General features: G+C 37.7%; 1 protein-coding gene across 11 annotated transcripts; it reads left to right on the top strand.

Moving 5' to 3' along the window:
* The first annotated feature begins 24,630 nt into the window (after positions 1-24,630).
* Positions 24,631-99,806, top strand: PUM2 (pumilio RNA binding family member 2). Of its 11 annotated transcripts, none has more exons than XM_032214281.1 (21): positions 24,631-24,902; positions 35,222-35,290; positions 47,359-47,464; positions 47,608-47,795; positions 49,057-49,229; positions 56,327-56,600; positions 57,201-57,294; positions 58,010-58,132; positions 63,764-63,906; positions 65,912-66,050; positions 72,744-72,887; positions 75,551-75,832; positions 78,278-78,514; positions 84,954-85,221; positions 85,732-85,861; positions 90,206-90,340; positions 90,985-91,122; positions 91,834-91,959; positions 94,224-94,345; positions 95,548-95,740; positions 96,171-99,806. In XM_032214281.1, exons 2-21 carry the CDS (start codon positions 35,240-35,242, stop codon positions 96,300-96,302), a joined length of 3,198 nt encoding a protein of 1,065 aa, XP_032070172.1. In that variant the 5' UTR covers positions 24,631-24,902; positions 35,222-35,239; the 3' UTR covers positions 96,303-99,806. The 11 variants fall into 11 exon arrangements, with proteins under 11 accessions (XP_032070172.1, XP_032070177.1, XP_032070171.1 ...); XM_032214286.1 differs by lacking the exon at positions 24,631-24,902 and adding an exon at positions 25,342-25,438 and having other exon boundaries at positions 56,330-56,600; positions 58,025-58,132; positions 90,206-90,334; XM_032214280.1 differs by lacking the exon at positions 24,631-24,902 and adding an exon at positions 25,342-25,438 and having other exon boundaries at positions 56,330-56,600; positions 58,025-58,132.
* The last annotated feature ends 8,020 nt before the right edge of the window (positions 99,807-107,826 follow it).

Here is a 107,826-nt window from a genome sequence, read left to right as displayed (position 1 = left end):
ATTTATATTGAAGTGTTAATAATTTTTTCTTATATTTGTCTGAGTTGCCAAAACTTGGAAACGAAAGAGACTCAGAGCATCTAAACAGAATTAAGTTGATTTTTTATTTTATTTTTGAAAGAGTATTATTTGATGAATCTATGTTCTTCAGATTGGAGCATCAAATTCCTCTGCTTGTTCTTCCTATCGTTTGGCTGGATTTATAAACAAGGACAGCCTCCTTTGAATTAAAGTCTGTTAATAAATCTTTTGCCAGCAGTGTACGATATAGACCATGGCTCCACATAGGGGTATCAAGATCAAGGTTTAGAGATGAGCAGCAGCTTCCACTGTCCCTTAAGGATATGATTATTTGATCTCTTGGGTACAACATTAGCACAATCTTTAGAAGTTTAGTTTAAGACTTTGAAAGTCTTTTTTTAAAGACTGGATAAGATTTCAGTGGAAATTAAACAATTTAATGACAGGATCAGAGGTGGTATTCAACAGGTTCTGATCAGTTCTGGAGAGCCGGTAGTGGAAATTTTGAGTAGTTCGGAGAACTGGTAAATACCACCTCTGACTGGCCCTGCCCCCATCTATTCTTTGCCTCCCGAGTCCCAGCTGATCTGGAGGAAATGGGGATTTCTCAATAACCTTCCCCTGGAGTGGGGAGGGAATGGAGATTTTACAGTATCCTTCCCCTGACACGCCCACCAAGCCACACCCACAGAACTGGTAGTAAAAAAAATGAATCCCACCATTGGACAGGATGGAACTTTTAGAGAGAAAAAAATCAGAAATTAGGGATGTGAGGAGAGGACTGGACAATTTGGCAGGGCAAATTTGGCTCTGTTGGAACTCAGAGAGAAGGAACTTTGAGGTTTAGGGTTATTCTAATCAGAACTCTTTTGAAAACATAAGAAAAATGTTTATTCAGGCATTAGTTGATTTGTTAAGCTAGGAAGAGGAACAGATGGTGGGACAGTTGGACAAGGTCTTAGTGCATAAAATCACATCAGACTTCAGTTAGAACTTCTTCCCAGAATCAAATCAATGATATGTACATCCCCAAAGGCTCAAATTATAGTTAACAGTGAATTGATTAAACCATGTGATATTCAGAAGAGAGACAAGACAAGGTTGTCCTCTGCCCCCTTTGTTGTTTATTTTGGTTTGTAAAGCTTTTAACAGAGATATTAGACAAGATGAGAAGATAATGGGCTTAAAAATAAAAAAAAATGACCTTTAAATTGGGAGCTTTTGCTGATGATTTGATTTTGATTTTATAGGATCCCCTGAAAGGGATTGATTCTTTGATGAAAAAACTGAAATGTTTTGTTGTGCCAGCAGGTTTTAAGATAGAGAACTAGATGTTGGTTTAAAATATGACTCAATCAAATCTTTATTCAGTCATAGACCAGCAAATAAAATACAAAAGTCAATTAAGAAAAATGTAGTTATTCTAAAATATCTAAAAAGGGTTAGGGTTAATGCTATATGTACTGTGCAGATTAGGGAACAGTACTTGACTATGGTCAAAGAAATAAAATCAGATTGATGCAATAATAGCATCTTGAGATAAAACAGATTGGACTGTTCAGGATATTTAATAAAGAGTAGAAATAATAATTGTTAACAAGCCCCTGGATGGAGAGGGCAATAGAGAATAGCATGTTCCATTGATTCAATTATTCCTCCACTACATAAGAAACAGCCTCTGTTCAAAGGGGATTTTTTTGGTATCTTCCTTCAGTAGCAGCTGTTGGGAGGGCATCAAATCTGACTAAGGAGAAGCACCTGCTGGATGTTGGGATTATTATGCGATTGAGATGTCCAGATGGTTGGAGAGGATGTTCAGAGAAGCTCAAGAAGGTATTTCTGGGTAGGCTGGAAAGTGTGCTTGCAGCTTTAAATCAACTGCTCGCTATTTGAGATCTTTCCGGTGAATGTAGATTTTAAAAAAAATCATTTTATCAGATACACCATATTGAGAATTTGGAAGAGTTATAAGGAAAAATTGTTTCCTAAAATTCTTTTATGTTTGGCAGTCCCTGAATCCGTTTTTAGAAGAGAAATGATAGCTAAACAAAAACGACTTGCTGAATTTTTCTCAAGGGGTGCATAACTTAAAAAAAAACCAAGAGAAGATTTTGGAAGGCTTTACATGCCATTGATTTTGTGGCCCAGCAGGAGCCGTTGGAGCTGCCACCAGACTCCGACAGCGAGGGGCCCTATGAGTCGGCTCTAGAGGATGTGGAGGACCCTGGACAGGGTTCCGACTCCGAGCAGGCGCAGAGAGGCTGGTTGACCACCAGGAGGCGCCTGAGTCTTGGACCGGTGGGGAGGAGACAAGGGAGTGTGATACTGATGACAGCAGTGAGTTGTTCCTGGATGCCCGGCACTGGAGAGCTAATAGGCATAAGGAACAGTTGTACAGTTACAGGAAGTAATTGCACTCAGCTGCTGGTAATTAGGCTCCTCTCCAGACTTGTGCACACACCTCTTTTGCAGAAGTCAACGCATGAACGAATGTTGAAGAACAGTACTGTGAGCCTGGCAGGCTGGATTGCTGCCGAGGCTTATCTGTGTTGGATTGTTGCCAAGGACCTGTCTGTCTGTTAATAAATTCTCATAAAGTATCTTTGGCTTGGAGTGTGTTGGTGTGGGACGAGGGGGGGTCAGAACAGATTTCCTTTTGTTCAGCTAATAGAAAGATTTAAGTTGGATAAAAAGAATTATGGATTTGGAAAGGAAGGGGCAGGATGAGTGAATAAAGATTCTAAGCCGTCTTCTGAATCAGTGCTTGCAATACTGTTTTTAGTAACCTTTTCTTTCTACTCTCGTTTTCTCTTTCTCTTTTCATCGCTACTGCTGGTTGCTTAGCTAATAAAAAGAGATTGGTGGTATCATGAAACTTCGCCAGCATTTTCTTTCCACAAGAATTCATAGGATACCAGGAACCTTGTATCCAGTGCCTTCAAACTGGTTATTTTTACACAGGCATCCCTGCTAGAACCACTAAATGCTAATCGGGCTATTTGTGTTATATAATAAGGTCAAGAAATATATAGATATCACATTAAGCCAAAATCAGGTGAACCACTTTTTGGCTGTACTTCCTTGCTTGCAAAGGTAACCCTGTTGTTGATGGAAGACACCATGATGTGGGTCAAAGGGAATGTTTCACAGCAAAGCTAAAGGCCTGGTTTCATTCTGGCATTTGCAGATAACGGATTAGGTACCACGAGCAGCAGTTATACCAGAGATCCTGGAAAGCTACTCCAAACAAGCTAACCAAAATCGGTGGTTGATCTATATCTTACTTTCCTTACCCAGCCTAATAATGTTTGTGGAAATATAAGATTGCGGTGAGTCTCACAGAATGATAGTCTTCCTATACAGAACTTCAAGACGAAGCTATCTTTTGAAGCTATCTTTTGCAATGATTGGCCAAGAATTGTAAAGTATTTATAGGGCCAAATGAGAAGCTTCTGTTAAAGGCCAAGTTTCTCTTCCAGTATTCCTTCAACATCCTGGGCATATTTGCCTGGGCTATATTACAGGAATATAAAGCGGATTAATATTTAAACTCATGTTTGGCATTCCAGGGACCAGCAAAGCAAGTTTACAATATGGTGTGAAGTTATCCAGTGTTCCAGCCAATCAGCCATGTCATCCTCTAAGATATTCTTTTTCTTGACTATTTTGTTTTCATTTATCCTGGTAGCCAGCTAGATTTCCAGGGTTGCTGCAAATAAGCAGTCTTACTTGGGCTTTTTGGATTTTTAGGTTCTGGGTTTTTTACATTTTCCCTTTAAGCTGACATGCAAAATGTGTGTTGCCTTGTGGCTCTTACCTTGTTTGGCTGTCAATAGTATGGGCAGTTCCACTGAACTATAAAACAATGATTCTCACTTCTAAGCATGGAAGATAAAGAATATATCTCTAGCCAGTAGGCTAAAAGGGATTGCTGGCTTCTCTCTTTTCCCTATTAAAACTGCATCCACCTCATAGTTTGCCCAGGGCTGGTGTACTGTTCTGGAAGCCCTGAAAATAAAATGCAAGATTCATCAGAGAGAAACTATGGATATGAAGATTCATACTAATCCTCTTATACTGAACGATACCTCAGAAAACCCTTAGTTGTCATTTATTTGAGAAAAAAAATGCTGTGAGGCAGTAGTGTGATGCAGGCGGTACGCCCCGGTACGAGCGTACCAGAGCCTGCCCGGAGCACCAGATACCGTTCCGGTATGGTGCTCCGGAGGGCCCAACCACCCGCCTGAGCTCCTTACCGGTCTTTTAAGGCTTCTGGGCTTCTGCGCGCACACACAGTGCGTACAGCGCCTGTGCGATGCTCCGCTGAGCAGCTGGAGCATCCCAGAGGTGCTAAGACGCATGTGTGCACTGCGTGCGTCCATGTGGACACTGCCGGGCCCGTTCCAAGTCTTTTTTTGCCAGTTTGGTTGAAGATTACCAACAAGTGAGCACTGATGATGTTACCTAGTTTGGGTAATGAAACTTCTGCAAAAAAACAACCACGCTCAGAGAGAACCAAGGACACCATATTTCAAGAACAAATATTCTCCTTTGTTGGCTTAACCATTTCAGAGTTAAGAAGCACTTGCAACATTTTGTAGCAGTGCCCACTGGTCATGGCTAATCTACATGGGTACAGATTTTTTTTTCTGAACATGTTGAACTCGTTTTTAAAACAAATAAAATTGAAACAAATCTGTGGCTGTGGTTATATAGACTTGTCATTCAGTGTTCTTGTTCATTACTGCACAGAAACCCTACTTATTTCAGAAAATTGTTTTATCAAAATCACTATATTGGCAACTTCTACCTAAAATGTATTAGCTAGCAAGCACCCTACTCTTGATTAAAGAACTTTCTGAAAAGTGTTGGGTTAACACAATGTTATTTTTGTTTCTTATGGGTACCTGAAATATTCTCCCAAGTTATAGTAGAGGTCAATAACATTCAGTGCCTGCCCTCTTTTCTATTTTGTTCTTCACTGAATAGATTGCTGTATATTCTGAAATAAATTGTCTTGTATTTGGACAAATGAATGTATAATTTTATCCTCCTTAAAAGTTGGAACTACTGGATACAGAAAAGGCAATCAATACATATATTAATTGAGTTCACATATTACACTACTAAGCCATGATTTGCTTAGCCACGGTTTATTCAATAAGACACAATTGTTGACTTTACATGACAAGCTAAATTACAAGGTTAAAGTTTTATAAACCAGACAAGTTTAGACTTAGCATGAAAGCCTTTTTTCTATAAAGGGTCACAAGTCTCCACTAATCAGCAATAAGAAAAATGAATAATGTAAACAAACAAAAAGATCATGAAGCCTTAATATAAAGATATCTAAGCAAGGAAGGTTTTGCTTTAGAAAAGTCTGTATGGGACATACATATCAGTGTCATTTTTAGGGACAATTATGAGCGGGCCTATCATCTTGATACAGAGTAGAAGTAAGATGAGCTATGCAGCCATGCTTTAGAAGAGAATGGATATATCCCATGACATAACTCTTTAATGAAGACAGTGGGTGGCATCTGACCTTTAGTGATTCTTAATAAAGGCACAACAGAAACACAGGCAGGAGAGAAACTCCCACTTCTAGTACAGCTAATTCTGGAAACCAGATGGGTACATTCTGTAGTGTTTCTGGAACTGGATTTCTGCATCTAACTTCTTTTTTTGAAATGAACCCCTATTGCCATCTACTGGCCTTTAAATAGCAAAAGCTTTATTTTATGAAATGTCTGCAGGTTGCCCATAGCTCTCAGAGACTGCTTCCATGTGCTCTGCAGGATTAGTACTTTACAGAGAAGGAGCATAAACCAGAAAGGTTTACATTTTACCATTGGGCAGAGAAAGACCGCTACCTTAAACAGCTGATATGAATTATCACAAAAGGGCAAGAGGTTGTTAAATGCTTTTTTTTTAAATAGCTGATAAAGGCAGTCATGGAAAACTTCTTGTTCAAAGGAGAATTGTACCAATGAAGAACCGTAGCACAAAATTATACAATCTTTATACAAGGAGAGCTATCATTAGAAGACAGGTGGAAACCCTACATTTTACAGAAGTAAAAAAATTAAGGAAACAAACCCAAACTAAACAATACAAGATGGAAGATCTAGTAAAAAACAGCTCAGTGAAGACTTCAATTAACTAATGATTAAGAAAATGTATGGATGCAGAAGAACACTTGGAAAACAGGCAGTGAAACTTCCCGTCACCTGACAAATGCGTGCACGACAAAACTGTGCTGACAAAACCGTGGCGCTAAAACCATGAAGTCAACGCGTGCCGCGATGTCATCAATGTGCCGCCGACAGAAGCGCGTTTTAAGTTAAGGTAAGGGTTAGGTTTAGGTTTAGGTTTAGGTTTACAGCGCGCTTCTGTCAGTGCGCTGTTGTCGGTGCGCTTCAGCGCTCATTTGTCGGCGCAGTTTAGAACTCGCGGTTTTGTCACCGCGGTTTAGTCGGGCACGCTTTTGTCGGTCGCCCTTTTGTCGGTGAACCAAACTTCCTCCAGTCAAGCTTGATCCTTGGTAATGCCATGGACACACCTCTGTTGTTTTCTTGGCATTTCTATGGAAGTGGTTTGACTGTTTCCATGATGTTTTGTCTTTATTTCCTCTCTGCTCAGGGCAATGGTCTCCAATTCAAGTATTAAGTGCTGTTTGGTGTTTATGGGATACTTAATAAAATACCTCTGCATGGCTGAGAAGGCCAGTGGGGAACTCCAACAACACGGTTGCAGGTCCATTCTGTGTATCTATGAAGACAAACATGGTTCATGCTGATGTTAAATAGTTCTTTAATTCCACTCTTACTCTAAAGATCACAGAGCACGTTATATAATTGCTCTTCATTCTGATTTTCACAAGATTGTGAGGAAGACAATCACCCTCTATTAGCCTTAACTCAATGAGCTTTTGCTTTTCACTCTAGCCATTCTAGATGAATTGACAATGAGACCTATTATGTTTCATTTCATTTACATTTATGTATTTATTTACTTTCAACTTTATTTTTGTACTGCCATCCAAAGTCATCACTGGAGCCAAGAGAGAGCTAGTTGGATTCTGAGCAAAATAGCAACTCAGTCTTCTTGGAGCTTCATCTTGTTTCTCCACAGGCCAATCCTTGAAGTACCAGCTGAAGGCTTCTCCTGCATCACTGCTCGGCATGTGTTAGAGAGGTATATCAGGGTACCATCAAAATACTGATATCTCATCCCAAACTAAGAGATGATTTCTCCAGGAGGCTTCACATAAATGAAACTTACTAATACACAGTGGTGGGATTCAATAACAACACGTTCTCTGCCCTAAGAACTGGGTGAGTGTGGCTGGGTGAGGATGACCAAAGGGTGTAACAGCATTCAGCCTCCTGCAGCATTCTGCCAGTCAAAACGGGGCGCAGGGGTTAATTACAAAATGTGGGCTTTGCTTTGTGACATCCAGATACAGCAAGCAAGGGGTGTTCGTGGCACGACAAAGCCGTGCTCGACTAAAGCGCGCCCGATTAAACCGCGTCGCTGATGTCATCAACAGGGCGACAACAGCGAGCGCGGAGAAAGAAGGACACTTTAAATAGTGCTTTGAAAGCAAGCCGATTCAAGTTAAGGTAAGGTTTAGGTTTAGGGTTAGGTTTAGGGTTAGGTTAAGGGTTAGGGTTAGCTTTAGGGTTAGGTTAAGGGTTAGGATTAGGTTTAGGGTTAGGTTAAGGGTTAGGTTTAGGGTTAGGTTAAGGGTTAGGTTTAGGGTTAGGTTAAGGGTTAGGTTTAGGGTTAGGTTTAGGATTAGGTTTAGGGGGGGTTAGGTTTAGGTTTAGGGGTTAATTTTAGGTTTAGCATTTACAGCGTGCTTTTTTCTCCACGCTGTTGTCGCGCTATGATGACGTCAGCTACGCGGTTTCGTCGAGCGCCCTTTAGTCGAACGCGGTTTTGTGGTGGAACCAGGGGTGTTAACTGCACAGAACATACACTTTTGTTTGGTTATGAAGAAATATCCCCAAAGTCAGATGTACACTAAATGTAGACTGACTTTTAGCTACACATCTTCCTAGCAAACAGCAAATTTTGAAACTCCAGGTAAAGCGGATTCATTTTAGGATGAGTAACCAGAGATTGCTGGATGTTGGAGGAATGCTGGGAAACTCTTTATTTTAAAGAACATTTGAGGGAGGGGTGCAGAGAATAGCCCTTCTCTGCCTGAGGCTGTAGAGACCTGGCACCAATCAAAACTGTGAAGCAACTGATGAACACTGACGGGGAAGCCACTAGCATATGAAAATAAGAGGGACTCCAAGCCTGCCTTATATGAGATGGCTCCCAGTGGATTTCATTCTAAATTTTGATATGATTTCTTAAATAAGGAATGTAGAATTATAGTGTTGAGTATTTGATCCTTCATACATCAAAAAGTACAAAGCTAAGGGATAAACAAATAAAAACAGATTTGAAAAAAGAAAAGGCTCAGGAAAGAAAAAGAGTGAAAGTGTAAAAAAGAGGAATAGAAGGAAAACTAAAAAAGAATAACTTCCAACTTTCTTTGGTACAGATATAAGTTAAAAATATATCAAACCCTTACTCTAAGATTAACATTTGTCTACATTATTTCCATAATCCCATATCTAATCATCAAAGCCCAGATCAACTTTTAATTTCAGTTTCTCCCAAAAAGTCCAGTAATGGTTCATATCACTTTAATCACTATTTGTTAAGGAAACCACATCTGATTTATTTAATTGCACCAAACTCTAAATAAAATAGGAATGGAAAATCCTAACTGTTGTGTAGACCCATGCTTCTCAACTTTAGCAACTTTAAGGTGCATGGACTTCAATTCCAAGAATTCCCAAATGCAGCATGAGGTTTGCCCATCTTAAACTTGCCAAGACTGAAAACGCAGATCTACAGTGAGGGATTTTTCCATTCTTCTTTTACTGGTTCTTACTTACTTATAAGCAATCATAATACAAAATCCTCACTTCCACCCCATTCCAGAGCCATCATAATACAAAATTCTCATTGCCACTCCATCCTAGAGCAACCACCATTTCCTCACTAACCTGCTTTCTAGCTCCATTACCCTGCATGCAGGGCAACAAAAGAAGACCATGTGACTACCAGTTTTTTTAAAAAAAGTTCAGTCAAACTTTTCAACTTCTCGGGAGGGGGGGAGATATCACGAAGTTGGAAGGCCTGACTGAATTGACTGTTCAGCTTCCCAGCTGATCTGTTCAGCAGGTCCATTGCCACCTCCCAGCTGATCAGTGTGGCTCCATGCTATGCCACGGCAGCCTCCCCATCCTGAATGGCAACCCTGGTGGCGGGTGGGGTGGGATGGGGCCAACCAATGGTGGGAACAATCGGTTTGCCAAGCTACGCAAAAAAATAACAACGTTTTGGTCAAACTGGTGCGAACTGGCTGAATCCCATCACTGCTAATACATACATCTAATATCTAAACATTTATTTGTGTTTACTTTCTGATTTCATCTGAATTGCCATTCTCCACCGACTGATTTCCTCTATAAATGATGCTCCACAGCAGGGATGTCAAACTCACATTGTCACGGTGGCATCATGAGAGCCGAGGTGGCGCAGTGGTTAGGGTGCAGTACTGCAGGCCACTTCAGCTGAGTGTTATCTGCAGTTCGACGGTTCAAATCTCACCGGCTCAAAGGTTGACTCAGCCTTCCATCCTTCCGAGGTGGGTAAAATGAGGTCCCAGATTGTGGGGGCGATATGCTGACTCTGTAAACCGCTTAGAGAGGGCTGAAAGCCCTATGAAGCGGTATATAAGTCTAACTGCTATTGCTATGTGACGTATTGGGACTTTTTCCCCCTTTGCTAAACTAGGCAGGGGCGGGGCCAGCACGTGACGCATCTGGCCCGCAGGCTGCAAGTTTGACACCTCTGCACTAGAACATTCATTCTTGCCCATTAGTACAGCCTGCCCATACCAGGTGTTGTTGGGGTTATGGACCAAAGCACCTGGTGGTGTCAGGTTAGGAAGGCTTCTCTACATCTGCAATAACTGTTGGGAGTATACTCCTATGTTGGATAGGCAATATAGATTCATATACAATAACAAATGGTTGATGTTGCTTTAAATGGGTGAATGTACTTATCAGCTGTAATTAAGCTGTCAGGAAAGATATATCTCTCTCTCTGCTTGTCCTATGCTTGATAACTACTTGCTCGCTTGATGACTGGAATGTGAACTGTGACTGTAAGCAATTGTTTGTTCTTTGAATTGTGTTTGGACAAATATCTACTATCACTGCTTGTGAAGCTATTATTAGTAGTAAAGCTACTTGTTTTTACTAGCAGTGTCTGAGACTCTATTCGTGTGTTTCTTCTACTAGCAACGTTCCTTCTCTCTAGCTGTACATTCCGCTGCGCTACTTTCTGTTTCCCAATGGAGATAGCAATAGCAATAGCAGTTAGACTTATATACCGCTTCATAGGGCTTTCAGCCCTCTCTAAGCGGTTTACAGAGTCAGCATATTGCCCCCAACAACAATCCAGGTCCTCATTTTACCCACTTCGGAAGGATGGAAGGCTGAGTCAACCCTGAGCCGGTGAGATTTGAACAGCCGAACTGCAGTCAGCTGAAGTAGCCTGCAGTGCTGCATTTAACCACTGCGCCACCTCAGCTCTATAAGATACCCCTAACAATAACTTTTCTACTTAGAGCAAGTATTGTGTCATGTCTAAACAGCAGTGACAGCAACTTCTGTTCTGAAAGTTTTTACTTTTTCCTTCTCTGCTTCCACATAATGTTTGCAAACCAGGAAGAAAGGAACACTTACATTTGTAATCAAGCTCAATAATGGCACTCCTAAATAATGGTAGCCGTACATGGAATTCTTTCACAGTTCCCTCAATAGCAGCATGCTGGGAGGGAGCCTATGAAATGCTTAGTCATGGCTTTACTGCCCAAGGTTTTTTTTTGGGTGAGGGGGAGCACAGTTCTACATTAAAGCATTTCTAGGATTACAGAGGTTTCTACATATGGTAAAGCTTAATGAGGAGCCTACTGTATCAATGCCAGAAAGAAACAGTAGAAGTATTTCAAACTGACTTTATAAATAATGCCTTGAAAGACATAGACAAGTATGAGCCAGACCTCTCAGAACTATAATTAGAACATAACTCTGACAGAGATGCAAGGGACAAGCTAGTATGTGGTATCAGTGATGAAAAATTCATGACTACAGCCTGAACCACAGAATCCATCTTTTGACTTAGCTACAAAGCTTCTCCAGTCACTATAGAATCATTAAGTAAAAGTACACTGTCTTTATTTGTTCACAGAAAATAAGAGTGAAGGGATCATTAATAAAGTTGCAAAATTTGCACCATGGATAGCCAAGGTAGTATTTATATTAAAAGCAGATGTTCCTTGCTACACATATGGTGATTACAAACGTTTATAAATCAGATCTTCTAGCCACAGCAATCACCTGCTTCCTAAAGTAGAGTTCTTTTGCAGTATTAATGTGCTACGTAAGCCTTAGAATTAGGGCAAACAAGAAGCAAATCAGTTGATTTCATGAGCTTCAACTGCTCAGTTGTAAATCTTTCAATAGCTGCAAGTCAAAAACAAGAGCAGGCTAGTAGAATCATAGAACAATAGAGATCATTTAGTCCAAGTCTTTGGGCTAAGGGTTCAGGATTCACGAGTGTCACTATCAGATAAGACAAAAAAGCAAGAAGAGGAACTGGAAGTAGCAACCAGAATGCAAATAACTAAGAAAGTGAAATACTTGGGGATCTGGGTGTCGGCAAAATGTTCCACAATTAAAGATGATAATTATAATAAATTAGTGACACAAATAAAGAAAGATTTAGAAAATTGGAAAAATATTCAGCTATCACTCATGGGATGTATAGCGACAATTAAAATGAATATTTTACCAAGAATCTTATTCCTGTTGCAAGCAGCACCTATTAATCCAGGTAAAACATTCTTTCAAGAATTAAACAAAATAACTGCTAGGTTCATTTGGCAGGGACGAAAACCGAGGATTAAACTAAAGTCAATGCAAGACAGCAAGGAGAGGGGAGGCTTAGCACTACCAAATTGGGATTTATATGCATCAGCAGTAACAATAACTATTGGTGAAGGACTGGATAGAGTTAAAGAATAAAAGAATTCTGACCTTAGAAGGCCATGATCTGCAAGCAGGCTGGCATACATTCCTATGGGATGATAAAAACAAAACGCACAAATACTTTCAAAATCATTTAATCAGAAGAGCGTTATTGCAAAAATGGCTCAAAATAAAAAAAAAAATCCACTATGTGAAAATCCCAAATTGGCTATCACCGACAGAAAGGACGACTCACCCAAATTTTTATAGATTTGAACAAAATGCTAAGATAGAGAGACTTAATTGATAGACAGGGATATTTAAAAACAATTGAAGAATTGGCAGAACAGAACATGAAAGTTAACCTACCTTCAAATCAAAACTAAATACAATAATGATACTAAATTATATGACATCGAAACAGAACCACACGAATTGGATAAAATTATTCAAAGCTCAGATAGAAAGATGATAGGGAGAATATATACATTTCTCCTGAAGTATAAAATGGAAGATGAAATTGTGAAAGAACAAATGATAAAATGGGCGCAGAACTTTGGCTATAATATTGAATTAGACAAATGGGAAAAATTTTGGGGAACAAACTTAAAAATGACACTATCAGTTGCATACAAGGAAAACCAGTACAAAATGTTTTACAGATGGCACCTGGCACCAACAAGGGTAGCTAAAATCTTAACAAATACATCCCCAAAATGTTGGAAACACGAATCAATAAATGGAAAATATTACCATTTATGGTGGACTTGTGAGGAGGCTAAATTTTTTTGGAAAAGGATCAAAAATTGGCTGGAGGCAATAAAAGGGGTTAAAATAGAATGGAAACCTGAAGTTTTTTTTTAATTAGGAATAATGTCTGCGAAATACAAAAAAGAAATCCAGTATTTAATACTACATATAATTACAGCGGCAAGGATTGCCTTTGCCCAGAAATGGAAAAACAAATTAATTCCAAGCAAAGATGAAATAATAAGAAAGGTTATGGATTGTGCTGAAATGGACAAACAAACTAAAGAAATCCAGGGAAAAGAAGAATCAGAATTCTACCAGATATGGGATAAATGGTACAAGTGGATGGAGGAAAGAAACAAGGATCAATGAAGGAATACAACAAAAGTCAAAAATAATAGTTATGAGTAAAATAAGAGGGTAAAGAATGGTGAAATCCAAATGAAATACAATAGAAGGGGAAATAATATAAGGTGAGCAGTATCGATTGATAATTGCTACTAGAAAGAACAGGAAGCTCCTGTTCGTATTGTATTGTGTAAATGTGGTGTACGTCTAAGTTTTATGTGTGTGTATTTTACATGTTTGTAAATAAAAAATAATAATTTTAAAAAAAAGAATCCAGCCTCTCATTGAAAATTTTAATAAAACAGAACTCATTCCGTTGTATGGGAGCCTCTTCTGCTCATAGTTCCGATAGTCAGGAAGCCGCTTGACCTCCCTTCCACCTACGGCTAAATTCTTTCTCATTTCTTTCTTCTTAAGTATTAGTCACCCTTTATACTTTAGTGTCTCTTGTTCAACTCATTGATAAAAATATTAAAGAGCCGGGACCAGTGGTGGGTTTCAAAAATTGTTCGAACCTACTCTGTGGGTGTGGCCTCCTTTGTGGGAGTGGCTTGCCACCCATGTGACCGGATGGGAGTGGCTTGCCGCCCATGTGACCTGATATGAAGACGCCAACGACACATGTCAGAACCAGCTTAAATTACCTCACACACAGCACTGGCATGCATAAGAATATGATGTATGCTTGTTTTTTAAAAAGCATCTTTGGTTTGCGTTAAAACAACTTCAACACACGCAATGTTCTGATTGCACCACAAACACAAGAGTCTACCTTTCACAGAGGCACTGAGTTTTATAAATAGGAGCATGATAGTGTAGAATAATCATATCCAAGGACCAGTGGTGGGTTTCAAAAAAATTTGGAACCTCTTCTGTAGGTTAGGCTTGCTTTCTGGGTCCACTGGTGGAACCTCTTCTAACCGGTTCGGTAGATTTGATGAACCGGTTCTACCGAATAGGTACGAACTGGTAGGAACCCACCTCTGGCCGGGACCCATTTCTGAGGCAGTCCATTTGATACTTCCCTTCATTTTGAAATGGAGCCTCTAAGGCTAGATGCGTTGTGTGCTGGCCACGCCCAGTTTAACGAAGGGGGGGGGAAAGTCCCTATACATGATATGATGCCACCGTGAGGACGTGAGTTTGACACCCTTGCTCTAAGGAGACCTTTCGATGCTGTCATTCGGTAAAATGTGAGTCTACCTAAGTCTGTCTAGCCCATGTTTTACCATTTTATGAAGGTTGTTATCATGAGGCACTTTATGAAAGGTTTGACAAATATATGAAGCTGATGGCAGTCCCCTGATCTAACACCTTAGTGACTCAAAGAAGGAGGTATGGTTAGTTTGCCATGATATGTTACTAATTGAAGCATGCCCGCTAAATGCTTACAAATATGCTACCTGGTCATCCGTTCAATAGATATATTAAACTTGTAGATCTGTACTGTCTGGGTCCTTCTTAATCCCCTTTTGAAGGTGAGGATATTCTTTTCCTTCATTCCTCTGAGACTTCACCAATCTTCCAGGAGTACTCAAAAACATTAAGTTTTCTGATGACTTGCAATGGTTATTAGAGATGTTCTTGTATTTGTATTTAGTTACAATTTCTTCTTTTTCTATTTCTCAAAGGTACCCATTTTTTCTTGAGAATTTAAGAATTCTGCATATATTCATACTAATTTTTGATTTCTTCTGATTTTTTTTTCTTGTGGAGATTGTTTGTGATACAGGTTTGGTATCTAATTCTGCAGAATTTCCCATCCGTCCTGGTCATTTTTGTTCTTTAGGCTTCAGGCCACTGGATCCAAACCTATTTTATTTCAAAAGTTCATCAGAACGGGCTATCCTAAACTCTTATGTGTTAGTCAGACTCTTTCTGGTTCTTTCTCCTCTGGATATCATATATTCAAGCATAACATGGTTACTTTCCACCAAGATGTCAGTATTCTTCTACCAACTATTTCCCACCTGTTAGTAAGGCCTAGATCCAGTACAGCACATCCCGTTTTTCTTCTACTTTCTTATAAATAAAGTGAGAAAAGACAAGAATCTCTTGGATTGCTGACTCTTGACAAAGTTAAAAGTTTAACAGATTTCAGGATGCTGCATATTTCTTTGAAAGACTTCATCTGCATCTTCTTCTACCCAGGTGTCTGTGGGAAGTTATCATCCAGCCCTTTCCCAGAAAAAATGAAATATCCTAGAAAATATTGAAAAGGCAGAATATTTCTCTGGATGTGAAAAGAAACATGTTTTAAAATACAGAATACTTGCCTGTAGCTTCCTGCCCATCCCCACTGTTAATGGGCCATTGAGAAGGCAGGGTAGTCCCTTTTACATAATAAAGACTTCCCCACTGCAGCTGCAGGGGGAAGGAATGTTGGAACTTTACTCAACTGACCACATGGCATCTGAGAACTCAACCAAACCTGGATTCAAAACACAGCCTAGAGAGTAGCCCCTGCATGACCCCATGGGAGTCTGGCAACCAATCAGAATACATTTCTTACACAGGAACAGGAAACAGAGACTGAACAGGTTATAAAAAGCCTAGCAAGCCCCTCCCTCAGCCCTTCTCTTCTTCTCCACCAACACTGAAGCATGTGATCACCTTTTCTGTTCAGGGCTCAAGCCATGTGGCCCTGTCCAACAATAAACCATCTTTCCAAGCAGCCTCCGTGTCTCCAGTGTCTTTTTCCCCACTTGGAGCCGAACCCAGAAGGACATTTCTTTCATCATGTCTTACAAATAAACTTCCACAATATATCACTTTTGTTTTTTCTCCCTCTTTTATCCTGATCCAAATTCGATAAAGATTTCAAAAAGTAAAAGTCAGAGCTTTTCCCATGCATATTATTTATTTGTTTGTATTTATTTATTACTGGAAACTCTATGCTGCTTTACCCAAAACAGCTCTAAGCAGCTGCGGTAATTTAAAAAAAATGGACTCAGATAGCAGTAATCAGTGGAAGCAGATTATAATACATACATGAATAAAAATATTAAAAATAAAAACTAGAAGTTCGATATATCAATAACGCAGGCTCACTGGGAGTAATTGCAGGCTGGAAAGTCAGCTCATCTGAAAGCAAGCTATGGGCCCAAAAATCAGAGACATTTCTAAAAACTGGTGCAAAAGTGAACTGCCAGTAAATTCAGACAGCAACTGACAAGAAACCAAAAGGAAACCAGTCAGGCAGGGAATTGTTTCCAGCACAGGAAGGAGGCTGGAGTGTTTTCTCATAAACTAGAGATTTTAACTTCACATAATTAAAGGAATTAATACCTTCCATTCTCTTGAAGAGAATGGTCTCTGCTGTTCGGCCCTCCTTAGCTTGTGGTATGATTTATGGCTTGGCACTCTCCCAAGGTCAGGGATTGAGTCCTTGCTATCTGAGTCAACCGCCAGCTCATGGGTGTGTGACAGCCTCAGTATCAGAGGAGTCTGTACACACAATCCTCACTTACCAAACATCATTGGGACTGGCAACTTGGTTGCTAAGCAAAAAAAAAAAAAAATTGCCTGACCGTACCAGACTTATATACATCATCCCTTCTGCTTCCATCATTAAATGAATCACCATGGTCATTAAGTGAGACACCACGTGACTACAACTGGCAGTTTCATTTCTGTGTTCTCATTCATTCTGCTTGTGGGAAGCCAATTGTCAAGCTCACAAATGGCAATCAGGTGACCACAGGAGACTGCAGTGGTTGGGAATGTGTATCAGTTGAATGAATGGCAATCATGTGACTGTGGGACACACAGATGGCTGTAAATGAAAGGACCGATCGCAAACTCTTCTTTCAACTCTCATAACTGAATGGTCACTACACAAGGCAGTTGGCAAGTGGGGAGTATCTATAGCTAGAACAGTGTTTCTCAACCTTGGCGACTTTAAGTCCTGTGGACTTTAACTCCCAGAATCCCCCAGCCAGCGAGAGCAGCTCTCGGTAGCAGCTCCAACCCTATGGAACGATCTCCCCGTGGAGATTCGGACCCTCACCACCCTCCAGACCTTCCGCACAGCCCTCAGAATCTGGCTATCCCGTCAGGCCTGGGACTAAGATTGTAACCCGCCCGAATGGTCTGAATGTTGTGTTTTTTAATTATGTATTGTCTTATATGTTAAAAGTTTGTCTTTCTCCCCCCTTCCCTTTTTAAGTTGTGAGCCGCCCTGAGTCCCCCCAGGGAAAAGGGCGGCATATAAATAAACTCAATACCAATACCAATACCAATGTTAATACACCAAAAATGGACTAATTAAACTCAGGTTTTTCCAACAGAGGTAGGCTAGAAGTTGGTAGTGGAGACAACGAATGTACTATTTTTTCCTGACTCAAGGATAAAAGGACTGCATTTTAACTGTAACTGTATTTCTCGACTTATGACCACAATTGACTCCAAAATGTCAGTTGTTGAGACATCGGTTAAGTGAATTTTGCCCCATTTTATGACCTTTTTTGCCACAGTTGTTGAATTACTCATTGCAGTTGTTAAGTTAGTAACACGTTTGTTAAGTGAATCCGGCTTTTCCATTGACTTTGCTTGTCAGAAGGTCGCAAAAAATATAAGTCAATTGCCAAGCATTCAACTTTTGATCACATGGCCATAGGGATACTGCAAGGATCATTAAGTGTGAAAAATAAATCACTTTTTTCAGTAATGTTGTAACTTTGAACAATCTCTAAACGAAATGTTGTAGGCCAAGGACTACCTGTATTCTGGGAAAAGAATGAATGCTTCATGAAGTTTTGGTATCCCGTCCATCTGCAGAACACTGAGCTGATCCTTATTTTCTCAGTTTTTTAAAGTAATTCCAATGGTGTTGCTTCATAGCGGTAGCTGTGGTAGCACAGTGGTTAGAATGCAGTACTGCAGGCTACTTCTGCTGACTGCTGGCTCCAAACAGATTGGCAGTTTGAATCCCACCAGGCTTAAGGTTGACTCAGCCTTCCATCCTTTTGAGGTGGGTAAAATAAGGACCCAGATTGTTGGGGGCAATAGGCTGACTCTGTAAACTGTTTAGAGAGGGTTGTAAAGCACTATGAAGTGGCATATAAATCTAAGTGCTATTGCTATTCTCAAAACCTAACATGTTAGACCTCTGTTGCATTAAGCAGACCCATAGCTACTACAGTAGTTGCAACTGTTCAAACTAATAAATTGTAATATTTAACAAAATAAAATTCCCGTAAAGGGCATAACTTGTAATTAGAGAAAATTTTGACTGCTTTTGCACCAATAATGACATATAAAGTATGGATCTGAGTCAGTGGTGGGTTTCAAATTTTTTTACAACCTATTCTGTGGGTGTGGCCTATTTTGTAGGCATGGCTTGGCAGTCATGTGACCGGACGGGTATGGCCAACTTGACATCACTCATGCACACTCAGTCACATGACCACCACCCCCCAAGCCATGTGGCAAAAAAATTTGGGACTCCTATGAAGTGGGGGGGGGAGAGAGGGGAAAACCTCACAAAATTAGGGTGAATTAAGGGCCGAAATTAGGGAGATTGGAGGAGGCAGGACAGAGGGGAATCCAGTAGAAAGCTATCACACACTGAGGAAAAAACTTTGGGAGATCGGAGAAGGCAGAACAGAGGGGAATCCAGTAGAAAGCTATCACACGGTGGCAAAAGAACTTTGGGAGATCTGAGAAGGCAGGACAGAGGGGAAGCCAGTAGAAAACTCCTGAGGTTGCCGCTGCTGTCTGGTGGATTGTGCTGCTGGACCTCTCCATGCTTCTCCGTTCACCACCTCCACTCCCAGGTATGGGACTTGACACTGAATTGGGCTAAGATAGTGCGGACGGGCAGGGGGAGCGAGCAATGGAGAGGCTTCTGGATGAGTGGGGGTGAGCGAGCAAGCGACAGGGCCGGGGCAGGCATACTGGAAGTTACTTCCAGGTCCACCGGTCGAACCTCCTCTCACCGGATCGGTAAATTTACCATCCGGTTCTCCCGAGCTGGTGCGAACCGGCAGAAACCCACTACTGGTCTGAGTCCTATACCTATAATAGGGAAATAAAGCCAATTGTGATACCGGTAGTTAATAAGATAATCTCATCCAAAAGATGCTAAAGCAATTATTGTAGTTCTTGTCTTTTTTAAAAAAGACTCATTATGGACATTCCTTTAACTTGTTCCAAGTAGTTCTTACAGCACAGACATATGAAGATTCAAGAATTTATTACATGCTGAAAATAACTGCTGTAAAAAGGAGCTTAATGGAGAGTTGGTTTAAGATGCAATGATTCTTTTTAATTTTAATGAGGTGGGAAGACTGTTGGTCTGGAAAATATAATATTATTTGTATTGCATATCTTGTCACTTCTGCAACATAATTATTTAGATTGGAAAGAATTAGCTGTTATATTTAGAGAGTAAAATTGCATAATAATGCACAGGCTAGACATAACACTGGACTCACACCGGCATGCAATGCCCTGACAACTTTACTTTTGCTTGTGAATAAATTGAAAGTAATTCCTCTACAGCTGGTCTGCACAGCTGGGCTTTGGAATGTTTTGGGGGGCATAACCAGGAGAGAGCAATGGGAGACCAGGAGACAACCAGACAACCGACCGACCGACCGACCGACTGACAAACCAAACTTCCTTCTTTTCTTTCTTTCATTCCTTCGTTCCTTAGTTTTCAAGCCAAAGCGCATGTGCGGAAGGCAAGCAGATGGGGCATGCTCACATTTGCAAACCGGTAGGGAAAGTAAGTGAAACCACCCCTGGTTTGCTTGCTATAGTATTCAGACAATCCTTCTTTGCACTGCTGTTTGCTCATAATCATTTGGGTTGGGTGATCTAGAAATAAATGAATGGATAATCCATCTCCTTCCTTCCTCCCTCCCTCCCTTTCCTTCCTCCCTTCTCTTCCCTTCCCTTCCCTTTGTTTTGATTTTAAACTAATAAAATGTGACACTTATAAATATAAACTGCTTTTCCTACCGCTATAAACGTTACAATTTGAGTTCCACATGCTTTGAGGGGAGCTTCATATGGCAACTCTATAACTTCACCAAGCTAACAAAAATAAATTATTATGTTGGCTGTGACCAGGATAATTTTTGACATAGGGCACTATGCCTCCCCATTTTTGCATTGCAGTTCCTGTATCCCTCCAAAAGTTGCTAGCTGATTTATTTATTTATTTTTTAAAAATTCTATGCTACTTCAAGTTTAAAAAAAAAAGCAAAACAGTTTACAATTAACTAAGCAGGTAAGAATTAATGGTAACGTTGGTACCTTAACCAGTAGACCAAACTGGCTTCTTATTCCACTTATTATGTTTATTATTATGCATACAACAGTGTTTCTCAACCTTGGCAACTTGAAGATGTCTGGACTTCAACTCCCAGAATTCCCCATTCTGGGAGTTGAAGTCCAGACATCTTCAAGTTGCCAAGGTTGAGAAACACTGGCATATAACGTATAATTATTATTACATGATAAAATATATTAAATACTTAAATTATATAACATTATGCAATTATCATAAATATAATATTAAAAATGTAAAACATATAATCATTATTATCTGTTCACAACATGAGATCTCAGCTGTCAGCTCTTTAGCTGATATTGGATTTCATGCACACTGAGTTCTTCCCAAAAACCTAGGTCCTTGGATATTGTAATGTATTGACATAGTACAGTGATGGCTAAACTTTTCCAGACTGAGTGCCCAAAGTGTGTGTGTGCTTGCAAATGTGCGCACTTGAACCCATAAAATGCAATGTGCGCATGGCCCACTGCATGCACCCCATCTTGTGCATGTACACCCTGCATGTGCCCCTCTCCCTGCGCATGTGCACAGACCCCCACGCCTCCCACGCATGTGCACGCCTCCTTGGATGCTCCCCGACCCCCACGCATGCACGTCGGAGACCCAACAAGCAGCTGGCCAGCGGGAAGCGCACGTGCATGCGCAGTGGAGCTGAACTAGGGCAACGGCTTGCTTGCCCACAGAGGGCACTGTGTGTCATCTGTGTCACGCATGCCATAGGTTCACCATCACGGGCCAAGCAGCATGGCCTTTTGCAACTGACAGATGGAAATTTTGTCCATTAATTATTATAATAATATTAAATAATTACCATTAATTATTAATCAATACTACTAATAATTGCTTATTATACTCATGTCACATAATCATAAGGAACCAGAATTTTTAAAATGCCTCACAGACTAGCACTTGGTAAAGCAACAATGAAGGCCTTGGGAAAAATATTCAGGTCTCTTGACATGTCTGCACAAAGATCAGAATTGTGCGTAGTCATTTTCCTTGGAGGTGAAAATTAGGCTTTCAAGAAGCAGGACAAAAGAATTATTGCCAACAACTTTGTTGTTGGAGATGATGAAAATACCATGGATACCAAAGAAACAAACAAGTGGATCATTAAACAAATCAACCCAGAGTTTTCACCTGGGGAACGAATGACCAAGCTCAAATGATCATATTCTGTATACCTCAGGCAAGAATCTAGCTCTTTTGAGAAGTGTGGAATGCTAAAAGAGGTAGGATGACCTGTAGCAAGGTGGATGGATTTCATTACAAGAGCAATGGTTGCATTGTTGGAAGTCCTGAAGGGCAAGATCATCCTGGAGAAGGTACGGGTAGTCCTCAACTTACAACCATTATTGAACCCCAAATTTCTAGCGAGCGTTGTTAAGTGACTTTTGACCCATTTTATGGCTTTTCTTGCCAGTTGTTAAATGAAGCACCACAGTTGGTAAGTTAGTAATACAGTTAAGTGAACCCGACTTTCCCATTGACTTTGCTTGCCAGAAGGTCGTAAAAGGGATCACATGACCTCGGGATCCTGAAACTGTCATAAATGTGAGTCAGTTGCCAAGTGTCTGAATTTTGATCACGTTACCCTGGGGGTGCTGCAATGGTCGTTACGTGTGAATACGGTCATGCCACTTTTTTCACTGCAGTTGTAATTTAGAACGGTTACTCAACGAACTGCTGTAAGTCAAGTACTGCCTGTAGACATAAGTCATGGGTATCAAACTCACGGCGTCACGTTGCCATCACGTGGCATTTTGCGGTTCCCCCCTTCACGGAACTGCGGTGGGCATGGCCTGCGCATGACGCATCTGGCCCATGGGCAGCCATTTTGACACCCCTGACATAAGTGGCAGCACACAAACTGTCAATCAGTTAACGACTGACAAGACTTTAACAATGGGCTCTATTCAACAAAATGAAATTTGACGAAGAGCAGGGGTGTCAGACTCGTGGTGTCATGCTGTCATGTGACGTATCACTCTTTTCCCTGTCGCTAAAACCGGGGTGGGGAGTGGCCAGCTTGTGACTCAACCGGCCTGCGAGCCACGAGTTTGACACCCCTGATGTAGAGAAAAGCAAGGTTTTACACCTGGGCAGGAAGAACCAAAGCTACAAGTACAGATTAGGTGAAACATGGCTCAAAAAACCGTAACTGTGAAAGGGACCTTGGAGTCTTAAGGGACAATCACTTAAACCAGTGTTTCTCAACCTTGGCAACTTGAAGATGTCTGGACTTCAACTCCCAGAATTCCCCAGCCAGCTTATCTGGCTGGGGAATTCTGGGAGTTGAAGTCCAGACATCTTCAAGTTGCCAAGGTTGAGAAACACTGACTTAAACATGAGCTAGGAATGTGTGGCAGCATCCCCAAAAGCTAATACAACCCTTGGTTGTATAAACGGAGACATAGAATCAAAATCAAGCGAAGTATTAGTCCCGCATTGTAAAGCCTTAGTAAAACCACACCTGGAATACTACATCCAGTTTTGGCCACATTACCAAAAAAGACATTTGAGACTTTGGAAAAAGCGCAAAGAAGAGCATTTAAGACGATTAAAGGCTTGGAGACAAAAACATATGAAGAACGGTTGCACGATTTGGGTTTGGCTAGTCAAGAAAAAAGATGACATGATAGTAGTATTCCAATATTTGAGAGGATACCACAAAGAGCCGAGGTGGGGCAGTGGGTAGAGTGCAGTACTGCAGGCTACTTTAGCTGACTGTTATCTGCAGTTCGGCGGTTCAAATCTCACTGGCTCAAGGTTGACAAATCCCATCTCGGAAACAAAGACAGCAAGTACTTTATTCGCCACCGATCCAGGATATATATCTTCAGAGGCCTTCCATCCTTCCGAGGTGGGTGAAATGAGGACCCGGATTGTTGTTGGGGGCAATATACTGACTCTGTAAACCGCTTAGAGAGGGCTGAAAGCCCTATGAAGCTGTATATGTCTAACTGCTATTGCTATTTTCCAAAGCACCAGAGGGCAGGACAAGAAACAATGGATGGAAACTAATCAAGGAGAGAAGCAACCTGGGATTAAGGAGAGATTTCTTAACAATGAGGACAACTGGCCAGTGGAACAGCTTTGCCTTCAGAAGTTGTGGATGCTTTATCACTGGGAGCTTTTAAGAAGAAGCTGGACAGCCACTTGTCTAAAATGATGGGGACTAGACTCCAAGGTCCCTTCCGGCTCTATTTTGATTCTGATTTACTCCTGTATTTTCATTTTTCTCCAAAAAGCGTATCGAGAACATGATCGCTAAGACTGTGAAACAGGAGTGAGGAAGGTGGCGCAGTGGTTAAATGCAGCACTGCAGGCTACTTCAGCTGACTGCAGTTCAGCAGTTCGGCTGTTCAAATCTCACCGGCTCAGGGTTGACTCAGCCTTCCATCCTTCCGAGGTGGGTAAAATGAGGACCCAGATTGTTGTTGGGGGCGATATGCTGACTCTGTCAACCGCTTAGAGAGGGCTGAAAGCCCTATGAAGCGGTATATAAGTCTAACTGCTATTGCTATTGCTATAAATGAACGTGCCAGAGGAATAAATGGGGCGGGAGGGGGGGGGGGGACACTCAGGGTGCTGCAGGTGACCTTGATCGCGAACTGCTGATGGAAGCGTGGCTCTTCGCAGGTGTTCAAGATAACGTAGCGATTTCGCGTGCCTATTCGGAGGAAAGGTCCAATTGTCCCAGAACACTCGATTAATAAAAAGGCACCTTTACCGCTTGCGCAGCTTTTGACTTTTCACGCCCTTTCCCTGGCAGTGGCGTCCCACTTTTAAAACAAGACTGCAATCCAGGGCCGGAAGTCTTCTTACTACCTTATGACGACTCGCACTCTTTGCTTGAAACGGGGTACGGGCTTTGTTTGGGTGCATGCCCCCCCCCCCGCTTCAAACATGCCTCCGTCGTACGCACGCGCAAAAGCGGACGCCAAGCGAGCGCCCGCACGCTTCGGGGGGGGGGGGAAACGCGCCGGTTACGCACACGCGTCCGCACGCGCGAGCGCTGTCAAGCCGAGCCGTCCTATCGTACCTCCCTGGTGCCCGGCGTTCGCCGATGGGCCGGCGGCGCGCATGCGCACTAGTGGGCAGCCGCCGCCGCCGCCGCCGCGTATGTCCGTCCCTCTCTCTCTCTGCCTTTCACTCGCCATGTTGTGAGCTTCCTTCCCGTTGACAACGACGGTGGCGGCGGCAGAGGTGGAGGAGGTGGTGGAGGAGGAGGGGGAGGGGCGGTGGCAGGAAGGCAAGGGTGGCAGGGAGGGGGCAATTGGATCGTTGTTGGCAAGAGTCTTCCGGGAGGAAGAGGGAGCCCCCTCCTTTCCGTGTCCGTTACAACCAACAGCGCTGCCCGCTCACCTCAGCTCGTGAGTATTCGGCCGTGGCAGAGGAGGAGGAGGGGGGAAAAAAAGGGGGGGGGAGATGGAACGGAGGGGCAGCGCGCGAGGGAGGAGCAAAAGGGTAAACACCCCCCCCACCCACCCCCAACCCGCGCGCGCCTTCCCATCCCCCCCCCTCACACACAGCGGTTCACCCACGTTCCTTTTGTTTCGTTCCCGGGGAAAGAGCGGCTGCAGCAGCAGCAGCAGCAGCAGCAGCAGCTGCTGCCCGGGGCCTTGGGGCTGGTGGTTTCGCGCACGTCGCAGCCTCGCCTCCAACCTTCCCCCTCCCCTCCTTCCTTCCCTCCTCCTTTGTGTTGCGGGGAACTGGTAGGCCCGTGAGGCAGGCCCGGGCTGGCCGAAGCGAGGAGGGGGAAAAAAAAAGCCTTGCGTGAAAGGGGGGAGGTGGTGGAAGGGGAGGCGGTTAGGGGGCGCAGCAGCCGAGAGAAGAAAGGAGACGCTCCGTGTGGTGGGTGTGGTGGTTGGAAGGAGCCAGTATGGTGGTGGTAGGAACGTTCGACCGGGTGGGTTTGTTTCCGTTCCTTCCTCTCTCTCTCTCTCTCTCTCTCTCATTGTTATTGTGGCTGCGTTTCGGGCGAGGAGGAGTCGGAGAGACGGGGTGGGTGGGTGCCTCGGACCGCGGCTTGCGTATAAACGGTATTGGGGGGGGGGAGGAATGGTGGAAGTGGCTAGCGGGTCTTTTTTTAATGGAAGGGGCTGTTTGTGGGGGTAACGGGGTTGTTTTCGTTGGGAGGGTGGGCTTCACGGGGCTTAACGGTGGAGTTTTCCCCTCCCCACCAAATTTTGAGGAGGATGTGTGGGGTAAAACGGAGGGCGGGGGAGAGGAGGCAGCGTTTGACCGAGCGGACATCGTTTGCAGAAAGGAGTGCTTTTTTGGGGGGGGGGTATTCTTCGCTGGGGGGAAATCGAGCGACGGCCGGGAGGGAGGAACGACGCCTCTGAAGATATATACCCTGGATCGGTGGCGAATAAAGTACTTGCTGTCTTTGTTTCCGAGACGGGATTTGTCTCTGCGTACTCGCGGGTTTCCCCCCCTCCCCCTGCAAGCGTTAACGTTGGTTGCTAAAATGTCAAGAAACCTTTAGCATGGGTCTTTTGCCAGGGAATGGTAACTGATCCCTTGCTTTCATTGTATAATAAGTAGTCTGTTGTTAATCTGAGAAAGGGTGAATGAATGCAAGGAAACATTTATTTTGGTTTGCCAAGCATGTATGAGAGAACAAGTATCAGTATGAACATAACATACAAGTCTAAACAGTGCTGAAAGTGGAGACAATAATCATTAGAATTTTCTTCTGCTTGAAAATTTTGTGAAAGTATTTTAAAGGTCTGTTGTAGTAATCCTAGTTGCAAATAGATACTGTGGTTTGTTTGCCCCTTTGAAATATAAACGTTCTTTTGGACCTGCTTCTTTGTAGGATAGATGATCCTTGGGAAGAAAATACAGACGGTTCAAAGGGACAATTTAGCTGTTAATTTAGACATGATCCATTCTAAGATGACTTCGTGAGTTAGGCTCGCAGAATGTATTAGGCTAAAATATTGGCTGGTGATTGTAGTTCAGTATATTGTACTATAATGTATTAATTGTAGAGTTTGGTGTAGTTCAACATGCCATTCTTACAGAATTTTTAAAAAGCTGATGTTAAATGAAATGTGTAAGAACAGTTTGTTTTGGTGCCTGTGGGGAGAATCTGGAAAGTGCAACCAGATATTATGAATGATATAACAAAGGTCAACAAACAGGAAATAACGTGGGGAAATTGTGTACTATGGTTTTTAGGGTGTAACAAGATACTCGGTTAAAAAAAAGGCCTTGAACTATGCCTTGGTTTAAAAAAAGATATTCTAATACATTTGTGAAGCATAAAGTCATGATTTAAGGAAGGCAGATAAGCATGTGTTTCACTGTGCAGTTTTAAATTCAAGTAATTTAAATCTGAGTGATGTGTGAATAAAGCAACTAGCATTTGTTTTAAAAGTTTGAATACATGTAGTTCTGAATATCATTTTCCTTTGTTTTTAGAATAGTAAATATTTTTGTAGGATATATATGGTATAGATGACAATAAATTTGGTTTTAATTAATGTTGCAACCAGAAAAAAAAAACTTTTTTCAGAATTCTTGATGTCCCTTTCAGTATATATTGAATAATGCAATTCAGATTGTTTAAAAATGGTTAGTTTAAATAGTACATGTTATTGTACACTTCATTGAAGAATCTAAATTATTGTTGCAGGTACAAGCCAGTAGGACAGGATATATAAAGATACATTTGTTTACACACAAACCTATAGGGTTTGTCTCTGACAAAAGAAACATAGTTTAAGAGATTCTTCATGATCCATTAAAATTGAATATTCATTAACAAAAACAAACCACAAACATTTCATGGATTATATCTAGAAATAACATATACTGAGAGTCAGTCTCCTCTACTTTCTGCATAGAGTTCTGTGTAGAATAGCATTTGAAAAGCTATGTCCAATTAATGCCTCCTCCCAAATATTCTGACACTATTCTCTCTTTTATTATTTTTATTTATTTATGTATCAAATTTATGGACTGTTGTCTCACTCAAAGCAACTTCTTGGGGGATAAAACGGAGGAAGATTTAGGGAGGTGCTACCTACATTCACAATAATTTTGTATTCTAGCCTGTGTTGACACACTATTTAAAAAAAACAAAACACTCCTTAACACAACTCATGGGGATAAAAAATGGCAGAGCTTCAATAACTGTAATATTTTCCATGTACTAAGTCTAAGGGGAGAAAGCATGTTTAAAAACCCCAACCCACAACCTATAATGCACTTACAGTTCACATTAATCACATCTTTGCAGTCATTGGGTCTATATTATTCAAGGCCTAGAAAGTGTTCTAGTGGCAGTGGGGTCCTTTTTCCCTCATAGTGATATAACAATGCCTGTGAGTCAGCCAAGATTGAACCTACCAAAAAGTCCAGAAAAACATTGGACATGAGATTTTCTCTTCTTGTACCGTACATACACTTAATAGCTTTGTTTTTTTAAAAGCATAGTGCACAGTTAAAATGAAGAAGACTCTCATAGCTTTTTTTGGTTGGATTTCCTACATTCAAATGCATGTCACTGCTCAGTTCAGAAGAGAAAAAAATTATGAAGTATAGGGGACTTGAACAGGCAAAGAACCCTGCATAAGGACAAGCAACCTTTAATATCTTACTTGCTTGATCAGGATCATTGATGTTAGAGGCAAAAGATAACTGAACTGATGGATTAAAATCCATATTGTAAATATCAGAGACAGTTTTATGTGGTTGAACATGACAGACATACAAATGCCAGGCATATGTTGCTCAGGCTAAAGATGTAATGTGTGCTACAATCATATGAATTGTAGAAGAAGCCATTCTGCAAATTTCTTAATCACAGAGTGAGTCTTTCAATTCTGCATGGAACTATCATGTTACTGTGGAGAGCAGTCTATGAAGAGCAAAATATAAACTGAGGAAAGAACAGTGTTCAGCAGTTGCATGGTTCCTGGATGAACAGTGAATTATTTTTTGGTCAACAAATTAGAGGTAAATGAAGTCACCAACATTCATGGATGGTATTTAAATCCTGTAAAGGCTCTCCTTGATTTACTACCATGTGCTTAGTGGCCATTTGAAGTTACAATAGTACTGAAAAAAATGACCTATGACTGTTTATCACAGTTAACAACCGTTGCAATATCCTTGTGATCAAAATTTGAACACTTGACAATTGCCATGTATTCATGACAGTTGCGGTGTCCCAGGGTCATGTGATCACTTTTTGTCTGACAAGCAGAGTCAATGAGGAAGCTTGATTCACTGAACAACCATGTTGCCAACGTAACTGCAGTGAATCACTTAACAACTGTAGCAAGAAGGGTCATAAAATGGGGCAAAACTCATTTAATGATCTTGTTTAGCAATATAAATTTTGGGCTCAATTGTGGTCGTAAATCAAGAACTACCTGTAAACAGCTTTCCTGTTTACAGAGCTGATAGTGGTGTGCAGTTAAATTATAGATTGGTCTGTTTCTTACAGGCCTGGTTTTGGTGCTGCAGGGCAAATAAGTGCAATGAGTGTTGAGCCTGCAGCTATAATTATTAGAGCAGAAGACATTACTTTTTTCACCAGAAAGTCTACCTATGTTGGAAGGCATATTTTGTAGTTGAATAGTAATGATTTCTTCTTATGAGGCTGTTTTGAGAAAAGCTGATATTCATATATGGGTGAAGGGCTTGAGAATAGGAGATGGTTACAGGCACTCCTCAACTTAAGACCACAACTGAGCTCAACATTTATGATGCTAAGAGAGATATTTGTTAAGTGAGTTTTGCCCGATTTTATGACTTTTCTTGCCACAGTTCTTAAGTGAATCAATGCAGTTGTTAAATTAGTAACCCGGTTGTTAAATGAATCTGGCTTCCCCATTGATTTTGCTTGTCAGAAGGTCACAAAAGGGATCACATGACTTTGGGACACTGCAACCGTCATAGATGTGAGTCAGCATCTAAATGTAAATCACATGACCATGGGAATGCTGCAATGGTTGCAGAGGGGGAAATGGTGATGTCACTTTCTTAATGCTAGTAACCTCAAACAGTCACTAAACGAACTGTTGTAAATTGAGGACTATCTGTAAAGCATTTTAAAAATATTTACAACACTATTTTTTCTTACTTCCTGACCAGAACATTATGTTCTCACCCCCACCCTATCCTTTATTAGAGAATGTAGATCCATGATGGTGAACCTATGGCACGCGTGCCACAGGTGGCACATGGAGTCATATCAGAGGGCACACGAGCCATTGCCCTAGCTCGGCTCCAGCACGTATGCGTGCACTGGCCAGCTGATTTTCAGCTGGCCCGCCCATGCTGCCCTTCCCTTCCCAGGAGTCTCCACACAATACCAGGTAAGTACAGGGCTCGCACGGAGGGTCTGGGAGGGTGTTTTCAGCCTCCAAAGGGCACGGGAGGCCATTTTCGCCCTTCCCAGGCTTCATGAAAGCTTTGGGAGCCTGGGGAGGGTGAAAAATGGGCCCACAGGAAATCAGGAAACTGGCCTTTGGAGGGCCTTGGGGGGGGCGTTTTCACCGTCCCCATGCCCCCCAAAAGTCATGCGTGCATGTACAGGGCAGCAGGGAGAATCATGCGTGCATGCACATGGGGCATGGCATAGGAAGGCATTAAATTATGGGTGTAGGCATGGGTGTGCTATAACTCATGCATGCTTTTGGCACTCGAGGGAAAAAAGGTTCGCCATCACTGATGTAGATTATTGGATGGATATACAGGTAGTTCTCAACTTACAACAGTTCATTTAGTGACTGTTCAAAGTGATAACAACACTGAAAAAAGTGACATGATAGTTTTTCACGCTTTATAACCATTGCAGCATCTCCATGGTCACATCATCAAAATCCAGACGCTTGGCAACTGGCTCTTATGTATGGCAGTTGCAGTATCCCAGAGTCATATGATCACCTTTTGTGACCTTCTTCCAAGCAAAGACAAAGGGAAAACCAGATTCACTTAACAACTGTTTTACCCACTTAACTGTATTTTAATGCAGTTAATGCCAATATCCGTGGCAAGAAAGGTTATAAAATGGGGCAGAATTTACTTGACTGTCTCGTTCAGCAGCAAAAAAATTGGGCTCAGTTTTGGTCGTAAGGAGAGGACTAACTATATAGGGAATCTCAAAGATTGGTGGTTAGAATTTTAGGAAGAGAGTGCCTCAAAATACTTCACAGTAGTTCAGTTCATATGTTTTGAATTTAGATTTTGTCTATTGCAAAGTATATTCCATTGGTTCCATTAGTGGAATTTTCTTTCATATAAGTGACTACAAGTCCAGAATAACAGTCTGTATATTATCTGAATTGTGGATTACATGTCTAGCTTTTAATAGGAACTGATGTTATATTGTTCTTGGATGCTGAATTATACTGTTCCTGATTATTTGGGGCATAGGGTTGTGTGAAACTCATTAATAAAAGAAAACAACATACTCAAAAATTTTGAAACATTCTGCCCTTCTTCTGGATGCTTATTCTAGATCATGGGTGTCAAATCCCCGGCGTCACATTCCTGTCACATGCCATTTCGTGTTGTTTTTCCATTCGCAAAGCTGGGGGGCATGGCCTATGTGCCACGCATCTGGCCTGCCGGCCACCAGTTTAACACCTGTTTTAGGTGAAGCAATTGTTTAAATAAATACTTGGACTGAAACCTTGGGATACTTCAACTCACTTCTGGTTCAAACAATTTACTTTCAGAAATCAACAAACTATATTTAAGAACAGCCTGGTCTAGAGGAGGATCTGTTATGTTTCAGGCTGCTCTATGCTTGAATTACTGAATTTTGTATGCTTTTATTGGGACAGTAACTTTGTCATTATTTTTTCCATAGCCATGGAATTCATGAATTTGTCTTGTGCAGATTTATTGGTTTGAAATTATCCTACTGAAATGGAAGACTTTGGGAGAATAGAGATAGGACCATAACTGTGATATACTGTGAATACCTGTACTGTAGTTCATGTTTCAGCTTTTCATTGGCAGATCAATTCTAAGGATGTATTTTGTCCTCTATTCTATGTTTAATACTGTAATATAACATAGATTTCATCTATGGCGTACCTCTGTTGTTTTTATCCATACCCACATTTCATAAATGTGAAGAATACTTTGAGTTTTTCAGATATGGTGACTATGCTAGAGTTTAAAGAATTCATTGAATATTGTTAAAATAGGGACCAGGCAAGATTGAACCATGGGCAATCTCACAGGAGCCCAAATATTTGAGGTGTTCAGAGAGCCTGAGTTCCAAGTGATGTTTTTGTGAACCTCTGACAAAAATTGATGGAGTAAAGGTTTGTTTCAAGTTCTCATTATGTCTTAGGACAGAACACTTTAAATGGTTCATCTTTCATTCTACTGTGAAAGGATTCAGCTCTGACAGAATTTTGTAAACTGGAACTGTTTTATCCTAAGCTTGCACACTCATAAATTTTTGTAGGACGGTGATTTTATGAGGTTATGACCAATTTTGAGAACATTTTTTTAATGTTAAGTTGCAAGTATCTTGTTGCTGACCACTTTTACAATAGAAATACATTAACAAGATTTATATGCACCACATGTTATTTGGTTCTATGCCTATTTGTTTAGCATAGTATTTGAATCATTAAGTTATTTTGGACAGGCTAATTGTGAATAGAAGAATAATTGGAGAGGCATACTTGTTATAGCAGGACACTTAACCAAGGTTATAGTGATAAATGGAAACCATTGTTAAAGATTTTCATTTATGAGTTTTTCACTTTAAACTGAAATATTACTTCTCCACCCATCTTCATGATAAGGAATTTGGATAAATTATAACAATCTTATTGTTTTTACCAGGTAGTTTATAGAGACCTGGTCCCAAATCTGAGTTTCCATTTTAGTCTTCCATTTTATTTTTTTCCAAACTGATAACTATAGTTGAATGATATTAAAATAATGCTTCCCTTTTTATTTCACTGCTGTCATTGCACTCTTTTTAAGAATGTGTATGAGTTGAATCACACAATTTCAAATGGAGTACTTATTACTTGTATAATAAGCATGCTACAGAATATTTACAATTCAATACAGGTAGTCCTTAACATATGATCACAATTCAGCCCAAAATTTATAAGTGAGACATTTATTAAGTGAGTTTTGCCCTATTTTACAATCTTGCTTGCCTCAGTTGTTAAGTGAATCACTTCAGCTGATAAGTTAGTGACCGTTGTTCAGTGAATCTGGCTTCCCCATTGACTTTGCTTGTCAGAAGGTCACAAAAGGTGATCACATTACTTTGGGACACAGCAACAGTCATAAATATGAGCCAGTTGCTAAGCATCTGAATTTTCATCACATGATCATGTAGCTGCTGCAAAGGTCATAAGTGAAGAACGGTCATAAGTCACCTTTTTCAGTGCCATTGTAACTTTGAACGATCACTGAATGAACTGCTGTAAGTTGAGGACTACCTGTGTTCAAATTATTTCAAAAAGTACATTCCAAATTAAATAAATCCAGAGGAAAAATATTTTAAAGAATTCATTTGCACAGAGAATAGGATGGGGACTTCATACCAGTTCTCAAGCTTGAAGGTGATAGTGTCATGGATTAAGGATGCTTTGATGTCTTAGGATCTGAACAGCTCAAGGGAAGCCTGAGTTCTGGCTTATATCAGAGAATTCTAAGGAAAATAAAGCTGCTGTTGGTTACCAGAAGAAGGAGCCAAAAGGAAAGATTTAACTTCACCTTTTCTAGTTAAAAGGCAGTGCTTAATGTTCTTTGGCATTTGGTGACAGCTAACTGCTTCTCAATCTTAGTTCTACCTTTTGCAGACCAAGAAAGGCTCTTTGGTATTATTTTCAGGCCTAGGGGTTTAAAAAAAAAAGATGGAGGAAGGAAAATCCTTTTTGGAAGCACAGTGCAAGAAGTGACAAGCAGACAGCTCCAGCATCAGTACCCTCTGCTGCTTTTCCTCCAGTCATGGAGAGCCAGTTAATGGAAAGTAGCTGTGTTAGCTGCAATCTGGCCAAGAGAGTCTATTGGTGTTCTTCTCTGATCCCCAATTCAGCAATGGGCCAAGAAGTCCCTCATATCTCCTCCCAGTTTTTGTGTATTTAGTCTGCTATCATCTCTGTATACTTCCTGCAAGAGTCAACTATATTGACTGGTACTAATTGCAGAAGATCTACTTTCTCTCCAGTCACAAGCAATAGAGACTCATGTGGCTCAATACACCTGGGACTGATTGCAAAGAGGCACAGGCAGTTTGAGAAGTTGAGTAACGTAGTTGGCTTCAGTTGTGGTGCCCTTCGATGGCCCTCCCCTCTCCAACAGGAGCTGGCAGATAAAGATGTAAATCCAGTTCCCAGGTAATCTCCCATCCAGTGCCAGCTAATGGCTGGTGGTAGAGATTCCAGTTGACTGCACCTTTAAGTGTTGAGAGTACTGAATTAGAGATGTGCTTGCAGAGGATGTGGGCTCCGCTAAAGCTGGTGCTAGTTAGGTCTAATGCGCCGAGAATTATGGGAAAGAGCAGTTCCTAGTGGAGTCAGTGGCAGATTCTTGGGTGGATACAAACTGCAATCTCCCAATTATCAAGCAAAACAGTAGAGTTCTCGTTGCTGAATCATTCATTGGACTGGTCCAAAGCAGTTCAGAGCTCATTTAGGTTTGAAGAGCCATCAACCATCACTTTTCATATCTAAAGATCTTAGGGTGGTCTTAATATGACTCACAGGAGTCCCTCTAGGAAAGGTAAGAGAAATAGCAAAGGAACCAACCGAAGAAGCTCTTATCCAAACTCAACTTTGAATTCCTTAAATGGAAAAGCTCCTTACAGATATAGCGCATGAGTGTGAGGTCTAAGAAATCAAATGGGCCAACGGCTACTTGTCAGAAAAGAATAGCTTTGTGATGTGGAAGATGGAAACACACTTTGACACAAAGCTTTTAGAGGCTGTTCAAGTCAGATGCCTACAATGTGAAAGTCAAAAAGTTGGCAGAGTGCTACTGGTTACATTCCTAAAAAGATCAGAGAGGTGCCAGGCACATCCACGCCAGACTGGGATTGCCTCTTCCTGATTCCCCCCCCCCCCCGAAATAATTAGTAAGGAATGGGTGGAACCATTGAAGAACAGAACTGTTTCTTCCTTGTTTGACTAGTTTTATTTCCTGGCTGGGGAACATATGGACTGGATAAAAATCTGGAACAGAATTGGGAAGTGTATGTGAGACAGGAGAACCTCCTTCTGTATAAGGATTTCATCTTTAGTTTAAATACAAAATTAAATTGCATTGCATGTGTTGTCTCAAAATGGGTATATATCCTTGAAGTGTTATTTGTTAGAATGGTTGATTCATATTTCAATTGTCTTTATTTATGTAGAAGTTTCTCAATATAAACTCATTTAATGTTCTGTGTTAGTAGTTTGTATTTTTAAAAATTCCTTAATATTTGAATGTGGCAAATATTTATTCACAAAGTTTTAATATTTTTTGAGGACAAATAATATAATTTATAGGAAATGTTTTCATAAAAATAAGTGGTAGTAGAAACAATGAGTAAAAACTATCTTTTAAACAATCATTGCTTGAAAATAAAATAATTTAGTTTTATCACCTATACTATAATTCTGTGCAATCTGATATTGCATAATGTTTCATATACAATCAATCAGTATTCTGTTTTGATTTATTTTTCCTGTCTCTTTTTTAGGTTTGTTCTGTGGATGAAATGAATCATGAGTTTCAAGCTCTTGCATTAGAATCTCGGGGAATGGGAGAGGTAAATATTTAAAAATGCAATTTACAAAATATTTATATTTATTTGTTAATTGCAAATTCTAAGGCCTAGAAGTGTTACTCTATTTAGAATATATAATCATTCTTCCAAAACATAATTATTTTAATAATATATGCACAAATGAGATCAATTTTAATATAATTCTCATTTTAAAAAACTCTTTTTGCTTGTTAATAAAAGTTTAATTATTGTGGTTCCTCAAGAGTTTTCAATTGTGTTTTTAAATATACAGAAAAGTAATGATCTTAATGTTTATTCTTTAACTGAAAGTGCAAGGAAGAGAGGCTTCCTGGAGTATGCAAATCATAGATGTATTTATTATAACAAAGACTAACATTTGTTACATGCAAATTTTTTATTCTGCATGGGGTTACACCGAGTTTTTAAAAAACATTTTGATACATTGACAGTGTTAATTATTCCTAGCATTTAAAAATTACATATTCACCTAAAAGAAACGTTGCCTTGAATTTAAGAGCATCCCTTTTAAAAAATAAAATAAGGTATACATTCACCAAAAAACTACATTCTTTCAATCTTTCCTGTACTGCCAGCTAGAATTGTCATCTCTCCCTGAAACCAATCCTGAGTATGAATTCTTCAGAGTGCATATGTGATTCATTTGGTTTATGCATAAAATGGTTTTGTACACTCCAAAAAGAATACAGAACAAAATGTTAATTGAATTAATAAACATTATTGTTTAAAAGTGCTTTAATTCAATTTGTTTAATTTACATAAATTAACCCCATCTATGGGAGTGTGTATCTTGTATATATAGATATACTCACAATATACACATATACATGCAAACACGGCATACATACACATATTCAAGCCATTCTCTAATACATAATGCTTCCTTACACAAACACACAAGTACATATAGTCATGCAGAATAACTTTAAGATGGTTAACAAAGTTATGCAGACTGACTGCAATAAAACCCATTGTGTTCAGAGGTCATCTAGGCCTAGACCAAAGTGACAGAATTAGTGGACCAGAGGAATGCTGTCAATATAGTTTACTTGGACTTCAGTAAGGCATTTGATAAGGTAGACCATAACCTACTACTAGATAAAGTAGAAGAATGTGAGTTGGACAGCATCACCACCAGATAGCTTTGTAACTGGCTGACCAACCGCACTCAACATGTAGTCCTCAATGGAGCTGCATCTACATGGAGGGAAGTATGCAGTAGAGTACCCCAAGGCTCTGTTTAGGCCCAGTACTCTTCAACATCTTCATCAATGATTTGGATGAGGGAATAAATGGGGAACTCATCAAATTTGCAGATGACACCAAGCTGGCAGGAATAGCCAACACTCCAGAAAACAGGCTTAAGATACAGAAGGATCTTGACAAACTTGAACATTGTGCACTATCTAACAAAATGAAATTCAATGGTGAAAAAAGTAAGGTTCTACATTTAGGCAAGAAAAACGAAATGCACAGGTACAGTATAGGTAGTACCTTGCTCAATAGTAGTAACTGTGAGAGGGATCTTGGAGTCCTAGTGGACAACCATTTAAATATGAGTCAGCAGTGTGCAGCAGCTGCCAAAAAAGCCAACACAGTTCTAGGTTACATAAACAGAGGGATAGAATCAAGATCACGTGAAGTGTTAATACCACTTTATAATGCCTTGGTAAGGCCACACTTGGAATACTGCATTCAGTTTTCATCGCCACGATGTAGAAAAGATGTGGAGATTCTAGAAAGAGTGCAGAGAAGAGCAACAAAGATGATTAGGGGACTGAAGACTAAAACATGAAGAACGGTTGCAGGAACTGGGTATGTCTAGTTTAATGAAAATAAGGACTAGGGGAGACATGATAGCAGTTTTCCAATATCTCGGGTTGCCACAAAGAAGAGGGAGTCAAACTATTCTCCAAGGCACCTGAGGTTAGAACAAGAAGCAATGGGTGGAAACTAATCAAGGAGAGAAGCAACTTAGAACTGAGGAGAAATTTCCTGACAGTTAGCACAATTAATCAGTGGAACAGCTTGCCTCCAGAAGTTGGGAATGCCCCAACACTAGAAGTCTTTAAGAAGATGTTGGATAGCCATTTGTCCGGAACGGTATAGGGTTTCCTACCTAGGCAGGGGGTTGGACTAGAAGACCTCCAAGGTCCCTTCCAACTCTGCTATTGTATTGTATTGTATTGTAGCATTATCAACTGGGATGCTGGCCTGGCTCCCCTCTCATTCCTGTCTTACATTGAGACCAAGAAACTTCAATGAAGAGCCTCTTTATTTACAGAGTCCCCATTCAGTAAAGATCCTGATCTTCTTGTTCCCTCATTTACATGGAGAGTCTCTATTGAATAGAAGCATTTCAGTGCTGAAAAAGTTGTGCATTGTTTACACATGCAAGAGGACAAGGGGAGAATAGGGTTAGTATGTTTATCTCACTTGTTCGTCCTCTCCTCAGTTTCAGCCAGGAGATTCATTATTTGCACTCCCTTTTCATGAGCTTGTTTTAAGCTGCTTCTAAAAACGTGTTCTCTGCAGCAAGAGAAAGATAGGGCTAGCATATTCATCCCAGTTCACTATCTGCCATTTCTCTCTTTCCAGCTTTTGTTTCAGTCTCTCTCATTGCTTGCTTCTTCTACCAGTTAGCTTTCTGTCAACAGCATACGTGACTATTACCAGTAATGTGATAATTAATACCAATAGCAGGATGAATCCCTAACCCTCCCATCCATAAAAATAATTATTTTCAATATAAGAAGAATAACTTGGAAAATGTTTTGTCTTCCTGAGATAATTTGAGAAGCTCTTGTGTAAAATAAGAAGTTAAATAAAATATTCAAATTGTTGTAAATTATATTTATTAAAGTAGGGTTAAATTATTTTGGACTGAAAAACTGTATAGAAACCTATTATTGTTTTCCCTAAGATGTGTTACACTAATTTGAGAAAAAAGAATGAATGAAGCAAAAGATTTGAAAGAAATTCTATAAAGGTCTAGTTAAATAGGTTATATTTGTCTTGCTTCTAAATTAGTTTTACGACTTATGTATATTGTCTTTGAATTACTTTATTTATGCATGCTGCTTATATAGCCACCCATCTTACATCAGTTACTTTAGATGGTATTTAAAGGTAGTCCTTAAGTAGAACACATTACAAAAATCCAGCTGGGGCTGAAGGAGAGGTCTAAGGCTTGAGTTACTACAAATAGAGCCTTCCGGTAAAAAAAATTAGTATGTTTGGTGCATAAGGCAGATCACCACAATAATAGCCTATCTCAATAAAATATAATTTTAGTCTTCCTGTGGAGTTCATTTTCTGGTCTGGTCTAAGTAATGGGGCTAACAGAAAAGGGCTCAAAACTATATACATTTGTTTTTACTAGGTTTTGCTTAAGCCTGTTCTTCCCCATTCAGGTTCCCAAAGCCTCCAGACATCGGAGGAATTTTGATAACATGACTTGGTTGAAATGGGACAGATATGTATATTTGTTGTCATCTGCATACTGATTATACTATACTTTGCCCCATGCCAGTGAATGACGACCTTCAGTGGTGTCCAGTAGCTGTTAAATAATAGAAAGGAGAAAGCAGAGCTCCCAAGGCCCCCATAATGCGGGGGGGGGGGGGCTGATTTGATTACCCACTTACCAAAATGGTTGGAAGTGGCCTGGGAATAAGGAGGAAAAATACAATTTCCTGCTGTTGCCATTAAATAGTTTGAATAGTGTGAGTTTGCTAAACTACATAAATAAGCAGAACTAATAAATTCTGTTTATAGTTAAATGTATTTAATTTTTCCTAATGCATTTGGGAAATAGTGTGTGAGGAAGCAGAAGTGAAAATGGCCATTTCAACCCCCAAACATGGCTTAAGAAGGACCCCACTTAGGTTATGGGATGGATGCCGAATGTCAGAAGGCTGAAAAGTTGATGGGAAAAGAAGAAAACTCTGAGTAAGGATGAACCTGGGGGGCAAGTGGAAGAGATGCTGTCTAGGAAACAATTGGACAAGAGAAAGAGGAGCCTCCCAATGGCTTATGGTCAGGAAAAGAAATTTAAGATCTGATCTAATTGATTAAGCAGTTAAAAGTGTGGCAGAAATTCTGTGCCTTCGGACTGCCATGATTAATGTAACCTTGCAATAAAGTAGAATTACGGTAGCTCATCTAATTGTGTTGCCAGTCTGGTTTATCTGGGAGGGATTACAGTGAGTGATTGAAGAATTCTTCTGTAGCACTGAAGGGCAGGAGAGAAGAAATTGGCAGCTAAAGACTTCAGAGGGACTTGGCAGCTGATATAGACCAAGCTGAAAGAATAAGAGCTCTCAGTCCAGACAGATGGACCATTAACAATCCCAGCTTCAGAGTGGTTAAGCCCAGATTCAACAGCTGGCAACAGGAATTAGACTAACAATAAAGACAGCCAAGAAAGAATAGTTAGTAGTTTCTGGAACCTGAATAGATAGTTACACTAGAACTAAAGCTCAATAGAGAGATTAAAAATCAAGATTTGGATTAGAGTAGGAATATTAGACAGCTATAAAGGGATAACAACAAAGAGTGGGAGCTAAGTAACACATAGTCCTCAACTTATGTCTGTAATTGAGCCCAGAATTACAGTCGTAATTCTTGCCAGTTGTTAAGCGGGTCATCACATGTTTGCCTGATCTAATGAACTTTTTGTAGCAGTAGTTAAGCAAACATCATGGTCATTAAGCAAATCCATTGTTTTCAATGGGAGGTTTTGCTGGAAACCAGAAGTAAATAACATTTACAGCAAAAACGTCATGAATTGGGGTCATGTGACTGGAACACTGGAAATGGTTGTTAATGCAGACAGTTTGCTGAGCATCCAAAAATCCTATCACGTGATTAAGGGGGAAAGTGATGAAATGTTCTGGAACTTTTTTATTTTCATAAAAAACAAAGGAAACAGGTAATTAAAAAGAGTGGAGTATAAACCATTATCTGATAACAAAAAAAAGCAAAACACAGAGATAATATTGATGGGGATGTACATATGCCTTGTCAAAAAGAAGAAAAATAAATACACATTAAAAGTGTCTTAACAAATGTGATAAATGAACAAATACAAAGCAAGAAATATAAAGCAAAGCATAAAAAGCCATATTTCTATGAATACTTACCTAACTATTTAATTACATATACCAGTACATTTCTAACACATTTATGTGACGATAAATTCTAACCTTTGGTATTTTGTATAAATGATCATTTATAGCCATTGCAACATTCCCATGGTCATGTGATCAAAATTCGGATGCTTGGCATTTGGTTCATATTTATGACATTTGCAGTGTCCTGGGTCTTGCGATCCCCTTTTACATCCTTCTGACAAACAAAGTCAATGGGGAAGCCAGATTCACTTAACAACCAAGTTACTAACTTACTGTATTTTTCAGACTATAAGACACACTTGAGTATAAGACGCACCAAGGTTTTGAAGATAACAAATAAAAAGATAACAAATAAATAAATACTAAATTTTTTGCACTCTGCAAACCTCCCAAAAACAGCCCGTTTCTTTTCCCAAGGGCATGAATAGCCCTTAGGAGGCTTGTAGAGTGTTCTGGGGGGTACGGGGACGAGCAAAAAACGGACCATTTTTTGTCAAAAAAAGGGCCTTAGGAAGCTTATAGAGTGCTCCTGGGGGCTGAGGGGGCAAAATTGAGCAAAAAAAAGGCTCATTTTTTGCTCATTTCTGCCTTCGCCAGCCCCAGGAGTTCTCTAAAAGCCTCCTACAAGCTATGCACAGCCATTTTGGTGAAGGGACGGGGTTTCAGGAGGCAAAAAAATGCTGTATTCAGTGTATAAGACGCACCCAGTTTTTCAGCTTTGTTTTGGGGGGAAAAGGTACGTCTTATACTCCGAAAAATACGGTAACTACTGCAATGATTCATTTTTGAAAATATTTTCCAGATATATAAATTGGAATCTCCTCACAAAATATGAATTAATTTGGGAATAATGTTCATTTTGAAAGCATTCATCTTTCCCAAGAGAGTATATTTTAATAACTCCCATTTATCAATATCTGAAGAAACCTCTATATTTTATTTATATGATAATGTTACTCATTTAGTTGTATCCTTTGGTATACACATACCTAAATATTTAATGGATTTAGTACAAATATGGAATTAATGTGCCTTATATGAATTTGTAACCCAATTTTGGCATCAGTTCTAATTTGGACCAGTTTATAGAGTAATCCTGCTATTTTGCTAAAGGCATCTGTCTCTTACATCAACACTGGGATAGTATCATAAGCTTTAGTAATAAACAAAAGAATGTTATCTGCAAATAAAACCAATGTGTCCAGTTGAGTTATTTACTACATAAATCTCCCTACATTGTCAAATAGCATAAGCTGAGGGTTCCATGAAGATAATCAAAAAGCAAAGGTAAATGTTGACATCCTATTCTAATTTCTCTGAGTAGTGGAAAATTAGGAGATAACATGCCATGAACCTTTATTTCACCTGTGGATGATTCATATTATAGTCCATTTTATGAATTCCAAAAGAAATCTGAATCTATTTACTAGAGTCAACTTGCACTGTTTATGTTTACTATCAAAGGTTTCTTTGGCATTTAATTATTGAATTACAAATTGATCTTTATTCAAGTCTGTTATATCTATATCTTGAGACTACATGCTTCTTAAAAATAGAAACTAAGGACCAAGGAAATCTACAAAGGTTCGATTCATAAATGTGGGAAAAATGAAAAATTAGGTAAATCTAATGAGTGGCAAAACTCGCAAGGAAGGTTTGTTTCAAATATAACAGTAGAAGGAGGAAAACAAATGAGTCATTCGGCTCATTGTTTACTCCAAATGAAATCTTCATAGATATCAAAGAGGATATAAAGGAAGTCATATCCTATTTTGTTTATGTCAATGTCTATAGCAGTGTTTCTCAACCTTGGCAACTTGAAGATGTCTGGACTTCAACTCCCAGAATTCCTCAGCCAGCAAACTCTGGGAGTTGAAGTCCGGACATCTTCAAGTTGCCAAGGTTGAGAAATACTGGTCTATAGCAATCATCTATAGCAATCATCATGTCTCCTTTGATAAAATAGCTAGTGGAAAAGGGTTTGGATATGAGTGCCTCAATGTCAGCTTTTTTAAGCAAGCTTTTTACAAGACATTCTCATTGGCAAGCTGATTTAGATCACAGTATGTTAAGGTGGATCCATAAGTAGCTGACAAAATTACACTCTACATAAATGGCACTTCATTGAGCTAGAGAGCAGTAACTATTGGGCTCAAGCGGGGATCAATCAAAAGACAAGTATTATTCAACATGTTATTAATATTAAGGTTGAGTTGTTTGTCCAATTTGTACAAAATTCAGAGGTGTGGCCACATCCAGGAAGATTGAATGAGACTACAACTTAATCTGGAAAGATTAGACATCTCAGCGGAGAGTAACAAAATGCTCTTCAGCAGGAAAATATAAAGTATTACATTTAGAAAAGAGAGGAGTGTGGCATATATACAAGATGCAGGATTTATAGCTTGAGAACATTATGTCAGTAAAGGGTCTAATCACTGATTGTCAGCTGAATGTGAGGTAGCTACTAGCACAAATACAACTCTGAGCTGTGTTATAAAAATTCTTATTCTCTCCCCTATTGATGAAACCACTTCTGCAGACCTGTGTATGGTTCTAGACTCAACATTTCCATAAATATATTGATGGTCCCTTAAGAGGCTGACAGAGATTTTTTGACAAAGGTTATGTGATAAAAGGCTAGAAGAACCTGAGATGTTCAGCTTGAAACAAACCCTGAAGGCAGAAATGCAAGTGTTCAGACCCTTAAAAGAGTATCATGAAAAAGATATTTAGAATCTATTACTGCATAAGACAAAATCAGATATAAGTGCAAGTTGCAATTACCAAATTATGTTTAAAGAAAATCTTTTTTTAATACAAAAATTTTAATTTTTAATTTAAAACAAATACATCATCCTTCTTTACATGGTATAGAAAGTGTATCAGTTGGTTACAAAAAAAACTTTCGTGCATCTCTTCCACAGTCAACAAACATAATTCATATTAACTTAAGTATTTTAACTCAAATATTTATACATGCCACCATCATTATATCTCCATTTTCATTTGACTATAATCGTTTAAACATCCATCATAAAATATACCAAAATTTAATACATAACCACATACCGGCCTTTCATTTACTATTTCTAAAATCCTCCATTAACACTGAGTCCTTATGTCCTGTTCTAGCTAAACATCCATAATATTTAATAACGAAGTTTTCTAATCCTCCTTTCCAAATCACTGTTTAAAGTTTACATCCAGTTTCCTTATATTATACCCATATCTATATATACGTTGTTATTCTTATCCCTCCTTTATTTGATTATATCCTGTAATAATCTAATAATCAAAACTTTAATTGTATCTAACATCATCATCATCATCATCATCATCATTATTATTATTATTATTATTATACAATTGTATCACAGTGGCCAGTTGTTTCGCCAGATTTGGCATTGGTTACTAGTCGGGCTCCACCCAGGGGCCTAGGACGTCATAACGTATTTTCGTAATATGCGTGCAGATCCAAGCAGTGCGGCTTTTTGCATTTGACTGATGGTGATTTTGTCAATTTTTAACTGTTTTAAATGTAATTCCAGTGCTTTTGGAATAGCACCCAGTGTGCCAATTACCACTGGAATTACCACTGCTGGTTTGTGCCATAGTCATTGAATTTTGATTTTTAAGTCCTGGTATTTTGCTATTTTTTCATGTTCCTTCTTGTCGACCCTGCTATCACCTGGTATTGCGATGTCTATGATTGTGACCTTTTTTTTCTCAACCAGTGTGATGTCTGGTGTATTATGCGCCAGTATTTTGTCTGTTTGTATACGGAAATCCCACAAGATCTTGACCATCTGATTTTCCGTGACTTTTTCAGCCTGATGTTCCCACCAGTTTGTTGCTGTTTAAATATTATAATTTTTGCACAAATTCCAATGGATCATTTGTGCTACTGAGTTGTGCCACAGTTTAGAATAAGTCTGCGATTTTTTTACAGTAGCTGAGTATGTGATCAACAGTTTCATCAGCTTCTTTGCAAAGTCTAATTATTATTATTATAGAATTGTATCACAGTGGCCAGTTGTTTTGCCGGATTTGGTATTGGTTACTAGTCGGGCCCCACCCAGGGGCCTAGGACGTCGTAATGTATTTTCGTAATATGCGTGCAGATCCAAGCAGTGCAGCTTTTTGCATTTGACTGATGGTGATTTTGTCAATTTTTAACTGTTTTAAATGTAATTCCAGTGCTTTTGGAATAGCACCCAGTGTGCCAATTACCACTGGAATTACCACTGCTGGTTTGTGCCATAGTCGTTGAATTTCCATTTTTAAGTCCTGGTATTTTGTGATTTTTTCATGTTCCTTCTCGGCGACCCTGCTATCACCTGGTATTGCGATGTCTATGATTGTGACCTTAATTATTATTGTTGTTGTTGTTGTTGTATAATCCAAAGGGATTGCTAATTTTCCTTACATGGGTACCATTCAATATTCATATCCAATTATACTCATCTTAACACTACACATTGTATACATTAGCAACATTATCAGTTATTTATTTAAGCTATATCTATTATCAATAAATTTCACTAAATTTAACTAGTTTTAATTTATATTCTTCCATCTATGAACCTGCATCTTTCCAATAACAAAACAATCTCATATATTCTGCCATTTATGGTGCCAATCCTCTAATCATGTTCTTGATCAGCTTTGTATGGACTTCTCTTAGCAGCTCCTTGCTTATAAGATCTCTCATATAATCTTGATGCCGCCTTTCTGTTTCCTTATTCAGCTTATCTTTAATTGTCAGCAGTGTTATCAGTGCTTTTGCTAATAGAATTTCTTTAAGTCCATAGATTCTTTAGTTTTTTCTTCTATATCTTGCCATCTGGAATAGATTTCCTCTCCATTTAATTCGTCTTTCAGTATTCCATTCTTTCCATTTTCAGGAACAGACCAAATGCCATAAATATCAGCAGGTTTAATATCTTTATATTCATTTCAAGTATTCCAGTTTTTTCTCTATTCTTTCATATATATTTGATAATTTCTGTATTTGTGAAAGTATCTTTTGCAAATTTGAGACTTCTATTTTCTTTTTGAAGTTGTGCCATTTTAACACAGCTGCTCTAGCTTGGAAGGTTAATAAGATTAAAGCGTAGATTCACAAAGAACATTGTTTTCACTTTTCTCTGATTAGAAACATACTTCAAAGGGACATCTGTGTGCTTCCCTTCTTATCACTCTCTGTAGCCAAGCAGTAAAACCTTATGGTGCCAAGTCAAAACAATCCGTGAAGGGAAAAAAAAGTGTTCCATTTTGAATACACAACACTCCGATCAACAAAATCTCCCAGCCTCCGAGCAGCGGTAACACTGTTAAAAAGTTTCCTTTTGTATCTTTTTTGTATTTCAAGTTAGAAAAAAAGAGTCCAATCTTTAAATGAATTAGAAAAGTACCCACAGCAATGAAAGAGAAAACTTTAGTCTACAGATTACAGAGAATCATAAAGAAAAGGTAGAGGAAGAAAACTTAATCCATCTGTTTCAAAAGACTTGCATAAATTCCATCCATGAAGATAGTATTTAAAAAATAAGATAACTACTGTCCAAAACCATTCCAAATTTAATTCCGCCGCTTGATTCTTCTATTCTTCAATTTAAATTAATTTTTAAATTTTTATAGGCAGTCTCAAAACAGTAAAAGTTCCTCACCAGCTAGAAACACTTTCACTTTCCGTATACTTCCGTTTTGGAGCCTCCCCGACTTCGTCAGCCTTGGCTGGATTTTTTGTCGCTGGCTTGAAGAACTTCTCTTGCTTCTTTCAGGGATTTTGCGATATCAACAAGACGTATTCTTCCTGTTCACCATCTCTTCGGGACGGTTTAGGTCTGTTTGGACCACCCAGCGGCAAAAGTATTGGCTTTAGTCTCAGAGCATTGAGACCGCAGGACCATATTGTCGCGACGTTGGCTCACTCTCATAAAGAAAATCTTTTTGACAATAAGATCTGCACAGGAGAAGAATAGTCTGCCTAAGGAGATTATGGATTCTCTCTCGAGATTATTTTAAGAGGCCAAACGTTTGTTCATTCATTCACAGTTTTGACCTGCTCATCTCCGTCAGAGAGGGACTCTTGAGTGGGGTACAATAAAATGTTAAAATATACAAGCAGTATTTAGAAATTTAGAGTAAATCCTCATGAAGATGGGTTAATATGTTTTCCTGTAGCCTACAGAGAGTTTGACTACATCATCCTTGTGGTCCCTTCCAACTCTACAATTTTATAACAGGTGAACTCTTGTTAATACTAAAAACATTTTTATAATAAAACCAGTTTCCAGAAGGAATTGGTATGAATGTGACCTGATTGAAGTGTATACTATCCTTGAAACTGTAATCCCATCATTTGGTTGGAGAACATTTAGCATCTATTGTATTTCAAGTTCATATTTATTTATAAAACTTATACAGATGTTAATCTCCATACAAGACTCTGGGCAGCTCATAAATAAAAAGATAGCAAACCAATCCAAAAAAAGAGTTACTTTGAGTCACACAATCCAAGCCTACATCACAGGATGTTTGTAGGAAAAATAGGATGAAGGAATATTAGGTTTTACCATCTTCCTATAAAGTAATAAGGCAGGATAAAAAATTAAAGATAGATAAAAGCAATAGGAACAATAAAACAATTTAAAATAAAAGCAAAATTCATAACAGAGGTAATACTTTTATATCTAACAGTCAATCTAGCCACTGCACCAACATTACCATACCTGCCTATCATCATGCACATAATAAAGTGCATTATTGGCTTATTAAATGCATTATTGTTTAATAAATACATTTATATCAAAAGGGATAAATGCAGAAACTCTAGATTCCTTTCTATAAACATATAATTTATGACTATACATTTGGGCATTAGTTTGTTAATAAATTATCATTAAATTTCAAATGTTTCTTTTATAACAGCTGCTACCTGCCAAAAAATTTTGGGAACCAGATGATCCAGCAAAGGATGGACAAAAAGGGATATTTCTTGGTGATGAGTGGAGAGAAACTGCTTGGGCAACACCTCGTAAGTGATCCTTGTTTAAGTCATTACAATTTAGTGTGGGAAAAGACTGTTCCTAGGTTCAGTGATGAAAAAAATCTACATTAATTTATGCTGTATTAATTTGCATATTGATTTTAATATCTCTTTTTTTAAATTTAAAATAGACCACTCCATGTCACAACCTATTATGGTTCAAAGAAAGCCTGGACATGTTTTTCATGGAACAAGTGAAGTAAACGCTGTCTTATCTCCTCGATCAGAGAGTGGTGGCCTTGGTGTGAGCATGGTCGAATATGTGCTAAGTTCTTCTCCAGCTGATAAATTGGACTCCCGGTTTAGGAAAGGAGCTTTTGTAAGTAACTTGTTTGTGTCAATAAAAGTTATTGCAGGCTAGTCTACAATATTGCTACCTGTTAGATTTCCCTCATGCTACCATGTAATTTAGCAGCAAGTATGTTAATTATTTAAGTTTTCGTTGTGGTCTCCAGAAAGCAGTGCTTCATGCTAAACAAGATCTTATGTGTCTATACTCAACTGTTTCATGCTACTGTTGGGAAAATGGCTTCAAAATCATACCTGTAACATGAAGTGTTGTATGTAGATCTTCCATATTTGTCAATTTTAATAGATTTGTATGCCACCCAATCCTGGAGGACTCCGGGCGGCTTACATAAAAGACAGTTTTAAAAAAGAAGATATTAAAAATTTAAAATATAAAACAGAACAAATTAAAACAAGGCACAACATGCACTCGATCTTAGTGGGGCTGAAGGTCAATCAAGATCAGCAGCCCCAGGCCTGCCGGAACAGCCAGGTCTTAACAGACTTTCGGAAGGCCGAGAGAGTGGGGAGGGTCCGGATTTCAGGGGGCAGTTCGTTCCAGAGGGCCGGGGCAGCTACAGAGAAGGCCCTCTTCCGAGGAGCCACTAGACGACATTGTGCAGTCGATGGTACCCGGAGAAGGCCCATCCTGTGCGATCTTATTGGGCGCTGGGAGGTATGCCCTCCAAAGATTTTTCAAAGGCTTTCTGTTCATAATACATCCTTTTGAATAGCTGTGTTTATTCCAAAGGCACTTTCAATTATGAGAAAGAGCAAGATGTCTTGCAAAAGGACACACCAAGCATAAAACGGCATTTTGGTTATATGTTGTTCAGTCATTCAGTGACTTCCAACTCTTCATGATTTGATGAAAATAATTTTACCTGGATTGTCTATCTGTAACCGCTTCTTTGAGCTTAAACCATCTTAATTTCATATGTTTTATAGTATTTCACTCTAGACAGTATAACAGGAAAGAAGGGAGTACCAAAAACTTTCCTCTACTCTCTTCACTATCTTATGTGCAAGGTTAGATTCCTCTGGATCATCAAAACCTCTCACAACTGGAAAAGCCACCCTCACTTTGTAGGAAACTTACCTTCAGCTAATGTTGATTTTTCAGTTTTATCCTGAAAGCTAGCTTTATTTTATGTATGTACAACACATTTTATTTAAGAATGATACCTGACAATCAAGGTAGCTTACAACATTAGTTAGATTTGATAATGATACCTTGTGGGTGCTACATTTATTCTCTGCTAGATTCAGACCAAACATGTTTTTTTACTTAGGGCACTAGAGAAGCTGAAACAGATGGACCTGAGAAAGCAGACCAGAAAGGCAAGGTTTCTCCATTTGAGGAGGACAAGAACAGAGATCTTAAACAAGTTGATGATGACGATGTTACCAAAATAAATGGCAGAGGCTTGCCAAATGGAATGGATGCTGATAGCAAAGATTTTAAGTAAGGCTTAGATTTTTTGGGGGGTGGGGAGGAAGATATAATTGTTTTCAATAAATAAAAGTTATGGATGTATGGGTTCAGATTCAAAGTTTCATTTAGGTTTTCTGATATTTTGCATATTGGTTGCCATCGCTATACATGTTAAGTTTTATGTTTTAATTATGGGATCTGTGCAGGCTGTAATACAGATAGGTGTCCTGTGGCTATCACTAAACTTAATTAATGGAGATTGGAGTTCAACAGGAACCTCTGGGAGGTCGTAAGTTGTCTATTCTGCTAAAAAAAAGTACACCCTTCCAAGAGGTTTCCATTCTTTTAAATTGTAGGTCAAAATCCATCTTCAAGTAGAGAACCTATTTTCAATCTTTGAGACTACATTAAAGGATATGATAATTTGTACTTTTTCTTTTCAAAATATTTTTCCCCTGGCTACATTTATGGATGAGCCATGGTTTTCTGCATTGATCAAGACTTGTTGTTCAGATCTACCTATATATATGTATGAAAATAGGATATTGAACTCCCTGCTCATGTTTCCTTTTTATCATTCAGTCTTTTTACTTAGCAACAGCAATTGGGACTAGAATTTCTATTGCTAAGCGATGTGGTCATAAGGTGCAATATCAGGTGACCTCATTGTTTAGCAATAGCAATCTTACTACAGGTCATTAAGTGACCTTGCAGCTTCCGTCTGGCTTCAAGTGACTGGGATGCTGCAGCTATTGTAAGGGTGAAGCTGTTGCCAAGTGCCCATATTGCGATCATATGTCAGCAAGAGTCAGATGATCAGAACTTTGAATCAGTCATGTATACCCCTTTGATCAATGTTATAAGTTGCTGAATAAGTGCCATTTAACCCAGGACTACCTGTACAACAAATGTCCTGGTTAGCTTAGTTGTATATTATCATGGAAAACAGTCTGCCGAACAGTGTCCACTTTGTTAAATTCTGACAGAGATATTAGCAGCTTGGTGTGAAAGGAGGCCAACTAATGGCTATCAGAAAACCCAAAGAATGTGTATATTGTATTTCATTGGTGCATGGGTATATAAACAGGGAAGGTTAACAAATTTTTCCTGGGAAGTTCAAAGAGAGAAAAATGACACCCACCTACCCAAATGTATGTTTTGAATGAAAACATACTGTAAGGGATGAAAAGGTCATTTCCTGAATTAACTGTTGATCAGAAGGGCTTATTGACCATTGTATATGATTGGGTGACTGATAAAGGAGAATATTTGTAGCTCAAAGTTGAAGCGAGTGTCTATGATTGGATGGCTGCTTCCTGCTAAATAACCAGAGAGTACAAGGAATATAAGATAACAATTCCAACAAGGTAAGTTTAAATCGGGGGTCTGTCTGTTATTCTGACTTCGACTGCTACTGATGAGTTTAATTCCTTTTTTATCCCACTATTATTGCTCTTATAGATAACTTAATGGAACAAAAATGTTCATTCCTCCTATTTTCCTAACAACAACCCCGTTAGGTGGGTTGGGCTTTGAGAGAATGATTGCCCCAAAGTCACCCAGCTGGCTTTTATGCCTAAAGTAGGACTAAAACTCATTGTTTTCTTACAATAGTTTCTAGCCTGGTGCCTTAACCACTGGACCGGACTGTCTTTTTTCCCCCTAAAAACACATTGGGGTAAATTTTCCCAAAATATCTATTTAGGGCAGTGCCTGAAGAAAAATGACCCAAAGATTGGTGCAGCAAGTAGCTAAACTCCAGTTGATGGGAAAAGACAAGGAATTGTTAGTTTAAAGAAAGGAAACTCTACAATGGAAAGAGACCCTAAAAGTTGTCTATCATATGATAAACATGGTGGATGAGAGTAACATCTAGAAGCAAGAGTAACAGAATATATGCTGCATTGCTGAAATTCCAAAGTAGCTTTCAGGCTCATGCAGATGAACAGCTCTGAGCTTTGGAGGAAAGTAAGAGAGAGACTGTATATGAGAAATGGGAGAGTGGAGCCAAGAAGGGGAGGGACAATGTAAGCGTATCAAAAGAGAAACACCCCAAAAGGGAAGAGAAGATTCAGAAGAAGTAAAAAAAAAAAAAGAGTTATGGTAATTGGTAAGTCATTACTATGAGGCTTTGAAACAAACATATCACATAGAACCCTTTGCTTCAGAGGTGGGTTGCTCTCAGTTCGGCCTGGATCGGATGAACTGGTAGTTGGGGGATCCTCCGCCCACCCGCCTGGATGCTTCTGTGCATGCGCAGAAATGTCACACATGCACGCATGAGCGTGCACGCATGAGCGAATCGGTAGTAAAAAAAATTGGAAACCCACCACTGCTTTGCTTGTGAATTGTGCTATTTGTGAGCAAGAATCAGGGATGAGATAGAACAAATATCAAGTCTAATAATTACTTCCTGCTGATATATATGGGAATTAATACTGCACATGATAATGCAGAGGACAACTGAAATGTTTTATCATAGATACTGAAAATCACAAAACAAACCCTGGGGCTTTCACGTCATAAAAGAAGAATAGAAAGGAAAAGAAAAATACTGCAAATCAATGATTTACAAGTATCTAACCTAACTATACAAGTTAGGTTAATAAGAAAGAATTTCTGAGACTGGGGCCTGTGGTCCAAAGTATTTTCATTCAGAACTACTGACATAAGATACATTGTATGTCACGAGGAATGAAAAATGTGTCTGAGCCACATATGATAAGGTTGATTAGAAGAGCTTTAAATTGAATCAGTATATGTACACTCCTAAATTAGACTCTTCATTAAAGTCTTATGTACCATACATAACTGTTCTTGAAATGAACTTTTAAGTTAGTTAAAAAATAGGCTTGCTTTCATCGTCTTCATTGTGTTAATGTCCAGAATGTATAAAATAAGATGAGCTTGCTCCTCTTTGGATAGAAGCGTAAATATGATTTAAAGATACAGAAATGACTGGTCTGACTCCTTTGACTGCATGCAGTGTGGCATTTGAAGAGAAAACCATTCTTTGTTAAGAAGAGAAGCAGTTGCACTGTCTGTTAAAAAAAATCAATTCCTATCCATAAAGCCAAATCAATAAACCTGGAATTGTTTAGCCTAGTATAAAAAAATACCAAACTCAAAATGAACAGAGGTTAGTGGAGATGTAAGAAGAACAAAAAACAATCTTGTTGGATAAGTTCAAAATGAAAAGAATCTACACCAGCTGATCAATAAAGAAGGAAAAGTATTTACAGGTGACAAGCAGAACCACTGAAGCGGCGTAATTGGTTTCATTCTTCCAACAACAAAGAAATTGTGAAGCCAGAATAATAGAGTAGGATTGAAGCTTCTGATTGATGGAAACATGATCAGGGGAAAGCTCTTTACTTTGAATGGGATTTAATCTTTTGGGCTAGATGAATTGCATCATAGGGTGCTGAAGGAACTAGGCAATTGGCCTGTTATCCTGGTGAACAGATGAAGTTCCAGATGAGTTGAGGAAGATAAAAGGAGAAAAGGAAGATCCCTTGTGCTACAGCCCAGTGAGTCTGACATCAGTATCTGGGTAGGAGATAAAGAGGTTGTCTGTAGGCTCTTTCAAAGCATTGCGATAATTGCTAATTGGGTTTATCTTGAATAAATAAATTTCCTCATTTTTTCCCTATAGGGTAACTTCCATAATAGATTGTGGGAGCGTTGTATATCTTCAACAAAACAATTAATAAAATACTCAGTATTAAGGCGGGTCAGAAGATATAAATTACATTCAAAATCTTGATAGTTTGGAGAAATGGGCTGAAAAGGGTAGAATGAGTTTAACAGAATCAAGAATCAAGTTGAAACAAGAATCAGATGTACAACTGTAGATGGCTTGGTATTAATAGTAAATAATCTGGCTTGGCAATAGTTATGGAAAAGATTGGAATATAGGCAATGCTCTTTTTACAAATGGGTTGCATTCTGAGAGGCTGTTCATAAATCTTTTTTGTTCGCAAGTCCAAACAAATTTTATGTGGCATTCTGTAAACTAACCTCCCAATTTCTGGAACCTTTTCTGTTGGAGTTGTGGACAGTTTTTTCCATATTGGTAAAAGTTCATAACTCGAAAGTTTGTAAGTGGAATAATGTTTTGTAGTTGATTCCAAATGAAATATGAGCTAGCCATGTGATGCAACTCCCCAAAAGGCAAATATAGTTGTAGGCTGCAGCAACAGAAATACTATTTCCTAGTTAAGGAAATAAATTATTTCACTCTGTTCTGCTTTGGTCAGATCCTATCTTGGGTTCTGGGAGTTATAAGGAATCAGAAAAATCCAAACAAGTTCTAGTAAAAAGAATGAAGCTAATCAAAGGACTAGAAGCTAGATTGTGTGAGGAGAGATTGAAAAAAATGAGAAAAGACTAAGGATGATATGACAGTAACAGTTCAAACAGTCCTTTTTGAAGAAATACTTGGTTACTGACCATCATTCAGAGACTCTTATTAACAATGCTGAACAAGTGGTACTTACAACTGTTTCTCAAAGTTGTAGGTGTCCTAGCACTGTGATCCATGGTTTGGCAATTGGCTTGCACTCAGGAGTATCCCATATCACATGATTGCCATTTGCAGCTTTCCCTGCTGGCTTCCCACAAAGTCACTGGGGAAGTTGGCAAGGAAGGTTGTAAACCATTCCTGTAAATCATTCCCACTCAAGCCACTTTCCTGCATGTCCTCCCACCTTCCACATGGCCATGCTTGCACCTACAGCCACTTGGCCTTGCACTGGCTTGCTTATGAGCTGCTGGTTCTTACAATTTCCTGTCAGCTTCCCCATTAACGTTGCTTAAAAGCTGGCAGAAAATCAGGAAGAAGTCCCGAGTTAATAATTGGTGATCCTCAGTTATGAACAAACATTCTGCCAGGATTGCCATCACTAAACGATGGAGTTACATAATGTGCTTTATGACTCCATCACTTAATGATGGAAATTCCAGTCATTATTATCATTATTAAGAAGGACTGCCTATACCAGTGATGGCTAACCGTTTTATCCTCATGTGCTAAAATTGTGTGTGCGCATGCTCACACCCACAATACAATGTGATTCATACCCTGCGCATATGCGTGCGGAAACACCCCCCACGCAGCCTACTCATCCTCCTGCACCACACTGGGGGAGGGGAGTTTTCGCCCACCTCAGGCTCCGGAGACTTTCCTCAAGCCTCCAGGAGGGCGAAATGACCTCTCCCAGGCTCCAGAGATCCTCCAGAGGCTGGAAACAGGCCCATTTGTGGACTTCCGGAACTTCAGGAAGTCCCATTTTTCGCCCTCCCCAGGCTCCGAAGGCTTCCCTTGAGCCTCTGGGAGGGTGAAAACAGATTTCCCCAGGCTCCAGAGGCCCTCCTCAAAGCCTCCAGGCACAAAAAATGGAGCTGGGGGGGTGCTGTGCCTCCCCATGCTTCCCCCACCCCTATACATGCGCACGGGTCTCTCAGCAGAGACCTGAAAATCAGCTGGCTGGCGGGAGGCATGTGCACACGTGTGGTGATGCTGACCTGGGCACCAGTTTGTGTACCCTCAGAGTGGGCTCCGCATGCCACCTGTGGCACGCGTGCCATAGGTTCACCATCTCAGACCTATACCCCAAAACAAATCACATAGAAGGAATTCAAGACTATTCTGTGTCCCAGGTACAAGGAAGACAGGTCGCATCTGAATCTGAGGAAAAAAAAATCTGTCTATAAATGCAGTTTGACGTGATACCTATTTCCCAGGGAGATAGTAGACTATTATCTACTAGAAGACTATTCTTCATTGGATATTTGTTTGATTGTTTATTACATTTATATAGCAGTCGACCTTACTATCATGACTCTGGGCATTGTACAATAAATCAATTAAAAATAAATCTTACATAAACTAAACAAAATATAAACACAGGAGAATTCACTGAAATCTCACTTATAATGCAACCATCTTACATTCTTGGGATCTCTAAGGCTGCTAAAAATCCCCACCTTTTTAGGAATTTTTAGAAAAACAGTGGGCAGGACCTAGAAAGCCAGATTTGTGGTATACTTTCATTTGGATTCTTTCACTGAGTAGAGTTTGGAATCCATGGTTCTAGCTTACTTTATGTTCATATTTTAATCATAAAGGTGCTCTCTCTTGTAAGAGGAGCATGGTTGCCTCTTTGTCCTATAAGTGGCCAGAGAGTCAATACTTCCCAAATTGACTGTTTGTGGTCTGATAGCTCTTAAATGTTTCCCAATGCAGAATGTACATTTTTTTCTAGCTGCTGTATATTGTTCGATCTATATTATGCCAAAATCCAAGTGTTTTTTAAAAATACAAACTAGTTTCTTCGTTTTATCTTCAAAATATGGTTTTGCCTGAAATGTTTTAGTAGAAACGGTATTCAATTATGTATCTTTTTCAGTGTAAAAGAAATACAGTTATAGTTCCTATTATAGGCCTGCTGTGTAATTGACTCAAAATAGGATTTCTTTAATGCTGCCCTTTTAAGATTCACAATTAAGTTGGCTTTGAAGACATGAACTTAGCTTTGGAGCTTGAGCTTCCCATATCCTGCCAAGCATGCTCTCCTACCATCATCACCACCACTACCCTCAAATTGTAGATCTATTCTTTTAAAGTCTGAGCTTTCTACTATAGCATATTTACTACAAATTTTGATCACAAACATTAATTGTAGCTATATTTATCACAGATACAAATAAAACACATTTTTTTTAGGGTTAGGGTTATTGAGAAAAAAGGGAAATGCATTTTTATAAGATTATCATATTTTTTAGCAAAAAGTTGAGAATGTATATTTTAATGTGTACGTTTTGGGGCATAAATCATTCAAGCATGCTAATTTTCCCATTCGCTGTTAGCATTCCACTGCTCCTGAACGTAATTATTAACATAACATAAAATAACAGTTATTTTGTACATCATTTTTTGAATTAGGTACCAGTTAATGTAAAGTTATAGATGGATTTGATTTTCAAACTATTTCAACTATCTTATAGAACAGTTGTGTGCCATTTTCTTACAAATCAAGGAGCAAAAAATTATGTTTTTCAACATCTTTTTAGCCAGTTTTTTTAAAATAAAAAAACTAATTTTTGTTTTTCATTTTTTTTCTAAGCAGTCGTACTCCTGGAAGCCGACAAGCATCCCCAACTGAAGTAACTGAGCGTTTGGGTCCAAACCCTAACACCGCTGAAGGCTTGTCTTCGCTTTCTAATCCTTCAACTCACAAGCCACTGGTGGAAGAATTTTCAAACTCCGAATCTCAGAATTTGGATGCTATGGAACAAGTGGGTCTTGATTCTCTGCAGTTTGATTATCCTGGAAATCAGGTACAAATGGATTCTTCAGGAGCTACTGTGGGACTCTTCGATTACAATTCACAACAACAAGTTAGTATTTTTTTATATAGCCATATTAATGGTTGGAATTACAGCATTGTATAATGTTGGCTTCAACTAAAAATGGGAGCTTAGCTCCATCTCTTTTTACTGTTGCTGTTGTCCTTTTTTAAAAAAAAATTCTGTAGTAAAAAAAAATGTTTACGCCATGTCAATTCCATATCAAGGGAAGACACTGGATTCATATAATCTCGGTCATAATGCCTTACTTTGAATAAACTCTGCTATTGTCATTTATGAATCATAATTCATAGCTCAATATTATACATGGTGTCTGAGTTGTATCTTATTCAAGATAATTTAATCTAATTTAATTAATTCTATCACCAGCTAGTATATTAAAGAGAAAGAAGAAGCAGAAGTAGAATTTCTGGTAGTAGTTCATTATAATGTGGAACTCTTTCATAATATTCTTGAAGAATTATTTCTATTTAAATTTGAAATTCACAGTGTTGAACAGTCCTGTACATAACACTCCATCGAATAACAATGGGCCAGTCTTATAAATTAAATAGGACTAGAAAGTGTGTTTGTAATACATGTCTCCTTCAAAAATCAAATCCCTTTTGCTTGTTGTCATTTTTGTCTTAGATATTTCAGAGGACTAATCCTCTTACTGTTCAGCAGTTAACAGCAGCACAACAGCAACAGTATGCACTGGCAGCAGCTCAGCAACCACATATAGGTGAGACATTTTAAAGTTTGTAATCAAAAGTTTCTGGATTTCAGTTGCTATAGGAAACTGTGATATTTTGTGTGTGTCTACACAGAGAGAGAGAGAGAGATTTGGTAGAAACATTTAGGGGTTTTTTTTGCCAGTGGTAATAAGCAGAAATATGTACAATTGATTTTCTCCCTCTAACTGCAAAATGGCTCTTGTTTCCTCCTTAAAAGACTATCAATAGGATTGGTAGATCTTACCGAATAGTTAAGCCATGCTTTAGCTGCTGCAGTTGGAGGGAAGGAATTATCTAAACCTGGGAACCTTAATGAGAAGTGCCAGATTCTTCCACTTGATCTTTAGTGGATGCAGGTCAGGCATTGTGTGAACTGCTTTCTACCTGCACTACATTGTATATGAGCCTTCTTGACAATGAAGATTGTGAAAATGCGAAGTAGAGTCACAGTAATAGCAAAATAAAAATATTTTATTGGAATATACATTCTAGTGTGGAATGAGCTTACAAAATGCTCTATTGCATATTACTTATATATTTTACATACTGAATTTTTAATATCAGCAGAGAAAATGAAATTGTCAGTTACAAATTAAAACCTTTTTAATTTTCTACCACTATTCTCTGAAATCACATCAAACTTGTAGCATTTAAAAACTTGTGTGGTACAACTATGTGCGGTGTTTGTTTTTGGTGAAATTGAACCTTTTGTTACTGTAACAGGTGTATTTTCGGCAGGCTTGGCTCCAGCTGCTTTTGTGCCAAATCCCTATATTATCAGTGCTGCTCCCCCAGGTGCTGACCCATATACAGCAGCAGGCTTGGCTGCTGCAGCTACCTTAGCAGGTAAGGCAGTACTGTTCTCAGATAACTCTAGTATTTCATATTTTAAAAACCTTTGCTTTAAAAAGTATTAATCATCCAGGTTAGTCAGATTGTTCCCCTAGATTTTCAAATATCAAATTTACTATGGACATCATAGCATTCAATCCTGTTCATTTTGTATCCATGTCTATGGAATGAATTCAAACCAAGATTTTAATTTGACTTTTCTACTCCTATTTTTCTTAGTCTGCCAAGTCTCATGTCCTCTTCGCCCAACACTTGGAGCAGAAAAACTAAACCAAATGTTAGGAATTTATGGTGTCACAAGATTGGGACAGGGCAGAAAAGAGGAGCATATCACTATTTTCAATATTTTAATTATAAATTGACACCATCAGATAAAATGAATCAAACCTGACATTTGAGAACAGAGATTGTCATTCTTGGATTAAAATCCCTAATCAAATAGATAGCATCATCTAACTTGCTACCTTAATATGTACATAGTTAAATTACTTTTTATTGGGCTTAAATTATTTCTGTGTGGCTATCTAAGGGACTTTGTTATTTAGGAAGCTGCTGATTGGAAGGCTCATTGAAATCATAAATGAATATGATTTATCCTCAGTTTTATTAATCTATATGATTTGTAGGCATAGAATACGTTTTCTAAATACTAATTCCAGGTAAACCTATGATGACAAGCACAAACCAGGCTATCATAGGGGTCCTCTAGATCTAGATGGAGGCAGATATTATTTAAGGCTGAAAAAGACAGATTCTACTAGCCCCTACCCTCCAATTGTTTATAAGTGCCACCGTTTCTTGTTCTACTATTGTTGTCTGTTGATGCATATTATTTGGTCTCATCTAATTTTATTCTTAATAAATATTTAGTCTGCAACCTTATTTGGATCACTATAGCCCGGTGTAATTGGCATATGCCTTTACAGCCTCATTTTTTGGTTTATGATAGCCTGGTTTCAGCCTGACTCCTACTGGCAGTTTTTACTATATATACAGTGACTCAAACAAATGCTGTGTAACAATTTTGCTAATAAGGCAAAAGTTTCTATAAAGAAGCCTTTCTCATCAAAGGAGGAAGGGCTATTGCATTGGCCTTAGTGGTGGAATCTTATATTATCAAAAGAACTCTAAAATATTGACTGGAATTGGGATAAAATTTGAAAGAAAGATACAAAGTGACTGGCAACTAAAATGAACTTAGGCTACTCTGGTTGTTGAAGGTTTATGGTATTAAAGTGGTACTAATAGGGTATAATGTGGGCTGATATATAGCTCAGTTGGGTTTGACAGTGTTTATTAATTTATTGAGAGATCTGGAAAAGATAGCTGAAGAGTTTTGGGCACAATTCAGAAAAGAGTACTGAATGATTGGGAAGATACATTAGGTGTTGTTGTCTGCTTTGTCCTTCTCAAGAGGGTGGAAAATCAAAGATTTGCCACTTGGAGAGAAGTCTGCTGCCAGCCTAATTAACAGAGGGAAAATTGGTGTCAGTAATTTATAATTCGTTCCTTAATTCTAAATAAGGAAGTAGGTAGGTTGCAGAAATAGAATACAGTCAGACAGAGAGACAAGATTATAGAGTGCATTCATACTGTATCCATAGAAAAATCTTACGTTACATAAGAGAGAAAGGTTCAGTCATTATACAGTTTAGAATTGCTTCATTTATCTAGAAATAAGTAGGAGAAGGTGGTCGATCAAAAGTTGGCACATCAACCATAAATCTATTAGCGCTGCTAAAGAAAAGCAGCTGTTGGTTTGAAAGGAAAGGTTAAATAAATGGAATATACTTTTTTTTTAACTTTTGTGTCCATTGCATGGTACTAAATAAATGTTTGGAAAGTATGGGATAAATCCTCCTCCTTATATTTAGATCTCTAAGGAGTTCATTTTTGAATGGTTAAAATAATGATTTGTGTTGTTTGTATATTGTTGCCCACCCTCTATTTTTTTAATGTGAGGTTATTTTTTCTTTTTTTATTATATTCTGGAAGTCTGGATCTGTTATATTATTTCAAGGCAGTGATGCTTGTACAGCATTAATTAAAATATATTGACATTGCTTAGATAAATTAAGAACATTAGAAGTAAAAGAAGAAGATAAATACTCTTATCAGAAGTCATTACAATTTAGGACATTGATATTGCAAGCATGAAATTATTTGACTTTTTTCCTCCAGAACTGAAATAACATTAAAAAAAGAGATTCCTACAGGTCGCATTAAAGTCTGTATATAATGTAAATAAAAAGGGGGGAAGAATACAGATTTAGCAAGAATTATTAAAATACCAAATAAATAAAAGGGGGAGAGGAAAAAGAACTATTGGGTTTCTAACTTTCCCTTTTTGGTATATCTGCTGATTTACAGTATTGTAGACATTTAAGCCCCCTAGATGCCTGATGGTAAGTGATTATATTTACCTTGTGCCGTGATGTTTGTTTGAGAACCAGTCTTGCTTAAATTTGGTTAAAATTCTTTGCATATATCTATATCTATATATACTGTTAGTTTTGCCATTGCTGAATACTCCATGTTTAAGTTCCCAATCAGATAGAATTGTATCTTTCTTCCAGTGTTAAACACAATTCATTCTCACTGCTATAAACATATCTTTCATTAAATTCTAATGTTTCTTGTTGATTTTTGCTGACATTATAACTAATAAAAAACAATATCATTTTCACTTAAAATTCCAAAATTTTCTGTGTTGTGCTATATATAGCTTTCTAATACTTTTGTGGGTTTTTACATATCCACTACACTGGTTTTATGATAGTTCCAATATTTATTACTGTATGATTTGTCTATCTTAGATATTATTGATAGAGTTGTATACCAACTGTAGAATATCTTATACCGATTTTCTTTTAATTCTTTCTTTTACATTTTAACTTGGTTAGATTTAGATTTAGTTGGCAATTCTTCCCATTGCAGTATTGTAACTGTTTCTTTAAAATGTTGCATCATTTTATCATACAGCTTTTGTTTTCTCTCTCGGTGTAAAATATCTAAGCAAAAATTTATATAGACTCCCTAACAGATGGTGCTATTTTTGTATGAGTGTTTCAAAATTCTGTCTTTTTTTCTTAATGTCATTCCTTCTTGACATTTGATTTCACTTTCCAGCAGTGTGTAAGTACATCAGCCAAGATATTTTCTAGCCTTCCCCAAGTCTTTTTAGAGTATGAGTATATACCATATTTGCATATGTAATTACATTTTTATTGCTACAGAAGAGAGAGTAGGTAGGTAGGTAGATGTTTCCAGGTGTACTTATCCATGTGCTGGAGAAGGAAATCGCTGACAATCTGCAGCACCTAAGACTTTGTTTCTGCTGGCACAGAATGTAATTCTCAATGTAATTCTCATCAATGTAATTCTCATCAATCAGTTAAACAGCTTTCCAAAAGGGGGGGGGGAGGTTTTGCACTCTGCAAACCTCCCAAAAATAGCCCGTTTTTCACAAAAACAGGCCTGTTTTTTTTTTTTAAAAAGGCATGAATAGCTGGGGTGGGCTTGCAGAGTGCTCCTGGGGGTTGGGGCCCCCCAAAACTAGCAAAAAACTGCCTGTTTTTCACAAAAAGGCCCATTTTTTTGTCAAAAAAAATGCATGCATAGCCTTATGGAGGTTTATAGAGCGCTGCTGGGGACGGGGGGGGGGGGGGAAGGCCCATTTGTCACTCATTTCTGCCCTCCCCAGCCCCCTGGAGCTCTCTGAAAGCCTCCTTAAGGGTATGCACGGCCATTTTGGTGAAGGGGTGGGGCTTCAGGAGGCAAAAAATGCTGTATTTGATGTATAAGACACACCCAGATTTTCAGTCTCTTTTTTGATAAAAAGGTTGCGTCTTATACTCCAAAAAATACTGTTTGTCAGTAATTTCTGGTAGAAGAGATAGGAAAATGGTTATAGTAAAGAACTGTGGAAAGAAAGAAAAGGGAAAAAATACACCTTGAGCACGTGTCAAATGCGAACCATGGTCAGCCCTCCTGACCCTCTGAGGTCAAACAGAACCCTGATGCGGCCCTCAATGAAATCAAGTTTTACACCCCTGTCCTAGAGGGTAACACTGCCGTAGAAACGTTTGTAGCAACTTGAAGTGTACCTGGAGGCAAGCAGAATCAGTGCAGCTCTTAAAGAAGAAGGATTACATGGGCATGTTTATTTAAAAAAATAATTTATCTAAACGTTAGAGAGTTAATTATCTCCAATCAATACTATTTAAACACTACAAGTAGTTCTTGACTTAATACCACAATTGGGACCAGAGTTTTGGTTGTAAATCATGACAGTTGTAAGTTGAGACTCCCACATGAGCAGACTTGTTTTGATGATTGTTTTGTGGTGGTCATTAAGCAAATCACGTCTTAGGCCCGAATCTATTCTCCCAATTGGGCATTTTTGGATCACACATTGGGGGTCACATGACCGTGGGATGTTGAAACCGGTTGTAAATCTGAGCCAGTTGTCAACTGCTTGAAATATGGTTGTGACTGCAGGGAGGTAGCATGACATTTCACAACTGCCAGAAGGGCTTTACAGGCTATATTGTGTCCCTTCAGTCAGTAAATGACCGGTTGTAAGTTGAAGACTACATGTGCTATAGCTACTACTTGTATTTTATAGTAAAATGAAGTTTTTAAAAAGGAGAGACAAATTAAGGACTCTTTTGTGGAATCATAGTTTGAGAATCATTACTGTTATAAAACAGCTTAGTATCCAAATTTATTTCCTAGTAAATTATCTGGTCTGTGCATTAAGAAAATATGGGAGGATTTATTCATAGTCCCACTGGTAGCTTCAATTCACAGTACAGTGGACAAAAGTACAGCCTTCTCTAATGAAACTCCAATTACGAAATTTCTTCTAAGTATATGGCTTTCCCCCAGGGTTACTGTGTTTTAACCAATTAAAATATGCCTATCCAACCAAGTATTTGTAAAATAACTGTTTAGGATCAGACAACCCTGGTTGCTTTTTAAAACTGCTTTAATTTGTGGCATTTTTATTGTCTTGGATTAATGGTTTAATCGTGTTACCTTTTTGTATGCCACTTTGTCTCCTTTGGGAAACATTGCAGTCTAAAACAAAAAATAAGTATTAATATTAAATGGATTTTTTTATTTTCCACTGTGTGTTTTCTACACTACAATTTTTAAAAAGATTGCTTAGGAAATGTTGCTACCTTATGTGCCTCAGATGATGCATGGGTGGAAAATGAGCAAGAACTTGATAAAATTATTGGAAAGCTTCACTTGAACTGTTCTTCGTATATTATGTATCAGATTACACATGAAACATTAGTTTTAATGGGAGAAAGAAAGAAAACCATAGTTGTCTCACTAAAATCAAATTGTAAAATATTCGATTTGATCGGCTTGTGTTTCAGACGTACTCTTTAATTGATTCTATACTAACCTTCCATATATTGTTTTCAACTGTTAGGGACAAAAGATCTTTTGGTTGACAGGGGGCTTAAGGTTTTTCTTGGGGGAATGTTGATATCACATATGTAGTGATGTTTGCTATTAATGATAATATTAAGTATGATCAAGTTAATTTTGTTGCCAAAGCATTAGAAATTAAAAATATAAATATTTTGATAAAAATCTTTTCTTTGTCAGGGCCAGCAGTTGTTCCTCCTCAGTATTATGGAGTTCCTTGGGGTGTGTATCCAGCCAATTTGTTTCAACAGCAAGCAGCCGCCGCAGCAAACAGCACTGCCAATCAGCAGGCTGCATCACAGGCACAACAAGGACAGCAGCAGGTAAACCAGACAGACAGACATGCCAAAATATTTCTTTGCTTGTATATTTTGACATCTAGCAAGCTATATATTCTCTGTGTGTGTGGGTGTGGTGTGGTGTGGTGTGTTGGGGAAATACTTCTATATGGCTTGATATATTTCTTAGATGTAGCAATCCAAAACCTTTGATTAAAGTGTATTTCATTTTCAGGTCGGCCTGCAATTTTTAGTTTCTATAAACCATGATGTTGACTAAACTTGATTCTTGAACCAGAGATACTTAAGCTTTTTTTTCCCTGTTCACCAGTTGAATTCACCTAGGCATCATGTTGGCTTTGTGTGTGTGTATGCAACACTCTACAGCAACAAAGATCATATTCAGAAAATGGCAGAAAGCCAGAAATAAATCAACCTGAAGGATGACTTGCTCTAAGTTTTACCTTGGAAATAAGTTGGAAAGCTATTGATTTCTCTCACCTGGTCCCTACTGTAATTTATATCTGAAAGATCACAGAGACATCTGATCCCATTAGCATGCCCTACAACATATTTGTGGATCACACTATTTCTCATTTCCATAGTTACCTGCCAACTATCATACAAATTTAATGATTTAATGATATATAGTTTGGTAATAAGTTGCTGTATTTTTTGGAGTATAAGACGCACCTTTCCCCCCTAAAAGAGCGTGGAAATGTCGGTGCATCTTATACACTGAATACAGCCATGTTTGGCCTCCTGAAGCCCCAACCCCACATCCCATTTTTGAGAAAATGGAGGCTTTTTTGTCTTCCCTCAGCCCCCAGCAGCACTCTGCAGGCTTCAGCAGGGCTTAGTTCTTTGAAATTTTGGTGTGTCTTATACACCGTTGCATCTTATAGTCTGAAAAATACGGTAATTGAAGGATAGTTAGCACGTGGCTTTAAAATTAATTTTTAAACTTTGTTAATGATCACTACTATTAACCTATTCACTTACTTCATGATTAATTGGAAAAACACAGGAAATTTGCATATGATAATGATTTTGAGGCAAAATGACTGCATCAGACTTTGGTTGCACTAGGCTTTAGGACAGAATTTTATGAGTGACACTTCTTGTTTCATCCTGTTTCCTATTACACATCAAAACTGAGAAATTTATTTATTTTTCATGAGGATAGTTAATAATAATAATTGGATATATAACTTTAGACAAAAATGCTAAAAATTGCTTAAAACACATGGCAATTGAAAATAATTATCTAGTAAAAAATTATAAAAAATAACTTTGATAAAGAAAACAGAACATTAAATCATGAATAATGTATATGGACACTTCCCCCATCCTATGAGAATACAGTTCCAGGTAAGACCAATTGTCATTTTCCAGAATTGTTGTTGAGGTCATATGTCAAATTAGTTTATTAATCTTTTTACACCTAATGCCCTTTTTATGATTTACCATATTGTTTGTTCAGTTTCATCTGAATAACAGGTTAAATATGCTTATTATCTATAATTTGAAATGTTTGTAGAGTAAAAATACAGTCCTGGGGAGCTCAGCCTGATCTGTACTGACTGTGATTGGCAAACTGTTGACCATAGCTAAAAGTACTGAAGTAACTTTCACTTAAACAAGATGTGCTAAGAAAGAGATAATTATTATCGGTTAACAATTCTTTCTATATGATTTTGAGCCAACAAGCATTACATCTGCAATGATCTAAGAGAGTAAATATTTCACTAAACCTAGTAATCCCAGTTTTCTGATAATTGCAATTTTAAGAACGTTAAGAAACATAAGATGGCTATAAAGATGAAATTCTTACCTGTTTGCCATGCTCACCTACTGCAATGTGTGGAATTTAATTCCTTGCCATTTCTTGAATTATATTGAGCAGTATTGGATTCTACCAAACTTCATGTCTTGAACTTGCATCTCTTGTGCTGTATATTTTCTATCAACATAATTTGCTCCTAATACACATTTCTTTTGTTTATACATGTAAAAAAATACAACGAAAGCCATTGTTGGTCTTTTGTAGGTTCTTCGTACTGGAGGTAATCAGCGCCCTCTCACTCCCAACCAGAGTCAGCAAGGGCAGCAGGCAGAGTCCCTTGCAGCAGCTGCAGCAGCAAATCCAGCTTTGGCTTTTGGCCAGGGTCTTGCCACTGGCATGCCAGGTATATAACAATGAGTCCAGAAAACTAAAAACAAACTCAGTTTAAACATCCTGATGTTATCGCAATAGCCTATTTAGCTGTAATTTCTTTATAACTGTTATTTAGCCCGAATAAAACTCTGAAATGTGATTTTCGCCGTGTTTATAGCTGTCAGGATCAGCACAGAAGAATGCATTGAGAGAAAAGCAAAGAGTTGGGAATGATATTTAATGTAGTAGCCTAGTTCCAGCCCTCTATCCTAGGGTGTCGTATCTATACTATCTCCCCCCAAATTAAAATTCCCTAGTTCTAATCTCCCACTTAATAGAGTTGGAAAACTAGGGAATGATAATAGCGTTCATGTAAAAAATGGCCCTTGATTTATTTCTGTAGTTTGTTTTCTGCTGCAGCATTGGGTACTTTCCAAAATATCCATGCCAGGAACCCTCTAAAATAGAAAATGAACCATAAATGAAAGACAGTTCCTATGTGCATTGTATCCAGCACCATTTTGATGTGTTAATCTTAAAATGTATGTATTATTTGTTATAATATGTAATACATAATTTATAACTCAGTTCATCAACATTTTAGAAATGTTATATTTTTTTAAAAAGTATTCTGCCTTAATCTACACTAATTTATTTAATATCAACATTATATATATTCTTTCCTTTGGTTAACACTAAACTAGATTTGTAATGTATGCATTTCTAAATTAGAAACTGAATTTGAATGCATAGCATTTAAGCTTTGCACTGCTGATAATGCAGCTGTTTCTCTGCTTTTATGCAAACCACAAAGCTGCAACTAGCTATTATGGAGTTTCTTTATTGCGTAATGGTAAGATTTTGTCAAACAGTTTAAACTTGCTAGTAATCCACAGCTATAGTTGCTTTGCCTATGAGTTTAAAAGGGTAATTTCGGGCACTTTTCATTTGGAATATTTCATCTTCCTAGCAAATGAATCATTGGATGATATTCAGAATAGAAGGTGAAACTTTGTGGTACTTTTTGTGCAGTATGGCTGACCAAGTCAGGTGTTCCCTTGGCCAGTTGAATCACTCCTGTTCCACCAGGATTACAGTTTCAGTTGATCCTTCAGTCAACCATTTCAGATTTCTTTTCAGTTGTTGCAAAGAAGTCTGAGAGCCTGTCAGTTCCTTCTCTCTCTCCCCTTCAGCCCCTTGGAACAAATAAGAAATCCAGGGTGCTTTGATCATGGATGGGTGTGGGTTAACCATGCACCCTTTTGCAGTAGGTAAAACAGAACAAGAACACAAAGAAGATGCTTGATGACCATCATTTTTGTAGTACTGCTTGGTGGAGATAGTTTGAATTTTTAAATTGGTCCTGTCTCTACTATTGACTGGATTATCATGTTTCTCATCACACATTAGTGCCTCTTCTCTGATCTAATTAAGTCTGCTGTGTGAATATTTTCTATTTATGTCCATCCATCCTCTCTCCCTCTCTCCCTTCCTTGCATTTTCTTGCAAGGACCAGGTACCCTTTTCTCTAAATATAGTAATCTAACTTGTTACACAGTCCTTACATGGAAAAAAAAAAGAATGAACAAACATTTGCAGTTGAGATTTACATATTATATTAGACAAACGTCAGTTGGTATTTACATATACTGCTGTTGTGGCACAAATTTGCTAGTGAGAAATTTGATCTTGGGCATTGCATAATATTGCTTTTTAAAGTTTTTTAGAATGTTTTTTAAATTGCATTTAACTGTTAAACTAACAAATAGAAGGCATAGGAACCCTTAGCATTCAGAGGTACAAATATTCTCATATTGTGTTACAATATAAATCATGCTGCATATAGCTTCATTATGTATTAGTGCCATGTAGTTTCACTCGCATTGAATTCAATTTTAGTTGACAAAGCCAGACTGTTTATAATTTTAAGCATTAAAGAGAGTCTAAGGAAACATAATAGCATTTCTTGCGAAGTAAACACATATAGTTCTTCGTTAGGATAATGGGTATCTATCCATGTATACTTGGAACAAAGTCCTATCATATTTCCATCTCACCCTCTGCTCTTTTAAAATTATTCTAGTAAAATAAAGATACAAGATTTTGTCCAGTAAATTGCAGTTAGATATTTTTGTAGATTTAAACAGGTACATTTGTTTTTTAAAAAGAAAAAAAAAAAGAATCAGCATATTTGCTAAAATACAAGGTCAAATAAATGCTATAATGATTAAGTCAATGATAAGGTTAACCAATTTCACATTGATTAAGTTCGTCCAACGATAATTGAAGTGGCTTAGGTAAATCAAGAATGATTAAATTCAGTGTTGTGAAAACACTCCAAGAAAACATTGTAGATCTCAATTTTGGATATTTCAAGTGTATTTTACCTTACTTGAGAATCTTTTAGTAAGCAGAATTGAAATAAAAATGATCGGTGCTATACCACTAGCATGCTCATACTTGTAGAATAATTAAGTAATCCCTTCTTTTTAGAACTCAAAGTCAATATGGAGTACAGATAGTCCTCAACTTATAGCCATTTATTTAATGACTGTTCAAAGTTTCAGTGGCAGTGAAAAAAGTGATTTATTATCATTTTTCATATTTATGACCCATGCAGCATCCCTATGGTGACATGCTTGATCAATGGCATGTTTTCATGATGGCTACAGTATTCCAGGGTCATGTTGATCAGTCTTTGTAACCCGACAAGCACAATCAATGGGGAAGTCAGATTTTCACTTAACAACTGTGTTACAAACTTAACAGCTGCAGTGTGTCACTTAACTATTGTGGCAAGAAAAGGTTGTAAAATGGAGCAGAACTTAACAATTGTCTTGCTTAGGAATGGAAAAGTGGGGCTCAGTTGTGGTCTTAAGTCAAGGACTACCTGTATATTCCATATAGTTAACAATGCTGTTGTGAAATTATGCCACAGCCATGAATGGCAGTCAAAGAGAAGTGTATTCATATACACCTTTTTAAATGAGTAGCTATTCTGCTCTGCTATCCTCTTGACAAGTACTCTTCTTACTTGGCATAGCTTAGCTTTCATTCTGCCAGCGGAAATTTCTACAGTAACAAGACTGATGTAAACCAACTTTGTATTAGTAAGATCCTGATTACTACAGCTGCTTCAGCCAGTAGGAGAACCAAATAAGAAAAACTTGACATTATTCCTTAGAATTCTTGCTTATTTTAGGGGTGGGGGAGGGACAATCTAATTTTATTCTTTACCTCCAGATCAAACTTCAGGAATGGACAGATGCATAATATTAGGACTAATCTCACCATTCTATTTAGAACATCTTATGATGTTAACGTACTTATTTCTTACATATCTAGTACTGCTTATGATGCACATTCAGTTTTAAGTAAATTGTTATTTTACTTTTAATATCCTCTAACAGATTATTCTACATTCTTTACAGAGAAGCAGTGAGCAGAAAGCAGTGAAAACCTGATCATTTGCTAGCACGTGAAAATATTAGCGAAGGTAGTAGAACAGAACAGCACAGTTTAGTTTTGTATATGCATCTATAATACGAAACACAGTAATTCCATTTTCCAGAAGCATATTCTCCTGACAATACATGAGTAGTCACGACTTAACTCTGCATTATCTGTTTTGTTATCTTTTTGCCTGTTATATATATATTTGCTTATTTCATGCTAAAGAAAGATGTATGCCAGACATCAGATAACAGTTTTTTCTAGGATTACGTCTGTAGAATGTTGTCACTCAGAACATGATTAACCACTGCTCTTTAAGGATAGGATGCTGGATCATGCTGCTGAAGTTTCTACTTGCTTTAGTTTCTTTGATGGATGTTAGCATTCTTGTTAATAAGGATAGGTACAGTAGCATGAGGAGCATTTTGCTAAAATTAAGAGAGAATTGCCACTATAACTTAGTTGTCGCATTTTACCTCATGAGATCAGAAGAACGATAGATCATATGGGTTTGTAATGCCTTGGGAATTTTCTAGAAAATATAGCCTTGTTAAGATTTCCTCCTCTTTTATTTGGAATTAAGGAATATTCATAGTAGTATTCACATAATATTTTGGAAGGCTCAGATCAATAAGAGTATCAAGGGTTCTCGCTGAAGCATGAATGCCAGGAAATTTGTAAGTCTGCCTTCGATCTTACTCTAGCAATGGTGATAAGAGCATGAAGTGATCACTTCGCCAACATAATTTTGTAGGTCCCTTTTGGGTGAGAACAGGCTTTAGGAGAGGCCAAACAAAGCAATAGCATCAAATATTAGAACACCTCTGCCCTATCTGCAGAACTTTCTCAATTATGTTGACTACTTAGATACATTGTAATTCAGATTTACTATTGGTTTGGAGACAGAAATAACTTCAGACCTCCTGGTACGCCACAATTACATATCTATAATCATGCAGAAATTACTAACTATAATCACTATGCTATATTATTATATTATAGTTACTATATTAGTAACTATATTGGCCATGCCAGCTGGAGGAGTTAGAACCTTTAGCACACTATTCAGAAAATCACAAGTTATTGTTACTTTGGTAAATTATCAGATCATAAGTAGGTGAAATAACCTGGAAATTTTGACAGCTTGGAGAAAATTGGGATTTGTGAATTATGTTGTTTATTATGGTATTTTACTAAATTACTTAACAGGAGGAGCACAGGATGCCCAAAGTCCTTGGAAAATTACCTTAGACTGTATTGCCTGCATGTTACTCCTCTGTACCATACACATAGCCTAAGAAATGCCCTAAGTAATCAATGTTATCCTTATGTTGTTCATTATGCACATTAATCTGCTGAAGTAAACATTCATGATTTTGGAATAGCAAGCCAATAAAATATAGATTAGACAAGTATATTTCATCGGGGACTTTGGAGGCTCTAGAAGCTTTTGAGGTGCTGTGTTCAAATAAAATGACCAATCTGGATAAAGGAAATACTATGGCTGTAGATTGGTTTTATTTGCCCTGAATGAAGAACTAAATGATCAGTGTAGTGCCATATAACTTGACACTACTTTGGGGGAACCTATGGGAATTGTGACAATTGCTTTTTTACACAGTGGGAATAGTACCCCTGGTGCAGTCCTGCCTGAAAAGGACTGATTGTGCATATTTTTGTGACTTCTGAAATAGACAGTTTGAATATGTTCTGCATGAGGCTGCCTTCAGTGATAATTCAGACATTTCACCTGTTGCAGAATAGGGCTGCACAAATAATGGTTGATACCTGCTGATCATTCATGTGATGCCGATATTGCTCCAGCTGCATTTGTTCCAATGCATTTTCCAATCCAATTTAAAGTTAGGATTTTAACTTTCAAAGCTTAAACTATTTGGGCTCAGTTTAAAGACAGTTATTAGCTTGCCCATTTTCAACAAGAAAGTCCTTTTACTTGGCATATGTTGCTACCAAGGACTCATAGGAAGAAACAACTTGATCTTCTATTGCGGATTTGTCAGGAACTGTTTTTACAATACTGTTTTATTCTTACTAATGTAGTTTGCTTTGTTGGGTGGCTAGAATCTGTTTGAGTATTATATAAAACAATATTGGCCATAAGAAAAAAGTTGCCTAGGTTATTTTTATTTTAATAGCTGTAATATATAAAGTACATTTCATAAAGTGGAATCTAAAAGCATGTGCTTGCTGCTTCTTTGCAATAAGCTTTAGGAGAGTGCTATCACAACCTTATACTGCTTGGTACCTGATAAAATTTAATATATCTGCAGTTTACATTCCATCCAATAATATAATCTGATATAAGAAGACCTTGGTGCTCTCTAAGCTTGGTTGTTTATTTTGCTGATGTTTCATTATCCAAAAAGGTAATACTTGTGCAATAGTGAATTTTGTTCCCTATTTATATACAAAAGCTTGCCCTGCCAGTTTTGATGGGGGTGAGGTTTTCTCCTTGATAGTTCCTTGATTAGGCAGTGAAACACCATCACAGACATCAAAATTGGCAGGGCAAGCTACTATACATAAACAGGGAGCAAACCCCACTCTCATGGTGACTATGTTACTTAATTGGATAATGAAACATCGGCAAACATACAGCCAAGCTCAGCAAACACTGAAAACTCCATAGTTTGACGCTGATCTTAAATATATGGTTTTCTATTATAATCTGATAGAGCTAAGCTCCCCCACTTTCCTTGACCAACTTCTTTGATGAAATGTTTGAAACTCAAAGACTTCAGCTGGCCCAGTAAAAGAGGTTGCTACGATGACCAGCATTTCTAACTCTTTTGTAGTTCATTTGTTATTGTTTTACCACACATCTTTTACATAGTCTGCTTTGAAACAGTACTATCGTAATGCTTCCTTTAAAAGGTTAATCAACACTTCTGTAACATCATTTTGTCTGGCTAGGAAAAATGATCTGGATCCATCTTGCATTTTTCTTCTAGCTTGGAAAGACCAGGAGAGTGTGATGTGATGGCACCTGAGTGAATAACTAGATGAAGGCAGGAGGGAAGGACAGGTGCATGGCCTTATTTGTTCATTCTGGTATTAATCTATTTAGCCTTGAACAAAAACATATATGGCGTACTGTGCTCAGTAATATTTAAGCACAAAAAGAATAAGGGTTTTCAGTTCTAGAAAACAGATGACACCCACCACTTGTTCAAAGTTAAAATAGGCAGTTAGCTGTAAAAAGAAATCTTCACTCTAAAACTTATTAGATTGTGTGTTTTCTATTGATTAGGCTATCAAGTGCTAGCCCCCACTGCCTATTATGATCAGACGGGTGCCTTGGTGGTAGGTCCAGGGGCCAGAACTGGACTTGGAGCACCTGTCAGGTTGGTGGCTTCAGCACCTGTTATCATCAGTTCTGCAGCTGCACAAGCAGGTAAGTACCGTATTTTTCAGACTATTAAGACACACCGGAGTATAAGACGCACCAAGAATTTGAAGAGGTAAATTTAAAAAAAAGGTTTTTGCCCTCCCTGGCCCCCAGGAGCACTCTACAGGCCTCCCAAACACTCCACATGCCCCCTTTTTTGTGAAAAACATGGCATACAGAGAGTTTGGGAGCCCTGAAAAGTGCTCCTGGGGGGTTGGGGAGGTGAAAGACAGGTGCATTTTTCACCAAAATGGGCCGATTTTACAAAAAATGCGTTGTGCAGAGACTTTGGAAGGTTTGCAGAGTATTCCTGGGGGCTGGGGAGGGCAAAAACATCCCTGTTTGTGTGAAAAACGGGCCCATTTTCACTCATTTCTGCCCTCCCCAGTCCCCAGGAGCACTTTTCAGACCTCCCAAACCTTCTGTATGCCCCTTTTTTCACAAAAATTCAGTTTTTGTGAAAAATGCAATGCGCGTGGTGGGGTTTGGGGAGGCGAAAAATGCTGTATTCAATGTATAAGATGCACCCAGATTTTCACCCTCTTTTTTGGGGGGGGGGAAGGTGCGTCTTATACTCCAAAAATATGGTAGCTTTTTTGCAATTTTATTTTTTTAAATGGTCTAACAGGTCTTTTCCCGCTTTGCAATCATTCAGTTATTCAGAATATTTATTCATTTCCATACACACACACACACACACACACACAGATGCAGGAACATTCTCATCTAGGATATTTCTCTTGACATTTATTCTGTCATTTGTCCCAAGAGCATAAAAGATTTCAGTTACAGTTTCTTAGGATAATTCAGAAGCACTCCCCATTCTTTTTATTTGTGGCATAGTGTAAAAATGTCTGGATGAAACAACAGTGAACAGAGTAAGAAGCAATATCCCAGTGTGCTATAGTTAAAATATATTTTTCCATCCATTACAAATATAGGTAGTCCTCAATTTGCAATCACAATTGGGACCAGAATCTTGGTCACTGAGTGAAACGGTTATTAAGCAAGGTGTTATATTCAATGACAGCAATTCAGGCAATCCCGTTTGTGGCCATTAACCAATTTTGCAGGTCATTAAATGGATAGAGTCCCAGATTAGAAGGATTGGGAGGTCTAGTATAGGGTACACATAACTGTTTCTGACCTCAGAAGCTGCAAAACAGAGAGAAAAATCTGCCTGCCTGGTTAGATTTCAAGTTCAAGCAGCACAGAGCTGAAATTCTTCCACTGGCAGCTCTTTTAAGAATGCAAGAGCTGCCTGCTGAAAGATGTCAGAGACAAGAGGAAACCATCGGTCCCAGAATCTAGAGGAGATCCTCTTGGCAGGCAGCATCATTCAATTTTCCTTCTCAGTTTCTCAATTGACTTTCTGGGAAAGTCAGCAGAGAGAGTTGCAAATAACAATCACATGATTGCAGGGACAAGTGGAAACAGATTGGGAAGCACCCAGATCCTAGTCATTTGACCATGATGCTTTGTGATGGACAGAAGTTCTTTACACTGTAAAATATCTTTTCTGAGTCTATTGTTAATACAAACTGTTGTTAAGCCAATGGTTTTAGGTCAAGGGCTACCTGTATATTTGTTATAAAGGTATCTGTGTAGCCATTTTACATTAAGAAATCTTGATTAGAATGTTGTTGTTGGGACATAGAGAAGTGGTTCAGTGGCTAAATTTTTTCCTTTTGGGGGGCATTAAATAATTGGGCATTGTAAAGGTACCAAATTGATAGTAAAATATAAAGTTAAGATGCATTGAAAGTGCTGCAATTTTTTGTTCATTTTTAGAGGTTCAGGGGTTGAAGCTTATTTATGTGGTTTGTGCATGTCCTGCTTTTGCCATATTTGGGTGTGAAATTCATACGATTTAGAGTAAACTTTACTTTTCAAAGAACCATATTCTTCTATTCCCCCCCCTCTCCAAAAAAAAAGAGTTAAACAAACTCAAGAATTGTGTTGTCTTTATGAAGGGGAACAATCATGGGATGAATCTATATTTGCTCTGCCCATGGAAATTCTTCACCCATTGCTTTCAGTTTGTCTACACTTATCTAACAGAGGGGAAAGAAAAATCAACCTTCTGGCTCTCCTGTCATTTTTACTTAAACATTTTTATAGTCTATATTGACTGCTAAATATAATTTTAATTCAAACTACATGATTGTGTCTTAGTATGTCTTAATGCTTATGCAGGAAAACAGCTGTCGACCATATTATTAGTATGACACTGAAAGTTAAATTAAATATTTGTAATTTTTCTTATATACATTATATTTATATTCAATTTTTATATTTAGCATACAGCATGAACTTTCACTTCATTAAGTGCGTATAGATAGACATATTAAAGCTCACAGACAAACTAAAGGGCCATTGCATTTGTATTTTAACAATTTAGAATTGGAAAATCTCAATGCTATATTAGCAATATTTGTCAGAGCCCAGCACAGATCTTTGCATTTGTCCATCACAGGATGAGAGTGTTTAGGGACACTCAAAGCCATTTGTGTGCAACAGCTCCATTTATTTAAGATAGTGTTCTCAGAATACTAATATTTCTTCTTAGACATCGTAACTCTTTGTATGGAAAATTTTAAGTGCTCTATTTCTAAAACTTGAAATGTTCTACATTCCTACTGATTATTGAAAACCATGGTGTCTTTCAGCTGCTGCAGCTTCAGCTGGAGGAACAGCAAGCAATATCACAGGAACCACAAATGGGCTTTTTCGGCCCCTTGGTCCTCAGCCTCAACAGCAGCAACAGCAGACAAACAACAGTCTACAGTCTAATTCCTTTTATGGCAACAATACTTTAACCAATAATTCTCAGAGTAGTTCACTCTTTTCACATGGTCCTGGTCAACCAGGAAACACATCTCTTGGCTTTGGAAGTAGCAGCTCCTTGGGAGCTGCCATTGGGTCTGCACTTGGTGGATTTGGCTCAACCGGTAAGTTGTTAACTTTTAAAGAAAACAGGGGAAGAGGTTGTATGGGTTGATGTGATTCAAATAATTTTTCTTTAAATTATTTGGATGCATTGCATTACTATCTCTTGATTTGAAAGAAAGTCAGTTGGACCAGGCAGATCTGGCATATGAGAAACAACTTGCATTAGTGACTATGAAAGGTAACTCACATTTTTGTGCTCCCGTGATTTTATATTCAAGATCATTGCGTAAGTATTAAAAAGGTTACTTTTGACATAAGGGGTGGGCAAGAAATATCATTTCGCTTCGCTTCCTCCTCTCTCCAGCTTGGTCAATTATCAGGAGGACTGTTGCTGGAAGTGAACAATAGTTTCCTTTCTCAGTGTTGTAAGGATGCTCTCCTTGCATTCTTCACTGTTTTAAGCCAGGCATTTTATAATATGCAAAAGTAGAAGCAAATACCTTCCATTTCCTGCCTAAAGACATTTTGCTTCTATATGGAGGCAAGATATGTTTTTTTGCAGTTGTCTTGGAAATTCATGTAGCATTTGTCTTTCAAACATCTTGCAGTAGGTAAACTTTGTTTTAATTGTTTCAGTTCACAGATGCTAAATCTTGTCATTTTCTATAGTTTCTATTGTATAATCTTTGCTACTTTATTCACAATGGGATGGTATATGGCCCCCCTTTTAGAATTCATAAAGTTCTTAGATTGTGAAAATTATTTTCTCATCAGATAATGTATGAATTGTTTATTTTGCATAGGCTAAGGCATGAAGAAGCACACACAATTTTGTGCACTGTATAAAAGGGGGCTTGCACACCTTGATCTTGGAAAATGTCCCATGTGAAACAATTTTTTAAAATATTTAGAGGACTTCTTAAAGCTCTTCCTATTGATTGTTATAAGGAATTCCTCATCACTTTTTTGTCTTGTAGAATTTGTATTTTGGTTGATGTCCACTGAAATAAATAAGTAGAAAGAAAACACTATAAAAAGAAAGGATCTAATAAATGCATAGTCATTCATTACATGTTTTTAATTGAAAGTTATTAATGGCAAAATCAAGGATGATGTTTCTGTGATTTTTTTACTTAAGGAGAATAATATCCTTAATATATATTTTTTTAAATTGTAGGCTTTCAGTCTTATATGCAGTTTTTCAGCATTTTTATGAATAATTAATGCTCTATATGAGTATTCCACTCAAACAAATCCTGGCTTTTATATAAATACATTTATTCAAATGAATAATTAGTTTTTTTAACTGTATAAGAAAGTCTTTTTGTACCAATCACTCATTTTTCCCTTCATTGCATTTTGAATACAATTATTCTCAACTAGTCTTAAAGTGTAAATTTCTTAAATGCTACTTTTAAAAGAATACCTTGCTACTCTTAGAATATTATCTCAAGGAGACAATATTAAGTGATTTGTCAGAGTCATCTAGTGAGCTTGACAGCTGAATCAGGATTTTAAAATATCGATCCACATTTCATTTTAATTTTGAAAGAACAATTCATCCCCCCCATATTTTAGTAAATTAATTGGCTCACTGATGTCTTAATCTTTAGAAATCACTGCAGTTTCTTTTTCTGCATTAGACTGAAATTAAGAAATTCTAAATAAAATATACATTTACTAAATAGGGATACAAAATTGTTAATATGGCTAAACAGCTCAATGTTCATAATAAGTGGTGTTTCGAGATTTATATTAGTTAAATTGCTCAGGTAAAACCTTCTGATCAATATATAACAAGTATTTATTTAAATTCCTAAACCATACTTTTATGAATACATCAAATTTTGTTATTATATTTGTTCACCCATCCCTATATTATCTGTCTGTGATCCAAATCATTTTAAGACTTTCCTTCAAAGTATCTTTAGACTTTTTATTGACAAGAATGTATAGTGTGGCCACCATATCTTATTTCTAAAGAATGCAGAATCTAAGGATAATTTTAGTAACAGCATAAAACAGGATGAAATAATTTATTATTTAGGCTATCTCTATACAAAACCCTCTGTTGCATGCCTAGAATATGACTTGAGTAGTTCCCCCTCTCAGACTAGTATCTAAATTGAAAGAAAAAAATGAAGACATTTGCAGAAATTATTTGCACTTAAGATTCAACTTCATTGGTTTGTATTAACACATTTAAGACATGCCTAACTATTGGTCCCAAAGCCTGACTCCAGAATGCCAAATACTATGACAATGTGACTAAGTCTTGAGTGAATCAAGACTTGGAGATTGCTCAAATTTTTTCCATATCTGAGGAATGCTTGTACTCATTTGTGATTTATTAAATCATGTGTGGTTATCACAGTAATTGTCTCTAGCATAACTTGATTGTTATAACGAATATGATCATATCTTGTATTGCCCAGCTGTAGGTTGGGGCTAGGTTTTCTTTGGTTGACACTGTATGTAATAGGGTCTTTTTATTTCTTCTTCAGTTGGCAGTTCTGCAAGTAGTAGTGCCACAAGGAGAGAGTCTCTATCTACTAGTTCTGACTTGTACAAAAGATCTAGTAGCAGCCTAGCACCCATAGGGCAGCCATTTTACAATAGTCTGGGATTTTCCTCCTCTCCAAGCCCAATAGGCATGCCTCTGCCAAGCCAAACTCCAGGACATTCACTTACGCCACCGCCATCACTTTCATCACATGGATCCTCATCCAGTTTGCATTTAGGTAAAAAAAACAAAGCCCTTTTTTGTTTGTATATGTTTGTGTGTATATGTATTTTTATATGTATATCAATATTTTATGTTGGGTAAAGATGTCAATCTGCCTTTTTGGTAAAACATTGTATAGGGGGCCTAGTCCCAATATGTTGCTAATTGATTGGTCATTGAGAGCGATCAGCTTTGGGAGCTAACTGTTGGCCCATGCCACCCTACAGATTTTTCACATAAAAATGAAATCCTGATATTTAGTAAACTAAGAGTGGGTTGTTGTTGTGTTGTGGTTGTTGTATGACAGGCAAAGATATATATTTTTTCCGTATTATTGTAAATCATGCATCTTTTTTAATGGAGTCAGCTTTAGGCTAATGTTTAGTACATGGTAATGATACAAGTTTTGCATCTCGGTTTTAAAAAAACAAAGCTCGGCAAAGTATGCAGTAAAAAAAACTGCTTTTAAATAAACAGAGTAATGAATTCACAGTAAATTTTACAAATTCACTTTCAAAAGAAAGAAAAATGAAAATGAAAGGCTTTAGGGAAATAGTGGCATTCAATCTGTAATGTGCCCTTTCCATACATACACTTGTAGTAATTTCATGCTTGAACCAGTAAGGATGTATATAAGCATGGTTTGTATCTAGATTGATCCTGTTGAGTAATATATGTTAAAATTACATTATTCTGTGGCATGCTGTGCAGTATTTAGTCATATAATTCCCTATTATTAATTATGTATTTAATGTAAATTGCGAATAAATCACTTTATACGCTTTATTGTATAGGCATTTTACTAGCGAAAGGTCTCTCACCATAAATGACATCTCAAACTTGAATACTAAAAAAGTTTCAAAATTCACATATCATATAACTTTCTTAAACAAAATTTGCTCAATTATGGTATGTTGTCCAAATAAATACTAAAATTCAAGTCCATGCCTACAATGAGGAAAAAATGGACTAAATAATGTTACAATAACAAAATGGAATAGGTAGAAGATGAAGTTCTACTTAGAGACTAATTCCAGTTATAATGAAAAGTGTTCTTGAAAGTATTTTTGTAAGTCTTCCAAGTTCTCTTGGAATCCTAAGGCAAATTGGATATTGTTGATCACAACAAAATCTCTACTTCAGAAATAAAATGAGGACCCTTTATACACTGTTACTTAGATTTGGTCTACGCGATATTTGACTGTGCTATATTTTACTTTTTCACCTATCCCTAATTTTTCTGCAATACCATTCTCATATATAATGCATCATTTCTCACTACAACTTCAACCTTATACCTTCTGGAAGGCTGTTCCTAAAAATATGGACTTCCAGAGCAAGAAGACAATAGTTTTAGTTTTAATATTCACCCTTCCTATGTCATTTATGCACATGGCTCTCTGGATTTTATTCAGAATCAAACACTTAAGTGCTCAAAGGATGATTTATTACTTCAAGATAAATAACATTAATGCACTTCAAGTGTCAAAAGTAAATAACCAATTTCACTTGTCTAATATATAAATTATATACATTCTTCAACAAATGATAGAATATACTTTTTGTGAATTATCTATTACTTATTGGACATAATTTGTACTATATCACGTATTCTGCTTCTGACTAATCATAGAGAAGAGCAAAAGATGAATGCACAAACATTTCAGCCTTGTTTATTTCAGTGCTGGACTTGGAACTTCCACTGGATTCTGGTGTTCCATTAACAGCTTTAACTTTGTGTTCTCAGCCATGTAGGCATAAACTTTCAATTTAACTTATAGCAAACATTTTTAAATCATTTAAAATGGCAATAGAACCATTTATTCACTATATCTGCTATAGGATTTTGTGTTTGATCGAAGTTATAAAAACACCTACGGAGTAACATCATTTAAGTGTAAAAGCTTGATTCGCTGTAAATTTTGAAAAATAGCTGACTTTAAAAATAAGAAATACATATTTCAAATGTTGGCTAGCCATCAACTGATGTTATTCTGTATTCATGTAGTTCTAAAATTTACCTTCTTGAGAAAGTTTAGATAAAGCACACATTCTGAAATATATTTGTAAGACTTCTCACAAGAACTGAATGTGTGTATCTGTTAATAACTTTGCAAAATGTGCCACATTATAATTTACTAGGTGATGCATTGTAAACCAAAAATATTTTAATGTTTGATTTAAACATTTTAAAACATTTCCCATTAGTATTAAAATACATAGCATATTTAACATTAATACACATTTTATTTATAGTTTGTGGAAAGGAAGTATTAATCAAATCCTTAAAAGTTCAGAAGTAAGTTTTTATTGAAAACAATTTTTTATTAAATAATGTCTAAATTGCAAAATAGACCCGTCATCTTTTCTCTTTCTCCAACGAAAGCATACTCCTTAGCAGAATTCTGCTCAGGATGCTCTTCTAATAGAATAAAACCCTCCCCCCCCCTCCTCTATTACTATACTAGGTCTGATATTTTTCTACAAAGCCTGCAGTCCTGTGGAATACATCTTTGCATGGACAGAGATTTGCAATAAGAAGGGAAACTGTTATAGCAGCTGCATGAATCATAGCCAAAAATGTTGCTTCTTTAACACTTTAAAAAAGAGATGCTTTGCATGTGCTTCTGGATGCTTTGTACACACCTAAAAACTAATATATCTTGGGCCAAAGACTTTGGGGCAGCCTCAGAGATTCTTTAGTAACAGAGGAGGTTCAATGGTGGATTTTTTTTGTGGGCATTGGAAGTCTCCCTTGATATTTGAGGGGACAGAATCCTATGTTTAGGAGGCTTATAGCATGGTTGTCATAAACTCTAAGTTCCGAATAGGTTAAAGACAAATATCATTGCCTGTTAATTTTTTTAATTATTGCCATATAAACAGGTAGAGAGAAATTTCTTGCCATGACTTCTTGCCATGACAGAAAGAGGTTTTTAACTGTGCATATCTGTCATTATCATTATGCTAAAGAGACTAAGCTAGAGTGCTTTATAGCACTGTCTAAGCGGTTTACAGAGTCAGCATATTGCCCCCAATAATTTTACATCATTTGAGGTAAATGAGGTCCTCATTTTACCGACCTCAAAAGGATGGGTCAGTCTTGAGCTGGTCAGGATTGAACTCCAGGCTGTGGGCAAAGTTAGTCTGCAATACTGCATTCTACCTACTGGGCCACCATGGTTCCTAATGCTTTAATCTGATTAAAAGTATCTCAGAATAAAATTCTTTTCTTGGTGTATTCATCTTTGTTCTACCTGTTTAAATTAATTGCTACTGCTAATGTTATGCTTCCCATTATCATGGTCTTTCTATGTATTACTGAGTTTTAATTCTTCTCATAAACTTAGCTGTTTATTTGTGTAATTATGAAGATGATGATAGAATGGATTTATTCATAGCTTATTTTATAGAAATAGGTCTGGATATTTTGTAAAAAATAAAATGAAAGTAAACTTGTATCTGTTCCATACTTAATAAAAACTGCCAAATATTAATAGAAAAAATTGTTTCCAGGGACAATTTTCCGAATAAGTTTAGTAAGATATTTTTAATAATACTAATTATCATGTGCTAGATGCATATCCAGTCACATGGCATATGATTTTAGTAATCTTGTTTAATGCTGCTTTTAAGATTTCATAATTGCATACATTTTATAAAAAATTACAAATATCTAGTTCATGACCTTTTGCTTAAAAACAAAACAAATTGTGTGCAAGGTAGTCCTGATTTGTTTATTTTGCCTTGATTGTGTGCGCTGTTTACATCATTAAATCCATAAGAATTTCATTTCCATAAAAATCTATTGCTGCAGATGCAGACTTTGGTAGTTATCTCAAATATTGAAAATGGTAAATAATGCTTTACTCTATATACTAAATGAAATTTGCTGTCACTTTTGGGCTTTATGTTGTGAATGCACTTCACTTGACCAGATTTCAACAAGTAATCTTCCTATGCTTGTATTAATACATTTGGAACGTAATATATTTCATCTCTATTCAGGGTTATCTCCAGAACAAGAAACTATTATTTTGTTTGTCAGTACTTTAAAAAAAGGAGCACAAACAATCTTTGGGATCTAGTTTTAGGTACAAAGCTATTTCTATATAGTTATTTTCAAATAACTAATGCAACGGCAGGTTTTTTAAATTAATCAGATAGACATTTCTGTCATGTTTCTTTAAAAAACAGAGAATTTTTGTAAAATATAAGTGGGCAAGTTTGAGTAGTTTGAATGGTTTAAGTAAAGTCTAGTTGGGCAGATTCAGAAAAAACAGGTACATAGAATTTTCTAAGAGAATAAGTCCTTCTAAAGACATCTTCATGGATTTGGAGACCCCTCTGCAACTGTGTGAGATATGGTATAGGGGAAAAAGAAGGAACAACTTTGAGCAACTCTCTTGGTGCAATTAGAAGGGTCTTCTATTCATCCAGGGGACTCTTTATATCCCAGTCTTTGAAACTAGAGTTTTAGGTTGTAAGTTATTAAATGTTAATGTAATCTTTGGTTTACAGGCATTTAACCTTGTAAATACATTTAATCTTTAGTTTTAAATTTGTTTTCTGTAGCAGAATAGTTTTTATAAGACAATAAATATAATACATTTCATGATGAAATTGCTAGTCCATCACAAGCCAATATTCCAAATTTTACAAAACACTTGAGTTGTTTCAACTCCATTACTATGGGAGTGTTCTCTAAACCCTTAATATCATGATGTTTTGGCACTGCATTCAGTTAGATAAAATTAACTCCTCTCTTTTCCTGAGCTGCCTACACCTCTCTCCAAAAAAAATTTCTTGGGAGCTTGCCTGTATTGAATTTTCTGAAGTTTTCAATAGTATGCCATTTCCAATGCTATTCAGGAAGGCCTTTCACTCCTAAAAATAACTTTTTTAAAGCAGGATGTAAAGAAGTCAACTTCTACTAATTTTATGTTACGTACATGTTTCTCTTGGTATGGCTATTTTAAAAAAATAAATTCGAGAAAAAGGTTAAACAAGCAGAAAATGTATTGAGCAACTGATTTCTTCCCCCTGAAATAGTAAGGGATTCTTGAGAGCCATCCTCATGAACTTATAGTTAGACAATTAATCAACCAATCCATATTACTTAGAATTATATATTTTAGTATTACGTAATTGACTCTTCTCCCACACAAAATGTTCTTTTTAATAGTTACATCAAAATATGCTCATTCCCCTGTATACCAGATAGATACTTTCTGTAGTTCCACATCTGATCTGTTGATGCTCAGGATTGCTGCCATGGTGGTTCAGTTGGAAGGTGTTTCAATTAGTATGTTTTGAATGCTGGCTATTACACATAGTGTAGATGAAAACATCTTGTTCACCAGTATTTCAAATTTAATCAATAACAATTATTTGTTTGAAGACATGATAAAATACATGTAGCTCAGGATTGAACTGTGAAGTCCTTGGTCCTTTGAGCTTGGCTGTTTGCTTACAGACATTTTGTTGCCCAACTAGGTAATAATCAGTGTGAATGAGTATGGGATGATAAAGGAACTATCCTCCCACCAAAACTGGCAGAACATATTACTAAATATAAGTAAGGAGAAAACCTCTCCCCACTTACTTGCACAGATGATGTTACCTAGTTGGGTAATGAAATCTTTGCAAGCAAGTATCCAAATTCAGATATCACCAAAGATTCCACAGTTGTACCTGTTACTATTTATTTATTGAAATGCTTTATTTTGGTCAGTTTTAGTATTTTAACTACCTTTGCTCTTTTATGTATATTTTATGTTAACTGCCTTGAGCATATTGGTAAAAAGAATAATTTTAATGGGTTGTTTAGGAAGTAACATGTAGTTAGGATGCTTGAGTTATTTTAATCTAAATAATAATAAAGTAGGTAAAATCAGGATTTAGTTTGAGCAGGATTTGGAGTTATGATAAAAAGCATTTATATGTTCATGTGTATATGTTTTAGAATATTCCAGATCTCTAACTTAATTAGCCAATTTGTTAATGCTAATTCCTTAGAAGGGAGTAAAATGTATTATCAGGAGAAGGGATTTAGTTATTTAATGTATTCCACAATATTAGAAGGTTTAAAAGGGGTAACTTATATCGTTAACTTAATATACATACAACAATCAGTAATAAAAATTATATACCCTTTTGTGGAAAAACATTAATATCCAGAAGCTTGTTTGTTATTTATTGGAGTTGTTTTTTCAGAGTTGTTTCAGCTGTTGCTTTTTAGACTTGAATTTTTAAAATTATTATACTTGGGACAAAAAGGAACAATCAGAATGTCTTTTGTTCCTTTCTTCTTAAGTAATATCTGGTTACTTGACTGGTTACTAGTAGTAGTTAAGAAAATGTAAATAGAAACTAATTCTAGCTTTCCTTAGTTTGAGTAGAGTTAGAGTAGCACATACTTAAAACATTGTACTAACCAAACTGCTTCATTGTAGGGGGATTGACCAATGGTAGTGGTCGCTATATTTCAGCAGCCCCTGGAGCAGAAGCCAAGTATCGCAGTGCTGCAAATACCTCCAGTCTTTTCAGCTCAAGCAGCCAGTTGTTTCCGCCCTCACGGCTACGTTACAATAGATCTGACATTATGCCCTCTGGGCGGAGTAGGTTATTGGAGGATTTCAGAAATAATCGCTTTCCTAACCTTCAACTAAGAGACCTTGTTGGGCATATAGTTGAATTTTCACGGGATCAGCATGGCTCTAGGTAAGCATATAGCTCTCCTGAATAAATAGGGGAATACATGTTTCTTTTAGTAATGTCTTTGGGGAATATATTGAATGTCACATATATTAATATTCAGTATTGATGAATAATTCTGATTAAACATATATTCACACTCTGTGTACCCAGAGACCTAAATTTGGGGATTCAATTAGCATTCATAACAAGACGGGATGCACAATCTGAAGTCAAATTTTGTTTTCAAAGTGAATCAGAGCCCACTTAAATTAATTGTACCTCACTGAAATTGGATTGATGTGATTGTAAATAATAAAAGCTGTACCTAACTTTGCTCCAACACAGTCTAAAAGTAGCTTTTATTTTACTGTTTCCCATATTTCACTTACAAAATAATTGAAATAGAATTTTAAATTTGTATATGGAATTTAGTATCTCATTGGCATGATTGGTTATAGTCATTATAATCACAAAACGCTTTAAAATTCTTGCTGTATTTATTTATATTGGCCTGTACATTTCTGACATTTACAGATTTATACAACAGAAATTAGAGAGAGCTACTCCGGCTGAGCGCCAAATGTTGTTTAGTGAAATTCTACAAGCAGCGTATCAGCTGATGACAGATGTGTTTGGAAACTATGTAATACAGAAATTCTTTGAGGTAAATATGTTAAGAATATTGTTTACAATTTTAATCATATGAAGGTATTTAAATAGAAGATTATTTGGGGATGGAAAACTTAACAAACCTTAAGGATAGAGTTACTTTAACAAGCAATGAAAATAAAAGTTAAACATGCACATTTTTGTCTGTCTTGCGTAAATAGCTACAGGACAGAGCTCAGTAAATGAGCAGCCGCAATGGATTAACCAGTAACACAACCCATAAACAATGCAACATTAAAAATAGATTTTTCTGGCAGATGGCTTGGGGCTTTCTAATAGACATGCATAATGTATAATTTTTGTGTTTGACATTTTGAAAGCTGAACAGAATAATAACTCTTTATATATAATCCATATGGACAATGGACAAGTTTATTGACTAAAAAGTAAATACAACTTATAAAATACATAGAGGCAGCAGTATTACAATCCAGGAACTCTTTAACTTCTCCATAGCACAAAACTGACAGATATGTAGTACACCTACAGGTCAGGTAAGCAAAAATATTGTTTCTGAGCAATTAGCTATCACATTTGTTACAGCATCATACAGTCTCAGAACCAGCATACTCTAACATTCACTGGTTGGTCAGTGGGGCTTAGCCATATTTGTTAGAAAAAAAGCTAGCGTGTGATTGCCGGTTGTCAGAAGGTGAGAGAAAGGCTTAGTTCTTAATTATCTTCCAATGGTATGTTGGGAAGTTCAGTAGTAGGAGACTGTTTTTCAGGGAAACCAGCTTTTCTACCAAGGCAGCGTTTACACATGAATGGAATGTCACTTGCCTTGGAAAACACAGTGTTCCAATGTGTAATCATCGATGAACCTGGCTAGTTGCAAGCCATGATGACTAAAACAGTGTTTTGTCATTTCCCTTTTTCTGGCTTATGAAAAAAACTACAACACATACCTAAGGAGATTACAGTTAACTCTTATGCCTTTTTCCATAAGCCAAGATTCCCTCCTCTTTCCTCATGCACAATGTGGTACATTCTTATGTTTGCCAAGCGAACCCCACTGTTGGATCTGGTCCCCTGATTGCTACCGATGCCAGAATTGAAATACAGCTTAATATTTGTGCTTTGCCTCCTAGCAACAGCCTAATCTCTTGACCTCTGCATGGGCTACATGTAGAACTTTATTGTTTATGATAATTTTCTTCATTTGAGTACTCTATCACATAGCTACTTCAGAAAGTAGATTACATTAGTTCCCAGTCAGCCTTCTTCAGACTCCCAACTGAAGTTCAAAGAAATTGATATGAGCAGAATCTGCATTAATTTAGATGAGTTGATAGACAAATGTGAAAATGAATTTTTATTATAGTTTGTTAAGAAAGCTTACCTCTGTTTATCCCTGTTGTGTAGCCCCACCTCAGGTAGCCATTTAAACAAAGTAGGCAGACTTCTGTTGCATGTGCACAGAAAGCAGGAATCAGAATACTGATTTCACTCTTCCTCTTTTTTTACACAGCAATAGAACTACTTTATAATTTCACTGTACCCCATAAGACTCCAAATTATAATACCAATTTCTACAGGGTAACTTAGGAACTGACCATTTTAAGACCAGGAATTTTTGCCAAGTGAGAAAAAAAATGTTGTCCTTTGCGTTGGTGACTTAGAACCCATGGTTTAGCATCTCTGACTGCAACCATCATTCAGGTTATGGACCACTGTTTCCAAGTTTAATAAAATTTGTATGCCGCCCACTCCCATTGGGACTCTGGGCGGCTCACAACAAGACAAAGAAACATTTAAAATTTAAAAATAGAAAATACAATATTAAAATTCCACATCATCCATTCCATCTAAGCGGGGCTGGATATCAACAAACAGCCCCAGGCCTGCCAGAACAGCCAGCTCTTGATGGCTTTATGGAAGGCCGGGAGAGTGGTAAAGGTCCGGATCTCTGCGGGTAGATCGTTCCACAGGGCCGGCAGCAACAGTGAAGGCTCTCCCCCGGGGAGCCGCCAGCTGGCATTGTGCGGTTGACGGCACCCGGAGGAGGCCCAACCTGTGCGATCTTGTTTGTCGTTAGGAGGTAAGTGGCAGGAGGCGGTCTCTCAGGTAGCCAGGTCCTAAACCATGAAGGGCTTTAAAAGTAACGACTAGCACCTTGAAGCGCGTCCGGAGACCAATGGGGAGCCAGTGCAGCTCGTGGAGGATAGGTGTAACATGGGTGTATCTGGACCAGCTGTAGTCTTCAAACACTCTTCAGGGGCAGCCCCATGTAGAGCGCGTTACAGTAATCCAGTCTTGAGGTGACGAGGGCGTCTGCATCTAATTTGCTACATGAGAGAAAATCCTCGCCTTGGAGGCATCTGCCTGATTCCTGCAGCATAAGAGATGCTACTCAATATAAACAAATTCCTTCTAAATAAACAAGCAGGTTCGGGGTGTGAATTAGAGCTGTAGAGATGTAGATGGGATGTAAATTGGAAGGAGGTTCCCTATCTTTCACCTTCTGAACTGTCCCTTGTACTGCTTAGTAAGTAAAGTTGAGTAAGAGAAAACATTATTAACTATAAGGAATAGAATGGGAAGGAAATGATAACCTCTGCAAATAACCATTCTTCACCAATTAATTTCTATGATTGTATCTGTGATTGCCAACTCAAGATTGCCTCTATGAGTCAGCAATCACAAATAGATATTACTATTTAACATGTGCTCAACTGACTATTTCTCAGCCTTTTTTCTTCCTTCCTTCACCAGCTCCAGTCAATAGCAGCCGCAGTGGAACTTGTGCCTGCTGCTTGTTGACTAAAGCAGTCTACAGTTTTCCTTCACTTAGGGAGTTTTTTTAAAGTTAATGATTAATGTTAGAACAGTTAAGGATGTCGTTCAAAACTAATTTTTGTCTCAAAATCAAGACAAAGTTCTAGAGTCAAAAACACTCCATGGTTGTTCCAAATTTTTGCACATCCCTTGCTTGAAGAACTTACATTCTGAGTCTCAATTTTTTAGAGTACCGTATATTTTGGAATATAAGACGCACCTTTTCCCTCAAAAAAGAGACTGAAAATCTGGGTGCGTCTTATACACTGAATACAGCAATTTTTTGCCTCCCAAAACTCCGCCCCCTTCACCAAAATAGCCGTGCATAGCTTTTAGAAGGCTTTCAGAGAGCTCCTGGGGGCTGGGGAGGGCAGAAATGAGTGAAAATCTGCCCATTTTTGCTCCCCCAGCAGCATTCTATAAGCTTTCTAAAGGCTCTCCATGCCTTTTTTGACGAAAAATGGGCCATTTGTTGCTCATCCCCCCCCCCCAAAAAAAACACTCTACAAGCCTCCTAAGGGCTATTCATGCCTTTCTTTCTTTTTCTTTCTTTCTTTCTTTCTTTCTTTCTTTCTTTCTTTTTTTTTTTTTTAAAAAAATGGCATTTTTGGGAGGTTTGCAGAGTGCAAAAACTTTTTCTGTTAATTTTGCTCTTCAAAACCTTGCTGCCTCTTATACTCTGAAAAATACAGTAGCTCCTAGATTAATTTTAAAAAATTAAACATCTTATATTGTACCTCTAAACCCAGGAAAGCTTAACTTCCAATCCATGGAACCCTTGGGAGGTGTTTCTTCAGATTCTGAATGGCGTGGATGGTACAAAAAGATTAAGATCCCTTGTTCTTACCTAAGGCAACAATTTCAGGCCATAGTAGTTTTCAGTCGTGTTTCTTGCTTACAGAAACTTTCCTCCATTATTCTGTAAGCAAGAAATGCAAACTGAAATCTCCCTTTCATCACTTTCAAAGGATTTTAAAATTCTAGAAGAAATGGAACAGTTTCCCCACCCTAATCAATATTATCCTGAAAGCATCAATTGTGTATGTCCTGCAATTTTGAAGAATTAGGTTTATTTAAATTGTAACTGTTTTGAGAGGATCAGTATTATTTGTATTATATGTGAAATCCAAATGATTTATTTCACTTGTTCTATAGTAAAAAGACATCTCTAATAATTTAAAATTCATAAAAATCAAGTTGTATTGCTTTAAAACCATTTTGCTTACCTAAGTCATAAGAAACCTGAACATCTTCCTCCTTTGGTCATATTTCCTGGGGCTGCTGCGAGTTATCGTTCTACAACAACTTGTATAGATGAAAACTGAATTTGGAGTTCCTTCACTGGATGATTTATTTCTGAGATTGCAAATTACATGTGTAGTTAATTCTCAAGTGGTGAAATACAAATCCTTGGGAAGAGACATAAGGGAGATCCTAGTAATAAATGATAAAGTGGCTAACAATGCAGGGTACTGCTCATTAAGTTTTTAAACTTGTAATTTTCTGCAGATGAACATGTAAAGTTTAAATTTTTTAAACAGTGCTTTCACTTTCATTGTAGTTTGGAAGCATTGACCAGAAGTTAGCACTTGCAACGCGCATTCGTGGACATGTTCTCCCATTAGCTTTACAGATGTATGGGTGTCGAGTCATTCAGAAAGCTTTAGAGTCTATTTCACCTGACCAGCAGGTAATTGTAAGTTAGATCAATATTTTTGTATTTATATTTATAATCAAAATATAATCCCTTTGATTAGTTCTGAAACATACTTATAGTGCTAATCTAATTTTTAGTTTAAGAATACTTTTTTGAGTTCTGGTGACTTCATATAGGTTGATTGGTTGATAGGTTGAATCCAGCAATAAGTGGATTGTTACTGCTTTTTTCTGAGTTACTGTTTTGACTTCTTAGTCTAGTCTTCAGCCTTGGGATTTTCTAGTGGCCTCTCATCTGAATCTATGGAGATGCTCAGTCATCCAGGTCATGTTGTTCCAAAGATGCTTTTTCAGGAGGCAACTGGACTTTCTAGTTTTTCTTTGAAGACATTTTGCTCTCATACAAAAAGCTTCTTCAGCTCTTCTTCAGAGGTGAATCAGCTTCTTGGATGAAAAGTGAAACGTCTTCAAATAAAAATGAGAAAGTTCAGTTGCCTCCTGAAAAAGCACCTTTGGGACTCTCACCTGAATGCTAACCAAGAGTAACCTACTTCACATTTTGATGCCAGCAAATATTAGCTTGCTGTTACTACATATCTAGACAATTATTTATTGAAATATTTTGTGAGAGGAACATCAATTAAGGACATGCATAACTTGATCTCTCATGTTATTTCTTTGTAGAATGAAATGGTGAAGGAACTAGATGGTCATGTCCTAAAATGTGTTAAGGATCAAAACGGAAATCATGTCGTACAAAAGTGTATTGAATGTGTTCAGCCACAATCACTCCAATTTATTATTGATGCTTTTAAAGGACAGGTAATTATTATTTTGTGAATGAGGAATGACTTCCATAATTCATATTTAGGCAAATAATAACTGCGAGCATACAACTTCAGTTTTGGATTTGTATTGTACATTGTAGCCTTTTATTCCATAAGAGATTTTTCCTTGGTGCCTATATTGTAATTCTTCATGCATGTACTGAAAGTAGTTTAGTTTATTCAATTTACAGCTACAGATATTTATGAAATACAAATTTCAAAACTTTCAACCTTCCCGTTGCTTTTGACTTAACACTTAAACATCTTTCTAGCAGGTGCTATGAACCATTTGACCCTTTGGCTTTATATGTACTGCACTATGCAGAACTTCCTATTAGGGCTGAGGATGGAATGTTTCAGAGTTTTCTGAAGTGTTCCATTCTTGGATTGACTAGATTTCCAATTACTATTTGCGTAGGTGCTTTTAATAATATCTACCTTTTTAGTATATTGCTTTATCAAGATGAACTGCAAAATAACTATCCAAAATGCATTGGAGAATAAGACAGATATTCAGAAGAGTCACTTCCTTATTTTCTTCTTGAAGTGAAATAGACCGCCTCAAGTGTTATTAAATACATTCCCTGGGAACTGTGAAATTAAAATATTCCCATAATCTGTCATAAATAAGGATGGGAACCATTCTAAAAATTTCACACAGGGAAGAGATAATATATTCTTATAATTAAAATCTTGTTATTTCAAGGTGTTTGTGCTTTCAACTCACCCTTATGGCTGCAGAGTAATTCAACGTATTCTTGAGCATTGTACTGCCGAACAGACCTTGCCCATTTTGGAAGAATTGCATCAACACACAGAACAGCTTGTGCAGGTTGGTGTGTACTAAAATGCCAAGATGAACATAAACAATTGCAAAATCATTATAGGTGGATAATATTGGGGAAAATGGATATTGGATTATGTTGGGTAATTTAATTGTGCTAATTATATTGTATGATTTAATTAGGCAGAATTGTGAATATGGGTATGCGGCTAGAATGTGATCAGAGCTAAAACTCAGTTTCTAAGCCAAACAAAAACATGCTGTATTATTATTTCATGATCAAGCTATGGAGACCACTAAGAAACAAAGGCAGACCACAAAGCAAAACCTCCTGCTTTTAATCTCTTGGTTTGTAAGTCACTGGTTCTAAATTAATTGTACTACCAGTAGCTATCTTTTACTGATTGTATTACATTTAAGACTCTATATGTTAATTAATACTTGAAGGAGCATTTTCTTAGTGTGCATCTGAACAAACATTAAGATTTGCAAGGATGAGGGGCTCTCTTTACTGGTTCATAGCTGTAAAAGGTAATTATAGTCTCAGTTATGGTACTCCAGCTTTGGAATGTCCTTTCCTTAAATACCAAACAAATGCTAACATTGTTTTTAATGTCAGATGAAGACCTAGCTTTTTACTGATTTATATGGGCCTTTGCTGCAACCTGCCCATGCCTTATTGCTCCATAATAATACTTAATGCCTCTCCACTAGGAATGTGCAGTTATTTGGATTCCAAGCACAAAAGACACTTTGAAAGCTGGGGATGCTTACTGAATCTGTCAGTGCTTCCAGGGAACAATCCCAGGACATACACACATACACACACAAACACACACACACACACCAATGAAGAAAGCACTATCAGAACCTTCTTAGATATGTATTTTGGGGGGACTATGTGTGTAAATACAGGAAAAGAAGCATCTTCTTTAAGGAGGCACTGACAAGGTACTACAATTCCACTAAAGCAGATTTCCCATTTTGGATCTGGATTAATTGCACATCCTTAATCTCCAAGTGGTTCCCATTTATGGTAGATGTGATTTGCCAGGGTGATTGCCTTTCTCCTGCATCTCATCTTGGCCAAAGGAGAGCTAAAGGGAATGGCAAAGCATGCTACCTTTGGATTCCTCTATGTTTTATACCTGGGCTTCAGAAGAACAAAACCATCATATGAAACTGTTCTTCCCCCCCCCCCCCCCCCCGCCCAAAAAAAGCAACGATCACAATGCACTGTTCCAATCTGCCTTTTCCCAACCAGAGCCCATAGACAAAATTAGGAGAGCCAGGTAGCCTGTGTCTGGTGCATCTCGGAGGCTTTCCATGGGAGGAACAAGTCAGGAGAGCAGGTTGTTTTTGCTAGATGAGAATGGGAAAGAGCTTGTTTGGGACTGTTGTTGGGGCAAAGAGTGATCTAGAACAGCTCCAACTGACATAGCAATTGAAAGATGGATGGGATGGGTGGAAAGCCTGCACCTTTTAACTGTTGACTCCAATGCAGTGATGGCTAACCTTTTTGTCGTTATGTGCCAAAAGCCCACACTCACTGTTGCAATGAGAATGCAACAACCACCCACCCCACGCTCCCCTTGCCCCCGTGTATGTGCGCACAATCCCCCCCCCCACATCTCCCACATGCACCCTGTGCATGTGCGGCAGAGATCCGAAAATCAGCTGGCCAGTGGGAGGTGCGCGCATATGCGTGGTGGAGCTATGCTGGGGCAACAGCTCGCATGCTCGCAGAAAGGGCTCCGTGTGCCATCTGTGGCACATGTGCCATAGGTTCACCATCATGGCTCTAGTGGCAAATGTCTTGGAATGTTGACTGGATGCACGTTATAGAAGTAGAACAGGAATAAATGTTTTCCTCCAAAACCTATGTAGCCCCAAGACAATTTGAGTTTTTAGACCCCAGATATCTCACTCTGCTTATACAAAAATCATTTTCTAAAAAAATTCAGAAGCAATGTAATGACATATTGCATCTTTTTCCATCAAAAGTGACTGGAATATGTGAATTTGGAGTACACAGGAAGTGTAGCAATTTGTATAATTGTCTAAATGGTGTCTCATGAGTGACCCATGCTTAGTTGATCTTGTCACTTAGCATATTAGACAGATATGCCCAGTCCAAAGAAATATTGTGCTTTCTTTCTATTTATTTTGGCTTAGTATTTGTCTTGGACATGGACAATTGCTCCTATATCTTTTCATTTTTAAATGCGGAAGCATTTTCATGCAGTGAATAATCACCTCTTTCACTGTAACATTTTAAAAACTAATGATATGACTTTATCAACTAATTTTAGGACCAGTATGGAAACTACGTTATTCAGCATGTTCTGGAACATGGCCGCCCTGAAGACAAGAGTAAAATTGTTACTGAAATCAGAGGGAAAGTTCTGACTTTAAGTCAGCATAAATTTGCCAGGTATGGTAAATAACAAATTCACAATTGTACTGGCCTTTTGCTGGCTGAATGTTTAAAAAAGTGGAGCTGAGTTAATCCTTGAAGAAGAGGAAAATTAGGAACAGCCCTAAGCAAAATGGAACACAAAAAACTGCAAACCTTTATATTCTCCATGCCTGTTCTGCTAGGAAGATGATAAAAAAACAAACAAAAAGGGAAAGAAGTCCAAAAATCCAATTTTTAGCCAGACATTTTAGTTAAAAGTCAGCAACGAGATGGAGATTATAGGCGAAATGCACTTAACTCAATAAGTGTTGAAGCAAGATAATATATAAGAATATTGGCTGATAGTAGCATGATTGAAACCAGAAATTAAAGTACATGACGGATGGTTTTGAGTTTTCCAAGTTAGTCCATGTACAGCAGTGTAATATTCGTAAATGTATTTATAAATATAATGTGGAAGTTGAATGCAGCTGATTTTAATACCTTGGCTCCCTCACTTGCCCCACATTTTTCAACATACATGGGAAAAAAGAATGCAAATGGTGTGTATGTGTGAGGGCTGACACTGGTGTAAGGCACCAGGCTAGAAATCAGGAGACTTGTGAGTTCCAATCCTGCTTTAGGCATGAAAGCTGACTGGATAACTTTGGGCCAGTCACTCACTCTCAGCCCAGCTCACCTCACGTGGTTGTGGGGAAAATAGTAGGAGTAAGGTATGTTGGATATGCCCATTGCCTTGACTTGTCTATAAAAAATTAAAGTGGGAAATTGATTGATTGATTGATTTTGATCAGGAAGTTTTTTTTCTCTATACAAGGATGTGGAGGAAAGCTATTCATTTTGTTGAGGACAGTTCTGTCATTAAAAATACAAAAATAGTCCACTAGAGCTTTTGATCTCCATTCTGTAATCCAATAGATCCCTCATGAAGGGCAGGATGCTTACTTTGTGGATAAAAATGGGAGGGGGGTATTTCTTTACTTTTGTGCAAATAGAAAGGAAATCTCAATTTACTTCATAGTAAAGAAACTGTGTAATATGTACATCAGCATAGTCTTTGGATATCAGATGGAACCCCAGCAATTTCTCAAGGGAAAGGTTAAAGGAAGCTCATGTGAATTGCATTTAGCACGAGGGCAATAATTTTGTTGTGTTGACAGAGGGCTCAGGTAAAAATGTATGTTTATTTCTATTGTCCAATCTCATAACGTTTACAGCAATGTGGTGGAAAAATGTGTGACTCATGCATCTCGTGCTGAAAGAGCTTTGCTTATTGATGAAGTATGTTGCCAGAACGATGGTCCTCACAGTGCCTTATACACCATGATGAAGGACCAATATGCAAACTATGTTGTTCAGAAGATGATTGACATGGCGGAACCAGCTCAGCGTAAGATTATAATGCACAAAGTAAGAATGAAATCCTTACATTGCTCTGCTTAAGAATTGCTTCCATCAGCAGATCAAGAAAAGAACAATTCCTCCTCCCTTTTTCCATGTTGTCATACAAATAGATTTGAAGAAAGGAAGTATGTCTTGTCACAGGTGCTGGCTTTTTCCTGTGCATTTATTGCAAGAGTTTAAAAAGTCTTAACATAAAATTAAATACTTTCCAATATTTGTAACTAGACTGATGCCATTATGTCTACCAATCATCTCCTATAATGCCATTTCTAATTTCTCATTTTATATAAGTATTTATTCTTCCAAATTTCTCTCTGAAAACTTTTCTCTTTATATAAATGTTGACAGAAACAAACTTTAATTACCAATAACTTACCTTGTAAAATTTCAAATGTTTCTGATGGGAGGGTTAACGGTCTCAATTTCTTCCTTCCAGATTCGACCCCATATTACAACCTTGCGTAAATACACCTATGGGAAGCATATCCTTGCCAAGCTGGAAAAATACTACCTGAAGAACAATGCCGATCTGGGGCCAGTTGGAGGACCACCAAATGGGATGCTTTGAAGATAAGTTGAAGGAGCAGTCCAAAAGATGAATTGTATTGTGAATTATCAAAACACCCAACTTAACTAAAATTTTGTGATTTTTAAAAAATATATTTATTGACTTCATCCATTTGTAAAAATTTTTATTCATGTGTATATTTTTGGGGAATGAATTGCAACATATTGCCATTTCTTAACAGAGACCTATCAGATTGCAAGGCTTACAAAGCACAGAATGCCTGTAAATGATGTAACTATCGGAATAGCTCTCCCATTTTGTAAATTTTTACCTTGTAAAGTCACTGAATAAAATAGTTTTTAAAGGGAAAAAGTACAGTATTCTTTTAATATACTGGCTTACAGTCTGGTAGGTCTATCCACCATCATTGCACAACATGTTTATATAATTGTATATAGAATTAGTTTTCATTTCCCCCCTTTGTGTGGAATCTTTTTTATAACAGTTGGAAATGAAGCAATTGCATAATTATTATTTAACATGATACAGAAAGTTAAGTTCTGTATTTTGGTGGTTCACAATTTTATAGTCCCAAAAGCAATCAGGGTACTGCAATTACCAGTAAAGAAGTCATAAAATGTGAACAATGATGAGTAGTTTCCACCTTTTACTCTGGAAATATTTTTTTTAAAAAAACGGTGCCCTTTTCTCCGGCAGTGTACAGAAGCCATGTATATAATTTAATATTTAACTAATGGTGCAAGAATAGGGTATAAAATCAAGATAGTACTTGGATCCAGCAATGTACTGTCTGGGAAAGAATAAATTCAATAAATAAATAGGCAGACAGTTGGTGTAAGATGTGTGTTTTGCTTTGCATATACAATTGTAAGATGGGATTTGAAAATTGAGCATATGCTTGAAGTAGTAGATGAATTTGTAGGCAATTGATGGAGGAAAGAGCCTACTTAAATTTGATAGTGCAACATCTAAAGCATGATTAAATATTCAGATAGATTTTTTTGCTTCCTTATAAATATAAGCATTATATAAGTATAGTTAATAGATGTAAGTTTACCGTTTGTAAACAGATTCCTTGTTTTCAATGTTTTAAAAGCCTTGCTAATTAAGTAGTGATGCTTACCTTGGTTGTACAGATGTACATTTGTAAACCTTCATGCTGTAAATGTAATTTGTTTTACCCCTTTTGGGAAGAAAATTTGCATTTTAGTGTATATTCATATCCCTGCCCCTCTACCCTGACATAGTGTTGTATAATGTAAATTTATTTCAGCAAATCAAGACTGGTTTTTTAAAAAAGTCTATCTTTATATGGTTTCAGAAATATGAATCAGCTTTCTTTGATCTGTTACAAAAATCTTTTGTTTGTTACATAGCTATTCTGTTAATATGGACATTTTGGAAATTTTAAATAAGTTTAAACATTAATGAGAATAAAGATAATTAATGGACAGAAATACTGATGACAGAAACCAGTGATTCTTCCATCTTAAATGTGGCACGATTTGTTTTTGTATAGAAGAATGCTGTATTTTTGAACAGCTTGTTTCATCCTAAAGCAAATATGTATGATACTGTCAATTTAAACACAACACTGTAACAGTAAGATAAAGGTGTACATTTACAAGCGGCCTTATGTACATTTCCCAGTTTCCTTTTTAAGGCAAGAATTGTGACTATATGTGTATAATTAAAATCCTTTTTAATCCTTTGCCTTTGAAGATATTTTGGAAAGATATTTACTTTGTATATTCAGTTTCTGAAAGATAAAATGCATTGTATCTTGTTCAAGCTGGCATTTTGTATAAGCACTTCTTCGTTTTTGTGACATAATATAGGTGCTTTGCCTCAGATTTGTTGGAGGGAGTGACAGTTACAGCATATGGAAAAGTTTTGGGGTGGAGGTTCCAGGAAATGAAAAAGAACAGTGCACTTCATTTAGGCAGCTTCTTAATAGAAACATGCAAATACCTGCATACCATAAAAATAGTTTATTCGATTGTTGATGTTTTTAAAATAATAGTAATACCACCTAAAATACATAAATAAAAATGTATGGTAATTTCTGTTCATAATAGCTTTCTCCCCATTTACATAATTGTTAAATATGTGATAATTATATTGGTTATAGAACAGTTTTCTCATAGAAGTTGCAACTTGATAGCATTCTGAAATTCCAGTAAAATTTATCTTCTGATGCAAAGAATATATGATTTGAAGAGTTGGAAAAACATAGATCTTTTGTATTCTGCTATATGTTAGATAGCCTACATGTCTATAAAACTTAATTCAAATATAATTTACTGCTCCTCAATATATTGCAAGTCTGTCCTATAACCTATTGGCTCAATGAAGTGTCATATTTATAATACAGGAAACACTGTTCTGCTATCTGACTGAAATATATTTACACAGTAGAAGTATGGAACAACAGAAATGGCTTTCCTCAGCTAGTAGCTGGAATCAATCTTACATACGTTGAAAAATTCTCCCACCCCCCTGACACCCTTCTTTGATATCTCCTTTGATGTAGATTTATTTAGGTCTGCTCAGCATCTAGGCCGCTATTAGTTCATATTGAATGATGTAATGTTCACCTGTAATATTCTGTATAGAAAAATGAAAATGTGTAAGTTTATGTTCTTCTTTCCAAAAGGTGGTGGTCCACTGACTATAATTACTCTACTTTTGTTGGAAACTTTAGCTATGTTAGGATGAAATAAGATGCATCATTTTTTTTCTTTGTGGATTTTTATATATTATTATTATAAAATATTGGTTATTCAATCAGCCAGATGCTTAGACTGGATTTGGCATCTTTGTCCACCTGTTGAGTCCTTCCTAAGGAACTGGAATAAGTAAATGTTGTTATTTGATAATATGAAAGGTATTGTTGCATTATTATGATTGGTCACACAGCCAGATGGTTAGACTGGATTTGACATTATTAATACACTTATCAAGTTTTTAATTACCTGTTCACAACAATGTGAAGTCGCAGCTGCCCATTCTTTAGCTGCTGTTGGCCTTCATTCACCCAAGAACCTAGGATGTCAAAATATATCAGCCTAGTATATATCTGGCAATCCAAGCAGTGTGGCCTTTTGCAATTGATAAATGGAAATGTTGTCAATGCACTGATTTTCTAAGTGCTGTCTAGGATAACCACTAGGACCACCATGCCCGATTTATGTCACTTCAATTTCCAGATCTTGATATTAATATTATTATTTAGTATTTATATGCCACCTATCAAATAAATTAGCAATTATGCTTCAGTTATCTGTTAGTTTCCCACTTGTTAGGCCACTTATAAAACAATCCCTTGCAATTGACCTTGGTAGCTGAAGCTAATGGGAGTTGTTTAAAACGAACCTTTGTAGTAATATTTGATCTGTGTATTTTCTATAGAAGCTTCTATGTATGCTCCTTGTAAAGTTTCCACTGGAAAGTACAGGACACCTGAGATCCCAATGTTTTGTATGTCCAAAATTTGTATATCTGTCACATTTATGTATATATTGGATAAAATACATTTTAACACCCATTGTCTAATTACTATTGTATAAATGAAAATGTTCTTAATGATAATTAGATACCATATCTAAACCAGTTATTTACCTATGTATAAGAAAAGAGTTCACTTTTTAAATTAATAATGTGCTTTTTTACAAATTAGAAATTACCTGAAGGGATATCTGTTTTTTGAAATCTGACATGGATGCATGAAACATCTTTTCCTCTATAAAATTGGTGAAGAAATATTTCTGAGTGAATCTATTCAAGAGACATTATCCTTGGGAAATTTGAGAAACTATGTTTTACACCAATCATAGAACCCCTTAATATTTAGAAATGACTTGGAAGGCTCATGGAGCAGTAAACAAGTCAGAAAAACATATTGGATAAAGAGAGTTCACCTGCCTTTATTCTTCACAAGTCAGTTGAGTTGTGGATTTTCATCATCATCCTAATTTTTCAAAATTGCTAGTATTGATTCCAGTTTACCCCTATTGAACTGAATGAGAAAATGAAAATAGCAATTACTTAAGTTTAACTGGAATGTATTATTCTTGGCAACTTCTCAAAACAAGCCACGAAAGTAGTTTTCTTTATCAGTATCAGTAAATTCCACTTCTACTTACCGTAGTCTCCTCATCCCTCCATTTTTCTTATTTCCATACATATTTCTGCATATAGCTTTGTCTTATAACTTCAAGCTGGCTTCATTTTGTCAGAAGTTGTATGTTATCTGTGCAGATTGATCCCCATTTTCCTATCAGAGAAAGGAACTATTCGGACTTCCAATTGTCTTGTTTCAGCCAAGTTATTATTTCTGCTTTACCTTTTCTCAAGGACCTAATAATTCTTAAATTAGGTCACATTCTTGAATATCATCAATAACATCTATTTTGGTTTGAAATAAATTTATTTTGTTATTCTAAGCCAGCACATTAAGGCCTCCCTTGCAAATTGATATTGTCAAAATAAATGAATGGAAGAACTTGAAAAGATCTTAAATAATGCCTTCTAAATGAAATGGCAATATACCTATCCCATGTGGCTCACTAGTGCTGCTCTAGTCCATAACTATCATAAATTTATTGGCTTTGTTGTCTAATGTAAAAAAGGTTCTCCAGCCTAAGGCTTAGCACTTTGTATATAGCTGGAATGTATAATTTAGTCCACAGCATTGAATTTCAATTAATTAGGCCTAAGAATTGCACCAGTGCTCTTATCCAGCACACTAACAGTCACATGTCAAATTTCTCTTCTGCACTAACAAAAAATGGAACGTTGGCCGACCATTACATTGGTATATAATATGTGATTTTTTAAACCAGGGTTGATATTTCAGCCTGGGTTTCTAGCTCTGTCCTAGTTGATGGTGATGGTAGCTCTTCAGTTTCACTGCACCCTCTGCCTTAGAGGGATCTATCCTGACCTTTATTCTATTACCAGATAAGCTACAAGCATTGGGATCTTACATTATGGGTTTATGAGACAAAGTATTCATTTCTAAAATGTGGATACATTTGCCATTGTGCACTGCTGATTGAGAAAATGTAATTGGCAGCGGAGGCCTGCTTAAAAAGTGGGCATTGGAATAAAATCCCCAACCTCCTGAGGTTCAGGGGCACCCAAAAGTCCACTTGGGAATAAAAATGGAGGCAGGAGCAATCAGCCCAGGTTCAGTAAGTGATGGTTTTTCCTGTAAGTTCCTTCCTTCACCATTTAAAAAGTACCGTAAAATCAAAAGGTTTGTCAGCTAGATGTGTTTACAACAGTTCTCATTTTACTTTTTCTTAAATAATCTTTTCTGCCATAGATACACAAGTAGTCATAATTTATTTGATTGACTGTTCCAAATGGAAATAATAATTGCAAAAGTCTAGTAGAGGCCATTCTGCCTATTACTTTTGCTTGTGAAACCACTATGTAACAACAAGTAGGACTTTTCAGTTGCACTTGGATTTTATTTATTTATTTTAAAAAACCCTTTCTAGGCAGCAATGGCCAATTATTTTACTATCAGCAGAAAAACATGTGTGCCTTTAGAGTTACCTCAGACTGAACTTGACCTAAAGGTGGCCACCTTTTAATAAATGAACCCAGAAATACTTCTCTCCAGTTTTTAAATTCCAGCTAGCTAATGTTTTACCAAACTCACAGTATTAGAAACAGGAAGTCTGAATTTGCTTCTTTGGGGAATGCCTCATGTTCCTGGCAACAATAGTTTGACAATCTTTAGATAATGGTTCAGTTAGGTTTCAGTTATCGCCACTAAACACTTATTAACAATTTTCCCAGTGACTTAAACTGAATCATCAAAATTCCCTTTAACTTGTTTTAGCTGCTGAAAAGTTTTCACTTCTGGGCAACAGAAAGCAACAGGTTCTGGGCGCCAGATTACAAACTTGTTGTTTTTTTTTAAAAAAAAGGTCCATAATAAATTCCAAAGGCTAAGTGAAGTTAGAACTAGAGTTCTTTGAATCCAACTTCAGGACAAGAGAAAATTCCCATAAATGAGGGGTTCTTTATCCTGTCAGATGCAAACAACCAGCTGCACACATGAAAGAATTCAAGCGAACTACTTTATTATATTCTGTCTACAATACAGGCATCTCCCCACAGTAGCAGCCTTTTCTTGGGAACAAATAGATACGGTTCTAAGGAACTTTGGGTCAGTCAGTTTGCAGTTGGGTAGTGACTCCAGGTTAACTCGGCGCTTGAGAGCCTTCCTCCAGGCTGGCTGCTTCCTTCCCAACACATTCTCCTTATTAGCTAGAAAACAAAGCAGAAGTACGACTAAGAAATAAGGTGATACGCTCCCTGACTTCTTTCAGATTTCCTTATTATTGATCAACCTCAATAAGCTGCTTACACACTTCCTCATTATGCCTGTAAAAGTTATTTAAATTTTGCCCAAGAACTTGACACCTCTTCTTGACTCTTAAATTACACACACACACACAACCCTTTTGTGTTTTGCTTTCTCGGCCTCTGCCGTCTGGAACAACCTGCCACCTGAGAATATCTGGTCTACACTTTGGCCATGGTTACAGAAATTCTGAAAACTTGGCACTTCCCCTCAAGTAAGCACAAGTGCCAAGTCCTGGGTATTTCATTGTTGTCAAACCATTGTTCCTTTCCCAGATAGTTAGGGTGTCAGCGTTTCAAATATCATGCAGAATTAAATCAGAGTCAAAGGCAAAACTATGCTTAAAGTTCCAATTTAATAAGGCAGGCATGTTGGCATCGTGCTATGGGATCCCAATTCTGGAAGTTACATCAGGATCCCACCCAGTTAAAAGTTCATGGTCTTGTCCCCACACCCACAGTCCATCCCATGGTCCAATCTTCTTCTTCCACGCTAGCACCTACGCCCAACTGCTTCCGATCAGGTGCAAAGGTTTGGGAGACAAAAGATGACTTAGAGCAGTGTTTTTCAACCTTGGCAACTTGAAGATGTCTGGACTTCAACAGAAGTCCAGACATCTTCAAGTTGCCAAGGTTGAAAAACACTGACTTAGAGCTTCTAGGAAGGAATTTTTTTATTTGGAAAACAACACATTCTACCCCTTGCTAATCCCCCCCCCCTTATTGAGAGTGTGGCAGGCCAAAGATTCTTAAATGAACCGCTGCAGGCTAGACATAGGGTTTTACTTCCTTTTATCATGCCTCCCAGAGTTTTTATAGAGTAAGGTGGCCTTATAAATTTAATTAAGAGAGTTCTTTAAAGAAAGCAAGAAAACTGATACCGGATTAGGTCATCTGTCTGATACTCTGGTTAAAATGTTGGATGTGGTCAAGGAAAAGCCTTATAATTAACCCCATTCAATTGTGATTTGGCCAGTTGTCATGTCTCAGCTTAGTCTTCAGAGGTTCATTGCACAGATAAAATTGAAGGGCGAATGGTTACGTGCTCTGCCTTGAGTTCTTGGAGGGTGTAGGGTGAATACAAATAGAAAAAAACAAAGACAATCTGCACCTAATAGCAATAGCAATAGCAGTGGACTTATATACCGCTTCATACGCCTTTCAGGCCTCTCTAAGCGGTTTACAGAGAGTCAGCATATTGCCCCCAACAATCTGGGTCCTCATTTTACCCACCTCGGAAGGATGGAAGGCTGAGTCAACCCTGAGCCGGTGAGATTTGAACCGCTGACCTGCTGATCTAGCAGTAGCCTGCAGTGCTGCATTTAACCACTGCGCCACCTTGGTTCTTGAAGATCACCAAAAGAAGATCACCACCTACCAATTGCTTTCAGTGAGCCTGAAGATTATCTCCTTTCAGAAGACTTCTGTAAGGTATCATCAGAATGTGGAGGCCCTTTTCTCCTTTTTGAGGAACACTCTCAGGTTTCAGGCATTATTCATCTAGAAAACTGCACTTCCAGTTGTTAGTTTACTTGCTGACCTGGATTAAAATGAATAATGTATCTGAACAGCATCCATTTTTGGCTATGATTGTCAGAATGAGCTTGTTTTGCATACTTGAATGATCAACAGATGTCTACAAAAGGAAAATACACATTCTATATTATATATATTTAGACCAGTGGTACTAAATATTTAGTACCACTGGTCACTAAATATTTTTTTAAAAATCTTACCTTAAAAGTAATAACAATTATCTGGTATAAATACTAAATGATGTGTAAATATTTCTCCACTGTACTCTAAAAGAATGGGAAGTAGCTCTGCCACATCCAGAAGTTGGTTAAAAGTTCTAGTGATAGAAGAGAAAGTGTGCTTCGTTATATTAGAAGTTAAAACCCACCCCTCTGCTAGAAAACTTTAATATCCTGGGAAATATTAAGAAGGCAGAATATTATGTTTCCCTGGATGTGAAAACGGAGAAACATGTTTTTAAAGACAAAGGTCCCTGCAGTTCCTTGCCCACCCTACCCTCTTTGTCAATAAACCATTAAAGCCTGAGCTAGTGTACTTTACATAATAAAGGTAGGATTAGCCTACAGAAACTCACCACGTGGCATCTGGGAACTCAACCAAACTTGGACTCAAAACACAGCCTACAGAGTTGCCCCTGCGTGGCCCCATGGGAGTCTGACAACCAATCAGAATACATTTCTTACACAGGAACAGGAAACAGAGGTGGGACTGAACAGTATAAAAACCTCAGCAAGCCCCCCCTTCTATTTTCTTCTTCACCCAACATCTGGAAGAGTTCCCCCTTTTCTGTTCAGGAGCTCAAGCCATGTGATCCTGTCCACCATTAAACCATCTTTCCAAGCAGCCTCCATGTTTCCAGTGTCTTTTTCCCCCACTTGGAACTGAACCCAGAAGGACATTTCCTCCAACAGTTATCACAATTATAATGGAGCACTGTTAAAATTTAACTCTTTGAAAGCAGGAAAGTGATAGGATACGTTTAGGCCCATCATATTTTTGCTGCAACAATTTGAGATAGAAATAAAACATTTTGGAATGAAGGTAACTTTTCAGTGATAACAGAGGAATGTCATTAAAAAAAAGTCTGCCAGAGAGTTGTTCCACATGATCCCAAAGGGATACATACTTCTTTCTCTGCTCTTCGGAGCTCTTCGGTGTAGTTTCTTCCTCTGCTACTTAACCCTCCTTTTTATGACAAGGTCAGCCTGTATAAGTAAGGCCGCTGTTGGTTATGCATGCATGACTAATGTCAGGAGAGACCACACAATGCCTTTGAAAATATGCATTGCCTATGTGTGGAAGCATCCCACAAATGAAATCAGACTCTGGGCCTGTGGGAAGCTACCAAATGACTGCATGAAATTCATGTTTTGAGAGGAGCCGCCCACAAAGAATTGGCTGCACGCTATCAGTCTGTGTGTACCTCCCAAGAATATTGATTTTAGCTGATTCATATTCTGCATATATACTATTTCATATGTCATCACTCGGTGATTTATAGTTATCAGAGGCGGGATCAATCTCTGTGAGAGGTTGCATTAAGCTTTTTTAGATGATAGAAAATTGTGTTGGTAATCATTTGAAGGACTTCTTGTTCAGGCAAGTTAAACACTGAAACCATCATAATTTATGCATATAAAGTAATAAATCAATTACATAAAACGGTGGTCAGCTTTTCAGCTTAACACTTAACACTTCACTCCCTGGAGGGAAAGGAGGCAAGTTTATAATGATCATTATAACAACAGCTATTCTCCTATTTTAGACCCTGTTTTATTTTCAGGGAAACAGGTATTATATAATGTGTGCGTGTGCGCGTATGTATGTATGTAATAAAAAATATAAAAATAAGTAACCTTGGATCTTGCTAGCTGGGGAGTTGAAGTCCACAAATGTTAAAGTTGCCAAGGCTGGATATCCCTGCCCTACAGCATTACATGCAACTATCTCTTTTTCACATAAACCATCCCTTATCCATACACAAATCCATAAATAATTAACATTTTACTTCCAGTGTCACCAAAAAGTACATGAGGAATCCCAGCTTCGTGGCGGTGGAAGTCTTGATGGGCTGCTTTACATATCACATGAAAAGCGGGTTCTGCCATCCAGATGATGGGCCAAGATCAGGTTTCAGTAGGAGGCTATTTACTCTGGTTCCTGGGGGTAGTTTTGATTTTACCCATCTTTTTATGGATTGTTTTGAGAGGCCTGGAATCATCATATAAGACAGGCAGCCACACAAGTCTTCTAAATCGATCATTCAATCACATCGATTCAGAGCCTCCTGGACAGAGAGGTTTTGCGTGTTTGTTTGTCTATTTATTAAACTTCTATGCTGCCCATCAGTGGTGGGATTCAAATATTTTTACTACCAGTTCTGTGGGCGTGGCTTGGTGGGTGTGGCATGGCTTGGTGGGCGTGGCAGGGGAAGGATATTGTAAAATCTCCATTCCCTCCTGATCACCTGGGACTCAGGAGGCAGAGAATAGATGGGGACGGGGCCAGTCAGAGGTGGTATTTACCGGTTCTCCGAACTACTCAAAATTTCCGCTACCGGTTCTCCAGAACTGGTCAGAACCTGCTGAATACCACCTCTGTGCTGATCTTGCAGAGGCATATAACCAGTGGCCCTCATTCAGCAAACACTCACTCAGTGGCTGCTCATACTTACAATGGCATTGAATAAAGGAGACTTAGCACCCTTCCTCATAGTTGTGGCTATCATGGTGTCCCTGTAATCACATGATCCTGATTTGGGTGCTTGGCTACCGGTTCATAATGATGACGGTTGTGGCATCCATGGTGGCATATCTGCCACAACAACCACACGACATTGAGCTCAGGAGTGGCTTCAGCACACATGGACATTTGCACCTAAAAAGGTCTGCGCATGCGCATGTTAGAAAAGGGGATCAAAAATCAAGATGGCACAGTTTGGGGGTGTAGAAGGCCAAGTTACTACCTACTCGGCCAAACTGGTCCGAACTGGTAGGAACCCACCTCTGGTTGAGCTTTACGACCTTAGTGATGGAGTTGCCAATCCCAATTACCATTGTTTAGAAAAAGAAAAACATGAAGATGCATACATTGTACATTTCTAATACCTGGGGATGAAGCCAGGCCTGCACACAGGCCTCTGGATCACACAGAGGGACTCTTTCACCGGGTGGAGAAGATCAACATCTCAGAGAAGCAATTAAGACTTCTGTCAAGCCTCAGCAACAAAGAAAGAAACCACTCAACTCCATTTTGCAGAATTAAGAGTACTTTTACTGGTTATGAGTAGATAGCAGCTAAGCAAAGCAAGATCTGAGGCAAAAGCACGCATAATCATACATATCAATATGTGACCCAACCCCCTTCCCCTGGTAATCCCATCCCATAGTCCAATCCGCATAGAAGTGTGCAAGTCTTAAAGCTGTCAAGTTACAAGACCCTTGCACCCCTAACCCTTTAGAAAAAAAAATCCCAGGGGTGTTCAATCTTGACAGCTTTAAGACTTGTGGACTTCAACTCCCAGAATTCCTCCTCCAGTCATGTTGGCCCAGGAATACTGGCATTTGAAGTACGCAAGTCTTAAAGCTGTCAAGTTACAAGAGCCTTGCACCCCTAACCCTTTAGGAAAAAAAACCCAGGGATGTTC

Source organism: Thamnophis elegans, chromosome 3 (genome assembly GCF_009769535.1).
Source record: "Thamnophis elegans isolate rThaEle1 chromosome 3, rThaEle1.pri, whole genome shotgun sequence".
Classification (NCBI taxonomy): Eukaryota; Metazoa; Chordata; class Lepidosauria; order Squamata; family Colubridae; genus Thamnophis; species Thamnophis elegans.
The sequence above is the reverse complement of the archived record's forward strand: the minus strand, read 5'-3'. Positions and strand labels throughout refer to the sequence as shown.

Coding starts and splice junctions, on each gene's coding strand:
- PUM2 (XM_032214275.1), top strand. CDS start 25,412: ATGGTGGTGGTAGGAACGTTCGACCGG. Junction 47,465..47,607: donor AACTGCTTGGGCAACACCTC/GTAAGTGATCCT, acceptor AATTTAAAATAG/ACCACTCCATGTCACAACCT. Junction 75,833..78,277: donor TGGTGGATTTGGCTCAACCG/GTAAGTTGTTAA, acceptor TTTCTTCTTCAG/TTGGCAGTTCTGCAAGTAGT.